A 144,179-nucleotide genomic window follows, 5' to 3' on the forward strand; every position below is an offset into this window, starting at 1 on the left:
TTCTAATTTGTCAATAACCTTCTTGTATGATAGTCCATGCAACAGAAATTTGTCTAAGGATGCATTCATATGTCATGGGACATTTTTTTGACAGGAGGTAAGTTCTACAGTATGCCTGTCTCCTGGTGACTGCACCCACCTGGCTTCTTGATGTACCAGAAAACTACGCAGGACCCACAACTGACAGTGTGTGTTCCTACATTAATTGCAGTCTTTGTTAACTTTTTTCAGTCTCATTTTAAGGCTTTGCTAAATATGCTTTCTATAGTCTCCTCCGTCAGTTTTAGGGGTTTACTTGCACAGTTACTTGACCCTGAGTTGATAGAGCTCCAAATAGTTGAGCATGAGTCACCAAGCCAAACTGATCATATTGAGCATGTCCCTCCCTCCCTGCAGGACACACAGTAAAATCCTTCCAGGAAATGCACCTCTGTGTGTTTTGATTGCTTTTTTTAATGAACTGCAGCTTGATGAAATGCCATACTCATTTTAGGATATCACTTTGATACTGTAGCATGTGGGTCTGGCAGTTAATGGCTTTTATCCCCAAGGTAGAAGAGGCATACACTTTAATTACTGTACTCTCTCGTTTGGAAAGGTGGTATTGGTAGGGCATAGCTCAATTTCTAGGTGGCATCTAAGGGGATAACAAGTGGGTATGTCAGAGGATTTTTGTAGTAGTAATTTTTAATTTTACTATACACTATAAATCCGCCTGTCTTACTTTGTGCTGGCTGCTGAAAATCTTTGAATATATGAAAACCAGGAGGAAATTGTAGTAGGTTTGAGGTCCTCAACCCTAGCAGCTCCAAGTACCTTTCATATGATTTTGACAAACTCTTTGGGGCCCTTGCCCATTTAAAGTGCTGTCTCATTAAATCAAGGCCCCCCCCCCCAAAAGTAATAAATAAATGCATCCTCAGGAGCACAAGCACAGACTCCTTATCCATGTCAGAATCATAAGTTTAGAAAGCTGTCTGGGATTGTCAGGTTTTATTCTTCCTCTTCACTGATGGCATAGTTGCACAAATACTCCAGTGAAGGCTTACTTTTTCTTTGGGTAGAAGGATGGTACCTGGTGTGAAGGGTACAAGAAGGGGCAGTTAGCACATTAGCCCTTAACCAAGCAGCAACATAGCCCTGAGAAAAATATCTGCAATCAAATATGGCCAGGGCAAGCATCTGGGTGTCTCAGGAATGGATATCTCCTGAGGAAACAAGGTGGGAGGCTCAGCTAGCATGGCTTTTGCTTATGGCAGGAAAATATAATCTGATCAAGTGTCACAGACTCCTATGAAAAATAATAGGCAATTATGGTATACTATATGCACAATGATCTGGTGGACTGTGGACATCAGATTATCTATACAGGCTTTAGAAAAAATTTAAACCATTAGACTTGGCATTCAAATGGGCACTAATAGATGATGCAGAAAAACTAGGTACCAGTGGTTGGGGCACAATGCTGCACCTTCTTTAGGAGCAGTGACTCTAAACATGTGAGGCAGATTGGGTCTCCAAGGTCTCTCAAACCATACTATGAATTCCTGTGTGGTGAGCTTCTTAGGCTATTATGAACCATTGAAGAGGACTCTCCCAAAAGCAGAAGCCATAATAGGGGCAGATGCCCCTTGGCTCAAGGGCAGCAGCTCCTACAAATGGATGCAGGTGGGCAGGGCTTCTGTTTCTATGGATTAAAAGTTTATTTTTTTAACAAAGGCTACAAGCAACAACAAAAATTACAATGCAATACACAACTAATAGTTAAGAAAAAAGAAAATTTCAGATTATTTATCTTTATGGAGGGTACCTGGATGAATCTGATGGACTGCCAATACCAGCAAGAGCTGGATGGGTGCCAACAATGCCAGTACAGGAACAGGAGACAGTTAACTTTTTTTTATTTTGCTCTGGTCTTTTGATTCCTGCAGCCAGCTGCTCACAGTCCATGGGGAAGTGGGGTGCAGGTCCAAACTTGGACAATGATCAGCCTCCATTGAAAAGGCTGGCTAATCTGGAATTCAACTAATATGGTAGTTGTTGGCTCCATAACTAATGCTGGGATTTTGGTGACTGCCTTAACTATGTTTTATTAAATACAAGCCTCTCATGTTTTCTGGTAAATAACCTACAGTTAAGCAGCATTCTCAGACTTGCATTACTGTATCTTTTGGGAAGGGGCTGGCTTGTCCATATATTAGTGCTAGATGAGCTACTGCCCAAGGTGCTCTATTCCACAAGCTTTTTTTAAATAAAAACCTTTAAGTACTTCTTACACTTAAGCCAAATGTCAAATCTATACTTGGGATCTAGGCAAACTTTCCAAGTTTTGATATAATACTTAGTTCCAAGGCAAACTGAATACTTAATGTGCCTCTCAGCTAAGAGACTGTTTGAAGGGACACTTAGCCATATCACTTTTTCATTTTAAATTTGGCAAAAAAAAAAAAAAAAAGCAAGATAGTACTGTATCTGTGTCCTTCTAACAACTGCCTTCTTACTGTAAACTGAATTGCTGTGACTCCAAAATGAATTGGGGGAGGGTCTAAAAAATATAATACAACTTGGGACATTTGCCTTGTGACCTATCAGATGAGCAGATGTAGAAAGAAAGGGAAAAAAAAACAGGCAGAACCCTATGGAATAGAAGCAGAAGGTATGGGGGGGTTTAGCCTGGGAATGCTACAGCAGCGAAGCAGTCCTAGATACTTACTGTCCTATAGCCAGACAACCATGATACCAATGTGTGTGCTGGTGATATGGGTGTACAGCTGGTGTAATAAACAGCTTTGCAACTTCAGCATCCTCAGAATTGGGGTCAAAGCTCCAGAGACACAAATGCACCAAATGGAATTTTATAGAGCCGGTCTTGAGAAGGAAGAGTCTTCTAGTATATTCTAAGATAAAATGGCATCCTTAATGGATGCATGTGGAAGTAGAGTTGTGTAAAATCTTACTATACCAGTAGATGTAGATGTCTTTCTCTTCACTGTTGCAGTATTCTTTACATTGGGGATCTCCTGCTAAGGGATGCCTGATGTGCGTGTCCAGTATACCAAAGCCTTTACAGGTTGCTTTATGGTACGCAGTACATCATGTGTGCTCCTTGTGTAGCATAGGGCATAAAGGTGATGTTGGACGTGCCATCCTCAGAACTGAGAGCCCCTGTAGGAACACCAATCCAAGGAAAAGAGCTAATCAGTACATACAGAAGACAAACAGACCAGGGATTGAGGGAGTGAATACTGCAATAGTGAAGAGGAGGACATCTACCATTACGGTAAGATTTTCCACAAATGTACTATGTCCTAAATCACTGTTACAGTATTCTTTACATTGGGGAGAGTGCCAAAGCTCAAGAAGAAACTAGGGAGGAGGAAGGACCAGCAGAGCCCTCTAGGAGGCCATGAAAGATGGCCCTAGCAAAACCAGCTCTAGTTCTGGAGATTCCATCCAACTTGTAGTGCTTTGTAAATGTAGGCATAAAAGTCCAGGTAGCTGCCTCAAGAACAGAGTTAGTGTCCAAACCCTTGAAAAAAGCAACAGAAGAAACACAGCTATAGTAGAATGAGCCTTCACATAATATGGAAGGCTCTCACATCGAAAGGAATTACAAAAAGAAATACCTTTTGAGATCCAAGAAATAGTTTGCTTGAATACAGCCAATCCCAAGGACTTGGGATGAAAGGAAACAGAGATGATCAGATTTCCCAACAGTCTTAGTCTTATCTAAATAAAATCGGAGTCGTCTATGCACATTCAACATGTACAGCACCTTCTCTCTGGCAGATTACAGAGAAGGGAAAAAAGGGACAACTCATTCACCACCTTGGGCATAAAAGAAGGATTAGTACACAAGGATACCCTGTCCTTATGAAACATCAAAAAAGGGCAAGCCATAAGGGCTTGAAGCTCAGAAACCTGCCCGGCAGATGTTATGGCTAACAAAAGTACAGTCTTCCAAGAGCAACGTTGCAAGGAAGCTGAAACTGCAGGCTCAAAAGGAGCCAGAGTCAATATTTCCAAAACAAAATTAACATCCCAGGGAGGAGAAACAGGCTTCTTGGGAGGCCTAATATGAAGGACAACTTTTAGACATTACTTAACCTCAAATCTAGAAGCTAAAGGAGGAGATAAAGGCAGATGAGCAGAGACAGCGGACAAATGGGCCTTGACAGAAGAATAAGCCAACCCAGCACTGAGCAATTCACACAGATAAGAGAGAGAACCAAATGTATATTCACTGAAAGTGGATCCAGGTTATGAGAAAGACACCAAACAGAAAACCTCTTCCATTAAGTAGAACTTCCTAGTACTGTTTCCTGGCCTCCTCCAGGACCCAAAGTAGGTCTTCAGAAAAAACATGTCTGCGGATTCAAAATCCTATCACCCACAGTGTCAGTTGGAGTGGACAGGTGGGGATGGATGAGAGATCCCTTTGTCTTGTGTTAGTAGATCCACCCAGTGAGGTAACTTGTGATGACTGCCCTTGGCTAAATGCAGAAGAGAGAACCAATGCTGCCTCAGACAAAAGGAAGTCACCAACAAGATTTTGGGAGCATCCTGTTAAAATTTGAACAGGACTTTTGAAATGAGGGGAGGGAAAGCATAAAGAGGAATCCCCTCCCAAGAAAAGGATAGGGCATTCACCTTCCAAGCCACAGGACCTGGGACTCTGGCACAAAATAGAGGAAGATGTCTGTTTAGAATGGAAGCAAATAGATTTGAGAAATTTTGAAATGAGGGGAAGGGGGAGGAAAGCATAAAGAGGAATCCCCTCCCAAGAAAAGGATAGGGCATCCACCTTCCAAGCCACAGGACCTGGGACTCTGGCACAAAATAGAGGAAGTTGTCTGTTTAGAAGGGAAGCAAATAGATTTGAGAAATACCACCTGGTGGACAGTGTCCAGAAACAGAGCCCTGTGAAGCATCCATTCACGGGACTGAGTTTAAGTACCTGCCCATGTCTGCCACAAGAATGTAAACTGCTTGAAGAATCACTTGATACTGGACAGCAAGATCCCATACCAGGTTTACCAGCCAGCAAAGAATCTTGTTCCCCTCGTTTACATACCACATCACTACGGTATTGCCTGTAAATACCCTGACATGTCTTGGGGTGAAAAGAGGATGAAAAGCCTGAAGTACTAGCAGAAGAGCTCATTGACATTAGTATGCTCCTTCTGTTGAACAGGTGACCACACTCCTTGCCTTTTAGGGAGCTAAAAGCTGCTCCACATCCCACTTCTGAAGCATCTGTGAACAGCTCCTGACAGGGAAGAGGGAGATGAAAAGGAGCCCTGGATTTAAAGACAACTGCTGGATCCATCAGTGAAGTTCCTCTTTGAGACAGGGTAGAACAACCACAAATTCTAGGGGGTGTGCATGTTGAAGCCAATCTGACTTCAAAGACTATTAAAACTTGGGAGTTTGCCAGAGAAAGCATAGGGATAGTTGATGCCATGAATCCCGGAGCTCTCAGAATTTCCCAGGCTGTAATAGAGGACAGAGAAAGAAGAATTTGAAAGAAGGAAATGAGAGTCAAGGCCTTGGGAGGAAGCAGGGATGCCAGAATAGGCACCATCTGGATCCTGCACACCAGAAAAACATAGTTCTGAGGAGTCAGAAAAGACTTTTCGAAGTTTATGATGAACCCCAGGCTTTGCAGAATGGAAATGTCAAAATAAAGACTTTGCAACAGGATCTCTGGAGAGGGAGCTTGAAACAGGAGGTTGCCCAAGTAAGGAAATACTTGGAGCCCTTGAATCTTGCAAAAAGAAATCATAGGAAAGTACAGTGTGTACACTTACCATAAATGTAGATGCTAGAGTGTATTCACTGTTGCAGTCATTACATTTGGGTAATCTGCTGGCAGGTTGCCCTCAGTCGGCCTGAATTCCAAAGTCTTGGGTCCTGCGTTGGTTGCTGTCTCCTCTTCCATGACGTCAGGTCATCAGGGGTATAAAACAAGCAACAGACGCCATTTTCTTTAGTTTTTCTTGCCCCAGATGTCAGGTGCCCCCCAAAAGGTAGCAAAAAAAAAATATATATAAAAACTATATATACATGCATCAATATAAACTTTACCTTCATCTACAAGCAAATACACCACATATGTTGTAGAAGACAGAGAAGGAAAGATAAACTCCAGAATGAAAGGGGGAAGGCAGGCAGGTAACCTGGACTGCAACAGTGAATACACTGGACCATCTACATTTATGGTAAGTGTACACAACTGTACTATGTTCTTCGTGTTTCACTGTTGTAATCATTACATTTGGGTATAATCCCAAAGCTATGGTTGGGAGGCTGGAGCTAAACAGCATTAGGTGCAGCTATAAGGCCCTGCAGAACTGCAGTGGCAAAGAAGTAGAGAGGCAAATGCTTTGTAAAGGTGTGAAGAGAACTCCAAGTAGCAGCCTCTAGAATGTCTTTGGTTGGTACTCCTCTGAGAAAGGCTGCTGAAGTAGCTGCAGCTCTGGTGGAATGAGACCTAATGCCCTTGGGCACAGGTTTGCCATGGTGTAAGCAGCAGAAATGAATGCAGTGGCTTATCCACTTTGAAATAGTCTGCTTTGAAATAGCCTTTCCTTCTGATACTGCAGCATGTCACTAGTAATTGCTCAGTTTTTTTTTTTTGGAGCTTTAGTCTTGCTCAAGTAGAATCTTAGCTGTCTGTGTACATCCAAGGAATGCAGAATTCTCTCCCCCTTGTTCTGCGGATTTGGATAAAAGGTTGGCAGATGAATAGTTTGGTTAAGAGCCACACTGGAAACCACCTTAGGCATAAATGTTGGATTTGTCCTCAGAGACACCCTGTCTGGGTAAAATATAATAAAAGGCTCCACAGCCATGAAGGCCTGTAGCTCTGAGACTCTTCTTGCTAGCAGCAGAGCTGTTTTCTATGATAAGAACTTTATATGAACTTTATATCAGCAGTAGCAGCTGGTTCAAATGGAGGCAGGGTGAGCTTTTCCAACACATAATTGAGGTCCCATGCAGGAATTGATCTTCTAGTAGGCCTTACATTTTTGGCTCCTCTAAGATACTGATTTAGTCAAGGATGATAAAAAATTGGTGACTCTGTATTGTAATGAGCCAAAATGGCAGAGGCATGGATTTTAATTGATGAGAAAGATAGGCCTTTGTCAAACATCTCAGTCAAGTATTGTAATATCTGAGGAATATTTGGTTCTGCTGTATCAGTTCCTTGTGCTTGATTCAAAGCACAGAACTTCTTCCATTTATCAGCATAAGATTTCCTAGTACTAGGCCTTCTGGCTTCCAAAATGACATCCATCACAGCTTTACTGAGAGGTGTTGTTTGTATAACTACATGATCAGCAATGCTGCCAGGTTCAGTGTCTGGAGTTGATTGTGCAGGATCTGATTGTTTTGCTGGGACAGTAGTTGAAGTCTTTGAGGTAAGGTCCAAGCTGGGTATTGAGTCAAGTTCCTTAGGATTGGGTACCAGTATTGGCAGGGCCAGTCTGGGGCAATTAGTATCATCTTTGGTTTCTCTTGTCTGACTTTTAGTAGGACCTTGGGAAGAAGAGGCAGAGGAGAAAAGGCATAAACTGATAGATTTTTCCAACTGAAGGATAGGGCGCCCACTTTCCATGCTTGTCTGTGAGAAGTCCTTGTGCAGAATCTTTTCAACTGATAATTTTGAGGAGAGGAAAATAGATCTATGTCTGGGCTCCCCCATTTCTTTATCATGCTGAAGACTTGTGGATCTAGTTTCCACTCATGAGGGTCCATAAGGTTTCTGCTTAAATCGTCCGCCAGAGTATTTTGTTTTTCTGGCAGGAATTGAGCTTGAAGATGTATTTGGTAAGTCAAAGCTGTGTCCCACAGTGCCATGGCTAATCTGCAAAGGGGGTATATGAGTGCGTGCCCCCCTGCTTGTTTATATACCACATAACCATGGTGTTGTCCATCTTTATCAATAGTTCCCCTGGATGAAGTAAGTCCTTGAAGGCTGTCAGGGCATTTTGAACAGCTAGCATCTCTTTTTGGTTGATATGTAGATGCATTTGTTTTGGGGTCCATATGCCCTGAATGCATCTTCCCGGTATGTGGGTCCCCCAGACATAATCTGATGCATCTGTTGCTAAGGTTTGGCTGGCAGGTGGTAGAGTGAAGGCCTGTCCCATGTTTTGGTGACATGCCTTTGCCCACCATAAAAACTCCTGTTGTAGACTGTGAATGTTGACTCCATAAAGTTTTTAGGTACCATTGAAGTTTCCTCATATGCAGTCTTGCATATGGGATCAGTAGGATGCAGGATGCCATGAATCCCAAAGCTTGCAGAGTTTGTCTTGCAGATAACTGGGTTTTTGTTGCCATCAGTTTGAAGTAAGTAGTCAGTTGCTTTTATTTGTCGGCATGAGGTAAGCCATCTGGGCAGTTGTATTCAAGATTGCACCCAGGAATGTTATCTTTTGAGAGGGTACCAGTTGTGATTTCTTTTCATTTATTGTGTACCCTAGGCATGTTAGAAGCCTTTTCACAAATGCCAGGTGTTGAAGAAGAATGTCCTTGTTCTCTGCTTGAATGAGACAGTCGTCCAAGTAAGGATACATTTGTATACTTCTTTTGTCTGCAAAAAGCAATTACTGGTGCCGGGCACTTTGTAAAGAACTTGGGCGCTGTAGATAAGCCAAAGGGCAGTGCAGAGAATTGTTAATGCATTAAGTCAGCCTTGAAATGGAGGTATCTTCTTTACGATTGTCTTATTGGGACATGCAGGTATGCCTCTTTTAGGTCTAATGTCACCAGCCAAGCATTCTTGCCCAGCATGGGCAGAAGCTGCTGCAGTGTCAGCATTTTGAATTTTGGAATGTCCAGGTATATGTTCAAAATCGATAAATCCAGTATTGGCCATCAGGCCTTGTCCTTTCTGGGTACCAAGAACAGTCTTGAGTAAAAACCTTGTCCTTTTTCCTGTTCTGGTACTGGCTGAATGGCCCCCATATCCATGAAGGACGTAACCTGTTTCTGTGCCTCTGCTCATTGGTTTTTTGGCAGATCTGGCCAACCATTTGCCATTGGCAGTGTGGAAATGGAATCTGTATCCCTGTGATACTATGTTTAGCACCCACATGTCCTGTGTTATTAACTGCCAATTTTGAGCAAAAAGTGCTAATTTTCCCCCTAAGGGTGCTGCCAAAATGCAAGTCCTTGGTGAAGGCAGAGGGAAGTCATTGGGATTGTTTTCTGTAGGTTTGCGCTTTATCTCCTCCAGATTTGGAGGTAGAAGCGCCCCATTGCTTTGGCCTGTATGAATCTTGTGCCTGGTATCTGGAACCCTTAGGGCACCTGGATTTGCCCCTTTGAGCTCTGTCTGACACAGGAAAGGACCAATTTTTTGTAGACCAGTGTCTACTGAATCTTGGTGGCTGCACTTGTAAGAAGTCTTTTACAGTTTGCATAGACTTAACTTTGTCTTCCATTTTATTTAAAACCTCTTCTGCCTTAATACCAGAGTATTATGCTGTAAAGGTGCATCCAGTAATTTAGCTTTAACATGATCAGGCAAATTTTGTTTTTAGCCAAGCATGCCTCCTAATCACATATCCAGTAACTGCGGCCCTGCAGGAGGCCTCTAATGAATCAAAACCACATTGCAAAGTATGTTTTCCAACCCGTTCAGCTGCATGCAATAATTCCTGCACATTCAGAAATCATCATTTTCTGTTTCAGCAATCCCATAACATGTTGCCGATACTTGAGCATACGAAACTGGCAGTTTAAGGCCCTAATTGCCAAGGTTGCAGATGTATAAACCTTTTTTCCCCATCTATCCAATCTCTGTCAGAGGGGGTAGGATTTTTTGCTGTTGAGGCCTTAACTCCCTTTGGACCCTGTGAAATAGTTTCAGGATCAACAGCAGGGCTTCTAAGTACAAATTTGTGCGAGTAAGGGACCCTGTAATATCTGTCAGGCTTGCTGGGAGCCAGAGGTAAGGAGTCAGGGGTCAAAGCTAGACTCCGAAAACACATCATCCACAATGTCTAACAGTTGGTATTTTGCTAAAGGCCTGTGCTGAGGGGGAAGAAAATCCCTGAGCCTCTTTTTTGATTCTGAGAAATCTTGACTCTCCCAGTGAAAATGCTCCCTCAAAGTATGCAAGTTTTCTCCAAATGAATAATCCTCAGGAGGTGATGCAGATGGTATAGACTCCTCTGCATCAGAATCCTCATAGGGAGGTATAGATAATTCCTGATCAGAGGAGGAATCAGAAGAAATAGAAATCAGATCTGAAGATTCATAATCAGTGTCTTGCCTCTTATCAGGAGGAGGATGGGAACCCCTGATCAAGGTAAGAAGGTCTTCAGCCATTTTGGTCATCTATTTTTTAGGCATAGTGCCTGTGCATGTGGCTCATGCATTGTTTTTTTTAGTTTTAGAAGTTGCTTTTGTCTTTGCAGCTGTCAGCGGTTTGATATAAAAATGTTGAGGCCTGAATACACCCTCAGAAGCCGGTGCCTGCTGAGCGGCTCCGGACCCATCTGAGGAAGATACATTCATGGGTCCAATACTTTTGAGTATCTCGTGGTGTGCTGGACTCCACATGGGTCTTGGTAGGGGCCTGAAACTCGAAAGTAGTGGGCATCAGGGGCTGCAAAAGCACCTCACTGAGTACTGGTGAACCAGCGACTGGCTTAGGAGAAGCTTCACTGTCGGTTTTGGTCTCTGTCCTTTTCTTTGCATTTTTTTATGTACTCCGGTAGTCGGATTGCTATCAAATGACATTTCTGGGTAGTTGAATCTGTTTCCAAAATACTTTGAGGCAAAATATACCAATGCTTAATAGTGCGTTGGTTAAATCTAGCACAAAACCGACAGACATGCACGTTGTGATCAGTATAAATGGAAATCCTTAAGAGGTATTTGCTTCCCACAAGTCATACAATTAACTTTTTTCTGACGTCAGTATGGAGCAAGGAAAAATGTTTCCCCAATGGGGTACTTGGCTTCAGTGAAGACTTCGGTTCTGAAACTCAAACGCGAATATTTCAGGAGTCGGACGATTGGCATTTGCGAAATACTTCTGATTCAAGCACCACGCAAGAAAGACTAAAGAAAATGGTGTCAGCTGCTTGTTTTATACCCCTGACGACCTGACATCATGGAAGAGGAGACAGCAACCGACACAGGACCCAAGACTTTGGAATTCAGGCCGACTGAGGGCAACCTTCCCAGCAGATTACCCAAATGTAATGACTGTAACAGTGAAACATGAACATTGAGGCATTTGTTGAATACCCTTGGGGCAGCAGAAAGGCTAAAGGACAAAGCAGAGAACTGAAAATGCCAAGAAGCAACAGAGAAATCCAAAAACTTCCTGAAAAGGGGATGAATTGGGATATGAAGATAAACATCCTTTATAACCAGCAAGCAAAGAGGAAACCAAGTCTAAAGGGCCAGCATTGAAAAGGAGGGAACCTTCAGAAATGTATTTAGATGAGAGAGGTCTAGATTTGGTCTCAAAGTTCCCTCTTTTCTGGGTACTAGAAACATATTGGATGAAATGTCCTCCGTTGGGACACAGGCACCTCTTGGATATTACCATGAGTCAAAAGGTCCTAAAGTACCTCTGGGAAAAATGAAAGTTGTACCCGAGGAGGCTGAGGAATACCTATAAAAGGGGGGAAGGGATTTCCACACCATGAAATACCCCTAGCAAATAATAGGACTCGGGAATCATCAGTAATCTGTACCCAAATAGGGAGGGGAGAGAGAGATGATGAGAAAGAGTAAAATGGCTGGAAAGAAGAGGATAGTTGGACAACACCTGGTTTATCTTGAAAGGGAGACTTCTGAGGCACTGAAGTCGGAGTAACCTTAACATGAAGAGCCCACTTGTCACCCTTTTTGCCTTTAGGAGAAGGGCCAGATTGCCTGCAAACAAAGCCTGGCTTTTTTGGGTAGTTTCTCTAGAACTTAGACACAGGAGAAACAAACACATTTAAGTTCTTGTATAGCCTTGCACTTATCCTGAAGGGACTTAAACATAGCAGCAGCTTCACCAAACAAGTGTCTATTATCAAGAGGGGCATCCATCAACTTGAACGTAATATCATCTGGCAAAGGTTGAAGCTGAAGCCAAGAATACCTCCTTATCACTGATCCAAAAGCAGTAGTCCTAGAAGAAGCATCTGCTGCATCACAACTACACTTGATAGAATAATGAGCCACCTGGGAGAAAGCCCCTAACAGGGAAAGAGCAGAAATGTTACCCTCAGAGCCTGGAAGATCAGAGATAACCTGACAAGCCTGGGATAGGAGAGTGAACAAATACCTGGAGATATGAGTCTGATAATTAACAGCCCTAAAAGCCAAGGTATAAACCTTACCTAGCCTTTCCATGGTTCTGCCATTCTTTAGAGGGCAGTAATTTTGGAAGAAGAAGCAACTTAGTGGGCTTGTCAGAAGCTAGACACCACCGAGGGGTCAGCAGCAAAACACTTGTACAAAAATGTACAGTCCTCAGGCACGCTATAGAACCAATCCAGTTTCTTGGGAGCAAGAGACTGAGAATCAAGAGCCTTAGAAGCACTGGAAAACACATTCAACAAGGCAGTCAAAACAGGAATGAAGAAGAGTTGTGCAAGATCTTACCATAACCTTAGATGTTCTGCGCCCTGGCGCAGGACGTCACATGTACCCTTCCTGAAGCAAGACTTTGGTATACTGGCCGGATGTCGGCACTGCAGGCAGCAACCTCCCTCTTGTTATGAATACTGCAACATGTGAATAGAAGGAAATCAACAGAAGGTTTAGGCGAGTCCACCTGTAGCAACTCATAGTATCTTATGTACCTCAGAGACCTGCGCACAATCCCATTTAAAGAACTCCATCATTCTGGAGATAGTGTCACCAAAAGAAATCTCTTCAAAAGTGAGTGTCAGGACTGGGAGATCCCAGATTCCTTCTCCTCTATGGGTCAAAGAAAGAGGAAAGTGTAACAAGGAATTCCTTATCTGAATCCAGCACCTCCTCAGAGGAATCCTGTTCCCAGAGTCTTTTTAGGGGAGTAGATGACCAAGGGGGGGGGGCTGTAGAAAAACTCCCTAACGAGTTTCAATGCCTCAAAAAACTAAACAGACCCAGAGTGAAGGTGTGGCATTCATTCTAAAGATTCTTAAGAGCAGGAGAAATATGTTCCGTCTTTTGCTTTTTCTTTAATGGGCCGTCTTGCCTTATAAAATTTGAAAGGCTCTGACCCAGGACAGTATTCAATAATGGTAGTAGGGACTTCTTCTCCGACTAAAATCTGAGGAACACCCATACCCTTGGAAATAATCAGCCATGATTCCTCCTAGCTTCTGAAATGGATGTCTGCAAAGCATCATAGATCCCTGCCTGTCTCCAACCTGGTCATGGCAGAGGAAAGCCGGGCGAACCTCCAGGCATACACTCACCTCAGGAGAGACACCTGGTGGAGGCTAAACAGCAGAAGATTCTGGTCTAGGCTTCTTGGCCTTCTTCACTGACAGCTGTCCTCAAAGTAGGACGTTCTTTCTATCGTATCTTTCATGAGAAGCTTAATAAGCTGATTCTCAAGATAAAGGGCCAAAAAGAGAGTCTACTATGCAGGGTTTTAGGTACAAAATCCTGATGGAAGGAACAGTATGTATTGTTGTGCAAGGCACCAAGGCAAAACAGACTATTTGTGGCAGTCTTTATGGGGAATCTGTCTCCCACACTAGCATTTACCCTTCTTGGATGACATGAAACCCTAGAAGCAACAAAAAGAAAGATAAGTTAAAAGGGACCCCAATGGGGCACTCATCTGCAACAGCTCGGTGAAACCAGCTAAGGAACGTTAGCCTTCAGACCAACGATCAAGGGATGGTGTTCAGACTGGTGGCAAAGAAGTTCTGAAGACAATATGTCTGATGCCACCTTTATGCCCTATGGTACGCAAGGAGCATACGTATGACATATTGAATACCTTAAGGGAACCTAAAGGCTTCGGTATACTGTCCAGATGTCAGGTCACCCTTGGCAGGGGATCCCCAGTGTAAAGAATACTGCAATAGTGATATGAAAGGACATCAGGTATCCAAGCTGTAGCACACAGGGTAAAACTATAGAGGCATGCCTTTCTCTAAGTGCCTGCCATGCAGTCTGGCTCCAAATAAGCTACATGCAGTGACAATGTCATACAGCACGACCAGGGGAGGACAAACCTGGGCATGTATAGGCCACAGCACTACAGGTGGGTCTCTATGGCCAGTTGACCCACCTTTCAGTTTTTCCACAAGAATCTGCCTCTCATCACATTGTGACATAGATGTTTTCCATTCTGTTAACTTTTTTTCTAGCATGGAAGCAAGATAAATGCTTGTATACGGAGGAAAGGGTGGGCATCACTTCTAGTGCTAAAAATGTCTTAAGCTCAGTAAAAGCCCTGACATCTCACTTTTACTAGTAGAGTTTTCTTATTATAAATTCCAACAATTCTCACAATGTATGACATTGTGAGTGTTCATTTTATGGTAAAATGAGCAATGCAAGCAATCCTTTAGGCAAACTCTCTCTCACTGACATTGAGACTTTCTGGAAAAATCATGCACAACCCAAATAAGTAAATTTAGGTTTAGAAAACAAAGGATTAAATTTTGCAGAAATGAAATGGCAAAAATCAAACAGGATACTACTTCCACTTGAATGTTTGTCTGCAAAGGCCAACAAACTCAAATCAACAAATGACCATTCACTCTTGCTCTAAAAGAGAATATTGTACAGGTGTTTCACCCTTTATAGCAACATTTGTAGTGAATATCCTTAATGTAGGGAAGCAAGATCATGCCACTCAGTTTGTCAGCTGTGTTAGGTTACACCACAGTTGTAAAGAACTCAAGATGACATTTGTTTAATAAGCCTGAGGAACTTCATTTAAGTCTTAAAAGCAAGAAATGTGGATCAGGGACAAAAAGGGTGTAGGGGGGGGGGGGGGGGTCAGTAGTTTGCTTCTGAAATTACACAATTCTGTTAAACACTGCTTCTATATATTCAAAGCAAGGCCCCATTAGCTCCATGAGATGCTAGCATACCGGTTATAGATTTTTATTTTTACACTGACCGCACCGGAATGTAGCAACAAGTACTAGGCAGCAGCTTCAGCTGTCAGTAGCAATGTCTTTTTGGCTTTTCCCAGTTAGAGGTCGCCACAGCAGATCACCAGTCCACAGATCAATGCCTCCATGAAAAGTTCAAATTTATGATGTTCTGGATTCTTCCTAGAGTTTTACAGTGCCATCCAAGACATTTTTTTTACTGAGGATTATCCAATTTTCAGAGGAGGTCCGGGGAGAAATAATGGTATTTCCGCATAAGTTTCTTCTGGCAATTATTCTTAAACTCAGCAATGAAATTGAGTCATAGGTTATCTCCCAAGCAACTGTCATGATGTGGACTGTACTCACAATTTTAACTGCCTGACCACTGAATATACCTGGTTTAGTAAATATGAAACATCCTAGCAGATGGGCTTGTATCCAACACCAATACAAAAGACACTTCTACCTCAATGTGGGCATTACATAAGGATGTTGCCATTCCTAATTGGTCTATGGTTTACTGTAAAACTGGAAGGCATTCTTTGATATCCCGGTCTCTTTTGTGAGGTACTTAAAAGCAGGTATGCACTTCATCTTTTCATAATTAAGACCTACATAGTGATGGCGAAGCTCAAAACATGAATGCTGATTCCTGAGTTTGGGGGATACATCAGATGCAAAATATTTGGCTCTGCTGATGCACCTGAATTCTGGTGAAATGAACTTTTACTTCAGCTATTATCAGTCACTCAAATTTCTGGTGTATTATGTAGGTCAATAGCATTAGAAGAGCTTTAAAGTTCAATGTGCCTAGCACTGGTATGCAGATAAACTTAGGCAAGAGGTACACATTAGATAGCTGGTGCTCAGCAGTGAATGCCTTGAACTACATTTTCCCAAGCATGGCTACAGTAAACCAGAAATTTGTACTCAAGACCACATTGTCTCTAGTACAGGCCAGTTTAGACATGTTTTACAGTTCACATGATACAGCAGGTCCTGGGTAAGAAGCAAACTTCACCAACCATTCTTCAACCTTGCCAAACTATAGCTCTGTCAGCTTCTAGGCAGTTCTGGGGTTAATACCTGGAAAAGTGCCACTGCCCCCTAAATTACTCTGTCTCTATAGGCAGCTGTCACCCCCAGGATGATACCCACTTTGCGCAGTCCTAGAAACAACCTTGCTCATATTAAATGTTGAGGAGGCTAGCTTAGGTAATTGTTCAGTGGTAAAAACCCAGAGTACACACTTGTCCTTTGCATTCTCTGCTGGTCTCTGTGGAACATAGCACTTCAAGCTCAAGTTGAATTCTTTCATTATGGTTCTTTCTTTAAGAGTCCAGTACTACCATATAAAGCAATTATATACATCAAACTGTTCTCAGTATACATTACTGGTAGATACTTAAGCAGTGCAACTCACTACATTTCTTTAAATGTACACTAGATGACTGGAAGAGTATTCATAAATTTACTCCAGGACTGACTGGTATGGCCCTTCTAGATAAAGGGGGTGTGTTCTGAAGGAAGCAGGGGTATTACCAAGGTGAAAAGAGTCAGGAGACTCACTGGACTGGAATATCTATGAATTTACAAATGCGTATAATCTGTTTATAAGAATGCAAATCAATAATTAACTAATGGCTGGATTTTCCTAGTGCTTGGCTTCATATTTATGCATAAAATGACAAATGGTCTTAACAGTATGCTAAGGTATGCTTTGCTTCTGATTCACTGCACACTGTAAAGAGAATAACTGCATGGCAGACCCAATTAACCTGCTGCTTCACGGTCACACTGGACTACATGGTGCAGCTGAAGATTTTTTTGTTTTGTTTTTACTGTGCAATGGTTTAGTTAAAAATATAAATGATTTGTGCCTTGAGTGTATTAATTCCTGGAACTAAGTTCTGCAAATGCCTAGTGTGTGAGGTATGTGGTATGGAATTGGGGGTGTAAACAGCACCTATGACATCTGTAAGTGAATACTAAAACTGGCATTCCAGCACTGATCAAGTATATGTCAAAATTCAGGGATGAAACCGGCATGTATTTAGCAAATCTATTCATCAAAGTTCTGCATGTGGAGTTAAATTCTGCTTTGTTGTAGTTTCTAAGTGCAGTGGGTATGTAGTCCTTTGACTGTAACTTAAAAAAAATGCTTATATAATCAGACAGCAGAATGTTATAACCAGACATGTAAGGTTTAATTTAATACAAAAATCATAAAAACAATGGAACAGCACATTACGTTGACAAACAGAACTGGATAGATGATCTACATCAACAGTGTTTCAAGCAAAATATTTTGGTACCCCTTTAATATTAAAATGGTACAGCATTTTTTTTTTTTTTTTATTAAAAATGTGGCACAAAAGATCCTGCTAATAGCTATCCATCTGAGAAACAAAAGTACAGGGTAACAAAGGAACATGGCACAAGTGCTGCAGTTTCTTAGAAATAAAACCCATAGTAACCGTAGAATTGCTACGATATAGCTTATAATAGGTTTAGAATTCTTTACAAAAGAACAATGACATAGCACTGATGCATTTTCAGGCAGGTTGACCTTGATGTGACATTTATTTTGCTCCACAGTATACCTAATATAGACTGAGAACAGGCCACTATTTAGTAAAAACAGTTCATGAAAGCCTTCTTAAATTGAAGTTCTTCTCCATCGGGGTGAAAAAGGCCATAAAATGAACAAAATGTTCCAAGTCCTAAAAGCTCCTTGAAAAACAAAATTTATGGGTACTAAAATATACACCAAGAAACAAAAAAAAGTTAATACAAAAAGCATTCAACTTAAAAAAAGAGCTACAAAATGCAAATAAAACATTTCCTTTCGCACCATTAAATAAGAGGTTTGAGAGGCAGTCTCCAAAACATATCTTCAGCCATGTGAGCTACATGGCAATGGGATATGCACCATTTGGTCACTCATGATCAACAGTCAACTGTTGTCTTTCTCATCATGGTAAAGTAAGGACATGGAATTAAGTGACGTGCAAAATCGGGTAGGTGAGAATTCCATGGACAGGACAGTAGTGAAGGTGAAAGTGACTATTCGAACTTCAGATGTGCACTTTCATGGTGATTTTGTTCTTGTGAGATGGAGGTGCATGGGACAGGCAGTGATTGTCTTTAAAAGTTCAGTGTCTCTAGCATTGTATCCAGGTGAACTCAATGTCTCTATGGACTCCTTTGGGTGGACTGTGCAGGTGAAGGAGACGTTAGGTAATCTTGCAGGCTTCCATCTTTATAAAACGGCCTGGTGTTGCAGTCTTAGACTTGCATGTCGAAAAGTCATTTCATTTTCCTCCTGGAAAAGGGAAAGACATTAACAATGGTGAAATGAAGGCACAAAAACACACTTATCTGGTGCCCTCGAATGCCTCCCATTAATTAGCACTTGCAACAAATAAAAGCAAAACAAATTAAAATATTTTAGATATCTACAACGGATAATTACTGCAAAACTCAGAAATAAACACCAGTTTTGTTTAAGAGCCCCCCCCAGCAAAAACACAATTAATTCCAACAATTTAAAATGATTTATTTATTTATTTCCAGTTTGATTACCGGGGAAGTTCACTGGATCAGAGTGACCCGTTTTCAGTGGAGGCCCGGGGAGAAAAGCTCCAAGATACATAATACAGATAAGGTATAGAAATACACGTATGTCAGTCTTACATAATATGGAAACGGTTACAAGTAAGAACCTTGAAAATATGCATAATAAGCAGAAAGGCAGAGTGTGGACTTATTGTCTACACATTTTCTTTAGTGTGCACAATCGGATATTAGGTGAGAAGATGTTTTATATACATACTTTTAAGTAAAATGAGGATACACTGTACATGCACAATTTCAGAAAATAAATCAGTAATGGAAAGCTGTATACAATATTTACAGTGTTGAACCATAAGAAATAAGCAGCTAATAGAGAAAGGAGAGCAAAGAAAATGCTTGTGGGAGCATAGCTGAAGGAGAGTTAAGGTCATCGATAGCTATTATTATTGTACTGATAGTTATTGATAGCTAATGGAGAAGGGAGAGCAAAGAAAATGCTCGTGGGAGCATAGCAGAAGGAGAGTTATTGAGGTCTTAGGAACCTGAGGGGGAAAACCCCCAGGAGCATAGCTGAAGGAGAGTTGAGAGCTTAGGAACCAGAGTGGGAAAACCCCCCAGGGGAATGGACTAAGGAAGATTAGGTTGGATGGTGGCAATTGCATTTCCATTTTGTGGCTAGGTATTTGGTAAGCCGAGTTTTGAAGTTTTCTAAGTTTGGGATGGTTCTTAGAGAGGGAGGAAGGGAATTCCATTTTTTTGCCTAGAGTGACAGCGAGGAGAATTTGGCCTGCTGTACTTTTGGGTTTGGTGATAGCAATTGGGTTTTGATGCTCAGATCTGAGAGTTCTATTGGGGGTGTAGTAGGGGAGGATATTAGCGCTGCACACTTAGTTGGGCGATATAAAAGTCTGTGTGTACTGGTGAGTTGGAGGAAGTCTAAGTAGTTTGGGAGTTCAAACCACTTTAGGGATCTTAGGGTAAGGCAGTGATGGGTAGAAGGTTTAGATGTAGTAGCAAATTTTGAGATTTTATTATAGCAGTTTTCTAGTTTGGAGGAAATAGAGAAGGATAGGTTAGTTAGCAGGGGGGGGCTCCATATAATAAGGCAGTAGATAAGTGGTGGCTAGAGCATTCCTAATAAAATAAGAGAAGTGATTGTTCCTATACAGCATACCTAGCTTTTGGAGGGGGGTCTTAACATTTTGTTGAATATGGATATCGAACTTGAAATGTTCGTCAATAGTAATACAAAGTAGTTTAGAGGAAGGAACCACTTCTATAGCTGAATTAGTTTGACTTAGCACTTTGAAGGCATTTTTGTTGAAGAATGACTTTGTGGGAGGGAAAAGTAGATTTTTTGATTTCATGCATTGAGAGAGAGAGGTGGTTTTGGTGCATCCAATTTTCGGTAGTTGAGAAAGCAATTTGCGTTTTAGAAAGCAATTCTGAGAGGTTAGAGGCAGAGCAGACTATAGCAGAATCATCTGCATATTGAATAATTCTGGAACCAGGAATGGCAGCATGAAAGTTGTTTATGAAGATACTGAAAAGCATGGGCCCTAGGATAAATCCCTGTGGTACGCCAGTTAGGGTAGGTAAGAAGGAAGAGGCAGAGTACTTCCATTTGACTGCCTAAGTTATAGTACTATGACCTGGGTGGAAACCATGTTGTGTAGGTGTACGAAGATTGTTTTGGGCCAGGTAAGGCATAAGTTGAAGGTGAATGCACTTTTTAAGGATTTTAGAGATTGGAGAGCACAGCGATAGGGCGGAAGTTAGAGATGCTGGTGTTTTTGCCTCCTTTATGAAGGGGAATAATATAGGCTGAGTGCCAGAGTTTGGGGACGTAAGATTCCTTAATAGATATGTTGATTATAATACTGATTGGGAGAGCTAAGGTATCAGCAGCACATTTTAGGAAGGCAGAGAGAATGTTGTCAGGAGCATTAGAGCATGGTTTAAGTTTGGATAGAAGTCTTTTTATGGGGTTAGTAGAGGCAGGTTTGAAGTCGAACAAGGGGGGGAAGAGTTATTAGTGGGGTTGGATGAGGAAGAGAGAGGGGCTGGAGGATTAATATTGGGGAAGGTCCTGGTCAGGTCAGAAATAGTTTCTAAGAATGAGTTAAAATCAGAGGCTAGATCAAGATCCGATTTGCTTGGGGGTCAGGACAAGGATTATTTTTGGATCCTGGATTAAGCAGCGAGTTTATTGATTTCCAGAATTGCTTGGGGTTTTTGTTGTTGGACTGGAGTTTGATGTAGTAGAACTTTTTGTCCTTTGTTATTAGCTGTTTTGCTAGGTTACATTGCTGTTTGTATTGGAGCAGGGTATTGGGAAGTTTATCTTTTTGGTAGAGCTTCCAAAGTTTGTCCCTTTGGTGCATAATTTTCTTAGTATCTTTGGGTAGCCAAGGAGCTGTATTAGTTTTTACCCTCTTGCGTCTAAGAGGGGCAGGAGAGTTTAGAGTGTCTAGGAAGACAGAGTTGAAGTGTTCTATAGCACTGTCAAGAGGGAGGGAGTTTAGTATTTGCCAGTTCATTTGTTTGAGAATGATGTGGGGTTGAAATTACCGAGGTTACGGGTATAAATATATTGGTGCTGGTGAGGGGAAGAGGTCGTTGAGCGATGAATGTAAGCTGGAAAATGGTTGCTGATGGAATCAGGAGTTGTGACAGAGTTGGTTATTTTATTAGGATCAGAGACTAAGATCCAGTCTAAAGTGGAACCAGGGGATTTACTTTGTTAGGTCGGGTGACTGAGTGAATTATCTGAGAGAAGTTATAGAGGTTGATGGATAGGGAGGGAGAGGTGCTATTAATTTTGATCCAGTCAATATTTACATCTCCTAAAATACAAGTTTCATACTTAATTTCAGTAGAGGTCCACAGGAGAATATCCTCAAGGGTAGAGATATGGTTACCAGGAGAGATATAAAGGGCTATTATGCAGATATTCTTGTGTTTATTCACTTTTAGTAGTCCAGCAGTCAATTCTGTGTTCTGGAAATGTGGAATTGGAGTTTGGAGGGGTATTAAGGTGAGGAGGTTGGAGTATACTAAAGCAGAGCCACCCCCTTTCTTATCAGGTCAGTCATTTCTGAGAATATTGAATCCTGGGGGTAGGATCTCAGCATCTGAGATATGGGGTTTGATACAAGTTTCAGAGATTGCTAAGATGTCTGGTTGGTTGTGGCATAGCCAAGCTTGATTCTGCACTCCTTGCCAGGGATAAATTATCCTAAACCCTTGCACAGGGGTATCTTTGTTCCAGCACTATAGTGCTCCACTTTTACCATATTTCTGACTTAAATTTCTAGCATGCAGCACTTTAATGTGCTGTGCTTTTCCTGCTTTGTTAGCTGGCTTTCTTGCACAAGTCATGTTTCAAATATGCACATGCCCTACTTCTTCTTTAAGTGAAAGTTATGTGCCACTGTTAAGTACTGCCTGTAAGTAGTGCATCTGTCTTTGATAATGGGGATATACTGCAGACATCAGGACTTCCTGACCCTTGGAATTTCTTTAGGCAGTCAGTTGCCTCCCCTAGCTTCTCTCTCTTTGTATTCTTGGCGCAATTCTTTGCATCCTGAGAATGCCTTATACAGGTAACTGTGCTAAGCATAGCAAGAATAGAATAGTTCCCTGCTGTTGTATGTTGAGAGGGGAGAGCAAGAAACTGGATACTCTGGGCTTTGGCAGTAGAAAGAATGAGGGGGCTGTTACCAAAGATGGACAAGCTTCTCACAAATATACTGTTCTTAAGAACATAACTTTTGTATTTGGTAAAAAGCAGCTCATCTTCAATACGAGTCAAGATGCATTTTCCAGCTACATACCTGAGCAGGCCCAGGTAAGCAAACATGCCCTTGACCAAGTAACTGCTGTGTATTTCATTTATGGAGACTTTTTTTCATAAAAATAGAAAAGGTGGCCATGTTTCTGGATGAAAACACAGACAACGAAAGAAAGGCATAATGCAATATCTTACTAAACATAGGTTTTACAACTACCTGGGCTTTTGGGGGTAACAGGAGCCCTTCTTCAGGAATTGTTACTTATGTCAGATACAGTGCTTAAATATCCACTTGTGCCTAGAAAGGGAAGTGCATAATTTCTCTTATTGGCAGAAAAGACGACACTTGAAATATGCCGGTGTGGAAACAGTGTGTGCAGCTCGGATGCTTAGTGCGACAACCACACTTTGGAGACTGCAGGTTTCCACATACACGAGTAAGAGTGGCTACATACCCCGCAGAGGAACCTCCTGGATTCGTAGTGCAGTTGGGTGCCTTTATGATCTATACAGTGCAGCCAATCTCCTATTGATAGACATGAAAGGTCTGTTTTCATATAAACCACTCAAGACTTTTTTCTTCATTATGAATTGGTTCAGGTCTCTTAGGTCCACAATAAACACAAAAACCTGTGTCTTTTTTGACAATTAATAGGTTTTCTCTCTCTAGTCTGGTGGGATCACTTGGATGGCTCTTTTCTATAGAGAGGTAGACCACCTTTTGCCATGCATGCTTTTGATAGAGTATGGTGTCAGGAAGCTTCCTAGATTTTGATGAATGAGAGCTTAATATCTAGATTATTATGCCCCTGACTTACTTGCCACAAGTAATCTTCAATCATTCTTTGAAGTGGGTAGACAATATCCCTCTGAATGCCTCTAGAAGGAAGTGGTCAATGAAGTGTTCAGGATTCTTGTTGACTGTGAACTGCACACAGCCTTCTGACTGGTGGAGGTTGCCTCTTCCTATGTGGTTGTTAGAATGACCTTGGTTGTTAGAATGGCCTTAACTCTGTCCCTTTCCTTCGCATCCTTGGTGATTTTGCAATGTTCCATGCTGGAATTGCATCTGATACTTACTCCTCTAATTCTCTGTGAAGGATCTTTGCAAAGGCTGGAGCTTTGAAACCCACAACTGTTAGGGTTTTGTCCTGCTCCTCCATATCAGAAAAGGCACAGCAAATATGAAATAAAGGCCACCTTTATATATTTTGCAAAGCTAATTGAGCCTGATTCATACAAGCTGTCCCAAAACAATGGCTGCAGACCCAGCTCTGGACTGAACATTATACAATGACCCCCCCATTAATATTCCAAAACGTGCACGCTGACTGGTCAGCATGCACATTGTAAATCAGAGTTATAGTAATGGAAAAAGGTCCGGTCGCACATACTTTTTCCATTAGTATAACTCTTTTTTTTTAAAGCAACTGAGAACGCAAGATCTCCATTGCTTTTTACACACCGTCTTGCTATGTTAAATGAGTTTAACATAGAGAAACAGCTTTAAAAAAAGTAAATGGGATCTTCCTATCTCCGTTGCTTTTTTTAAAGGTGTCTCGCTATGTTAAATGGGTTTAACATAGTGAGACAGCTTTAAAAAAAGCAACGGAGATTCTCTGTTGCTTTTTTTTAAAGCCATCTCGCTATGTTAAACTCCTTTAACATAGCGAGACAGTTTGTAAAAAGCAACAGAGATCTTGCTTTCTCCATTGCTTCTGCCCACAGCTCTGATGTACTCCGTAAGCATACGCATGCGCAGTACATCAGAACTGCTGCAGAATACCAGACAGCTGCAGAAGGGCAGCAAGGAGGCTTTGCCCTCATGACCAAACCACACCAACCATGGGTAAATCCAGCATTACCCACACCTAGGTGTGGGTTTTTGCTATAGTAAATCACATTTTACATGACATGGACCATGTGGTTCATTAAATTGAAGACAGTTATATGGCCCATGATCTTTTTCTTCTGTGGTCCATCAGCCACCTACACAATTTTTGTCAGCAATTCTTCTCTGGAATGTCCCATATGTGCTGAATAGTTCAACATCTTAAGGATGAAGTAGAAGGCATAAACACCCACTTTCAAATTTAATAAAAGTCCTGGCAACAGGATAGGCACTGGGCACCTCCAGAATGTTAAAAACAATTTAATAGTCAAATTCAAATAAGAGCTTTCATCCACTTATACATATAGACTTCATCAGATAAAACAATTGAAATTAACAAGTGTTTATATAGTAATTTAAGTGCGACATCAGAGTATTGTCTAATCAGACCAGGTCAAACAATATGCATATGAATAAGCACATTTAAAGGTGTATGTACATATACGAAAAACATTTACACTTGCATTTGTGTAAAACTATGACCACATAAAAAACTCCACCATGTCTTCCTAATACAAATAAAATTCACACAATGCAGAACTGTTCACAGAAACCCTGTATAAGCATGTTAATAGCTGTATAGAAGCAGGTGTACACCCACCAGGAAAGTAGTACAGCACTAACTCAAAAAACAAGCCACCCTGGTGGAATCACAAAATCAATCAGCTGTATAACAGGAGGAAGAAAATCATGGCAAAAATTAGGAGGTGCAGCCCAGCAGGATAAAAACACTCAAACTAAAACTCAGAGGACAAATAAAGTCTACCAAAGCCAAATTTGAGTCAAGTTTGGCCTCCCAGGCCAAGAACAACCACAAAGCATTCTTTAGCTATGTCCGCAACCTCAAAGGCAGCACACCATTGCGTGCAGAGCTCATTGTAAATGGAACCACCTATACTGAGCCAAAAGATAAACAAATGTCCTGGCTGATAAATTCAGCTCTAACTTTACTCCTCTCTTCCCCTCAACCTTCTCAGGAAATATCGAATATAACTCCCCCTACTATCCATAGGGAACAGGTCCTTAATGCTTTCTCCAAGACCAAGAACACTATCAATGGGCCCAGACAATATCCCAGGATGCCTTCTAAACAGCATGAAACATGACCTATCAGGGCCTCTGGAATTACTACTTAACTGTAGCCTACAATCAGGCTTTGTGCCTTATGAATGGAGAAAGGCAACAGTTATCCCTCTGCACAAAGGTAGGCCATCTACAGACCCTGGAAACTACAGACCCATAAGTCTCACTAGTCTTGTAATGTAAAGCCATGGAAAGAATTATCATGGTGATTATCAATAGAGAAATAGCAAACCTCCAGACACTGGACCCAACCCAGTTTAGTTTTGTTAAGGGCAGATCATGCCTACTCATCCTGGTGGACTTCTTTGAAAAGGTCACCAAAGCAATGGATGAGGGCAAAATCGATCACACTACCTACCTTGACCTAGCCACAGCATTTGACACAATACCCCACTCGGACACTGTTGACAAACTCAACAGGTTAGGTACAAACCTGTATATCACCTGGTGGACAGCCAACTGGCTGACAGATGGGACCCAGCAAGTTAGAGTTGGGGAGTCCACCTCTACAAAGAGGCCAGTCACAGGTGGAGTCCCTCAGGGATCAGTCCTTGGACCACTCCTTTTTGGCATTTACTTCTCAGAAGTCAAAGCCAATGTCAGTGGTCACTGGCTGACTAAATTTGCAGATGATTGCAAATTAGGAGTTGCCATTGAATCTCACACTGACAAATGTTCTCCAGGAGAGAATGACAAACAACTGGTGTCAGCGCCATGGACTAAAACTAAATGCCAAGAATTGCATTTATAGTATCCTTTAGGAAGTCATCCATCTCTGGTTAACTATCATATTGACAACACAACCCTCAGAGTTGACCCAGTAGTCAGTGACTTAGGGACACAGAGTAATCTAGCCTTTGATCATCTTATATTATTATTTATTATATTCTTAGGTTATTTGATATCAGCGTATAGGGTTTCTAGTTTCTGTGGTTTAATAATGTATTATGTTCAAATTCCATTTTAAACTGTTTCATCTCCTTCGTCTTGGTTCACGATCCATGCCTGTCATGAATTTAGTTTGATTTTATGTAGTTTCAATTTTTTTTGATCAGTATAGAAATGGTTAATCAGTTTGGTTTACTAATTGTTCAAATGATGTCATTGAATGAAACGTATTTATTCATATGTATTGTGGGAGATTGTTTGTGTTTGAAAAAGTTTGGCATAGCCAAACGAAAGCGCTCATTTTAAGGAGTTTTGCCGTGTTATGTCAAAATAAACGCTACTTGCTTATAAGAATTTATTTTACTTTTTGGACGCAGCAACCAGTCTTATCGTGCTTGGGACATTTTTCAGTTGGTTTCGTTTTGAGTTTATCTGATCATCACATGTCATCATCACTGGTGAAGAAATCATTCTATGTTACGCAAAGAATAGTTGTGTAAAGATCTTACCATAATCATAGATGTCCTTCTCTTCTATGATGCAGTATTCATAACAGTAGGGAGTAGCTGCCTGCAGTCCCACCATCCAGCCTGTATAACAACGTCTTTGTCTTGGGAGGGTACGTGTGATGTTGGTTACAAGGGCCATAAACCGGCGTTGGGTATAAAGGTGATGTCTGCACGCACCCTCCTTAGAGTAGTTTCTGCTGCATATACTAGTGCCCCTGAGGTTTTTCAGGAGGGTCCTGAGACTCTTACACTTGCATGCCTGCTAGAGCCAGGGCAGTAATAAGGCTATAAAGGTAGAGACTTGGGGAAGAAGATGGCCACAGGTGTTTATAAAATACCTGCTATAGCAGAAGCAAGAAACGGGGTAGGAGGGTGGGACTGAATATTGCAACAGAGAAGAGGAGTTCATCTATGGTTATGGTCAGGTCTTACACTATGTCCTTCTATTCTGATGTTGCAATATTCATAACAATAGTACCAGAGCTTTAAGTATGACCCTGGGAGGAGGAAGCGTTTCCATGTCCAGGAGACCCTGTAGGATAGTTCTGGCAAAACTGGCTCTGGCATGGGATGCCATGTCCAGCTTGTAGTATTTGGTGAAGGTGTGCACTGAGGTCCAAGTGGCTGCATCTAAAATAGAAGGGGAATCAATGCATTTGAAAAAGGCAGAAGAGGCGGCTGCTCTGGTGGAATGTCGTTTGATACCGTCTTGTAAGGTTTTTCCATGGTGGGAGTAGAAAAAGGAGATGGACTTGGAGATCCATGAGGCAATGATTTGCTTAGATACAGCTTTCCCTAATGCTCTGGGATGGAAGGAAACAAATAACGGTTCTGATTTCCTGATGTTTTTGATTTTGTCTAGGTAATATCTTAGTTGTCTGTGCACGTCCAGAGAGTGAAGGGTCCTCTCTGAAGCATTTTGAGGATGGGGGTAGAAGACAGGTAGGTTAATTGTTTGATTCAATGAGAGTTCATTAACTACCTTGGTCAGGAAGGAGGGGATTGTCCTGAGCACCACTCTGTCCCTGTGAAAGACTAGGTAGGGGGATGTGACCATCAGGGCTTGGCTCTCCAAAACCCTCCTGGAGGATGTGAGGGCAACTAGCAGAACTGTTCTGAATGTACACATTTTCAGAGAAGTGGAATGTGCTGGTTCAAAGGGAGACAGTGTTAGCTTTTCTAATACAAAGTTTAGATCCCACGGAGGAGGGATGGGTTTCCATGGGAGTTTGATGTGGAGGACGCCTCTTAAAGAGAGTTTGACTTCCAGTCTGGATGCTGGGGGAGGTGAAATGGGCAGAAAGGCAGAGATGGCAGACAAGTGGACTTGATAAAGGAATATGTCAGCTCAAACAAGTAGGATAGGACCCTAGGGATGGAGGTAGTGAGGGGGTCCCGTTTGTTCCTATGACACCAAATGGAGCATCAAATCCATTTAGCCACATAGTTTCTCCTAGTACTGGGTTTTCTGGCCTCCTGCAGAACATTAAGTACATCCTCTGAGAAAGGTGTCTGTAAGGGATCAGGATTCTATAACCCATAAGGTCAGTTTTACATTGTTCACCTGTGGGTGTAGCAGAGACTCCTTGTGCTGTGTGAGCAGATCTATCCGGTGGAGCAACTTGTGGTGATTTTCCTTGGCTAGAAAAAAAAGGAGGGGAAACCAATGCTGTCTTAGCCAAAAGGGGGTCACCAGTAAGCTAGCCTCACCTAGACAGAACACACACATTGTGCATATGCTTGTGAGGAATCAGTCTCCCACAAGCACATTTCCCTTTCATATGTAAAAGTATAAAATAGCAAGCAAAACAAGCAAGAAAAACCCCCAGTGGGCACTTATCTGAATAGTCCCAACAGTCTGGTCTTGATACTTGTAACTGTAGTCATCTGATAAACCACGAATAAGGTAGTAGTCATCTGATAAACCACGAATAAGGTAGAACTGGCGAACGGGAGTCCGATGATCACTGCGGCAGAAAAATTCTGAGGAGGGTGAGTGCAGATGTCACCTTTATACCAAACGCCGGTTTATGGCCCTCATAGCAGACGTCACATGTACCCTCCAAGACAAAGACTTTGGAATACTGGCCGGACGGTGGCGCTGTAGGCAGCTACTCCCTACTGTTATGAATACTGCAACATCAGAATAGAAGGACATCTTATAAACAAAGGTATGGCTTGCAAGTCCAAGGAAGTCATTGTTCCACTGTATTCAGCATTCATCAGATCTATCAGAGTACAATGCCACCTTTGATATGTACCTGACCAGGCATATCAAACAACTGGAACGTCCACAGAGGTTCCTCACTAAAAGAATACAGGGCATAAGTAATATGTCCTATGCAGACTGTCTCAAGGCCTTATCCCTGTATTTGGTCTCCTACAGGCTTTTGAGGGGAGCTCTATGTCTCGCATACAGGGCATTTGTCAGACCCCACTCTGATGGACCTCCTGCATATCCACAAAACAAATAGCACCAGAATTACCGGTTCTAAAGACTTAAACCTTGCCCGTGATATAAATAGGACCTGCTGGAGAAAAGGTTGTGTATCCCAGAAACTACCCAGTCTATGGAACAGGCTCCCCCATCCACGTGAAGCAGAGTTCCTCCCTAACCCAATTCAAGTGCAACTTGGACAATTGGATGGGAAAAGAATAGTTGTGTAGGAACTTACCATAACCTTAGATGCCTCTCTCTTTCATGTTACAGTATTCATAACTGTAGGAAGGTTGCTGCCTGCAGCACTGGACATCCAGCCAGTACACCAAAGTCTTAGTAGCAGGGGTATGTGCAACCTTTGATGTCAGAGCCATAAACCAACGTTGGCAATAAAAGTGACATCTGCACGTACCCACTTCAGAATGGACTGCCCCATACAATAGCACCCCTGGTAAGCAAGGAAGTGGAAAAGGGGGAACCTTTTCAGACCCACATGTGAGACCAGGCCACAGGGTGCCTCATGGAGGCACGTGCCTACTGATGAGGTTTTATTGATGGAGAGGGAGATGGGGGGGGGGGAGATAGAGATGGCCCATCAGGTAGACAAAGAGGGGTAGGAGGGTGGGATTGAATACTGTCACATGGAAGAGAAGGACATCTAAGGTTATGGGTAAGTTCTTACACAACTATTCTATGTCCTTCTATTTTCATGTCATAGTATTCATAATGTAGGGAGTGTACCAAAGCTTTTAGGTATGAGCCTGGGAGGAAGGATGAGGTCCCTGGTCTATTAGACCATGTAGGATAGATCTAGCAAATCCAGTTCTGGTTCGAGAAACCAGAGTTTGTAATGCCTGGTAAATGTATGGACCGATAATCAAGTAGCTGCTACTAGGATAGAAGTGTAGTCTACCCCTGAAGACGACCACTGAAGCAGCAGCTGCCCTGGTGGAATGACCTGTTACATTTTCAGTTAGACCTTTCCCATGAAGGGAGTAACATGCAGAGATAACCTTTGAAATCCATGAAGATATAATCTGTTTTGAGACCGCCTTCCCCAAGGCCTTTAGGTGATGGGGAGACAAACAGCTGGTCAGACATTCTAATGGGTTTGGTTTTGTCCAGGTAATACCAAAGTTGTCTGTGGAGATCTAAGGAATGTAGAGTTTTTTTCAGAGGAATTCTGAGGTTGAGGGAAGAAGACAGGAATGTTAATGGTCTGATTCAAGGACAGTTCATTAACCACCTTAGCCTAGGCATGAAAGGTTAGTCTTGAGGGTGACCCTGTCTTTATGGAAGATGAAGTAAGGAGGCATGGCCATCAGGGTTTGAATTATTGACACCCTCCTGGCAGATGCGAGGGCCACCAGCAGTACTGTTTTCTAGGTACATAGCGTTAGTGATGCTGAGTGAGCTGGCTCAAATGGAGGTAAGGTGTCTACATCCCATGTAGTAGGAATTGGTGTACGAGGAGATCTGATGTGAAGGACCCCTTTCAAAAAGAGCTTAACCTCTAACCTGGATGCCAAAGGAGGTACCAAAGGACGACCAGCAGAAATGGCAGACAAGTGGACCTTAACAGAAGAGTATGTCAGTCCTGAATGTAGAAGCTCACACAAGTAAGAAAGGATCATGGGTACAGGAATGAGTAAAGAGTCCCATTTTTTCTTTTGACACCACCTAGAGAATCTTTTCCATTTTGCCACAATTTCTCCTGGTACTAGGTTTCCTGGCCTCCTGCAGGACATCGACTAAGTCCCTCTGAGTATAGGTGTCTGATGAGGATCAGAACCCATCACCCATAAAGTGAGTCTGAGATGGATCACCCAAGGGTGTATTAGGGACCCCCTTGTCTTGTGAGATTAGGTCTAAATGGTGGGGTAACCTGTGGTGATTTCCCTTGGCTAAAAGGTGAAGAAAGGGAAACCAATGTTGTCTTTGCCAAATGAGAGTCATCAGCAGGATTTTTGGTTTGTCCCTCTGGGTCTTCAGAATGACCTTCTGAAATCAATGTGAAGGGGGAAAGGCATAAAGATACATCCCCACCCAAGAGAATAAGAAGGCATCCACTTTTCCAAGCCTGGGGATGTGGATACCTTGTACAAAACAGAGGCATCTGCCTGATCTGGGAAGAGGCAAACAGATCTGCCTGAGGAATACCCCACTTGTGTATAAAATCCAGGAGCACCTCTCTGTGAAGCACCCATTCATGAGAAGGTGCAGAGGTTCTGCTGAGAGTATCTGCCACTGCATTCTCTACGGAGGGAAATGTACACTGCTTGCAGGTGGATATGGAATGTTGAGGCTAGCGACCAAATCTGTATGGCCAAGCTGCAAAGTTTATGTACCACAAGGCAGTCATATTGCCTGTGACTACTTTCAAGGTGCCTGGTAGGTGGACTTGGAAGATCTGTAATGCAAGGTAAATGGCCCTCATCTCTGTTACTGATGTGGTCCCTTTGCCTGAGTGGAGACCACTCTCACTAGACTTTGCTTAGTTTGTGGTGATGTTGTAGAACTGCCCCCAACCCCAGTCTGAAGCATCTGTGAAGATTTGCTGTAAGGGTGGAGGTATCTCCAAGGGTATGCCCTGGTAGAGACTGATCCTGAGCTGCAATCCACCATTCCAATTCTTTTTTCAGGCATGGTAGGAAAGGGAGAAAAATATCCAGAGGGTGAGCATGTTGGTTCCAACAAGTCTTCAGTACCCACTGGAACTTACTCATATGCAGCCTTGCCAGAGGGAGCACGGGTATCAAGGATGCCATGTGGTCCAGAGCGCTCAGGAATTCTCTGGCTAATAATGTTTGAACAGCAAGAACATTTTTGAGGTAATGAGTGAGGTCTTATCTTCTGGCAGGGGATGAAGACTGTCATCTTGTCAGTTCTTATCCTGCACCCTAAGATGACTAGGTCTTGTGTATGGGTCAGGTGGGACTTCTGGTTCACAGTGAACCCTAAGTCTGTTAGGGTTTTGGTCACCAGATGGTAAGCGGTGTGACAGCCCTGGTGAAGTATTAGCAGGTCATCTAGGTATGGGTATATTTGAATACCCTGTGTTCTGCAGTGGTCAATCACCAGAGCTAGACACTTTGTGAACACCCTGGGAGCTGTGAAAAGCCTAAAAGGTAATGCAGAAAATTCAAAATGCAAGGAACCCACTAAAAAATGTAGGTACTTCCTGTAGCAGTGGTGAATGGGAATGTGCAGGTAGGCATCCTTCAAATCCAGGGATCCCATAAAGGCCTGGTGGGGAATAAGGGGCACGAGCAGATGCAAGGTGAGCATTTTGAAAGTGTGAACCTTGAGAAAAAGACCATCTTTTCTTGGTACCAAAAGCATCCTTGAATAAAATCCCTTATTTATCTGCTGTGGTAGCACCCTTTATATGGTGCCCTGAGCCTGTAGTTGATCCAGAATAGAAGGAAAGGGGGTAGTGTCCATCAAGTCATAAAATAACTTTTTTGAATGATAGAGAGGACCCAGGCCTCTGAGGTGATCTTCTGCCAGGGGTAGGGAGAAGGTGAGGTGTAGGGACAGGGGGGTGGAAGGAAGTAGTGGCTTTGATTCACAGTGGAGGGGATCTGTCCTGGTCAGGCTAACCCCAAAAAGAAGTAGCATTATCAGAGGAAGGAGGTCTAGGAGTAGAATGCTTCCTAGGTTGCCTCATCCCTTAGACTGTGGTGCAGCAGAATGAGATGACCGTCTCCTAACAAAGGTTGTCTGAGGCTAGTTCCTATGGTACCCCAGGGATAGTTGAAACCAGTAAATGTTTTAAATTTTGCAACTCCTTTCCCTTTTCTTGTAGAGATTTCAGGAGCTCTGCAGAAGCTTCACCAAAAAGAACCTCATTATCTAGTGGTGCATCCAACAACTTGGTTTGTACATCTATAGGAAGGGGCTGGAGCCTCACCCAGGTGTACCTCCCCTCAGGACTGAGCCTGAAGCTGCAGATTTTGAAGAGGCTTCCACCGTATTATAACTGCACTAGTGTCTAGTCTCCTGCAAGTCGGTGGAGAGTAGGGAGCCAAGTTGGGCCTGATACATCAGGTATGAGAGCTGTAGCCTTAGAGAGGGTGTCCAAAACAAATCTGGCCATGTGGGTTTGATAATTTAGGACTCTGATGGCAAGTGTGGAAAAGGTGTAGACCTTCTTTCCTAGCCTATCCATAAACTTGCTGTCCTTGTCAGTGGGAAATAGAGGGGTAGAAGGCAGATGTCTAGTGGATTTGTCAGCTGTGACTGCTATGACTGCAGGGAGATTCTTGAACAGGTATTGTGTATCCTGGGGGACTTTATAAAATCTGTCTAGACATTTGGAAACTGGAGGCTGAGAGTCAGGGGCCTGTGAAGCAGCCAAAAATGCATCTTGAAAGGCCCGAAGCAATGGAGGGACTGCAGATGGGGAGGGTTGATCCATTTGCAATAATTCAAAATACCTCTTTTTTTTGTTTCTGAAACATCTGAGGCCTGCCATTTGAAGTGCCCTCTCATGAGAGAGATGGTATCTCCAAAAGAAAATTCTTCCCCTGGAGATTCAGGACTTATGGTGTCCTCTTCCTCAGGAGTAATGAAGTCCTTGAGGGATTTAATTTGAGAGCAGTATGTAAGGGAATTCAGAGGAGTATTCTTCCTCTGATTCTTCAAAGGCCTGGACTGGAGAAGAAGATTGAGGTACCTGCAACTGGAGGGCCTGGAATGCCCTGAAGAGAGTTTGGGAAAAAACTTCCCATCCAGGTGCAGGTTTATGTTCTGTATGTTTTGATTTCTGTCTCCTCTTAAGAGAAGTTGGAGGATGGGTCGATTTAGAAGCAGACATCTGGGAGGATGGCAGACCATGAGTAGGCCCATTCGATGCCATGAGCTGTGGTTCCCCCTCACCATCAGGAGCTGATGGCTGATCAACCTCAGCAGACGTACTCAGTTTCCAGCAAACCGGCTTCCATCATGGTTCTATCTGAGAAACTGATGTCCGAGGGGACTCTGGGCCAACATCTGCCTAGAGTCTCTCACCGGACTCCTGAGGTGCAGCATGGGCATTGGGCCTAGCTTTTTTGGCCTTCTTTTGAGAAGGCTCATCAGAAGTACCTAACCCTGCCCTCCATACCTAATGCTAGATGCCGGAGTCTCTGGTTCTCTTGATAAAGTTTTAATGTAGCCAGATGGCTGCAATGTGTTTTAGGCAGATTTACAAATGTTGCAAGACGTATGGTCATGGGCCTCCCCTAAACAAAATAAGCACTTATGCATGTCCTGGTGTGGAATTTGTCTTCCACACGCACACTTCCCCTTTCTAGTTGACATGTATGTTTGAAAAGCTAAGGAACAGATAAGTACCCTTTGGTTTTTTTTGTCATCTGTAGCAGACGGCCAAGTCAAATGAGCAAACTGCTTCACAAAGCTAGCGATGTGAGGTCCGAAGTTTCACAGTGTCAGAAAAGTTCTGAAGTGGGTACATACAGATGTCACTTTTATAGCTAATGTTAGTTTATGGCTCTGACCTCAAAAGTCACAAATACCCCTGCTCCTAAGACTTTGGTATGCTGGCTGTATGTCCAGTGCTGCAGGCAGCAACCTTCCTACAGTTATGAATACTGCAACATGAGAATAGAAGGACATCCAGTAATTCATCCCTGGTTTGGCACCTATGTCTCTTATGGACATAGGTAACCTGTAAATGGTTCATCTATCAGGCCCATGCTTACACTTATCAAGGGTATCAGAACTTGTCAGAGATTTGGGATGCATGGCTAGGCTTAAAAAGGCCCTTGTGGTAGTTAGCCTAGTAAACACTTACAAATATGTTTATATATAAATAAATGTCATAACAATAATTTACAAATTTAATAAGGTCTTAAAAATAACTTATTCCCACCAGTAAAAAGTCCACATTCAGAGACAGTGTGGCAATTGTTTAATGTACACAGACAACCCACTCCTCTTACCTCCCAACACTCATACCTGTGAGAGTTGCACTTGTATCACCAAAATGGAAGCAGTGCATACTCCAACCAAGACCGGACTAGCTGGTCAAGAGGAGGTGGTCAACAGCTGCAACTGACTACATAGAACACAGCCCTCCAAAACACCAACCATCACAACCCACACATAGAAACACAAACTATCCACCCACCTTCGCGGAGGCTCTCAATAGAAATTTACCCAAACAGGGACCCCCCCCACCCCCCCCCCCCCCCCGAGACAGAAATGCACTCAACCATCACAACACTAACCCCAGAACACACAGCTCACCACCACAGTGTGCCCAACAACCCAAGCCCTTAAGGCAAAACACTTTGCCGAATGTACTAATCATAGGAGACTCAACTGTGAGGCACACTGATGTCCCACTCACTAGGCTGAGCAAGGAGAAGGGGACAGTCAGTTAAATCCACCACATAACACATGCACTCGGGTCACTCCACAACAAATATGACTCAGTCATTGTTCATGTGGGTGTGAATGACATGCGACATACCTCCCTGGACTAAATGAAGAGAGATCTAATGGAACTCTCGGGTTATGTGGCCCAGGCAGGTATGACCCCAGACCTGAGCCATATTCTACCATCACCCAGAATAATACCACAGTACAAGCAGAAAATTATTGACTTCAACAATTGGCTAAGTTTCTGGTGTCATTCTAAAGAGATCCAGTATCTGCCTGGGACAACATGATCGACTGACCTCAATGCTTTGTCAGATATGGCCGGCATCTGTCACCCCTGGGATTCCGGGTACTGGCTAAGGCTCTTGCCATCCCTATAGTGCCATTTTAGGCAGTGTTCCATACACCAAAATTCCACCGTAACAGCTACAAATAAATGAAATGTAATGGTCATGCTGCTCATTGCTAGAAGTCTAAATCTCAAGAAGCACTCACTCAAATCTCTCCTCAAAATGGAGAATGTCGACATCTGTGCTGTAACGGAAACCTGGTATAAAAAGGCAGAAAGCACCCTTGCACTCCCAGGCTACAACTCATTCCATACCTTTCAGCCCCAGAATGGGTCTGTAAGCTCCAAAGGGGGTGGTGTCTCCATGTTCTTAAAGGATACACACACCTCTAGACTTGTAGCCCTGCATAATGCATCTGAGATACTTCAGGTACAACTAACACTGGATAAGATGATGATACAAGTCATTGCCTGCTACAGAACCCCAAACATTCCTAGATTAACACGCCCTGGACCAGCTCATTCTGACCCCCACTAGAGGAAGCAACATATGCGACCGGGTTATCAGCAACATGGGATATTATTGCTCCATACCCTTGCAACCCTCCTAGTGATGCAAGGATTGATGCATAGTTTGGAGAGTTGTGTATCCTTTAAGAATGTGGAGACACCACCCCCTTTGGTGCTTACAGATCCATTCTGGGGCCGAAAGGTATGGAATGAGTTGTAGCCTGGGAGTACAGGGGGTGCTTTCTGTCTTTTTATACCAGGTTTCTGTTACAGCGCATATGTTGCAGAAAAAAATGAAGTCACAAGACTGGAAAACCTCCCTTATCAGTCTCAACAAAAAGCAGAGATCCCTTATCAAATCCTCTAAAGTCAGCTATGAAGGCAGAATTGCAGCTGACACCAAAAACAACCACAAAGCCTTCTATAGCTATATCAAAAATCTCAAAGGCAATACCCAGATTTGCTCAGAGTTATTGCACAATGGCACCGTCTATACTGAGCCAACAGATATAGCCAACATACGGCCGACAGAGTCAGTGCCAACTTTACCCCCCAAGGGCCCTATCACAATACCAGATGAAAGCCTAGTACCTGCCATTTCTGCAGCACAGGAAAAGCTGTATTGTCCAAAGCCAAAAATACAGTGTCCATGGGACCTGATAACATCCCTGGCTGTATCCTACATGAACTACAAAATGAACTGGCACCAAATGTGTGTGCCCTGTTCAATCACAGCCTTACCTCAGACTATGTCCCTAACGAATGATGCACTGCTACAGTCATCCCGCTCCATAAAGGGGGAGCAACTACTACAGACCTTGGGAACCATCGCCCCATTAGCCGGACTAGCCTGGTATGCAAAGCTATGGAGCGTATCATCATGGACCTGCTTAACAAAGACATAAGCAACCTCCAAACTCTTGACCCCACACAGTTTGGCCTTGTCAAGGGGAGATCCTGCTTGCTGAACCTGGCTGACTTCTTCGGGGGAGTCACCAAGGCTGTGGATGAGGGTAAGGCAGTGCATAAAGCCTACCTCGACCTGGCCAAGGCCTTTGATACCATTCCCTTCTTGGGTATCATTGATAAACTCACCAAAGTAGGCATCAATCCTTACATCACTAGGAGGGTTGCAAATTGGCTCATAGAACATACCCACAGAGTGAAAGTTATGGATTCCAAGTGCATATTATTGATCAGTCATGAGTGGAGTCCCACAGGGCTCAGTCCTGGGCCCTCTCCTGTTTGGCATCTACTTCTCAGAAGTCCAGGATGACTCTGGCTGACCAGGTTCGCTGATGACTGCAAGCTTGGAGACATTATCAACTCCCCAAGTGATGCAGACATCCTACAAAAGGGCCTCTGAGACCAATGACTGGTGTCGGAACCATAGCCTAAAACTTAATGCCAAAAAATCAGTTATCATCCCCTTTGGAAAAAACTCAGTACCCACGAATTACCACATTGATGGGAGCCCAATGAACACCGAAGGCGCCATAAAAGATCTGGGCACCCAGGTCGACAGGCACCTCACCTTCGACCACCACATTGCCACTGCTGTCAGAAAGTCCTATGTGGCTCAACTTATAACTAAAGGTTTCACAGACAGGAAGAAAAAGAGGTCATCATCCTTCTCGACTCATCCATCATTAGACCAATCATCAAATATAACGCCCCGTTTGGCATGTACATGACCAGATATCTACAACAGCTGGAGAGGCCACAAAAGTACCTCACAAAAAGAAACCTAGGCCTTAAACACATGTCCTACATAGACAGACTCAAGAAACTTCAGCTGTTCTCAGTCTCTTATAGTCTACTTAGAGGTGATCTCTGCTTGACTTACAAAGCCATGTCCGACTCAGCCCTACTTGAAATGCTACACCTATAGAAATATAACAACAAACTGAAGGGTAGGTTCCACAAAAGTATCCGAGAAGGAAGGCTCCAAAAAATACTGAATTAGTCCACTCGATAAATACGTAAAAATAAGGCAGATAAATCCACAGGACTCCTCATTAGATGAAGTTCTTTATTGTATGCAAGGCTGGCAAAGCAAGTAACAAAAAAAACAAATAACGTAAAACACTGGAACTAGCGTTTTTCGTTCGGTGCACTGCCCGAACTTCTTCAGACAAGATGCAATTCAGTTCAAACATTCTATTTAAATACTTAAATGCTTAGGCACACCCACTTGGTTAATTACATCAATTTCTAAACAAATTAACGTATTCAGAACGTGAACTGCATCCAATGCTAGATAAAGTAACCCAATGCAGAATGCAGAGAACCTCTAAATACCCAAGTCACATATATATTAACAAACTTATATTAACATAGTAAATACTACATGTTAAACACATTTATCTAATAACTAAACTTATCTAATCATCCAAATATTAAAAAATAATAATGATAAAAACGTGACATTATTAAAAATGACGTTAGTGAAAATATGTGTAGGAATAAAAGAATATTAAAACATTATTCTACAACTACACATTTAAAATATTTATTTAAAATATACAGAAAAAGTTTTTTGTAACATTTATTATAACCATTCGGCGCTTTGTACCCTATCCTAATTGAAACATATATATATATATATCTCCAACATAAGTAATTCTAACAAGAACTGACCCTTACGTAACCTATACCTTACTAACTATGTTGAATATGTATAACCAATTCAATATGTAAAACATATAAATATGGTGTATTTAAACATAACAGTTTTTTATATATGTATAACTAAGGTGGTAAAACCTACCACCTTATGAAAAAACACTAATTAGTCCACTACAATAACCCAATGGGACAATAAAACGAAAAACGGAAAAAAGGGGAGGGGGGGGGGGAAGTAATGTATAAACTTCCTACCTTTAGACATATAAAATATCATTAACCATGGAACTGGGTTCACACCTTTTAAAATTCCACATACCATCCTAACTAAACCGAAAAATTTATCTCCACAGACTGTTCAATTTTAGTAAACACATAATCGAACAAGCCTCATTAATACCCGGAGTTTTATGTGCCATCAAACGTATCTGCCAACTGAGTTCCTTCTTTTCCAGTTGGAGCCTAAGTAAATTGTCATTACTGAAAGTGTAATTATCAGTCTGTATCTGGTCGATCACCATAAAGTCAAATGAATGTCCATCATACCCATTACAGTGCTTAGCCAGAGCATTGTCATCTTTCTTTGTGTTGACAGCATAGCAGTGTTCGTATACCCTGTCCTTCAAACGCCTATCTGTTTTACCTACATAAAAAGCGGGGCACTGTTTACACTGCGCCAAATACACCACTCGTCTACTATTACAATTAAACTTGTTCCTAATCACATAGGTGTCCTCACCTATTGTGAATGAATCTTTGGTGTTAATATGGGCGCAGTGTCTACATGCCCCGCACTTCCTAGTACCTCCCTTAACCTTTTGTTTCATTGGTTTCCTTTCAAGGAGTTGTTTCATGTTTATACCCCTCCTGAAGGTAATGATAGGTCCTGATTCAAGGGCAGGTTTTAATTCGTTATCCGAAGATAAGCAAAACCAATACTTACTAAGAACTTTTGAAATGGTGTAGGCTTCTGGAGAAAAAGTAAAAACAAATGAGACCATATAGTTCTTATTCCTCCCCATAGTCCCATCAGTTGACACTCCTTGATTATTAAAGGCCTCAATACTTAGAATGTCATTCCCATTTTCTTGAAGGTCAACTGGGGCAGTAACCAAAATCTGTTATGTTTAAATACACCATGTTTATATGTTTTACATATTGAATTGGTTATACATATTCAACATAGTAGTAAGGTATAGGTTACGCAAGGGTCAGTTCTTGTTAGAATTACTTATGTTGGAGATATATATATATATATATATATATGTTTCAATTAGGATAGGGTACAAAGCGCCGAATGGTTATAATAAATGTTACAAAAAACTTTTTCTGTATATTTTAAATAAATATTTTAAATGTGTAGTTGTAGAATAATGTTTTAATATTCTTTTATTCCTACACATATTTTCACTAACGTCATTTTTAATAATGTCACGTTTTTATCATTATTATTTTTTAATATTTGGATGATTAGATAAGTTTAGTTATTAGATAAATGTGTTTAACATGTAGTATTTACTATGTTAATATAAGTTTGTTAATGTATATGTGACTTTTGGGTATTTAGAGGTTCCCTGCATTCTGCATTGGGTTACTTTATCTAGCATTGGATGCAGTTCACGTTCTGAATACATTAATTTGTTTAGAAATTGATGTAATTAACCAAGTGGGTGTGCCTAAGCATTTAAGTATTTAAATAGAACGTTTGAACTGAATTGCATCTTGTCTGAAGAAGTTCGGGCAGTGCACCGAACGAAAAACGCTAGTTCCAGTGTTTTACGTTATTTGTTTTTTTTGTTACTTGCTTTGCCAGCCTTGCGTACAATAAAGAACTTCATCTAATGAGGAGTCCTGTGGATTTATCTGCCTTATTTTTACGTATTTATCGAGTGGACTAATTCAGTATTTTTTGGAGCCTTCCTTCTCGGATACATTTGTGGAACCTACCCTTCAGTTTGTTGTTACGTTTGGTGTATGTACTTTTTCTTGACACCTATAGAAATCCCAATCCCTCCTGTGCCACATGTTCCAGAGATCACAACCTCATTACCACAATTAACTGAACATGCTGGAGGGACAGGTTCATCTCCCAAAGACTGCCCATACTCTGGAATAAGCTTCCCATTCATGTCAAGCAGAGTACCTTACTGGCCCTCTTCAAGAGAAATCTTGATGAATGGATGGGTAACATCATTCCAGTTGCACTACTGGATATGGGCACTGTGAATGAACATCGGGTGGCACGGTGCCTGGGCAATTTTTTTGGGCTAGGCTTGTAAAGGCACCAGGGCCATTGGCCTGTACTTCTGAGAAGTAGATGCCAAAAAGGAGAGGGCCCAGGACCGAGCCCTGTGGGACTCAACTCGTGACTGATCGAACTTATGAACATAATATATAAATTCTGTTACAAAAGTGTAAACATATATATATATATATATATATGCACACCTGATGTTACCTAAGTCGTGTCCCATCCAAACACTAACCAAGCCCAACCCTACTTGGTTTCCAAAATCAAATAAGGTTGGGTACATTAACAGTGGTACAACCATGATATAAAGATACACAAAAAATTAGGATGAAAATACCTTAAGTTTTAATAAACATGTGATGGAAAGTACATCACTTAAACCTGGCTAAGCATAAGAATTTAATTCTAATTGCCAAAATAACTCCTTCTCCAAAATGAACATCTGCAGACCCAGTCTTGTGTCTAATTAAACATTGTTAATGGCCACAAACTTAAAAGAATGTGTTGAACATTCTAGAATATGTTGAGCCAAGGCACTATTTGGATTCTTTCTCCTAATACCATATAAATGCTCGTAGTCTCGGTCTTTTAATCTATGTTCAGTCTTACCAATATAACAGCACGGGCAATCATTACATCTAGCCAAGTATACTAAAGCTTTTGATTCACAATAAAATTATTTATATATTCGATATTCCGTTTCTTATAATAAACGTATCATTCTCACAAATAAATTAACAAAAATTACAAAAAAAAACATTTTTTCATCCCCACAAATTGTCTATTACACATGCATTTTTCCAATATTGTTTTTAAATTCCTACCTCTACGATACACAAAATCTGGCCTATCATTTATTTTTTTGTCTCAATTCACTGTCCTATATTGGCCAGTTTTTTTGAAAATCCCTTCAGTACCCTTACTATTCAAACTAAATGTGGTGATAAAAGCAACATGTAATTAACTTAATCATCAGACCTAGATACTATTGCAGAAGTTAAACACTTATCATCAGATGTATTCTCCATCATGCAACTAGTCAATGATTTTAAAATTGGTTTAAAATAGCCATTCTTTTTTGCCTTACTTCAACAATTATTTAATTTACTAAAGCCCCTCAATATCCTTTGTTTATAAACATATTATATAATAATTCACATTCATTGTTGAAATCTGCGTCCTTAGTGACGACTCTTGCATCCTTAACCAGCTGCCCCTTTATAACCAATTTCTTCTGACTAAATGGGTGTAAGCTGGAAAAATGTAACAGGCTGTTTGAATAGGTTTCTTTCCTATGTATCCTAGATATGTAACACTTACTTATGAAGTACTTGCTCAAACACACATCCAAATAAGCTATACTGTTAAGGGTATAGTCACACGTAAATTTAAAAAAAAAAAAGTCAAAATATTAATACAATGCAAAAATTGTTCACAACATCACCTTCCCAAATGATAAAAATATCATTCAAAAATGCGTATATAATTTACAAAATTTACTCCAGTCACTAGACAAAATATGTTTGCTTTCCCAATAGGCCATTACAATGTTTGATAATGCCCAAGGGGGAGCCCATGGCAACTCCAGAATTCTGTTTGCAATAATTACCATTAAATAAAATACAGTTGTTACTCAAAATTAATTCTAATAGTTCCTCAATTAAATTAGTTTCAGGCAAGCACCCTTTGAATGCAGGGATTTGGCTACCCAGGAAATACCTGTTTGTTGTGGTATAACTCTATAAAGGTCCACGGCATAAATTGTGACAAATCATCACAATTGAACTCCACATTATTGTTTCCAGAAAGGGCCGAGAATCTTTACATATCTGTTTTTCCTTGTTAAATTCCTTCAAGATACTGTCACAACATATTCTGCACACCTATAAGTAATTGAATTTCTGGGTGGGCCATTAATGCTCTTATAGATATTTGGTAGACCAAAAATAGTAGGTACCCTAGGGTAACATTTAAAAAAAATTAAATAAATGAACATCAATATGCCCCCTCAATAAATAAATTTGTCTTTCAATTTTATCCTGTACTATCTGGTGGATAGGTGGCAGTGTCTGTGGAGTATCGTCTGGGCTTCTACTGACACAGTGGGGTATGTATTAGTTGTGTCTGACTAGACTGGAAAATCCCTGGCAAGACTTATCCTGTCTGAATTCCTGGCATATCCCATGCTGACCTGGTGGCATCTTTCAGGATATTCACACAAAGGTTGGGACCACCAAGAGGGTCAGAGATGAAAGCCTACTTTCTTCCTGCATCCCCATATGGAATAAGGGGAATTGGTATGTACACCACCTCCTTTTTCTTTCACTACTGTTTTGGGAAGGTAGGTGTGTGTGTGTGTGTGTGTGTGTGTGTGTGTGTGTGTAGATATATATATATATATATATATATATATATATAGATATATATAGATATATAGATAGATATATATATATATAGATATATATAGATATATCCAGATATATGGGTCTCCTTCAGTTGATCGAACTTTTAAAAGTTTGAAGTGCATATGACCGAGACCATATCATCGAACTTTAAAAAGTTTGAATGGACTGAATGGAGATCCCTGTACAGTGCCGAACGGGAAGAATTCCCTTTTCAGCAATGTAGCATGATCTCAGAGTTGGTATATTTAAGTAGCGGGGATGTGGGTGGTGCAGGGGGGCTTGCCCAACGTTTATTTATTTTTTTTTATATTTCAGTGTTTGAACTTTTAAATGTTCAGTGTTATGGTCTCGGCCATGTCAGCTTTGAACATTTAAAGTTCAATCTACTGGAAGTAGACCTCTCTCTCTGTGTTGTGTGTGTGTGTGTGTGTGTGTGTGTGTGTGTGTGTGTATATATATATATATATATATATATATATATATATATATATATATATATATATATATATATATAAACACAATAGGTACTGGGACACAATTTTGCAATGCCAAGACAAATTTTGATGGCAGGAAGATCTGCTATGCTGTGGTTGAGCTGCTTAGACCAGTCACACACTGTAGTAAAATACAGCTATGCTTGTTCTGGTACTAATTAGTAACTAATGCATCTGTTATTTCATCATTTAAAAGAAAACTTCACCTTAGAGCTAAAAAATATACATTTCACTCTGTTTTCTGAGCTATTTTAACACCTCAAAATCACTAACTGCTTCTTATAGAATTTTAAAATGTCTTCTGCAAAATGGCTGCCAATGAGGCTTGACATATCAATGGGATCTTGTTTTTCTTCAAGCCTCTCTCCTTCCCATAATCCATTTCAGTTCTGCCTTATGAGTCAAGCTAGATATAAGGATGTTCTGGTGTATTCCCATGCCATGCCACTAATGTACAACAGGATTACTGTCAGTCACTGTGATCTTGTATACCCTTTCTGTAACAAGACTTATTTCTTGAATGGCCCTCATTTGTGTGCATCTCAGGGCTTGTTTTACAGTATACTAAAGGAGTTACATAGCTACAACCAAAAACATAGCTAACTTGTAGGCCTTTCTTCAAAGTATCTTTTTTGCAGCCAAAGATGAAGTGATCGTCCCCTTCCACCACACTTTTTCCTCAGGTGTTAAAACTGCTAGTATGAATGATCCTTGCAGTTTCACGCACAAGAGACAGATGCTACTGGAAAGCAAACGTTTTTAAAGAAATTCTGGTCCCCAGTGCCAGCAATGGAAATTCATTTATTCATTATATAAATTACTTCGGATTTCCCCTTTTCTAATGTTTTAATGAAAGAGCACATAGCACATGTAAGCTAAAGTAAATTCAGCTGTATATCATTGTTGCTGTCACTTCCTCTGTTGACTAGAAAATGCTCATGCACTCCACTTGTGCAAGGACTGTCTCAGTCAGTGAAAGATGTCTCTGTGTACCAGATATTCTTATAACAGTATCAGTGCACCTAGTTCTAAGTATTGCCACCTGTCTCACTTCCTACAAGCTGGTACTTTACAATAAGAAAAAAAATACTTTCTAACTTTTCTTTAAATGTCAGACATCTTTGATACTACATAAGTCATCTTAAAATATAAAGTAATACAAACAAACATTTAATGCTTAGCATTTCAATACTGGTATGATGCTTATGTAGATTTGTCAAAAGAAGTTACACCTGACTTTGAACCATTAACTGATCTAACTGCTCTGTTTTGCTATGAAAGGCATGGCTACATAGCACAGCAGCTGTGAATCCTTGTAAGTTATCTTCTCTTCCTAACTGATCTAACTGCTCTGTTTTGCTATGAAAGGCATGGCTACATAGCACAGCAGCTGTGAATCCTTGTAAGTTATCTTCTCTTCCTCTCTACAATAAAGACAGTGGAGAACAGTTTCACACTTTTTGAACAGCAGCTGCTGAGCTCCTGACATCAGTGGGATTAATTACCCATATATGACTGTCAGCAGTACTCCACCGGGTAAGCTGTAGATTTCTCTGTATCTGTGGTATGTCACAGACGGACAAATTCTTCTGCAAATTATGAGAGAAGTTAAGCTTAAAGGTGGGTGAGTGAGTGGCATGACCATCCTTTGATAAAGCCAAATTGGGATGCATCTAGTGTCTGGATGTCTTCTATATACTTGCTGAAAATTTGCATGATGATCTTACTAGTCTTATTTCCAAAGCCATGGAAAGAATTAAGTCTGTAGTTTCCAAGATATGTTGAAGATCCTCCCTTATGAAGGAGGATGACCATTCTCAGTCCTGCATTCTTGTGGCACAAAGCCCGTTTCAAGACTCTAGTTGAACGGTGACTCCAGGGGTCCTCCTAAGTCATATTTTAGGCTGTTCAGAAGGCATCCCAGGATGTTATCAGGGCCCATTGAAGCTGTGTTCTTGACTTCCGCAAGTTCAGCCAGTACCAGCTCCCTAGTTATAGTTGGATGGGTTATGTCTAAGGGTATTTCTTGGGAGAAGGCTGGGGGTGAGACTGGGTTAAAAATGGAAATGCATGTTTCCACTAACAGGCTTGCTATTATCACCAGGATCAGAGAATGTGGCATCATTAATCACCAGTTCAAACATAATGCAGTGAATTGCCTTTGAGGTTTGTAACGGAGCTCGCAGCTGAAGAAGGCCTTATGGTTATCTAAAAAAAAAAAACTTCTCCAAGGCCAATTACAACCTCTTACATGACAGCATAAATAGCTTCATAGTCCCCTCCCAAATACTGATGGAACATACACCTATGCTGAGTTATACACCAATGCTTTATACGACCACCTGTAAAATTATATGGACTCTGCCGTACCTGATAGAACCAAAGCAAGATCTCCAAGGAAAAACAAAAACAAACCTGCATGGTGGACAACTGCCATTAATAGGCTATAAAATAGGAAAAAGAAATTGCTGTCTAAGAGTAGGAAGGAACTGTCAACTGGAAACACTCCCTCCTCAACGTAAGCAAGCAATTGAGAATCCTAGTAAAGTCCTCCAAAGTTAGTTATGAATCCAGATCAGCTTCCCTAACTAAAGACAACCACAAAGCATTCTTTATTTACATCCATAACCTCAAAGATAAGGCCCAGATTTGTTATGAACTCAGTTAATGGTATTACATATACAGAACTTGCGGATATAGCAAACCTGCTGGCTCACAGGTTCAGTGAAAACTTTACTCCCCTGTCCCCACCACATATACCCCAAAGCATCACTAACACCTGTCGCCCACCTAGTATCTCCAAGGACCAGGTCTTAAATGCCCTCACCAAGGCCAAAAACAGCCTCTATGGGACCAGACAACATCCTGGGCTGTGTTCTACATGAGTTAAAACAAGAATTAGCATCACAGCCTAAGTACTGGCTTTGTCCCAGCAGAATGAAAAACAGCTACCATTATACCTTTACACAAAAAGGGTGCATCCATGGACCACAGGAAATATAGACCCATTAGCCTGATCAGCTTTATCTGCAAGGCCATGGACAGAATCATCATGCATCTTATTAACAAAGATATAGGAAATCTCCACATGCTCAACTCCACCCAGTTTGGCTTTACAGTCACCAAAGCCCTAGACAAGGGTAAATCTGTGCATATAGCCTACCTAGACTTAGCCAAGGCCTTTGACACAGCCCCCCACTCAGGCATCATTGATAAACTCACCAAGCTGGGTATCAACCCATACACTGTCAGGCGGGTTGCAAACTCACTGATAGAACTCATACTGTCAAAATAGGGGAGGACTCCTCCTCCAGCAGACCTGCAACCACTGGTATTCCACAGGGATCGGTTCTGGGACCCCTACTGTTCAGAATCTTCTGCTCCAAAGTATAGGCTAAAACTAAAGGACTGTGGCTGACAAAGTTTGCTGATGCCTTCAAACTGGGAGAGATCATGGAAACCCTAACAATGTCAACGTCCTGCAAGAAGGTCTTACGCAGACTAATGACTGGTGCCGAAGTCATGGTCTTAAACTTAATGCAAAAAATGCATCTTCACCCCCTTCAGCAAGGTTGATGTTTTCTGCAAACTACCACATTAATAGCAATACCTTAAGCACACAGTCAGTGGTGAGAGATCTGGGTATACAGGTCAACAGCAACCTTAACTTCAATAACTATGTCTCCAGAGTGGTAAGAAGGGTATTTTATATTGCTCATCTCATAAATAAAGGTATTGCCTTCAGAAAAAGAAAGATTACAATCCCCTTCTACTCTTCCCTCATCAGGCCAATAATAGAGTACAAATCTCCCTTCAATATGTTCTTTTCCAAACACCAGCAGCAAGTGAAGACGCCACAAAGGTACCTTAACCAAGAAAATTCAAGGTCTTCAAGATCTGTCTTATGTGAACAGATGGAAATCAGTGTCAATTTACTCTATCGTACAGACTGCCCAGAGGTGACCTGTGCCTTACATATAAAGGCATTTCTGTCCCAGCTTTAAATGGAAATGCTACACATTCGCAAGTCAAATGGCACATGGGTCACTCGCACAAAGAACCTTAACCTGGTATGTGACATTAGCAGAATATGCTGGAGAGAGAGAGATTTGTCTCTCAGTGGTTGCTCCACCTTTGGGGCAAGCTTCCTATTCATGTTAAAGCCCCTCATTGGCCCTATTTAAGCATAATTTGGATGACTGGATGAGTAAGCAGAAATTCACCCAGAGGTTCCACCTGTGTCCCTCTTGGGCAGGAGCAATAGGTGCTGATTTTAGTGTCTGCTTGAACCAGACACCCTTGGGAACATGGGCTGAACTTGGCTAGGCTTGTAAGGGCCCTGGGGCAGTTAGCCTAGTAACCTCCTATGATCATATGAACTTCACCAAAGGGGCTTTCTTAACCACAACATTGGCCTTATTTGACCTAATTAGCACTCTTAGTTGCCCATTAAGTTTGAGAGTATTTATAAGTTTATGGGAATTAACCTTTCCTAAATTTTAAACATAATTTTTCTTTTTGGTGTATATCCCATTTAATTTGGGATGTCACCAGGGCACTATTTAAGGATAGTTCTGGGCTTACTTTTGGCAGGTACAGCAGCCTCTATTGCAGACAGTTTCTGAAAGCAAGTTAATTTCAGCTGGTGCGTTCTTAGGGTTTGAACAGGCATGGAATTTTGAAAAACCATCACAATAAAATATAATTTGCCTTAGAATAGCTCGTTACTGGATTTAATGAGATTGCAGAGTTGATTTTGATTGTGAAAGAGACTATTTTATGGTCAGACCATACCATGGAGGATGAGACAATGGGGGGTACAGTGTTCTCCCATATTTGTGAGCATGAGGTCAAGTATGTTGGAGCCTCTAGTGGCTGCATCCACTATTTGGTCAAGAGTATTTGTGTTTACTAAGTCCAAGAATCTTTGTGACAGTAGATTTAAGGCCATACAGGATTCCCAGTCTCTAGAGAGGTCAAGTGCCTTCAGTAGGTCCAAGTATGCATTGTGAGCTTCTTAGGACATGGAGGGAGACCTCTAGCTGGCTAGGAAATGGTACAAGATTTTTTTCTATGGTGATCTGTGCATACAGGAACTCCAGCACCTCCTCCTGTCTGACCAACAAAGTATGCATGCTACTGATGTATGTTGAGACACCTCCACCTTTAACCCTTGTCTGTGCAGCAAAGCACTAAAACGGTGCACTGCCATAGTACTCTGTGCCACTTTAAAACCATGTCTTGGTAAGAGCACAGATCTCACAGATATATATTCGAGATTGAGGAGGGCTTGGAGGGAGTGCAGTTTTCATTTAATTTGTTTAGGCTCCTGCCATAATCTCCCCCTTTTACTTCACTTCCATAAACAATTACTCTGTATGATGTCAAAAGAGCAGTTCCTTCTCCAGTGGTGCATTAAGGAGCTGTGGTTTGACATGATCTGTCAGTGGATGAGCCTGTAGGCAGGGAGGTTGGTCTAGAACCCCATTAGACCCCCTTGCCAGAATCAAGGGTCACCATAGCATTAACATGTGGATATCTGTACTGGTAGTGAACTCCAAAACCTTACAGAAGAGGTTGGGCTTTTTGAGAGCAAGGGGCTTGGAGTCAGTTTCAGCAATATGCCTACAATGGTATCTTTCAAAACATCAATGACAAAGTGATATTGATAATGGTTTTGGCATTGAGAAGCTAAGAAGCCATATGCATCTCTCCTGCCTTCACCAAATGTCAGACATGGTACAGGAAAGCAAATGACAGGGTGCCCTTTGTGCCAAGTTAAAAATAATTTGTGAGTGTGCATGTTGGGGGGAGGATGAGGGTAAATATCTAGGAGACCTGTGCCAGACCTGCCTCAGTATCGGAGGAATCAATGTCTTAAAAAGAAAAGAAAAGGAAAGGAAAAAGGGATTTCTCCAGTCTGAAGAGGGGCTCCTGATAATGAAGACTGATGCAAGGAAGGCTGCAGTTTGGTAGGAATACAAAAAAAATCCTGCGTCATCTTCAGATCCTGAAAGAGGGTCTGATATGGCAGATGGGGGGAGAACGTGCCTTCTCAATTCAGGCTATAACAAACATGGCAGAGAGCCGGATAACTCAGTTCTGTTTTGCATAGTGGCCATTGCCTTGGAGGCCTCATACAGACAGCCTGGAGCTTCTCCTTGATTTTCTGGACATCCTTGCAGACAATGGCTTGAGGAAATGCAGCCCTTACTGCCCCCCCCCCCACAATAATTATAAAGTTGGCAGTGAAACCCAAGGTCTGTGAAGAGTTATCTGGATTGACCGATGGCAGAATGGTTTTGGCTTGGCAGGATGTACAGTCACAGTACTTCTACAGGGGCAATACCAGGGACCTCTGACAAAGCAGGCATAACATGACTTTTAAAGTACTTCAACAAAACTAGATGCCCTTGAGCCTGGATGGACATTTAGGCTCTGACTCTAGGTCACTGGCCTCCTGGTATGGCTTTTTTTTCAAGGGTACCTCTCAGCAGACTTTTTTTTTATTGGGGCATCCATGGAAGACATGGCTGATGAGACAGTGGTCATGAACAAGGCATCCAACTTTTCTTGCAGACATAATCTTGGAGAGATTCAGCTCTTTGCTTTATAACTTTGTTGATAAAAAAAAATTGACAAAGAGGCAACATTATGCCCTATCCAAAAAGGGAGTATTTCCTACGGAAGTTCCATGTATGGAATTTCCACAAGTAATGCTTTTTTTAGTTTTAGTAACCTCTGAAATGCATTAACCCCAATGTATATTAAACTCCTTCAGTAAAAATAAGCAGGAAAGATATTTAAAAAAAAAACATTGGGGTGCTTATCCAGTTACTCTGAAAGCAAGATGATGTACTGAGTTACGTACATTGCTCTGCTAATGAACGATTTTAAGAAAGAACTAAAGATGGCCCAGGCGTGGGTACCTCTTACACCTTAGATTTTCTGATGACTAGGTGGGAATGTGTCCTGGCCAAGAGGAATGGTGCAAAGTTCCAGATATCAGGCCTTTTGCATCAGAAGTCCTAATATAAAGACTACTGTAACAAAGAACAATACAAAGAATAACTAAGAAAGTACCTTTAACAATAAAAGAACTACAAAAGTGGGAAGATTTGTAAATGGTAATGCAAAATAAAGTGTGTCAAGACAAAAATATGCCTTAAGTAGGGACTAAAGGTCAGTAATACCATTCCTCACATATGAGGACAGAATAACTGCTTAGAACCCAGGACTTTGTTAGGTGTTAAAATGAAAATATACTAGCCTTTGATTTCATTTATGCACTGAAATAAAATACATCTAGTACATACTTTAGCCTTTTCTAACTTTTAACATTTGCTTGTTTGAATTTCATGAGTCTTGTAAGTGCTTTGTGCTGCAGTGAAAGTTGAGTTATGAGCAGGATACACTAAAGGGGATACAACAGGAGGACAGAAAACACTAGTCCAGATGTAATGAAGTTATGGGAAGGGAGGGGTTTGAGCTAAGAAAGCACAGCAGAAGAGGAAAATATGACAGGCAAAAGACACATAGGTGTAAAGGTATACTACAGTTGTTCAAGTAACCTTACTAAAACAGATGTTCAAATAATCACTGCTGCAGTAGCCTTAGCTGTAAGGGGTTATATTCTGCCAAGGATATAACAGTCAAGCAGCTTTCAAAGCTTCCATGCACCCAAACAATTAAGTCAGCTTGAGATGAGCTGACTCAAAGACGGTGCTTCAGAGTTTCATGTCAAGACAGAAATGGAGGCTGAACCCTTAAAGTGCTGAAAGGACAGAGAGTGTCTTGCACCCCAACTTAAACATACCAAAAACAAGAATGATCGAGGGAGGGAGCATCGCAGCAGTGATTGTTCAAACATTTTATTATGGTAAATTTATATGCACAGCTATAATGTGTTCATCATATTGATCACTGCTGCGGTACCTTTAGCTATACGAGCAGATTACCCTAGCTTACTACATTCGGGAGGAGGAAGGGGAAGGGTCCAGGAACCCATGGAGAATGTTCTTACCAAAGCCTGATCTAGACCTAGAGAAGTCATCAAGCATGTAGTGGCTTATAAATGTATGGAGAGAGGAACAAGTTGATGCTTCTAGAATCCAACACATACCAAAAAGCCACAGATGAAGCCATGGCACAGGTACAGTGGGCCTTGACCCTGCCTGGCATAGTTTTGTTATGGTGAGTATAACAAAAGGTAATGACATTTGACAACCATTTTGAAACACAGGTTGTCCTTTCTTCTTACCTTCATAAGAAATGAACTGATCCAAAGATCTGAAAGATATACTTCTGTCAAGAAGGTATCAGAGTTGTCTGTGGACATCCAAGGTATAGAGTATCCTTTCTCCCCCATTTCTAGGTTCATGAAAGAAAATGGGAAGATGGATAATTTGGTTTAAAGTAAACCCTGATACCAATTTAGGCATAAAATGAGGATTAACTGTCAAAGTAACCCTGCCTCTGTGGAAATTAGACAGGATTGATTCACCATAAGCACTTGCAATTCAGATACTCATCTTGCAGACATCACAGCAATCATTACAACAGTTTTTCATGCTAAGAACTTCAAGTCAGACAGACTAGCTAGTTCAAATGGAGCAACTGTTACCTTCCCTAACACAGAATTAAGATTTCAAGGAGGAGCCACCAGTTTTTTTTTTTATGGAGGAGTAAGGCCATAGGATAGTAACTCACAAATATTGTAAAGCTAGAGAACTAGCCCGAAATGGGTGCTGGTTATGTTGTTAGCATCAACTGGAAAACTTTTGTCATTCTCTAAAACAGTATTGTTTAGTAACTTGCACCCAAATTAGTACCCGCTGTACATCCTCAGTAAACAGGGACCTAAAGGGAATTAAGATCCTATCACCCAGGCAGCCAGTTGAAGTTGACTGGTGTTGGTGTGTATCAAACATCCCTGACCCTGTGTGATTAGATCTACTCTGAGGAAGCATGTGGTAATTGCCTCTGGCAATTTCCAAAATGGAGAAATAATGTGGCCTGGGCCAGAAGGAAGTCACCAGAACAATCTTGTGGTATTCCTTCTAAATCTTCAGAAATACCCTGGATATCATTGGAAATGGCGTAAAAGCATGCAAAAACATTCCTGCCCTAGCAAAGGAAAAGCCACCCGTCTTCTAGGCCTTCTTGCATGGAATCCTTGATCAGAATCTTGACAGATGATTGTTCAGAGAAGGGGCAAAAATGTCCACTTGAGGAACCTCCCACAGACAGGTCAAATCTGTGAAGGCCTCCTGATCTAGTTTCCATTTATGAGGCTCTGCCCTTCTGCTCACTTCTCTGCCACACAATGTTGCTCTGACAGAATGTAGGATGCCCAAAGAGTGAGATTATGCTGTGAAGCTACATCCCAAACTAACATGAATATTCTGCACAGGGGGTATGACCTGGTTGCCTCCTTCCTTGTTGATGTGTTACTGAAATTGTCCTGGGGACCAAACATGATTCAGAGAGCTGAATGCCTTGATCAGGACAAACATCTTTTTTATATTTGTGTCTGCATCTATCCTTGGTATCACCATACACCTTGTGCTTTTCTCTCTCCTGAAACTGCTCCCAAAGCAAAGTCTGAAGCTTCTGTCATGATGGATTGCTTTGGAGCAGGGAGGGAGAATGGAAGACCTGGTTTCAGGGATATTTTCTGTATTCAAGTGATTTCTCTTCTGACAAACCCCCCAGCACTGGGATTTGAAAAGAAAGGATGCTGGTGCTGGGACCAGACAGACTTATGATATCCATGGCAAGACTCCACATGAGAAAGATAAAATGGTATCTGGAGACTCAAATGCCATGAAACCCAAAATCAAGGTATTGTCTCTCAATGACCGAAGGCTGACTACACAATCTTAGAAATCAATCTAGATACAGATGTATTTTTTTTCCTACGGAAGAAAAGCTCTTTGAATTGAGGTGTCTAGCTGACCACCCAGGACCGCAATCCTGTGTGAAGGAGTCAAAAAAAAAAAAAAAAAAAAGACTTTTGAATGTTCTCTTGGAATCCCAGCCTGCTTACGTGATATCTCATCCAAGTGATAGATTATAGACAGTAAAAGACTCTGGAAAGATAAGGTCATCTAAATACGTAAAAATATGGATATTCTGTAGCCTGCAATGAGCTATAACTGAATCTAAACATTTTAGGCTATCCACTGCACAGTGAGTATTCACAAAAGGAAAGACACAGAACTGATAATGTGATCCAGACAAAACTTTAAATGCCTGAATTCTGGATTATTGGGGATGTGATAAGCATCTTTGAAATCTAATGTTACCAGAAAAAAAAGTTGGAAGAGTAGGTAAAAGGTTGTTGATAATGTGATCCAGACACAAAACTTTAAATGTCTGAATTCTGGATTAATGGAGATGTGATAAGCATCTTTTAAATCTAATGTTACCAGGAAAAAAATTTAGAAGAGGAGGTAACAGGTTGTGAACAACAGTACTTTGAACTTTGGCACCATCACAAACAGGTTTAGGAAAGAAAGATCCAGAACTGGTCTCCAATTTTCTTTCTTTAGCACTAATCATCCTTAATAAACACTTTTCCCAACCTGGGAAGGAGGAACTGGTTCCAACCCTGTCTGGGACAGCATTTGTTGAAGGACAAAGGGAAATAAAGTGTCTGGAATGGTGGATGAGGAATTACCACTTGGAAGGGAGGAATTTCTTCCCAATGCCATCTGTAATCTTGATTGATTCAGAACCCATTTATCTGAGACTACCTGTTGCTAAATGGAAAAGTGGGGATGCAGACTTTGTTGAAGGGAAAAGTGGCTGCCAGAGTGGGGGGGGGGGTCCCCAAGTCTGACTTGCTGGACTGTCCTTGGTTTTAGTGTTTCCTGAATGCTTTTTTGGAACCTCACTTGCCATTTCTTCTTAAACATCTGTTCCCCACATCTTGTAGAAACTGTTTATTTTGTATTATACCAAAAACTAGATGAAGGGTTAGAGACTTCCTTTTAAATTTGGAAAAGAAGGGTTGAAAAATCTTAGAGACTCCCTGTACAAATGTAACACCTTTCATGACAAATTTTGATAACCTCTGCAGCAGAGGAACCAAAAACTAAATCTCTACTCGAAGAGTTTAAAATCTCATTTTTCACATGATATGAGAGGTTCTAAGAACTAAGCCAGGCAGACTTCCTCAAAACAGTACCAGAGGCCACAGCCCTGAAAGTATCAATTGGGTCAAACGCAAGTTGTGATTTGTACAATGGAAAAACTAAATTTAAAGATTTTTCTTCGCAAGAAAGAAACTGCAGCTACAGCATTCCTCATACTTTTACTTTATTCTGACAAATAGTGACATAAGAGCCTGACTGTTCAAAATTCTGACCATTCAGATTTTGTTGTGTTATCTGCTTTTCAGTGTTGTGGTTGAAAGTTGACTGAAGTTCAGTTTCAAGGTTGAGAATTTTACTTTTAAGGGTAGATTCTTCTTAAACAATTTTTATAGTACAAGGTTTTACTTATAAAGGTGTCTCTAATTATGGATCTAATAGCAGCCCAATAAATGTCAAACTGTAATTGATTGAGGTTTAAATCACTTATTGCCTGGACCAGGATGGCATCAATCTCTTATCAGTTCTTTTTTCCTTAACAGGTTAGGGTTTAGGATCCAGTTATACCCTCAGTTGAAATGTGCTTGATTATCGTCCCAAATCGATAGGGTAATCCTAGAATGGTCAGATAGATATCTGGGTTCAGTATGAAAATCATTTTTGTAGTTAATAAATACATTGGACATTAGAAGAAGTCCGGCCTGGACCAAGACTTATGGCATTGGGAGTAGAAGGTATATCTGTTTTTAGAGTGTTTGTAGGTTTGAAGACATGGGGGTCAAATAAGTTAGTCGGTTTTGAGTTCCAGAAGAGCTAATGAGGCATAGCTATTGTGTTTGGTTTTAGGGTTTGATCGGTCAATTTCAGAGTCTTGGATGAAGTTCCAGTCCCCACCAATGATGAAATAGTGGCTGGGAAAGTCAAGTATTATTTTGTAAATTGACATAAATGTGTGTTGTTTTATACAATGAGCATAAAGGTTTAGTATCAGGACGGGCTTATCTAGATAAGCAGGTTTAGTTGTTACCACCACCCTCCTTCAGGGTCCGTATCGTACTTTATCACTTCTTCCTGAAAGTTTGTTTTAATGATGATTGCGACCCCCTGAACTACACTCGATGCAGAAAACTTATCCTATCAGGAAATAAAGACATTAGTGAATTACTTGGAATGGTCCCACATGCCATCCAAATTCCTAGCAAGAGTAGTAAACCAAAACATAATTCTGACAATTCAAAGTTGCAGAAGCATACACTTCCCATTCTTATAAATAATCTTCCTTATCTTTGTTAAAAAGAATAGGACTGGAATTAACTAAATATTTAGCAGCAGTAGGATTAACTACAGTCATAGCTGCTGGGTCAGTGTTAGAAAAATATGTATTAGTATATGTATTAGTAATATGTGCTTAGTGCATTCGAGGTTTAAAAAGGGTCAACACATTTATTCTATTTCACACTGCATAAATCTGTACAGACTGCAGAAGCTTTCCAATCTTGTATTGTCATGAAATATGCGCAGTTATAATCTTTGCTTATGCTCTGGAAATTTACAGGGAAGCAGATAATTTCTGCTTGTGTCAGGAAAATAATAAATAGATGCATCACTTGTATTAATGTTATGAGATTTAGACAAGGAGTTCCGCTTATGCTGTGAGAAAATACACAGCTGCAGAAGCTATTGATAATAAGAACAAAGACTGCTTGAAAAATATATGAACTGCAATCAGCGTTTACTTGAGTCTAAGCTAGAAAAGTACCTTGAAATGTAACACATGTATTAGAACTACACAATAGATGCTTGTAGAGGGCTAAAGCCCCCAAGATCAGGTTGTTTTTCTCAAATGTTTTTCATAAATCCAATCATGTCAGCAGAAAATCTGAGTAACATCTGCTGTAGAACAATACAGAAAGTTGTATTTAATTACGTCAACTATAGAAAGCAACGTTTTGTAAACAGTATAAGAGAGCAGCATACTTCATGTTAGTAGTTAGGCAAAATCCTGTATGTGCATGTTTTTGTCTCCTTGCTGCAAGTCATAAAAGGTGCCATACCTGAACCTAACATGAACTGGTCTTTGAAGTTTTTTCATTTGACAGTCAGGTACGAGAAGAGTGTATAAAAACTTAAACTGAAGAACCTTATATACTGTCTGCCTTTTTATGGGCAGCAGGCTGACCATCAGGTGAACTGCAGGCAGTGACACATCCTCCATAGCTGACAAAACTAGAGGAATAGGTAAAAGTTCTGGAAATTTTCTAACACTGCTAATACTATTTTCTGAGGCACTGAGAAACCTCAGTGTTCTCCCACTGAAAACACTGGCACTTTTTGGAAATAGTCTCAGAGACCCCCCCCCCCCCCCCCACACACACACACACACACACAAGGAGAATCAGAAACTGAACTCTCCTCTAACTCTGAATAAAAAAGAGGAGAAAACCCTTTTTCTGGCCATTCAAGATTTGGTATCTGGGTAGGACTATGATCTCTTCAAGAAAAAAAGAGGCATCTTCCCTTCTTTTACTAGAAACCAACTTACAAGAAGGATCAACAGCCATAATTAATCCTCGAGTTAGACCCAGTAAACTACTCCTGTCCAAGTAAATTTGAGTAGATATATGTTTAGTTTTCAGTTTTTTGACAGGAAAAATTGGGCAACAGTATTAATGGCAGCAGCAAGTATCTCACTAATGGGCACAACATTCTGAGCAAACAGTGAAGTTTTCCCTGTTCCTTCTCCTGGGAATGACAAGAGTGGTGTTCCCTTACCTTCAGAGGACATAGCTAACCTTCACGTCCATAGTGGCTGTGGGTGCTACACCAGAGGGATCAGGAGTAAAAGAGTGTTCTAAGGAGTAATTGTTGGCAACAGCAGAGTCACCCACATGTGGCAGAGGCAAATTGCTATACTGATGTGGTAGCAAAGGTTGTTTACCTATTTTTTTTTTGTGTGTGTGGCTGGAAGGAGGACAGATTGTGTGACTAGCAGTTTGTTCTCATTGCCAAGCTGAAAATTATGCCTCTTTCCCGGGAAAGAGGCAAAAAAAAGCAGGGATACATTGAAATCTTTCAAGTGTCCTTTTTTAACACAAACAAAAAAGTACTTTAAACACTTTGCTAGCTCCCAAAGTTAACAGAAACAATTTCTACACAGAAAACATTTTTTTCAATTACCTTCAACAACTTTTAAACCTAGAAAGTGCACTTCCTTTAAAAGGTACAGTTGAGTCTCTCTACAGTCTTAAAAACAAACTCTTAGCTAAAAAATAATTTTCCTAAACAGGAAAGTACAATAAAACAAGAATTTAATGTAGAAGTTACTTCTCCACAGTCGATCTTCAAAAGTCTAAAGAGGAGTACTCCATTTGACCCCAGGAAAAACTCTAAAAGGCTTAGTGCCTAGACCTGTCTTTTTAGTCACTTCAGCTCAAACTAATGGTTTGAACAACTGGAAGGTACCCTGAAGCTTTGGACGCTGGCCACTACACCCGTTATGTCCCTGGCAGAATATATCCCCATATAGCTATGGCTACTGTAGCACTGAATAATATGACTAAGATTAAGTGTTACCACTCACATTGTATCACTTGGAAGTGTGGGAAAAAAGCAGTTGCTGTGAAAAGTTGGTTTCTGGACCTGCTTTTTACATGTCATACTACCTTTACAATTCTAACAGTTGAGTCACTAAGCATTTGAACATTGAATGTGTAGAGTCTCTTATTGCAGAGTCCAGCAGGAAGACAGTTCCAACAGTATAGCATCTCAAATTGGGAATAAAACAGGTCACTGTGCTTATTATACATGTCTAAGAATGAGCCAACTGCCATCTTGTAGACAAAGTTAAAGGGACATACCACTTTACAAGTGAAGAACAATGCAGCTGTCAGACAATAGTTAGTACACAGACTTTTTAAGTGCTGTCATTTATTTCTGCTACCAAAGAACCTCTCAATCCCTAGTGCTCTTATATCCTGTTTGCAGGAGGCTATAAATCCTGTGTATTTGTTCCATTTTTTCAGTCTGTAGCTTGTTAACTTGGAATCACAAATCTGTCTGTACTCCAAACTGAATACCAACTGAAACCATCCAAGTTTTTTTGTGTTCTGTGCAATATAGTGCATAGGATGGCATGACACTTCCTCCAACAGTAGCGCTCAGCTTTGCGAGTCATATTTCCAACATAAACCCGATAACCTTCTCCGCTACAGGTTCACTTTATCAGACAAGTTATACCTTTCCCATATGGCAGTCTCAATAGAAAACTGGACAAGACTCCTATATGTAATTTTTATATGGCTAAAAGGTATTTGCTCAACTGAGAGTTTCTCTGCAAATTAAATGGCACACCTTTTTATACTTTTTGTATTTTCTATCACGCTTGCTTAGCTATTTTTTGGCTCACATTAGATGATGCAGTTTTAACTTCTGGAATAGAGATCTGGCAGTATAATTTTGGCTATGGTTAAATTGTAATCAATTACAATAAAGCAAAGTACTTCTTGAACAGGGTTCTTCGTAACCAATTTCAAAGTGTTCTGCTATATTCCTCACAGTGCTACAAAACACATCAATTACATTTTAGCTAACCCCTCAAAAACAAGTTTATAAAATTACATTTTAAAATGAAGTTTTAGATTTTCTTATAGCAATGTATTTCTTACTGTATGCAAACACTCTTCTTAGCAGTACAATATTCCCACTACTATTCAAGCAAACCAAAGTTGAAGAAAGGGATGCAAGCACTGGTTAAATGGTCAAGGGATTTAATGCACATTTAATGTGATGTTGCATAAATATAGTAATGTTTTTAAATTCCTGTTCTCTGCGGTTTTCAGCAAGTCAAACAATGAAAACAGTTTTTCAGACTGGCAATACTGAAAAAGTGCTATGCCTCTCCCCAGCAAAAAGAGGATGGATATACTATTATAATTACATTCAACAATGCATCACCTAAAGGATGATACTTGCATAACAAAAATTGTTGGGATTAATTAAGTGACAGGAAAATGCTTTTGACCCATTTATGCCAGCTGAAGTGCACTCCAAAACAATTCAAGCCATTTATAACACACTGCTTCATCAAAATTCCCTCCAAAATCACTATGTAACACACTGCTCCTGTACATCTCCTTCAGTTTATGAAGCAGTTCAAGAAATAAGTTCTAACTTCTCCCATTATACATTTTGACATGGCCTGAGAAAATGCCACCTCTCTCCTTGTCAACCAAGAGTCTAGATAGTCATGACGGAAAGACCAGCAGACATTTTCTAAAATCATCAGTGCTCGGTGAAGACAGAAAATTCAGTTGCAACCATTTTCCCTGTTAAGCAGAAGTAAATTTTCAGCAAGTCTCCCCTGTTATTCAAAGGCTGACTGACAAGTACTACTCATTCTCGGTAACAAAAAAGTGAAAACTGTTTACATGCACAGCACACATGTACTGAGAGAAGTTGAAGCATGGATGTATTAACCTGACTAGCAGTCATCAATTAAAAAAATAATCTGCGCTTAAATGCTTCTTCAAGGTTGCCTCTCAGCAGCATGCCCACAGTGGGCTTTGTTTTTATTTAAGATTTCTACTAGCATAGAAGACCTACAAAGCATGCAGGAACAGACATAAAAACCTAAAGAGTAGACAGATGGAAGAAATCTGCGCCAAGTAATGTATTTAGGCAAAGGACAGAGCTTTACTGGAATGGAAGGCATACCATTTATCCTACTCTTTGCCTTGAAAGTGATGTTGTGTTAAGTGCATACAAAGCTGGGTGTGTGCACCCCTTTTGTGTTCTTTTGTTGCAAATGTAAAAATAAAACTCAAAATCCAATAACTCAAATAATTAAAGAACCATAAAAACAACCACCAAAACGGAGGTCATGGAGCCAGAAGAATTAACCGAAATGTTATAAAGGTAAGTGCTTTCATTCCTTTTATTGATTCAACTGAACTTCAGACTGATGAAGTTCCTTTGAATCAATAAAAGGAACACACGTGCTTACCTTTATAATGTTGCAGTTTATTCTTCTTGCTCTCTTACAACAAAAAAAAACACGAAAACTGATGTAAATGTACAAATCAGCAAAGTGGTTCAATCAAAAATCACCTCAAGCTTGGTATCTTAGTTTACACTTTGCATAAAAGGTACTATGGGATTTATTTACCTAGTAAGAATTAACTATACTGGGCAAAGATTCAGAGTTTTGGCAAGTGGCAAAAAAAAATCTGTAATTAGAAAGTGGTTACTTGTAGTGTTGTGGTGGTAATTAAACAATTTAGCTACCACATACATGTACATTTGTTGCAAAATTACTGGTATATGTCAAGTTATAATGCAACTCTAAGTGAAACTGTTCCACTGAGTTTTCCATTAGAAGGTGCTACCTGCATCACATGGATTACAGGACAACAGCTAGATATCTGTGTGCATGTTAGGACAGGGATGATGAATTACTTTTCTTGCACACAACCATATGTTACAAAAACTTAGTTTATGATATACATGCTACATAACCTTGCAGTCTTGCAAAAGAAAACCATAAATAACTGCAGTCCTACAAAAGAAAAACACTTTGGATTAATGTTAATATTAGGAGCCAGCCAGAAAACTGACTGCAAAATACTGCAATAAAATATAAAATGTAAACTAATACAAAAGTTAATATTTATAACCTGCAATTTATTTATTCTTGCCCTTAAATTTGATCACTTGGTTTCATCCTCAATCAAACCATGCTAGTACCACAGTACTGTACTGAGTTATAATAAACTCCAAGGCCACTGTAGCTTGGAGTTGAGGAATAATCCCCATTCCAGTTAACCCATTTGATGAATATGATGATGAATATGCCTCCCAAATAAACTGAAAACCACAGTTAAAGTGAGAGCAAAAGAATTTATACATTTTTCATCAATATTTCCTTGCAGGTCTATATGGCTTTACCGACTGCAAAAAAACAAACTGAAAAGCTTGCAAGAGCCAACAGATCAAACAAATATGTGACACACAAACTGTCAACATTATAACTAAGACAGTTTGTATGATTCCAATGCCAATAGCTTGTAATGTGAACTTGCACCAATTCCACTGAAGAGAGTAACTGTACCATTACTTTCTGCATGGCAGCTGGCACATGCAGGTTAAACTATAGTCAGGGTGCATGAGTAAATCTATCATATAACTATGCAAATAATCATTGCTCCTTTTTGGACACACTATAGGACGGCACTGCATCTTCATTTCTCTTGCCTATACTTACCCAACACTACAAATTAAATTTATCTAATACTTGAAGTAAGGGAGGGAAGGCAGAAGTTTTACACAAAGATGACACCTTATCACAATCACACCCAGCTATGAAAATATGAAGTGAAATATGTTGTTCATATGACGGATGGAAGACAGGTGGGATTTTTAATTTATATATATTTTTTTTAAATGGGTAAGTGGGGTGCCAGCCTTTAAGATCATTTACAAAAGTATAAATTGGAATAAGCAACCACATTCCATTTTCACCATTATCATGTCACTTGTGAGTTTCTATTTGACTGAATCTTCTTTCTTCACTTAAAAATACATTTTAAATGTTAAAAAAATGTACCAGCAAGTCAGATGCAATATTCATGTTTCCTACCATGTGTGTCTGGGGAAAAACAACTTCACTAGTGACAAAGATGCAGTTAAAGTTTGGAAATCATTTCTAGCCCATCTCCATCCAGGGTAACATGGCTGAAGATGTGGATTTTTTTTCTTAATGTACCCTCCATGTCCATGAATGTAGAGCAATGCCACGTGCAATTCTTCTTCTTTCGGCTGCTCCCGTTAGGGGTCGCCACAGCAGATCAACTGTTTCCATTTCCTCCTGTCCTCTGCATCTTGCTCTGTCACACCAACCACCTGCATATCCTCTCTCACCACATCCATAAACCTTATCTTAGGCCTTCCTCTTTTCCTGTTACCTGGCAGCTTCATCCTTAGCATCTTTTTCCCAATATACTCTGCATCCCTCCTCAGCACATGTCCAAACCAACATAATCTTGCCTCTCTGGCTTTGTCTCCAAACCTTCCAACCTGGGCTGGCCCTCTAATAAACTTATTCCTAATCCTGTCCATCCTCGTCACACCCAGTGCAAATCTTAACATCTTCAACTCTGCCATGTCAAGCACTGACTCCTGCCTTTTTGTCAATGCCAAGCACTGACTCCTGCCTTTTTGTCAATGCCACTGTCTCCAACCCGTATAACATAGCTGGTCTCACTACCCTCTTGTAGACCTTCCCTTTCACTCTTACCGAAATTACTCCTGACACTCTTCTCTACCCACTCCATCCTGCCTGTACTCTCTTCTTCACCTCTCTTCCACACTCACCATTACTTTGAACAGTTGATCCCAAGTACTTAAACTCATTCACCTTTGCCACCTCTACTCCCTGCATCCTCACCATTCCTCTATCCTTCCTCTCATTCACACACATATATTCTGTCAGTCCTGCTGACCTTCATTCTTCTTCTCTCTAGAGCACATCTCCACCTCTCCAGGGTCTCCTCCACCTGTTCCCTACTCTCACTACAGATCAATGTCATCTGAAATCATCATAGTCCACGGGGACTCCTGTCTGATCTCGTCTGTCAACCTGTCCATCACCATTGCAAATAAGAAAGGGCTCAGAGCTGATCCTTGATGTAATCCCACCTCCACCTTAAACGCATTTGTCACTCCCACCGCAGACCTCACAGCTGTCACACTACCCTCGTACATATCTTGTACCACTCTTACACACTTCTCTGACACTCCCGACTTCCTCATACAATACCACAACTCCTCTCTAGGCACCCTGTCATATGCTTTCTCTAAATCCACAAAGACACAATGTAACTCCTTCTGACCTTCTCTGTACTTCATCAACACTCTCAGAGCAAACATCGCATCTGTAATGCTCTTTCCTGGCATGAAACCATACTGCTGATCACTAATCATCACCTCCCTTCTTAACCTAGCTTCCACTACTCTTTCCCATAACTTCATGCTGTGACTGATCAGTTCAATCCCTCTGTAGTTACTACAGCTCTGCACATCACCCTTATTCTTAAAAATCGGTACCAAAACACTTTCTCCATTCCTCAGGCATCCTCTCACTTTCCAAGATTTCATTAAACAATCTAGTTAAAAACTACACTGCCATTTCACCTAAACACCTCCATGCTTCCACAGGTATGTCATCTGGACCAACAGCCTTTCCGTTCTTCATCCTCTTCATAGCTATCCTTACTTCCTCCTTGCTAATCCACTGCACTTCATGATTCACTATCCGCACATCATCCAACCTTCTCTCCCTCTCATTCTCTTAATTCATCAACCCCTCAAAGTACTCTTTCCATCTGCTCAACGCACACTCCTCGCTTGTGAGTACGTTTCCCTCATTATCCTTTATCACCCTTACCTGCTGCACATCTTTACTAGCTCGGTCCCTCTGTCTAGCCAATCGGTACAGGTCCTTTTCTCCCTCCTTAGTGTCCAACCTTTTATACAACTCTTCATACGCCTTATCCTTAAGCCACCTCTCTCTTTGCCATGCACCTCATCTCCTTATACTCTTGTCTACTTTCTTCATCTCTTTGACAATCCCACTTCTTCGCCAACCTCTTTCTCTGTATATTCCCCTGTACTTCTTCATTCCACCACCAGGTCTCCTTGTCCTCCTTCCTCTTTCCAGATGCCACACCAAGCACCCTTCTAGCCACAATGCCATGTGCAATTAAAGTTCTAAAAAGTTTGTTTTCCTTTTTATTTGTAATACTAATACTTCCATTAAGCTTTCGTATGCTAACATCACATTCATCTGCAAAATACAAAGGCTGATGCATTAACCCTTAGGGATTTCAGTGTAGCACAATGCTTGAAATTGAGTACACTTATTTACTTATGGCTTTTTACATATGACGTGTTACACAAGAATAGAGATTTGGTGAGCTACATATAATCTTTACTTCTGATGAGAATGTGGGTAAGGACACTCAAGAATGCCATTTCACTCCCAAAGATTTCACTGCACTTCAACCATGATTTGCACATCAGCCCACTGCCTCCATCACTACACAGAGTAAGTCTCACCCACCACTAAGGACTTCACTTAGTCTTAATCCTGAAATACAAATACATGGCATCGCACACATTTCATTTACGTCTCTTACTCAAGGAGTTGCTCTTGGACTAAGATTTAGTTTTGTTTCTTATGTTCTTTACCCTCAATAGAACAATCATGTACATCTGCAGAAAGTAAGGTTGTGTACACTTACCATAAATGTAGATGTTAGAATGCATTCACTATTGCAGTCATCACACTTGGGTTATCCTGCCAGGGGTAACCCTCAGTCGGTCCGAATACCAGAGGCTTAGTACTTCTGCATCGGTTGCTGTCACTCCAGGACTGACGTCAGATCATCAGTGGTATAAAATCAGGCAGCTGACACCATTACATCAGTTTTTCTTGCCCCAACTGTCAGGAGCCCCCCAAACAGGGAGCTAGGTTATGGTGGAGGAACACCACCAGTAGAGAGTAAATACCAAAAATTCCCTGTAAGGAGAGAGAAGGTAGAGAGAGAGAGAGAGATAGAGAGAGAGAGAGAGAGAGAGACAAGGGGGATGGAGGGTAGGAAACCAGGACTGCAACAGTGAATACACTCTAACATCTACATTTATAGTAAGTGTACACAACTGTACTATGTTCATCATGTTTCACTGTTGCAGTCATCACACCTGGATTGATTAAAAAAAAGCCGAAGGATGGAGGCAGTCAAGACGACTGGGGGCTGGCTAGGATGCCCTGCAAGACTGCAGTGGCAAAGCCTGCCCTGGATTTGGAGAAGATAGGCAGGTGGTAATGCTTGGTGAAGGTATAACAGAAGTCCATGTTGCAGCCTCCAGGATGTCCCTGGTGGGATCCCTCTGAGAAAATCTGCAGAGGTGGAGGTTGCCCTGGTGGAATGCCTCCTGACCCCCTTTGGGGTGGTTTCTCATGCTGTTTGTAGCAGAAATGGATGCAGTGTGCTATCCATTTGGAGATTTTGTTTGGATATGGCCTTGCCCTCTGCCCCTGCTGCAAAGATGGTCAGTTTTTCTAAAGGATTTAGTCCTATCCAGATAGAATCTGAGCTGTCTGTGCACATCTAGAGAGTGCAGAATCCTTTCCTCCTTGTTTTATGGGTTAGGGAAAAAGGTGGGCAAATGAATGGATTGGTTGAGAGGCACAGTGGACACCACTTTAGGCATGAAGTATGGGTTAGTCCTGAGGGAGATCCTGTCAGCACAGAAAATGATGAAGGGATCTACACAGCCATGAGTGCTTGTAGCTCTGAAACTCTTCTAGCTGAAGTGATGGCTAGAAGCAAGGCTGTTTTCCAAGAGAGAAATTTTAACTCTGCTGAAGCTGCAGGCTGAAAGGGGGTTGGGTGAGTTTTTGCAACACAAAGTTAAGGTCATAAGCTGGGGTAGGAGCTCTGCTGGGTGGCCTTAAGTTGTTAGCCCCTCTTAGGAACTGTTTGATGAGAGGGTGTGAAAAGAGAGGTGGCTCTGTGCTGTAATGAGTAGAGATGGCAGAGGCATGCATTTTAATAGAAGAGGACAGACCCCTGTGTAGTAGGCCTGCTAGGTAATCCAGGATGAGAGGCAGGGAGGGCTGTGCTGTTTTGGCTCCCTTAGCCTGGATCCAGGTGCAAAATCTTTTCCACTTGTCAGCACAGGATTTTCTAGTGCTGGGGCATATGGCTTCACATAGAACATCCAGGACTTGTTTGCTTAGGCTGGCAGCTGGAGGAGAGGGTCAGGGAATAAGCCATGCTGCCCATGTTCAGGGTCTGCAATTGTGGATGCATGAATTCTCCATTATTCTGGGTCAGGAGTGTTGGGATCTGAGGTAGGTGCCATGGTGGCAGGGGTGACAGGATGCGCAGCAGTGGGTACCCAGTGCTGGAGTGGCCAGTCTGGGGAAATCAAGCTTGCCCTTGGTTTTTCCTCCCTTATTTTGAGCAGTACCCTTGAAATGAGTGGTGGTGGTGGGGGGGGGGGATGCATAGATTGAGAGGTTTACCCATCAGAAGGATAGACCGGCCACTTTCCAGGCCTTGTTGTGAGGTTCCCTGGTCAAAATATTTGCTGCGCTGCTGATTGGAGGGGGAGGCAAAGAGATACACCTTCGGGGTGCCCCATTACAAGGTTGAATGTTTTGTGGTCTAGTAGGTTTCTGCTTAAGTTGTCTGCCAGAGAGTTTAGGGAGCCTGGCATGAATTGTGCTAGCAGGTATATCTGCATGGCTGAGGCTTTGTGCCAAAGGGTCATGGTGAGCATGTAGAGAGGGTAAGAGAGAGTCCCTCCCTGCTTGTTGATATACCATACCACTGTGGTGTTGTCTGTTTTGATCACTAGAAGCCCCGGGGAGAGTAGGGATCTGAAAGCTGTCAGGGCATGCTGAACAGCTAGCATCTCTTTTTGGTTGATGTGCAGAAGTATTTGATTTGGGCTCCAATGGCCCTGAATGCACCTGCAGTCCAGGTGTGCACCCCAGGTATAGTCTGATGCATCTGTGGTGAGGGTCTGGGTGGCATGGGGTTGTGAGAAGGGAAGTCCTTTGTCGTGGTTGCATGCTGCTGCCTACCAAAGAAAGCCTTTCATTAGGCCAGGGTATCATAGATAGTTTCCAGGTCTTGAGGAGTGTTGACACCAAAGGCTTTTTAGGTACCATTGTAGTTTCCTCATATGGAGTCTGGCATTTGGAATGAGTAGAATGCAGGAGGCCATGAACCCTAGAGCTTGCAGGATTTTCCTTGCGGATAACTGGGTTCTGGTGGCTAGCTGAGAGAAGGAGTCTGTCAGGTAGGCTTGTTTTTCTGGAGTAAGGAATGCCATCTGGGATGCTGTGTCCAGGCTTGCTCCCAGGAATACAATTTTTTGTGTGGGGATTAGTTTTTATTTCTTTTCATTACAGTATACCCCAGGGAGGTCAGTAGGTCCTTTACAAAGGTCAGGTGCTGTAACAGCCTTTCCTGACTGTCTGCCTGAATCAGGCAATCGTCTAAGTAGAGGTAAACTTGAATATTTGCCTGCAAAAAGCAATGGCTGGTGCCAGGCATTTTGTAAAACCTCTGGAAGCAGTAGCCAAAGGGAAGTGCAGAGAACTGAAAGTGCATAGATCCTGCCCTGAAATGTAGATATTTCCCGCAAGATTCCCTGATTGGGATGTGCAGGTAGGCCTCTTTTAGGTCTAGGGTGGCTAACCAAGCATTCTTGGAAAGGATAGGAAGAAGCTGCTGGAGGGTGAGCATTTTGAATTTTGGCATCACCAGAAAGATGTGTAGAATGGATAGATTGAGTATTGGTCACCAGGTGCCCTCTTTTCTGGGTACCAGGAAGAGTCTGGAATAGAGACATTGGCCTGTCTGGTCTACAGGAACCTGCTCTATTGCCCTCATGGAGAGCAGGGAATGGACTTGCTTTTTGGCCTCTGCCCACTGGTTTGGAGGAAGATCCAGGAACCCTTTTGGGGTTGGCAGTGTGTGGAAATAAAATTTGTATCCCTGGGACACTATGTTGAGGACCCATTGGTCGCTGGTAATAGAGGCCTGGTTGTTTGTAAGGAAGGAGAGTTTTCCTCCTAGGGGCACAAGCAGCTGGGCAGAGGTAAGGGGTGGAGGTGTAAAGTCATTGTGAGTTTTTACCATAAGGGGGTGCCTTAGCACCCCCTGTCTTTGAAGAGGAGGAACTCCATTGCTTAGATCTCTGCATTCCCTGGGACTGCTGTCTGGGGCATCTGCTTCCCTTGGGTTATGGCTGAACTGGCCTTGAGGGGGCCAGAAAGGACAAGTGATTGGAGGGGCAATACCTACTGAACCTTGGAGGCTGGACCTGTATGAAGTCTTTAACTGTCTGCATAGATATAGCTTTTTCTTCCATCTTTTTTAAGACCTCTTCTGTCTTGGTGCCAGACAAATTGTTTTTATTCAATGGTGCGTCCAATAATTTTGATTTGACATGGTCTTGGCAAGGTCTGTTCCTTAAGCCAAGCATGTCTTCTAAGGACAGAGCCAGTGACTACTGCCCTGACAAGATGCTTCTAGGGCATCAAAGGCACATTGCAAGGTGTGCTTAGCAACTTGGCTTGCAGGATACATAAGCTCTCGCAATTCTTCATTTTCTGCACAAACAGGAAAAGGAAGATATTTTTTGTTTGAGGAGTTCCATGGTATGCTGCTGATATTTCAGCATGTGGAACTGACAATTTAGTGCTCTAATAGCAAGAGTTGCAGAAGTGTATACTTTTTTTACCCCATCTGTCTAAAGCTCGGGAATCCCTGTCTGTGGGGATGGGATTCTTAGCAGAGGTTGCTTTAATTCCTTTAGATCCTTGACAGATGACCTCTGGGTTAGCAGTAGGATTTTTGAAAAGGAATTTGTGAGAGTCAGGGACTCTGTAGTAACAATCAGGTTTTCTGGGAGCAGGAGGAAGGGTGTCAGGAGTCAAACTGGATTCCATAAAAACATCCACAACATCCAGGACAGGAGAAATGGCTAAAGGTCTGTTCTGTGGTAAATCTAAGAATTCCCTGAGTCACTTTTGACTGAGGATAGTCCTGACATTCCCAGTGGAAATGCTCCCTTATAGTATGTAGGGTTTCACCAAATGAAAAATCCTCGGGAGGAGAGGCAGGAAGAATGGATTCCTCTGCATCAAAATCCTCATAAGCAGAGAGGGGTTGCATGTCTTCATATTCAGAAACCTCAGAGTCATCTGGACTCCTGCTCAGATAAAACCACTGGGGACATGTCTCTCTTTCTTTTGGAAGGGGTAGCTTGGCTTTCCCTAATAAGCATAATAAGGTCTTCCACTATTTTAAGCATTTGAGATTGAGGCATGGAAGCAGGTGCCTAGCTTGGGTCATCGTTTTTTTTAGGCGTAGTTCGTACCCTGTGCCTTAGAAACTCTGCAGTTTTAGAAAGAACTGAAGACATGAAAGAAGTCATCGGTCAAGTGTCGGTAATGCGAAGAACTTCCTTGGAAGCCGCTGCCTGCTCAGCGGCTCCAGACCCATCCAAGGTAGAGACATCCGCTGAAACCTTAGTCGAAGAAGACTCTTGCGCCATACCGGACTCCAAACAGGTCTCAGTAGTGGCCTGTGAATTCACAGAAGTGGGCATTAAGGGCTGCAAAAGCACCTCACTGAGGACCGGAGAATTGATGACTTGCTTAAATGAAGCATCATTGGCAGGTTTTGGACCTGTGCGGTCTCTGTCTTTTTTCTTACTTTTTTTGGACGATCGGTAGTTGGATGGCTTACCGAAGCCATCAGAATACGAGGACTGAGAGCGAAAATATTTAGCTACAATAAGGGCCCGATGATGTATAGTTCTGGCACTGAACAAAGCACAAAAGCGACAGTGTGGGACATCGTGGTCTGGTCTGGGCCTAAACAGGTGACGCAATAAGAATGGAAGTGTCGGTGTGGTATTTGCTTTCCAGAGCGAGACGATTGTTAACTTTTTTCTGACATTGGTTAGAGCAAGAAAAAAGGATCCCAAACAGGGTACTTAGCTTTAGAAGACTTCAACTACAATTTGGAAACAAACTCTGGTAGCGGCCGACCAGCACTCATGCAAACTGCTTCTGCTTTGGGCTCCTCGGCAAGAAAGACTGATGTAATGGCGTCCGCTGCCTGACTTTATACCACTGACGACCTGACATCAGTCCTGGAGTGACAGCAACTGATGCAGACATACTAAGCCTCTGGTATTCAGGCTGACTGAGGGCTACCCCTGGCAGGATAACCCAAGTGTGATGACTGCAACAGTGAAACACGAAGAACATCTGGTCCTTTCAAGACTCACCCTACCGCCTCTACAACCATACTGTAGGTGGGAGATCAAGACAAGTGGCATTAATACTGCTGGTTCAGCTAGTATACTAAATACCATATCCCTCCTTCTCTAATAAAGACTGATATGATGCCAGATTGGAGTATGCTCTGCAGGGCTCAGTGGTGTGTTCTGGGGCTTTGGAAGTCTTACCTCACCACTACTTTACCCAGGGATACCAAATTATTTTCTTTAAACTGTGAAATCTGATGGAAGGCAACCCAGACTATGTGGCACATGGGCATGTACTTCAGAATAAAACTCATACAACCAGAGTTTTGAGTAGTGGCTTGTATTGAATGGCTAATGGTGGCTTACCATTCCTGTGGTTATGTACCAATCTCATTACAGAATCTATACAATGTTAAAAGCATCTAACTAGCTCCAACACAAACATTTGCTCTCCTCTGCCAGATATTCCTCTCACCACCATCAGATTGATTAGACTGCAGAATACAAAGGAAGTTTTAGTAGGCATCTAGTCCCACCAAAATTTCATTTGAAAATTTCTAAATTGTGGATTTTATTGAGTTACCTCATTAATGCCTACTGACAGACAATTGATTGGGTTTCACATTTCCGACTGCCTGCATGCTGGACAGCAATTGCCTAGAGTTGAATGCAAAATGAAAAATACATGTGAGGAAATCTTTTGAACTGAACAGCAGCAGTTTTTTGCAGAACAGCTGAAACAATTTTCTGATATTTAATGTGCTTAATTGTGACGGAGTATCACAATCTCAGTGCAACGATCAACTTACAGTAGAAAAAAAAAGCATTGCATGTGGTCTGCTTTCTAAGAGCCATCAGCTTGAATGGGACAAGGCAGTCCAGACAAGTTGCACTGCAGATATTAACTGCAACACCATCAGGACAGTCAGTGTTAAGGGCAGTTGCTGTGACATTATTGTAGAAAAAAGGGAAGGTGAAGTAGGATGATCCTTCTGAGATGTTGGTCAATATGTTACATTTCTGATTACCTGCGAAAATATTTTCAGAGAAGAAATCCTGGCTTCCAGTTTACAGCTTTGATTCTTACATTTTTGCCAATTTTATTTTCATTTTACACTTGTGTCACAGATCACTGAATTCCTGACGATTATTAGGGTGTTTTATTTCCATTTAATTCAAGCACTACTTTTCTTTTTCTAAGAGGCATTGCCAGATTGGAGTTTAAGGCCAGTGATGCCCCTTTAACCTTTTAGTAGTAAAGCAGTCAAGTTTTAGTACCTATATCAGGATAATTAAAATATTCTAGTGCTGTCTTTCATCGGTTAGCTGGTAAACGTAGGACACAGTTAATGCTATGAGGTAGAGAAGGAATTTTAGGTTCTTTAGATTATGGGGAACCTCTGGAAGATATAATTTTAGGAGGTGGCTGAATAGATTGTAACATTTAAGGGGACACTAGGGTAAAACTATTGTTTGATAATGTGAGGTATATTTGTGATAAGGTCAAGAAACAAGTTAATTTTGTGTAGCTGTGAAGTAAATTAGCTGTGTTAGCCTGTCTAATGTTAAGCAGGTGAAAAACCTTTCTTCGAGATTCAAAAGTCATCACAGTATGGTTCATTTTAGAGGTCACTTTTAGTAATTGATCTGTGATGCTAGCAAATAACTTTAGGAGAGGAAGAGGTTGCTGTACATGGGACTTCTACATGCAGATTGGGGCCAATGCCAATTATTAACTGGGTTAGTAAAGTACAGTTGTGTACATTTACGATAAATGTAGACGTTCGAGTGTATTCACTGTTACAGTCATTACATTTGGGTAATCTGCTGGCAGGTTGCCCTCAGTAGGCCTGATTAACAAAGTCTTGGGTCCTGCATCAGTTGCTGTCCCTTCTTCCATGATGTCAGGTCGTCAGGGGTATAAAACATGCAGCCAATGCCATTACATCAATTTTTCTTGCCCTAGATGTCAGGTGCCCCCCAAATGGGGAGCAAATAAAATTAAAAAACACAAAAATATACCTCCAACCAAAAGCAAATACACCAAAAAGGCTTTTAAGCATAGTAAAAGAAGGTAGAGATATAGTCAGAGAAAAACAGGGGGCTGGAGGGAGGGTAACCAGGAATGCAACAGTGAATACACTCTAACATCTACATTTATGGTAAAAGTACACAACTGTACCATGTTCTTGTGTTTCTCTGTTGCAGTCATTACATTTGGGTAGATTCCCAATGCTATGGTTGGGAGGAGGAATTTATACAGCATTAGGACCAGCTATAAGGCCCTGCAAGACAGCAGTTTCAAAGCCAGCTCTGGGTTTAGAGAAAATTGGTAAATGATGATGCTTGGTTAAAGTACGTACAAAACTCCAGGTAGCAGCTTCTAGAATATCGCTGGTAGGAACACCTCCGAGAAAGGCTGCAAAAGTAGATGCAGCCCTGGTGGAGTGAGATCTGATCCCCTAGGGGATGGATTTTCCATGGTGCTTACAGCAAAAATGAATGCAATGGCTTAACCATTTAGAGAGGGTTTGCTTTGAAATAGCCTTCCCCTCTGCCCCAGCAGCAAATGCTACTAGCAATTGTTCAGATTTTCTTTGAAATTTAGTACTGTCCAAGTAGAATCCAAGTTGTTTGTGCATGTCCAAGGAATGCAGAATCCGTTCCCCTTTGTTCTGTGGATTGGGAAAGAAGGTTGGCAAATGAATGGACTGATTAAGAGCCACAGTGGAAACCACCTTGGGCATGAAGGATGGATTGGTCCTCAGAGATAGCCTGTCCGCATGAAAGATGATGAAAGGCTCCACTGCCATAAGGGCCTGTAATTCAGATATCCTTCTAGCTGAAGTGATTGCTAAAAGGAAGGCTGTTTTCCAAGAAAGAAATTAAGTCTGCAGTAGCAGCTGGCTCGAAAGGAGGTAGAGAGTGTTTCTCCAAAACAAAGTTAAGGTCCCAGGCAGGGGTAGGAACTCTCTTGGGTGGTCTCAAGTTCTTTGCCCCTCTGAGATACTGCTTGAACAGGGGATGAGAAAAAGAGGGGTGTGGTTCTGTGTTATAGTGAGCTGAAATAGCTGAAGCATGGATTTTAATAGAGGAAAAAGACAGGCCCTCGTGAAGCATCTCAGTTAAGTATTGCAAAATCTGAGGTAAATTGGGCACTGCTTTGCTCATCCCTAAATATTCGTTCCAGGCACAGAATCTTTTCCATTTTTCAGCATAAGATTTTCTAGTACTAGGTCTTCTAGCGTCCAAGATGACATCCATCACAGGTTTGCTGAGGGATGCTAAGGATGAATTCAAGTGATTAGCCAAGCTGCAAGGTTCAATGTTGGAAGCTGATGGTGCAGAATTTGGTTCTCCTGCTGAGACCGCAAAGAAGGTGTCTGAGGCAGGTGCCACGGAGATATTTGTGACACACTGCGCAGGAGCAGGTACCAATGTTGGCGTGGCCAGTCTGGAGCAATCAAAATCATTCTTGGTTTGTCCTGTTTGACTTCTAACAGAACTTTGCAGAGTAGAGGCAGAGGGGGAAAAGCGTAGACTGATATAGGTTTTTCCAGCTGAAGGACAGAGCATCCACTTTCCAGGCTTTTTTGTGGGGAGTCCTTGTGCAAAAGTTGTCCCAAGTGGTAGGTCTGGGGGGAGGCATATAGATCTATGTCTGGGCTCCCCCATTTGTCAACATGCTGAAAATCCACGTTTCCAGTTTCCACTCATGTGGGTCCATGATATTTCTGCTTAGTCCGTCTGCCAGTGTATTCAATTTTCCTGGCAGGAATTGAGCTTGTAGGTGCACTTGGTAGCTCAACGCTGTGTTCCACAATGCCATGGCTAGTCTGCAGAGGGGGTAGGAATGTGTACCTCCCTGCTTGTTTATGTACCACATAAACATAGTGTTGTCCATCTTTACCATTAGTTTTCCTGGAAGAATGTAGTCCTTGGAAGGCTGTCAGAGCATTCTGTACAGCTAACATTTCTTTTTCATTGATATGTAGGTGCATTTGATTTGGGTTCCATTTGACCTGAATGCACTTCCCTGCCAGGTGAGCCCACCCATGCATAGTCTTGTTGCATCTGTAGTTAGGGTTTGGGCAGCAGGGGGTAGTGTGAATGGCAGTCCCTTGTTTTGGTGGCAGGCCTCTGCCCACCATAAGAACTCCAGGCATAGGCAAGGTATGATAGGAATCATTGTTTCCAGGCTGTGACAATGTTGACTCAGACTTTTTAGGTACCACTGTAGTTTCCTCATATGCAGTCTTGCATATGGAATTAGAAGAATGCAGGAGGCCATGAACCCAAAGGCTTGCAGTATTTGTCTTGCAGATAGCAGGGTTTTTGTGGCCACTTGTTTGAAGTAAGTTACCAAATTAATTTGTTTCTCTGGCATGAGGAAAGCCATCTGGGCAGTTGTATTCAAGCTTGCACCCAGGAATGTTCATAGGTTCATAGGTTGGTACTAGGCTATCAGTCCTAAGGCCTATACAAGCCTAGCCATAACAATTCCCTGGCTATTTCTTCCCACATTATTTACTTTCCTGGACCCCTGTCTAGCAGGGTGACTGACGTGATCCCTGGGGTGAATTTCCTTTCTCCCATCCAATCATCAAGGTTCCTCTTGAAGAGGTCCAAAGAGGCACTCTGCTTGACATGTATGGGCAATCTATTCCAGAGTCTGGGGAGTCTCTGGGTCAGGAACCTATCCCTCCAGCATGTTTTGTTTATTGTGACGACGAGGTTTAGATCCCTGGAGCGTGTAGCTCTGAGGGATTGGGATTTCTTTAAGTGTAGCATGTCCAACAGCTCTGGGTTTCACATGGCCTTGTATGTTAAGCAGAGATCGCCTCTGAGTAGACGATATGCGACAGAGTATAGCTGGAGTTTTTTAAGGCGGTCAGCGTAGGGCATCTGCTTTAGGCCTGTGATTCTTTTAGTGAGGTATTTCTGAGGCCTTTCCAGTTGTTGCAGATGTCTTGAGAGGTACATACCAAATGGGGCGTTGTATTCTATAATGGGTCTAATGAGGGATGAGTACAGTGGGACAATGACCTCCTTTTTTCTGGATGAAAAGCCCTTCGTGATTAGGTGTGCCATATAGAAGGATTTCCTGACTGTTGTGGCGATGTGGTTATCGAAGGTGAGACCACTGTCCACCTGTGTCCCTAAGTCTCTTATCACACTTTCTGTGTTTAGTGTACTTCCACCTACATGGTAATTCATGGATACATGTTTTTTCCCAAAGGGGATAACAATACATTTCTTGGCATTGAGCTTGAGCCCATGGCTCTGGCACCAAGCATCTGTTTCTGTAAGGCCCTTTTGTAGAGTATCCACATCATTTGGGGATTCAATAATGGCTCCCAGTTTGCAGTCATCTGCAAACTTTGTTAGCCAGAGTCCCTTAGTATTGACCTGTACTTCAGAGAAGTAGATGCCAAACAAGAGCGGCCCCAGGACTGAACCCTGAGGTACTCCACTTGTCACTTGTCTGGAGCTGGATTTGGAGTCGGCTACTTTTACAGTGTGGGCTCTATCAGTAAGCCATTTAGCAACCCATTGGGTGACGTAGGGATTAATGCCCAACTTGGTAAGTTTATCTATGATTCCAGAGTGGGGGATGGTGTCAAAGGCCTTGGCAAGGTCTAGATAGGCTGTGTGGACCACCTTACCCTTGTCCATGGCTCTGGAGACTGATTCAAAGACGTCAATCAGGTTCAGGAGACAAGATCGGCCCTTCACAAACCCAAACTGGGTGGGGTCCAGTGTTTGAAGGTTGCCAATGTCTTTGTTTATAAGTTCCATGATAATACGCTCCATGGCCTTGCAGATAAGGCTTGTCAGACTGATGGACGGTAGTTTCCGGGATCCAAGGTGGATCCCCTTGTGGATTGGGATAACTGTAGCTCTGCGCCACTCAGTGGGCACGAAACCTGAGGTGAGGCTATGATTAAACATGACACTTAGGTGAGGTGAGGTGCCAGTTCATATTGTAGTTCATGTAGTACACAGCCCGGGATGTCATCTGGTCCCATGGATGCTGTATTCTTGGCTTTAGAGAGTGCGTTTTGTACCTGTGTGGCCGTTATTACTGGAATTTGGCAATCTTCCGGTATTGAGATGGACCATTTAGGGGGTGAGAGGGGGATGAAGTTGGCACTGAATCGATCTGCCAGGATATTGGCAATATCCTTTGGATCGGTATATTTAATGCCATTCTGTTTTAGCTCAGAGCAGATCTGAGCATTGCCATTTAGATTCTTGACAGTTATAGAATGCTTTGTGGTTGTCTTTGGAATCTTTGGCAATTTTATTTTCGTAACTAGCTTTGGAGGATTTTATGAGGCATCTCAGTTTCTTACTGAGGCTAGCATTGCCATTTAGATTCTTGACAGTTATAGAATGCTTTGTGGTTGTCTTTGGAATCTTTGGCAATTTTATTTTCGTAACTAGCTTTGGAGGATTTTATGAGGCATCTCAGTTTCTTACTGAGGCTAGTAAGGGAGTTTTTTTGCATCCTGGGATTTTCCTCTTTTCTGCAAAAGTTTCTTCCTTTTGTTGTAAAGTTTGTTTATGGCAGGGGACCACCAGATTGGCTTCCTTTTTTTGGATGAGAGCATTTTGGTTCTATTTGGGATGGCACGATTCATGCATGAGTGGATGTGCTCGTAACAGTGCCTTAGTGTAGGATTCAGCAGTTGAACTTTCAGTTCCCGTCTGCATGGGTGTCATGAATTTTGTCACTTCTGACTTGAGTAGCATGAAGTTGGCTTTGGAGAAGTTTTTTATGGTGGTTTCTTCACTGGGGGGTGGGGTGGGATGTGGATGTTAAGGGTGATTAGCTCATGGTCAGACCTGACTAACGAGGGGGTGACCATAGGTATGGAGCATTGATTTCCCATGTTGGTAATGACCAGGTCTAGGATATTGGAGCCCCTGGTGGGACTATGGATTAGTTGATCCAGGGCGTTGGAATTTATGAATTCCAAGAACCGTTGCGCAAAGGTGTTGGGACATGTAGTTTTCCCAGTTAATGGCAGGGTAGTTAAAATCACCCAGTATTAGGGTGCTTGGTTCTATCTTAATATTTTCCAGTATGTTTAGAAAGGTGTAGTGAGAATCTTGGGGTATGGTGGGGGATCTGTAGCAAGCTACAATTTGGATTGCAGTCTTACCTAGTGTTAGTTGCACTTGGAGAATTTCAGACACATTGTGTTGGCCAACTAGCCTGGTGGTATGAATATCCTTGGTGAATATTGACACTCCTCCACCTTTAGTGTTTCGGTCCTGGTTTGGTGGCCGAAAAGTGTGGTAAGAGTTGTAGCCTGGTATTGCAGGGGTGCTCTCTGGATCCTTGAACCAGGTCTCAGTTACTGCACAGATATCGATGTTCTCCATTTTTAGGAGTGCCTCGAGAGAGTGCATTTTGAGGTTTAGACTTCTAGCATTGAGTAGCATTACCTTCAGATTTTGCATGTTTGTACCAGTTACGGTGGTGGTTTTGTCCTTTGAAGTTTGCCTAAAAAAGGCACTATAGGGGTGGCAAGAGCCTTAGCCAGTAACCTGAATCCCAGGGATGACAGGTGGAGACCATCTCTGGCAAAGCATCGTGGTCTGTCAATCATGTCATCCCAGGCAGACAGATACTGGATTCCCTTTGAATGACACCATAAGCTTAGCCAATTGTTGAAGTCAATCATTTTATCCTTATATTGTGGTATCATTCTGGGCGAAGGCAGGATGCTGCTCAGGGCTAGGGTCATACCTGCCTGGGCCACATGATCCGAGAGCTCTTCCATGTCTCTTTTCATGTAGTCCAGGGAGGTACGTCTCAAGTCATTCACTCCAACATGGACAATGACAGAGTCATATTTGTACTTGTTGTGGAGTGACCTTAGTGCATGCGTTATGTGGTGGATCCTGGCACCCGACAATGTAATCTGTTGAGAGGGTACCAGTTGTGATTTCCATTCATTTATGGTGTACCCCAGACCAGTTAGAACCTTTTCTACAAACGCCAGATTTAGAAGAATGCCCTGGTTTTCTGCCTGAATTAGACAATCGTCCAGGTATGGATATATTTGAATATTTCTTTGCCTGCAAAATGCAATTACTGGAGCCAGGCACTTTGTGAATACCCTGGACGCAGTAGACAAGCCAAAGGGCAGTGCAGAGAACTGATAATGCAAGTAGCCTGCTTTGAAGTGTAGGTGTATTCTGAAAGATTTTCCGACTGGGATGTGCAGGTATGCTTCTTTTAAATCTAGAGTTGCCAACCAGGCATCTTTGCCTAGCATAGGAAGTAACTGGTGAAGAGTCAGCATCTTGAACGTTTAGAGTAGACAGGTCCAGAGTTAGATGCCATGATTTGCCTTTTCTGGGTACCAGGATAAGTCTGGAATAGAATCCTTGTGCCTTTTCCTGTTCTGGTACCAGCTGGATAGCCCCATGTTTAAGAGGGAAAGTACTTGTTTTTGAGCCTCTGCCCACTGATTTGGGGCAGGTCTGGCCACCCATTTGGTGTTGGCAACGTGTGGAAATGAAATCTGTATCCCTGGGACACTACATTTAAAACCCATTTGTCCTGGGTTATGAGTTCCCAGTTTTTTGCATGAAGAGCAATCTTTCCCCCCAAAGGGGTGGCTAAAAGATAAGTGCTTGGTAATTTTATAGGAAAGTCATTGAGACTATTTACCATAGGGGGGTGTCTTGTTATTTCCAGATTTGGAAGTGGGGGCCCCCCACTGCCTAGTTCTGAGAGCCCCCTGGGACTGAAACATGGTGCTTTTTGGTGTGTCTGGGTTTGGCTTGAGAGGATCTGGAAGGAGCTGGAAAGGACCAATTCTTAGTAGGCCAGTGCCTACTAAATCTTTGAGGTTGCACTTGTAAGAAATCTTTTACAGTTTGCATAGATTTAGCTTTATCTTTCATCTTTTTTAAAACTTCTTCAGCCTTATTGCCAAACAGGCGGTCCTGATTTAAAGGAGCATCCAGCAATTTCTCTTTAACATGCTCAGGCAGAGATTACTCCTTAAGCCAAGCATGCCTTCTAAGCACAGACCCAGTAACAGCAGCCCTGCAAGAGGCCTCTAAAGAATCAAAACCACACTGCAAAGTAGGTTTCCCAACTTGTTCAGCAGAATGCAGTAAATCCTGTAAATCTTTATTTTCTACACAGTCAGAAATCAACATCATTTTCTGTTTAAGCAGTCCAATAATATGCTGTTGATATTTTAACATATGAAATTGGCAGTTTAAATCTCTGATTGCCAAGGTTGCAGAAGTATAAACCTTTTTGCCCCATCTATCCATCGCCCTGGAGTCCCTCTCTATCAGAAGGGGTAGGATTTTTAGCAGTCGAAGCCTTAATGCCCGTAGGTCCCTGAGAAATGGTTTCAGGATCTGCAACAGGATTTTTGAAAAGGAACTTGTGGGACTCAGGAACCCTGTAGTATCTGTCAGGTTTACTAAGAGCTGGAGGCAGGGAATCGGGGGCCACACTGGATTCTGAAAACACATCAACAACAATGTCTAGTACAGGAGGTATAGCCAAAGGCCTATGCTGAGGAAGAAGAAGAAAATCCCTAAGCCTCTTTTTTGAATCAGAAAATTCCTGACTTTCCCAGTGGAAATGCTCCCTTAAGGTATGTAAAGTTTCCCCAAAAGAAAAGTCCTCCGGGGGGGCAGAGGGAATGGAATCCTCGGCATCAGAATCCTCATAAGTAGGTATGGACAAATCCAGGTCATTAGAAGGAACAGAGTCCTGATCAGAAGATTCATAGTCAAGCTCAGCCCTGGGCCTCTTAGAGGGGGGGGGTTGACTACCCCCAATTAGAGTAATTAGATCTTCAGACATTTTGATAATTTGTTTTTTAGGCATAGGGGGCTGAACATGTGGCCTGGGCGTTGGTTTTTTAGACATAGACTGAGGTTTAGGCCTTACTATTGAAAGTGGAGTCGGTTTAATATGCAAGTCTGTAGGCCTGAATACACCCTCAGAAGCCGGTGCCTGCACAGCGGCTCCAGACCCATCCAAGGTAGAGACATCCGCGGATTCCATAGGTGAAGTATCTCGCGGCATACTGGACTCCGAATAGGTCACAGTAGAGGCCTGCGAGTCAGAAGTAGCAGGTATCAGGGGCTGCGAAAGTGCCTCACTGAGTACCGGTGAACTGTCGACTGGCTTAGGAGAAGCATCGTCGGCAGCTTTGGACCTTGACAGCCTGTCTCTGTCTTTATCTTTGCGTTTTTCAAAATCCCAGTAGTCAGATGGCTAACCAACGTCATTTCTGGATAATTAAACAGAGAACCGAAATATTTGGAGGCAAAAATGTACCGACGATGGATAGTGCACTGATTAAATAAAGCACAAAACCGACAGCAAGGTACATTGTGGTCAGGGCCTAGGCAAGGAATATAGTACAAATGAAAATCTTTATGAGGTATTTGCTTTCCACAAGTAATGAAATTATTAACTTTTACTGACATCGGTAAGGAGCAAGAAAAAGTTTCCCCAATGGGGTACTTGGCTTTAAGTTGAAGACTTCGGTTCTGAAACTCGAAAACGAAAATTTCAAGAGTCTGCTGACTGGCACTTGTGAACTGCTTCTGCTTCAGGCACCGCATGGCAAGAAAGACTGATGTAATGGCGTCGACTGCATGTTTTACACTCCTGACGACCTGACATCATGGAAGAAGGGACAGCAACCGACGCAGGACCCAAGACTTTGTTAATCAGGCTGACTGAGGGCAACCTGCCAGCAGATTACCCAAATGTAATGACTGCAACAATGAAACAGGAAGAACATCTAGCTGGTGGTGGTTTCACCACCTACGGACATTGTGAAATTATTGCAAGTCTCCTCATGCAGTAGCTGTGATACAGCAGGTAGGCAAAAGGAAAATTTTAATTTTAGCCAAGTCACAGATATTCACAATACATCTGGATTATGGTGGGAAACCCATCTTTCAAGGATAGCTCATTTCATTTTTAATACTTTGCATTGAGGAGAGAAAACCTAATGCCTCTCTTTTGGTATGTGCCCAGTAGAAAAGGGTTTTGAGAAGTGTCAGTTAAGGCCACTAGTGGACTATTAATAGACTGCTATTGTACACTTCTTACTGAAGAAGCATGGGTCTTCATAACACTTGTGGTAGAAGTACTGAAGTCTACAATAAAGCAGCTGAGTAATGAAGCTATAAAGGGCCTAGACTGGTATTAATATTTCCTGATGTTACCAGCCTATTAAAATTAAGTAAAGGAAACAAGGCCACTTTGTAGAAATTTTTAGTCTGAGAATGTAGAAAGTTTGGCTTGAACCAAGACCAGTTTTGCAGAGCAAAAGAGAGCCTTGCCCTGCAACTCAAGCCATAAGTAGCACAGTTATCTCGCCCAATGGCACAGAACCAAGACATCCGCTTGTGTGCCAATGACCAAAATGTGGGAACACAGACTGTCAAAAATAGAGTATTCTGGATTGGGGGGGGGGGGGGTGAAGCTGTCAGGGGAACTATTGCCTGTGTGATCTCAGATGCAAATCAGGAGTCTCACAGGTAGCAGTGCAGCACTGTCACAATGCAGATGCACACTTGCTGCTCCCAAAGCTGGGGATACACTGACAGCCCTACCACACACGCACACATCCCAGAGAATCGCTCCCTCTCCAGGCACTGCAAGTACAGATGTTGACACCCTGATGATGTCTGTGGGCCCACCCAGTTAAGGGTTAATGCCTGTGGGTAGACTCAAGGAGTAATAGGTTGGGTAGATACAACAGCTAAGGGGGAATAGCTGGATAGCCAAGGAGGATCAGGGTGCGAGTGGTTTAAAATATAGTGTAATGATGCATTAAGTATGGAAAGTAGATGCTCTGCATTTACATGTTAGTTATAGTCACCACTGGCTACCTTGGAGCACAATACATACGTTATTAGAGTTGCAATAGTTAGTATGTTAACTCATTAACGCCTCTGAGTTGTGGAACATCACATTTCTAGCAGCCTACATGCAATTTTATATTCCGGAGCATTTCTAAAAAATCAAATTAAAAAGCATATGCCAAGTAAATGTAAATGTCTTCTGAACAGCAAAAAGGCAGAGACAGTAATGTTATAAGTAAAAAGCTTTTTGTTTCTTTCTCCACAGTGGTAAAGTACAGTTGTGTACCTACCATAAATGTTGATGTTCGAGTGTATTCACTGTTGCAGTCATTACACTTGGGTTATCCTGCTGGCAGGCTACCTGCAGTCGGCCCGAGTTCCAAAGTCTAGGTCCGGCGTCGGTTGCTGTCACCTCTTCCCTGACGTCAGTGCGCCAGGGGTATAAAAGATGCAACCAACGCCACTTTCTTCAGTTTTTCTTGCCCGAGATGTCAGGTGCCCCCAGATAGGAAGGCTGAAAAGAATAAATTATGCCAAAAAGCATGCATGTACTAATATAAACATATCCTTCATCTACAAGCAAATACACCACATAGGTTGTATAGAGTTGAGAAGTACAGAGAAGTCCCAGCAAAGAAAAAGGGGGATGGTGGGTGGGTAACCTGGACTGCAACAGTGAATAAACAAACATCTACATTTATGGTAGGTACACAACTGTACTATGTTCATCGTGTTTCACTGTTGCAGTCATTACACTTGGGTAGAATCCCAAAGCTGAGGTTGGGCGGCTGGGTCTAAATTGGATTTGGAGAAGGCTACCAGGCCCTGCAGAACTGCAGTGGCAAAGTCTGCTCTGGATTTAGAGTAGAGAGGTAAGTGGTAGTTCTTGCTGAAAGTGCGCACTGAACTTCCAGGTTGCAGCTTCTAAAATGTCTTTGGTTGGTACTCTTCTGAGAAAGGCTGCTGAAGTGGCTGCTGCTCTGGTAGAATGTGGTTTAATGCCCTTAGGCACTGATTTGCCATGTTGTGCATAACAGAAGCAAATGCAGTGTCCTATCCATTTTGAAATTGTCTGCTTTGTGATCGGCTTTCCTTGTGATCCTGCAGCATAGGCTACAAACAGTTGCTCAGTTTTTCTGAAAGTTTTTGTTTTGTACAAGTAGAATTGTAGTTGTCTGTGTATATCCAAAGCGTGCAGAATTCTCTCCCCTTTATTCTGGGGGTTTGGGTAGAAAGTTGGTAAATGAATGGTTTGGTTCAGAGCCACAATGGAAAACACTTTTGGCATGAATGTTGGGTTTGTCCTAAGAGAAACCCTGTCCTGGTGAAAAATGCTGAAAGGTTCCACAGCCATTAATGCCTGTAACTCTGAGACTCTTCTTGCTGAAGTTATTGCTAGGAGCAGAGCAGTTTTCCATAAGAATTTTATATCAGCTGTGCTGGCTGGTTCAGAGGGAGGCAGTGTGAGCTTTTCTAAAACAAAATTGAGATCCCAAGTTGGTACTGGTGCTCTCCTTGGGGGTCTTATGTTTTTTGCCCCTCTTAGGTACCGTCTTAGTAGAGGATGTGAAAAAATAGGAGGTTCCGTATTGTAATGAGCTGAAATGGCAGAGGCATGGATCTTAATTGATGAGAAAGATTGGCCTTTGTCCAGCATCTCAGTTAGGTATTGTAACATCAGAGGTATATTTGGAACAAGTGGTTCGAGCCCTTGTGCCCGATTCCAAGCACAGAATCTCTTCCATTTTTCTGCATAAGATTTCCTAGTGCTGGGCCTCCTGGCTTCTAAAATGACATCCGTAACAGTTTTAGAGAGAGGCGCAGTCTGAGTGGCTACATTATCTGCCATGCTGACAGACTTAAGGTTCTGAGTTGACTGTGCAGAATCTGATTGTTTTGTTGAGTCAGAAGATGAGGAATTTGAGGTAAAGGCCAGGCTGGGCCTTGAGACAAGCTCTTTAGGACTGGGTACCAGTGCTGGCGTAGCCAGTCTGGGACAATCAGGATCATTTTTGGCCTCTCTTGTCTGACTTTTAGGAGCACCTTGGTAAGAACAGGCATTGTAGGGAAGGCATAAACTGTCAGGGTTTTCCAGCTGAATGATAGAGCATCCACTTTCCATGCTTGAGAGTGATAAGTTATTGTGCAAAATTTCTGTAGTTGGCAATTGTGAGGGGAAGCAAAAAGATCTAAGTCTGGGCATCCCCATTTACTTGTTATCATGCTGAACACCTGTGGATTTAGTTTCCATTCGTGAGGATCCATGAGATTTCTGATTAGTTCATCTGCCAGTGTATTTTTTGTTCCTGGCAGGAATTGTGCCTGCAGATGTACTTGATAGGTCAAGTGCTGTGTTCCACAAAGTCATGGCTTGCCTACATAGGGGGTAGGAATGTGTGCCCCTTGCTTATGTACCACATAACTGTGGTATTGTCAGTCTTTATTAGTAGTTGTTCTGGATGTAGTAAGTCCTTGAAAGCTGTCAGGGCATTCTGTACAGCTAGCATCTCTTTCTGATTGATGTGAAGATGCATTTGTTCCTTGGGCCACGTGCCCTGAATACAATTTTCCTGCCATATGTGCCCCCCAGACATAATCCGATGCATCCGTTGTTATTGTCTGCTTGGCTGTGGGTAAGGTGAAAGGCTGCCCCTTGTTGTGGTGACAGGCCTGGGACCACCATCGAAACTCCTGTTGTAGGCAGGGAATTAAAGTTATGATAGTCTCCAGGCTGTGGCAATGTTGAGTCCAAACACTTTTTAGATACCATTGTAGTTTCCTCATATGCAGTCTTGCATATGGAATTAGTAGAATGCAGGACGCCATGAAGCCCAGGGCCTGCAGAATTTTTCTTGCAGGGAGCTGGGTCTTTGTTGCAATCATTTGAAAGTAAGGCGTCAGATGCCTTTGTCTGTCTGGTGTGAGATAAGCCATCTGGGCAGTTGTATTTAAGCCTGCACCCAGGAATATTATCTCTTGAGAGGGCACTAGTTTTGATTTCTTTTCATTTACTGTGTACCCTAGGCAAATTAGTAATCTTTTTACAAATGCCAGATGCTTTAGAAGAATGTCCTTGCTCTCTGCTTGAATAAGGCAGTCGTCCAAGTAGGGATATATTTGAATTCCTGTTTGTCTGCAAAATGCAATTACTGGTGCCAGGCATTTTGTGAAGACCCTGGGTGCAGTAGATAAGCCAAAGGGCAGTGCAGAGAATTGGTAATGCATTGAACCTGCTATGAATCTGAGGTATCTGCAAGATTGTCTGATTGGGACATGCAGGTATGCCTCCTTGAGGTCTAAAGTAAATAGCCAAGCCTTCTTGCCCAGCATGGGTAGAAGTTGCTGTAGTGTTAACATTTTGAAACATCCAGGAAAGTATTTAGGATTGACAGGTCCAGTATTGGTCTCCAGGCTTTGTCCTTTCTGGGTACTAAGAAAAGTCTTGAGTAAAATACTTGCCCCTGTTCTTGCTGTGGTACTCTTTGAATAGCTCCCGTGTCCATGAGAGCAGCAATTTGTTTTTGTGCCTCTGCCCATTGGTTTTGTGGCAGGTCCGGCATACCTTTTGATTTTGGAAGCGTGTGAAAGTGGAACCTGTAACCCTGAGAAACTATATTCAGTACCCATTTGTCCTGGGTGATTATGTGCCAATTTTTTGAGAAATGTGCTAGCTTCCCCCTAGAGGTGCTGCCAAAAGGCAAGTGCTTGGCATCTGTAGAGGGAAGTCATTGGGACTGTTTCCTATAAGGTTGTGATTTGTCTTCTCCTCCTTTGGGGGCTGAAGCACCCCATTATTTAAGTCTGTAGGAGCCTTAGGGCTGAGATCTGCCTCTTGGGCATCTGTATCTGCCTCTTTGTGGCCTGACACCGGAAACGACCAATTTTTTGAAGGCCAGTTTCTGCTAAACCTAGGTGGTTGAACCTGTAAGAAATCCTTTACTGTCTGCATTGATTTTGCTTTATCCTCCATTTTCTTTAACACCTCTTCTGCCTTAACACCAAAGTATTATGCTGTAGTGGAGCATCCAATAATTTTACTTTAACATGTTCAGGTAAACTTTGTTCTTTCAACCAAGCATGCCTTCGAATAACAGAGCCTGTAACAGCGGCTCTACAAGAAGCCTCTAATGAATCAAAACCACAATGTAGAGTACCGCTTTCCCACTTGTTCAGCTGCATGCAATAAAATCTGCATTTTCTTACTGTCAGGACTTGAAACCATTTTCTTTTTTAACAAGGACATGAGGTACTGTTGATATTTAAGCATGTGAAACTGGCAATTTAAAGCTGTTACAGCTAAAGTAGCAGAAGTGTAAACTTTTTTCCCCCATCTATCCAGAGCTCTGTAATCCCCATCCGAAGGGACAGGATTTTTAGCAGTGGAAGCCTTAACCCCTTTAGGACCCTGAGAAATTGTCGCTGGATCTGCAGCAGGGTTATTGTAAAGAAATTTATGAGAGTCAGGGACCCTGTAGTACCTGTCTGGCTTGACTGGTGCAGGGGGTAAAGAATCAGGAGACAGACTGGATTCAGAGAAAACCATCAACAATACCAAGCACAGAGGGAATAGCCAGGGGCATGTGCTGAGGCAATAAAAGAAAGTCTCTGAGCCTTTTCTTGGATTCTGAATAATCCTGGCTCTCCCAATGGAAATGCTCCCTCATGGTGTGCAGGGTTTCCCCAAAAGAATAATCCTCAGGTGGAGAGGCAGAAGGAATAGACTCTTCTGCATCAGAGTCCTCATAGGGAGGGACAGAATATCCCTGATCAGAAGAGGAATCAGAGGAAATAGAAACCTGGTCAGAGGAATCAGTCAGTGTCTTGCCTAGGCCTTTTGTCAAGAGGGGGATGGGAACCCCTGATTAAAGTAATTAGGTCTTCGGCCATTTTAAGCATCTGTTTCTTTGGCATGGATGACTGTTCAGGAGAATGCTGTACTTGTTTCTTTGTCTTTAATGGTGTTTTTGACTTTGGCTTGGCTGCTGTAGTGGGCTTAATAGTAAGCTGTGAAGGTCTGAAAACACCCTCAGAAGCCGATGCCTGCTCGGCGACTCCGGACCTATCTGAGGGAATAGTTTCCGCAGGCCCAATACCTTGAGTTTCCACAGGCCTCGGTGTCTCCATGTGGCTGTCGGATACGGCCTGTGGCTCTGAGGTAGCAGGTGTCAGGGGCTGCGAAAACGCCTCACTGAGAACCAGCGACTGGCCTAGAAGAGGCTTCATCGGTTTTGGACCTCGGATGCCTGTCCTTTTCTTTGTCTTTGCGTTTTTTATAAATTCCAGTCATCTGTTGTTCCGACGGCATTATGTACCTTCGGCCAAAATAATGTAAAGCAAAATCAAACAGACGTTTAATAGTGCGTTTGTTGAATCTACCAAAAAACCGACAACTAGTAACGTCGTGGTCAGGGCCTAGGCAAGGAATACAGTAAGAGTGAAAGTCCTTATGAGGTATTTGCTTCCCACAAGAAATACAATTATTAACTTTTACTGACATCGGTCTGGAGCAAGAAAAAGTTTCCCCAACGGGGTACTTAGCTTTATTGAAGACTTTGGTTCTGAAACTCAATTTCGAAAATCTCAGGAGTCGGCCGACCGGCACTTGCAAACTGCTTTTGCTTCGGGCACTGCGCAACAAGAAAGACTGAAGAAAATGGCGTTGGTTGCATCTTGTATACCCCTGGCGCACTGACGTCAGGGAAGAGGTGACAGCAACAGACGCCGGACCTAAACTTTGGAACTCGGGCCAACTGCGGGTAGCCTGCCAGCAGGATAACCCAAGTGTAATGACTGCAACAGTGAAACACGATGAACATCAGCCACTGAATTCACTCTTCACTTCAGTACTTAACTGAACAATAAATTCTGGGTTTATGCATTCGCTAAATTATACAACCTAGACAGATAGTATCGGATCACTTTTGTTCAGAGAGACAGAAGCTTTCATACTGCAGCAACAAATTCCTTTCTGAACTTCTGTTTTACTTTAAACAATGAATACAACCACTGCAAATATCAATGACAATTTCCTCCAATTACATAAGGCTTCAGTTGATGCCATGCAACAGCTTGCAGGTCAGCTGGTTTTAGAAAATGTATGTACAGAAATACTGCATATATTCATAATTAAGCTAGCAATATCGCCAGTATATACAGTAAATGCATATTTCTGTCTCCATCCACACCATTTCACATTCCCTCAACAGATAGTTACTAATTTTCATAATAAAGCTATGAAAATATTAACACTTAAATAGTGGTCACTCTTTCCACTGCATGCGATCCTAGACTGGGAATCTTATTGCCGGTTTCGACAAATACCTTGTTACTTCTTATGCTGGTCACTATAAATTGGGAAGTCACTTATTTAAGAAGCCAGCCCCCAAAACTTTCAGGAAGCAAAAAGGAGCTATGAGCAAAAAAAATATATGCAAAAGAGGTGCTGGGTATGAATAAGTTCCAAGATCATACAGAAAGTAGAAAGATAACATAATACGAGATCATTTTCCAATATGTTCTCATTTTAACAAATATATAACCCCAAGAACAAAAATTAAACTAATTAGGAAAAATCTGCTAGAGAGAGAAATACACCTGCTGAATACAACGGATGAAAAGTTCATTTGTTTAATGACAAATGCAAAGTCTTCTAAAAAGAAAATGTTCAGTTTAGAACTATTATAGGCACAAACTTTAATCACTGAAAAAGTTGTCTTGAGAATGTGCATGTCGTGATTTTAGTAAGCTGTTGCCATGGCAACAAATAGCATCTTTAAACTAAGCAGAAAGGGGCAGCTGCTCAAGACCTTGTTCATTCTTTCACAGACTAAACAGACTGAAACCTCCAACTATCAGCTTTAGTACATGTTCAAAAGAAAACTGCATAAATGGGTGTGGATCTTGTCAGTGTGCTCCTACATGACAAAGTAACACTACAGCTACAAGGTCTAGGCAAGTAGAGCTGCCACATAATTACACTGTGCCTGTTTTTCCCATCCAGAAATCTTGGTGTTTACTACTTTGCTCCTCTTGTTATGCAATTACTTCTGGGACAGGACCAACAGGAATCTTGCAAGAGTTGTTATTAACAGCACCTACCCGCTATGAACCATTATAAACTCCAACAACTTAAGACTTCTATTTCAGTGCAAAGCTGCAGTTAGCAAAACTTAAAATTCCCCATCAGCAGCACTGTATGTAGTAAGCCACAGTGCTCCAACAACCAGTGTGACTACACAATGGCAGTACTCCATGACCGAAGCAAATAAATCAAATGCTTTGCAACATCTAGTACAGTATACACCCAGGCACTGTATGATATGCAGAATGAATACTGCTTCTAGAAATATAGTGTACTACAAAAAAAAAAATCAGATCTGTAGCTAAAGTAGGGCAAATGGAGCAGCTGCCCCAGATGCCAGTTAAGGGGCATGCGTGCAGTAACAGGATTCATTTAAGATAATGTGACTAATATCACAATTCCCTAAATAAGTGCATTAAGTAGCTTTGTTACATTAGAAAATTTGCTATATTTGTTTGCCCCAGACTTTTTGATTCTCAGTTTTTGCTTGATGGGTTTCTAGCTACAGTTCTGCACAAAAAATCATCTCTTGCTTTGTCACCTTTCCAAAAATAAGGCACATCATTTAAATGACATGTTCCTTAACTAGAATAATCATGTGTTTCTAAAAGTCATATTTGAGCATTCACCTGCTCTGCCTTAACTGTTCATCTCAATACTTGCTCACCTTAAAATACATTTAGTTCCGTCGGAAAACAGTGGCATTATTTGACAGGATTAAACAGCAAATACTTCCACTGCAGGACATGTAAGGGCACAAGGTGTAAGTAGGGCAAGAAGGACCCGATAAACAGTACTACGGGAGTTTAAGTATTGTATAACCAGTACCACAGTACTGAAATATAAATGCACTGCCTGACTGCAGAGATTACAACATAAAAGCAGTACACAGCCAGCAACACAGACTAGACTAGATGTACAACATACACAAGAAAACTGAAGAGAAGCTTTAAAATAAAATGTACATTATGACAATCAGTAAAAAGTGGTCTGCAAGATAAGCAGCAAAAGTGGTATCCTGCATAATCTGTGCATGAGAGTACGGACGCAAAAACATAAGCACTTACAATCAGGAACATTGCAGATAAGCAGAGAGTCAAAGGACAGTTTCTTATGTGGGTAAGGAAATAACTACATATATTAATAAAATCATCTTTTAATCAGAAAGATGCCTGCCATGCTGGTATTACCAAGCAAACATTTTATACTGGCACTGAAACCGTTAATATTGCTGGCAGACTAACAGAATTATCAATTTAATTTTAATTTCAAGGATCTTAGCTAATAATTTTTTTTAACTAATGCAATTATTCTCCAACGACAACTACATTGGAGTATTTTAAACAGAATAATGTATGAAGTGTAACATGTTAAAAGAGCAGTATTCATCCAGCATCATTTGGTGCCACACTGACACCACGAGTGAAGCTTTAGGGACTTCACTCAGCAAAGAGAAGGATGTCTAAATGTTTAATTTCAGTACCATACCATATTTATATCATTTCTGGATTTCAAAAAACTCAGTAGCGAGCAGGTCAAGTATCAATGCAATAACTGATCAGTTACCAATTTTTTTTTTTTTAAAGATGTTTAAGCATTTTCGCTGCTAAAGTAAATGGGGTGGTACGCTAAACTCACTTCTCACTGCAGCTATGAATGTGGATTGCTGGAACTTGTAAATCAGAATGCTCCTTTGAGCAGTTATACTGCAAATCTGCCACTAATGGGGGAGAAATATTTCTTAATTACAGTACAGTTTTACAATGGAAATGGACATTCATTTTTTTTTAAATTCATGCACTTTCCTGGCCACATATAATACAATAACTGCGACATGAACTTAAGACTAGTCAGGTTACATTTTTCCATTAGTACAGTGGTTCCGAAACTTTGCAAGTTGGAGGACCCCTTTTATAAAGGAAACAAATTTGACGGACCCCTATCGACAGCGGTACACATACCCCAAACCCCCCAATCATCCCCCCACCACCACGCAGCTATTTCAGGTGTCCCATTACTTGGCTAATTCTCCCCAGTTGCCATAAACAAGGTTCAAAATTCTCAGTGTGCATACTGTTTTCTGCTTTACTTCTACAATGATTACAGATGTTTGGAGTTAATTTAAAACTTGTATTTCAAATTTTATAGCACAAACACTAATGGACATTTGCTAAAGCTAAACAGACATTTGCTAAATCTAAAAGCAATATAGTCTCAATGAAAACAGACTTAACATTACAACTTCTCTGCCTTTGAAACTTACATTCACTGAAACGGCATTGAAAACACATTCAAAGAAAATGCATCTGGCCAGTGGCAGATTAAGTTTACCTTTGGGCTGTTTTCAAAGTGGTCCCTTGCAAACATTTTTAGGAGCATGCAAAAGTTCTTTGATTCACCTTCCTTATTGTATAATTAAATTTTAATACACAATAATTAAATTATATCCCTTGTATACTACAGCACCACTTGGTAGTAAGTGTCTTAAATGTATAGTTCGGCACATTTTTCTAGTAAGCAGTTAAAAAACATGAACCAATAATGACAAAACTGCCCAAATGAGAACATTTCAACCATAATGGGCCACTCAAACTTCTGTCATTACAATCCACCAATATCAGTCAATATGCACAATCTCTCAGTCATCTGAATAATTCCACCTTAAAGAGATCTGTAACTAATGAAAAGGTTGCTGCTAGCAAACAACTTTATTTCAGTGTTTCATCTACAAATTCAGTGTATGCTGCATGCTGTCCTTGAAGAATAAATTGCCTACTTATAAAAATGGTAATTGCATGGATGGCAAACTGAAAACAGGTTCATAGTTACTAGGCATCTCATTCAAAAGAGGACGTATTCAGGACTTCAGTACCCACCCCCTAAAAATGCAAAACAGTATCAACAATCCATCAATATGCTGCGGCTGTAGAACCCACAGCCTTCTGCATTAAAATGCAAGCATGGTACCTGTTGCACTACTAACACAGCTTTAAAAGGCTGCACCACAATAGTGATACTACTTGCTAACTAGCTAAACAAATCCGTTGCACATTGTAAACAGACTTAGCATGAGCAGCAGTAAACTTCTCTTCCCTTGAAGCTCATAATTCCTTGAAAATGCACTTGAAAATAGAAGTTATGTCCTTACCATAACGTTCCATGTGGAGTGTTCATCTCGCCTTTGTTCTTACACCTGGGTTCGGAGCCGATCCTCGGCTCCGTGTCGGCCGCTTGGCAAAGCTCTGCATCGAGAAGAAGCTCGAGACTAACCTAACTCCCACAATCCCCCTCTGCCTTTACCTCAGATCTAGTTTGCAAGCAAACCAGAAGTCAACAGAAGAGATATAACACATTCATGCCCAACAAGAAAAAACATAGCTGAAAAATATATCCACAACTGCTTAAGGCAGAAGCAGGAGAACCAAACCAGACACCTAAACTGGACGTTCTTCCTGAGGGTGGGAGGGTGGGAATGTAAGAACAAAGGCGAGATGAACACTCCACATGGAACGTTATGGTAAGGACATAACTTCTATATGTGAGAGTGTTCAATCTCGCCGTTTGTTCTTACACCTGGGTAGCGTCCCTAGCTCCATGTTCCTGAGGAACTCACGGGAGAACGTTCCTGAGCACAGTGGAACCAAAGGTTGCCCTGTCCCTAGAAATCCTGTCTACTTTGTAATGAGTAATGAATGTATGCGGTTTAGACCAAGTGGCAGCCGCACAAATAGTGTAACGGTAGGCGGGCTGCATGAGCCAGGGATGTAGATACTGATCTTGTAGAGTGCCCTTTGGGCTTGCCAGGTAAAGTTTGCTCCGAGGCAGTATAAACAAAAATAATACAATCGGAAAGCCATTTGGAAAGGGTTTGTTTCGTAACTGCCATACCCTTCTTGCTGTCTGCAAAGGCTATAAAGAGCTGGTCTGTTTTTCTGTGATCCTTTGTTCTATCCAAGTAAAATCTGAGTTGTCAACATCTAACTTGTGCAACATATATTCCAACTTATTGGAGTGGTTTTTGAAAAAGGTGGGGAGCTCAATGGACTGATTAATATTATTAACGGAGCAAACCTTGGGAAGAAAGGATGGATTAGTGCGAAGAGATACTCTATCAGGGTGAAAGATCAAATAAGGGTGATTAACAGAAAGAGCTTGAAGCTCCGATACCTGTCTGGCCGATGTGATAGCCACCAAAAAGAGGGTCTTCCATGACAAGAATTTCAAAGGACAGGAAGAGGCTGGTTCAAAAGGTGGTAGCATCAGCTGTGATAAAAGAAGGTTCAAGTTCCAAGGTAATGTAGGACTTCTAACTGGTGGTCTAATATGGAAAGATCCTTTTAGAAAGGCCTTGCAAAGTCTGTGAGCCATAATAGCAGCCCCACTTTCTCCCACATGAAAATTTGAAATGGCAGCCAATTGCACTCTGAAAGTGGCAGGAGAAGCTCCTTGGTGGAACAGTTCAGTTAAAAACTCCAAGACCCTATTTAGAGGAGCTATTACGGGGTCCAATTGTTGTGTAGTTGCCCAGTGCACAAAACGCCTCCATTTACTAGTGTGAATCTTTGTAGTGGAAGCTTTATGAGAAGCCACTAGGATATTTTGAACTGCAGGGGAAAGAAGATCAGACCTGGCTAAGAAGGGAAGCGGAGCAGCCAAGCTGCTAGTCTGAGGGAGAGTAGCGACGGGTGGGGAGCCCCTGACGAGTGGGTCAGCAGATCCGGCTCCGGGTCCAGGATCCAGAGTTCCCGAATTCGGTGTGCCAGAAGAAAGGGAAACCAGATTTGACGAGGCCAGAATGGGGCAATGAGGATAATTGTCCTTTGCAGGTTGTTGGCTTTCTGTAGAAATTTTGCAATCAGGGGTACAGGAGGAAAAGCGTACAGAAGACCTGGGGGCCAATCGTGAACCAGAGCGTCCTAGAAATTTTGCAATCAGGGGTACAGGAGGAAAAGCGTACAGAAGACCTGGGGGCCAATCGTGAACCAGAGCGTCCCTGGGGACTTCCCCTGGAGGGGGTAATAGGGCAAAATAGCTTCTGCATTTGGCGTTCATTGGAGACGCAAATAGATCGCAGGAAGGCTGGCCCCACTTGTGAAAAATTTCCTTCGCAATTGATTGTTTGAGGGACCACTCGTGAGGTAACAGGATGGCTCTGCTCAACCTGTCCGCTATGACGTTGGATAACCCCGGGATGTGCGTTGCTATCAGAAAGCGACCCGTGGACTCCGCCCATTGCCAGATTCTCATGGCCTCTCTGCATAGTTGATAAGACTTGGTTCCCCCTTGTTTGTTTATGTACCAGACTACGGACATGTTGTCCGACTGAACTGCAATGGTCCCTAGAGGAAGAAGGGGAGAAAAGTGTTGCCACGCTAGAAACACTGCCCTCAACTCTTGAACATTGATGTGCAGGTTGTACTCCAAATTGGACCATTCGCCTTGGACTGTCTGTCCCTGAAAGATGCCCCCCCACCCTATCAGGGAAGCGTCCGTGGTCACCGTAGCTGTCGGCGTGGGTAGCACAAATGGCCTTCCGCTGGAAAGATTGCAAGTCTGAAGCCACCAAGTCAGGTGCGATTTGCATGTGTTCGTGATGTGAATTTAGTGCGTCAGGGGTAACTGTTGGAATGACCATTGTGCAAACAGTAGCCATTGAAGAACTCTCATGTGCAGTCTTCCCAAGGGTATCGCAATGAGAGAAGCTGCCATGAGACCCAAAACCTTCAGAACCAGTTTTGCTGGGGATTTTTTGGATAATAGGAGAAGAGATATATGGTTTTGTAGGGAGGCTATCCTTTCTGGAGGAAGCCTTAGGATTAAGCAACGCGTATCCAATTCTGCTCCTATGAATGAGATATGCTGTGATGGCTGTAGTAAAGATTTTTTGAAATTTACGGAAATTCCGAGATGAACACAGAGTTGTAGTGTGTAATCCCTGGCCTGAACCAGTCGACGCTCGTGGTGGCAGAAAGGAGCCAGTCGTCCAGATACGGAAACACCTGGAATCCCAGGCGTCTCAAGTGAGACGCTACCACTGCCATGCATTTGGTGAAAACCCTGGGGGCTGAGGTCAGACCAAAGGGCAGGGCTCGAAACTGAAAGTGACTGGCTTCCAGCCGGAAGCGCAAGTGATCCCTGGACGCCCTGGCCATTTTGATGTGGTAGTATGCATCCTTTAGATCTATTGAGCACATCCAGTCGTCCTTCTGTAAGAATGGAAGGATCGATTGAAGCGTGACCATCTGGAACTTTTCTTTCTTGATGAAGGTATTGAGTTTGCTTAGGTCCAGAATTGGCCTCCAGTCCCCTGTCTTTTTTGGAACTAAAAAGAACCTTGAGTAAGTTCCGAATCCTCTTTGGTCCGCTGGGACTGGTTGGATGACTCTTTTCTCTAGCAGCTTTGAAATTTCTATAGCTGCAGGGCCTCGCAGATGGGGCGGAACATCTGGGAGCCTTTTCTGCGGAATTGGGGGCAATAGGAAGGGAATTCTGTAACCTCTAGTAACGATGCTTTTTACCCAATTGTCTGATGTAAGACTTTGCCAGGCCTGAGGGTATAAAGCTAAGCGACCCCAGACTGCCTCCAGAGTAGGACAGTCGGGCCTCCTCTCAGGAGTGCTGGAAAGGATTCCTGGGGAGTGTATCCCTGTCACCTTGGTTCTGCGGACCCCCTCTGCTGCCAGGGTGTCGTCTTCCACCTCTGCCCCCTCCTCTGCCTCTAGAGGGGGCATCACCCTGTGTGCCTGGGAAAGAGCCCTGGGGTTTTCGAAACCACATTTTTCCACCACGTTGCCCTTTGGGGTACGGTCTGGATGGAGTGGAAAAACGGACTCCGACAGCAGAGTCTTTCCCTCTTGCTCACACCGGGTAAGGGTCTCCTTTACTTTGGGTCCAAAGAGAGTGGCACCATCAAATGGGGCGTTAGTAAAGGAAGACTTGAAGGCTTCCGCAAAGGAACATAAGCGCATCCAGGATTGTCTACGAAGAGCAATTGCTGAAGCCGCTGCCCTACTCGACCCTTCGGCTGCGTATGAGATCAGCCTCATGGACGAGTTTGCAATAGATGTAAGGGTATTGAGATGTGCTGTAACTTTCTCCGAGACAGCAGCATCTGTAGTACCCTGGAGGGTATCTCCCAACTCTTTGATTAGATCCCTCTGTAAACGTGTGAAATGGGTCAAATAGTTCAGGGATCGCATGGAAAAAGCCGCTGAACTAAAAATGCGCTTCCCATACCTGTCCATAGTCCTAGAATCTCTGTTAGGCGGATGGACAGATGAGGAAGATTCAGACATCTCCTTTTTCGTGGCCGCTGCCACCACCATAGCGCCCACTGGAACTCCCTTTGTTAGATAAGCCTTGTCTTGGGGGGGCAGTAATATATTTATTAGGCTTTCTAGGGACTGGCTCCACCATGTCAGGTGTTTCCCACGCCCCCCGAGCAATCAATTCCATCAATTCATCGAAGGGCGGAGTGACCCAGGAGGAGGAAGGGCGAGCACCGAATGCCTTCAGCAAGACTGACTCATCCTCAGAAGGGGGTAGGGATTGCCAATCACCTCTCTGTTTTAGGATCTCCAGGATGTCAGAAAAGGAGACATCCTCTGAGGGTGATTTTGGGGACCCTTCTGACTCATCCAAGTCAGTGTCCGATGTCAAGGATTTTTGTGGAGAATCCAAGTGTCTCCTCTTACACAATCTTTTCCTCGGAACTTCTTCGGGGGGGCATCCGATGAAGCCTCCGAGGAAGAAGGGGCACCCTCTAGGGGTGGCTGAGACACTGGTGCTCGACGCTTAGATGTAGCCGAGGGTGCAGAGGAGGATAACGGACCTTTATGGGAAGGAGAAGCTGTTTCTGCTGAAGTGGTTGTCTGAGTAGACAACACCTTCCTCATGAGGTCGAAGGCCCCCAGGTCCCGAGTCGAGGTGTCCCCAAGTTCCGAATAAATCGGAGGAATCCCCGAGACTGGCACCGATGGCATCGACCCCGAGGACGGAGCCGAGTCGATCCGAGCCGAGGCTCCGAGAGGGAGAGTCGGAACGGAAACATCGGTCCGACTCCCAGTCCCGGATCCAAGGATGGATCTTTGGCTCCGAGACTCCGGTACTGGTTCCGACGGAGTAGAGGTGAACGGTGCCGACCGAGAAAAAGACGGTTCCGGTACCGAGGGCTCCACAATCAACAGATCAGCCTCTCCTGGCTCCGAAGACTGGATAGGCCTCGGAGGAGGAACAGGTGGAGATAAGAGAAGGCCTTCGAGTCTCGACACCAACTGGGAGGAGACAGAGACGAGCTTGGACAAGGCCGTATTCTCCATCAATTTCTGCACCACGCGGTCTACATCTGTGTCCGAGAGGGGCCTGGAAGAACGCGTCGAAGGAATCGAAGACGGAGCCGACCTCAAAAGTACAGGAGGAGGAAGCTCCGTCACCAGTTCCAAGACTCGAGGCTCGGTAACTGACAAAAGTTCAACACTCGGCCCCGAAGTCTGTGGAACTGGTGATCGAACTTTAAATGAAGAGCTCGGAGCCGATGACATGGGCTCCGACATCTTCGATTCCTTCGAGGATTTAGATGTCTGGTCTGATGCATCCAGAGCCTCTTGGAATGCAGGCTTCAAAAGGCCCCTATCCATAATTTTCCTGCGCCTATCTGTCATGACCCTTCCACTGAAAGAATGGCAGATGGAGCAGTCTTCCTGCAGATGGAGAGGGCCAAGACAGTAGACGCAGGAACTATGATTATCTGTGACAGACATTTTCTGTCCACATTGGCACCGTTTGAAGCCTGATTTAGCTTTTTCAGACATGTTACAAAGTCAAATCCAATAAAAAGTGAAATAGCCAGTACAAAATGTCTAATCCAGTAATAAATGTCAAATCCTGTAAGATAAAGTCAAATCCTGTAGATAAAGTTAAAGGGTGGGGTAGGCCCAGAGGGAAGTAACTAAGAAAAGTATATAAATATTTATATACGAAACCGAGAAACCCTCGATACACTACTCACACACACACAGTCAACTTTAACAGAGAAAGAAGAAATTTTTATCCAAAAATATATAAGATAAAATAATCTTAGCTTTGAGGTGGTCCGAGCTCATCAAAAATGATGCAAACATTGCAGCGGCAAACTAGATCTGAGGTAAAGGCAGAGGGGGATTGTGGGAGTTAGGTTGGTCTCGAGCTTCTTCTCGATGCAGAGCTTTGCCAAGCGGCCGACACGGAGCCGAGGATCGGCTCCGAACCCAGGTGTAAGAACAAACGGCGAGATTGAACACTCTCACATCTAAGTTTCTTGAAAAATGCACCTGCCATAATGGGGGGGGGGGGGGACAGAGAGCCAAAAGTAAGGACACATTTTAATTTTTGGTCTTGTATACTTAGAAAGTTAATAGAACAACAAGTTTTACATAAGTACAAATTTACTGAAGGCTATGAAGTCTGATGCTCAAATGTCTGTCATTATTTTCTGACTTCAGTCATCAATGATTTGCCAGGGATTTTCCAGAAAAACACAACTTTATTAGAAACAGACTGAAAATAGGAGGCAAAAATATGGACATTTTGCAAAACCCTGGACAGCTGAAGGGTATTCTGCCTACCTCTTACACACACCTGCCTTCCTCTTAAACACATACATGCACACACACCTACCTCCCTCCCTCTTGCGCACACACACACACACACACACACACACACTTGCACCCACACACACCTTCCTGTCTCCCTCCCTCATGCACACACACCTACCTCCCCTCCCTCTTGCGCACACACACACACACACACCCACACACACCTTCCTGTCTCCCTCCCTCTTACACACACACACCTACCACCCTCTCTCTTACACACACACACCTCCCTACCACCCTCTCTTACCCACACACACACACCCCTACCTCCCTACCACCCTCTCTTACACACACACCTACTTCCCTCTCTCTTACATACACACACCTACCTCCCTCCCTCTTACATACACACCTACCTCCCTACCACCCTCTCTCTTACACACACACCTACCTACCACCCTCTCTCTTACACACACACCTACCTACCACCCTCTCTCTTACACACACACCTACCACCCTCTCTCTTACACACACACCCCTCTCTCTCTTACACACACACCCCTCTCTCTCTTACACACACACCCCTCTCTCTCTTACACACACACCCCTCTCTCTCTTACACACACCTACCTACCACCCTCTCTCTTACACACACACCTACCTACCACCCTCTCTCTTACACACACACACACCTACCACCCTCTCTCTTACACACACACACACCTACCAATCTCTCTTACACACACACACACCTACCACCCTCTCTCTTACACACACACACACCTACCACCCTCTCTCTTACACACACAGACACCTACCACCCTCTCTTACACACACACACACCTACCACCCTCTCTCTTACACACACACACACCTACCACCCTCTCTTACACACACACACACCTACCTACCACCCTCTCTCTTACACACACACACACACCTACCTACCACCCTCTCTTACACACACACACACCTACCTACCACCCTCTCTCTTACACACACACACACCTACCTACCACCCTCTCCCTCACACACACACCTACCACACACACCTACCACACACACACACACACACACACACACACAAAATACTCCTCAACCTCTTCAGCACAAGAAATATGGACAAACCCTGTCATAATGTGGGGAACAAAGGGCCAAAGCTAAGGATGCATTTTAAATATTGCTCTTATAAACTTAGAAAGTTGATAGAACAAGTTTTGAATACAAATTTTCTGAAACATATGAAATCTAAAACTCAAAAGTATGCCATTATTTTCTTCAGTCCTCAATGATTTGCCAGAGAAACCCCATTGTATGCGAAACAGACCAAATAAGGCAAAAAGCTGGCACACACTGAATATCTGGTCAACTGACAGCCGCACTCAGGCACTGCTTTTTATTAAAGCCTTGATAAAAAAAAATACCTTCAAGTTCTGTCAACAAGATCTTCCGGATTGATCATCAGCTCTGCGTTCATTTCTATTTGCTGGAAAAAGGGAGAGAGCAGACCCATAGCCATACAACGACCAACATAAATACGGGACCTGTCTTACTTGGGGGGAACAGAACAGTTGTTTAAATTTCCCTCCAAGTTCTAATTGCTGGGAGAAAACATGGTAAGTGAGCAGCTGCTCAGCGTCAGCCGCAAACATGGAAGTTGTTACTTCTCTAAAACTAAGGGCAAGCAGCTGCTTAGCCACTGCTCAGCTGCAAACAGGGAAGTTTCTTTTTTTTTTTTTTTAAATAAATTGTCGATGAGCGGCGCAACTTTTCTTTCTCCACAGGGCTGGGTCATGGATGATGCCTGAAAGCCATGTGGGTGCAAGTGAGCTCGTGGACCCCTTGAGTTTATTGTACGGACCCCAGTTTCAGAAACACTGCACTGAAACTCTAACAAAAACAAACCTCCTCACTTGAGAGTTCACAGACATCTCTGAAAAATGTTTTTCTTGTCCGATGAGTATCAGTGGTCCATCTATCCAAACAGCAGACTTTCTAGTATAGATCTACTAGTTAAGCAATTTCACATTTAAATCCTTGCAGCTTAAAATTACTTTCCTTTCTGCCAACTGATACTACCATTACCCAAGGTCTAAAGGCCAGGATGCCTAACAAAGTAGCCAACATTCACATTAGTTAAGGGGGGGCAAGCTTCAAAGAATGCTTCTAGAATTCTAGAATAATATGCCCATTTAGCTTAGAAACAAGCATGGTCACATTTTTGTTAAAAAGAAATATTTGACAGACATCTTATCAGTGTTTTAAGACTACTGGCTGGTTTGACTATATAATGCATACAAAAATAACTTTTTGCATGTTAACATTCATTTTGTTTGAAGTGCATACATTTGAATGTCTTTTCCAATGAGTCTCTTTTTTGGCCTTGCAGCCTATCAACCTTCTCTAAGTCAGGTGCTCCATTTGTTCCTCTAAGAGTGCAATCTTACTAACAGGAGCCATCAATAAAGCACCCATCACCCCCTCCCCCCATTTTAAGCCCCAACTCAAAACCTACCAGAGTCATAAATCAGGGCTTTACCCCTGTGTTGTAATGGAGCTGGCTTACTGTGCTCATCTAATCAGTCTGTTAATCATATATGTCGCACTTAGGTGCATACATTTACTATTAGTATAAAAACATGTTTCTATCACAGTCTGGGTTTGGCTATAAAGGATCAAAGGTCATTTCAACAACTGCCATGCACCCACACAGCAGTAATTTCAAATGGTCAATATTATACGGTTACAAATGTAGTTTTAAAGGTCTTAGTGCATCACCGATTAAAATGTTTTGATAAAGCATTATGTATACATACAGACAGAAATATCTGCAGTAAGATCCTTCGGAGAGAGAGAGAGCCACAGTTAAGATTCTTTACAGTGCTGATGCTACATGTTTTGCTATGTTTTCAGGGACAGAACAACCTGGCTGGATAGCCTTTGAGTGCATGTGTAACCAGTATAAACAGTACTGTTATACCACTCTCTGCGATGGTAGAAAAATTCCTATCTAGTATGGCAACAACTGATTTACGTTAATGCAAAATTAGTATAAATAGGGAAAGCACAAAGACTGTTAAAATTGGACCGTCATGCACATCACTCGATTACTTTTACTTTTGAAAACATTTTTGCCAAGCCAGAAATGTTACAATTTGTCACAAATGGAATGATAAAGCTGTATTTATGAATAACTTTGCAGTATACGTATGGAAAAATGTACCAGTGTACATAAACACTCACTCAAATTTGACTTTGTGCTACTTTATCATTAACACATCAAAGTACTGTGAAAATGTACTTTTTCAGCAAGAACTAAACAGAGGTGAAATAAGTAGACTGAGCACTAATGAAGGCATCCAACAGATTTTATTTACAACATGCTCTTTCTTCCTAGCATTTCAAAGATTTGGTTCCAGTTTCTCTTCCTGGGAAGGTTTTCCTCCCAGTTTTACATGAAAACATTCAGCTTCCTGTTAAGGAAGGGCCTTGGGGCACCATGCCAGTATCTCGCAGCAGTCTTACAAGCACCCAATTCAACGCTACCCCCCCCCCCCCCCCAACAGCCTCCCAATGAGGAATGTCTCCTTCAGTGAAGGAAATGAACTGCTCTACTGTTAAGATGGCTTTCCTTTCTCAAAACAGCAAGCAGTCTTTGAAGTCAGTAGGTTAAAATAACTGCAATGGCCCAAAAGTAGTTCTGAGGGCTCCCCCCAATTCACTCGGGCAGTAACATCAAAGCACATGGTAATATTGTCTGTGGGTTAGTTAAAGCTACTTTATTTTATTTGAACACACCCATAACATTTGTATGGATCTTTACACACAGACTATATAGTGCGAGTACAACAAAAAAAAAAGCACTTGAAAATCAAAGTCTGCTTCAGGAGCTGGAATGTATGTTTATACTGGGCTGCTAATCCATCATTCCCTTAAAGTCACAGCAAATTCTGTCCACACAAAAATTTAACAACCTGATCAACACTTGTTTTATGTATTTGTTTTTTGATCAAAAAGACATCTGATGCAACAGCTTTCGTAGCCAGTTGAACATCACAACAAAACTGGCATATTTGAAATGCACAGGATTATTGTGTAAAATGATAGTACCAAAGCAAAGGAAACTTCATGGCAGGCACTGCTAAAATAAGCTTCTTAAAGAAAACACTATAGTAAACAGTACTACTTGAGAAGTTGCATCCAATTTATTAGAAAGTGAGTAAAGTGCTGAGCAAAGCTTTTTTTGCCAGACCCATTAGGGCCTACCCTAACAGTAGCTATTTCGCAACATGGCCTCCCAAACAGTGGCCAGTTTGCCAAAGTGTAACCAGAAACTAAACAAAGCATAATGGTGATGGTGTAAATGATTAAAATCAGAACCTATGATATCCACTGGAGAACAATTTGACAGAAGAAAAATTGAGTGAAAATGCATTTGGGTCAAATGGAAAAGTTTTTTTGCTGGCCTATGCTACATACGTCTGTGCTAGAAAGTACTCTACTCTCTGGCATGGCATGTGAACTCTTGTTAAAAAGATGACAAATTAACTTTGTGATACTACTTGCTCTTTACAAGAATTAATGAAGAGCTCACAATGCCCATCCACATTAATTTATATTTAATATATTACATGGATTGCATCAAATTAAAGGAAATTTTGTGGAAATACTGTTTAAAATTGTGAATGACATTATCTTAAAAAAGCCATACAGTATAGTTGTGTGCTAGCCAAAGGCACAGAAGAGAAAAAGTAATAAATCAGTTGTGCTTCAAATATTTTTTCAAGCAAACAGCGAGGCACTCACTCTCCCTTCTCTCTCACAACTGCATGAAAAATAAGTGATTTCAGGTTACAGAGTATTGGTTAACAGAAACCATAACTCAGATACAGTCTAGGTTCTTGTGATAAAGATATAAGGCTGAACATAAGCTTAGTTAAGAAACCATAGTGTTTATTAGGGACTCAGAAGCCTGCCCAAATTGGAAACACTTCTGGGGTTCATTGAAATTAATGAATGCAAAACATGCTCAGTCCATACTCTATTATCAGACAGTAAAAGTAGAACCACGGCTGTTGCAGTTGTACTAAAAAAGTGTGTTTAAGCCATTTGCGTAAATCTAAAAACATTAAAACTATATGGCTGAACACTCATTTTGTCAGTTACAATTAGAAAACATTACAGAGTAAAAAAATTACTTGGAAAGAGATTTTTTGCAAAGGATATGCTCCCTTGCCCCTCATATCCCCTTACTTACACTACATCAATGGTCACACAGAGAAAGCAAGTCCACATGCATTATCTTCACAAGAGGTACTTTCCGTATGTACTCGACTAATTGTAAATTGACAAAATGAGTCCTCATTTAAATTTGTCTTCAACCGTTTCATTGCAATGTTTTGAGACTCAAACAAATTGAATCAAAATAAATGGATCCCTTTTTCACTACATTCTTCAGTCAAATTACATGCATACACAGTCTCCTCTATCCAAATGTCAGAGATCATTACTTAATTAGTTACGCCATGCTCAATCATGAATCGTCTGGCATAACTGGCAAAATCAAGAGATCTGAATAAATGCTGACTTTGCCTTTATATAAGGTAATATTTACACATACTATAACATGTTTTACTACAAGTGTGTCAAGAGAATTTTGCAATAAAAAGAGAGAGATAGAAATTAATCACGTTAATTGTCCAAGAAAATGTCAGAACATTTTATTAACTTGTCCAGGGTTAACATTTTATTTTTTATTTATTGTAAATTACAATTTAATAACCAGGGAGGTGGGATGATGATGCTTTGCAGCCACAAACCAGTTCAAGAGTACAATAAAGTTACTTGAAATGGATTAAAAATGTTTCCTCAAATTGTAGATTAACAAATACAGAAGAGTAAATATGTGCAAAATATACAGTTAACCTGCACAAAAATATGAACAGAATGCACAGTCACAACAGGGTAGCAACAGTGAGCCCAGAGTGTAAAAATTGACATTTCAAGAAGCTCAAGGAGCATAAACATTGTTTAAAATGAAATACTAATGACACATGCCTACCAGGCACTACAATAGAGCATAAACATTTTCTGGAAAAGATTTAACTTGAGTGAGCCAGACAGATCCTTTTCAGTACATTTAGGAAGCATGGATTAGCCCCTTATACGCCCATGCACACATTATAATTCATAAATTACAGTCCAGTTTTCAGGCTGCTAACTGAATGTAATCCCCACGAATGTTTTATTTATTAAGTCATCCATACCATTTAAACTAGCCCACAGAATCTCATGGAAACAAATGTACTATGATATAAAGCAAGACAATTGCAAAAAGAAGGCAACAGAATACCAGTACAAATATTGCAGGTTAAAAGCATACAATTTTACATTCATATGTACTAGATCAGTATACATACTATTATAAGGCTAGCTAATAAGCCACATTCAAAAGCTCTCTCCTGCCTTGAGGACAGTGACAAGACATACTTGGGAGAATTTGAGGCTGCCTACCTAGATTTAACTTAAAGGTGGAAAGGATTCTACTCTATTTGATAAGTAGAAGTTTGTTCTAGAAGTGGGGATATGCTGCAATAGTGTCTCTCATGACATTGTCTTACATTATCTGTTGAAGGTTTAGGTCCTTTAGCTGGGGACTTGAATAAAAAAATAGTTCTGCACAGGAATAGAATGTCAAGGAGGGATTATTTTAGTGCTGTTTAAGGAACCAATGTATAGCCTGTGCACTCAATGTTAAAATGAAGCAACAGCAAAACAAAAACTTTTCAGGAGAAATAGTGTTTGAAGTTGCAGCATCATTTCAATACTCTTGACAGTTGTATTGCTTTTCTCAGTACAATATGGCTCCAGTATTAAGTACCACAAACTTACCAGGAGCTCATGAAAGTGTCATTTCCTTGCCTTGAAATCAGAGGAAGGGAAAAGCCCACTCACTTTTTAAGTTCAGCTTCTCACACACTTTGGCAAAAGAATTTGTCTCCACCTGCATGACATACCACAGACACAAGGAAATCGGCAATTCTCCCAGTCAGGTATTGCTCACAATGTCATAGGCAATTAGTTCTGCTGATAGCAGCTACTATTAAATAAAAGTATTGTGCAACTGCTTTCCACTATCTTTACTGTAATTCATCTACAATCCAACTATCATCTTAGGTTTTTCCATATTCTCTCAACTAAACTATTTGCAGAGCTGCCAAGTTCACACATACACGCACAGATAAGCATGAACACTACACTTCACTCAGTTCAGTTTGGGGCTATATGTTGTGTGCGTTACACAGTCAGGGGTCCAAATCAAGTCAACTTTAGTGCAGGCACATTAGAAAACTCTGTACTTTTTTTGTTTTATATTATAATGAAGATACTTTTCATAAACAAAATTCTGACCTAAAGTATAATTACATTGTATGCAAATCTCCTGTGTACAACTCTCAAGTGTCCAGATTTTTGCCACATATTTTTGGTTTGTTCCTCATAAAATGTGTGGTTTTCCGGCAAATCACTAAAGACTGAAGTCACTAAATAATGACATACATTGGAGTTTCAGACTTCATATCCTGCAGAAATGCATGCTAAACTCTGATATCTTAGCAACTTTTTAGGTTTATTACAGCAATATTTATATGCCCCTATTTATGAGCCTTTGTCCCCCATTACTTTAGGCTTTGTCCAGATTTCTTGAGTTAAGAGGTTGAGAGGTATGCTCCTGTGTAGGATTTTGAAAATGGCTACCACCTTAAATCACTGCAAAATTGGACAAGCATGCTCAAATAAAAATGCCAGTACTGTCTGGTGTATACAGCCTTAAGTTTGACATTTCTCATATTTCTGATCCAGAATGTTCAGGAGGCACATCTCTTCTTAATACACTATGAAAGTGATTGCTAAACCACTTTTTTTTTTTGGGGGGGGGCTGAAAGAAGGCTTGACATAACTGTGAAAACGTTTCATGCTAGCAACTGAAATGGGAAGGGTGTACTGACATGCTCAATTAAAATGAGAGATACAGGGGTATATCTCACTTTTAAATACCCAATGTATTTTTTAAGTTACTTGCCTTCCTTCAAAGCAGTGTAACTATGGACATTAAGCATTTTGATAAGCACATACATGTTATCAGAAGTAAAAGCACATTAGACAGACTACACAGCAGTTCATAAAAATGAGTGGGAAGCCACTTATTTGAATAGGCAGCAACAAGCTGGGGGGGGGGGGGGGAGTAAAAAGATAACTAGTGAGCGAGTGTAGGGTTAAAGCAAGGGTTTCCACCCCCAAAAGGAATGCATCAATTTCTAAGCCATTTGAACAGATATTTTCCATCCACATTGTTGGAATTTACATACATTTTCTGGGAATACCCATATCAAAACTCATCACACACATGTAGTGTTGAGGTAGAATAATGGGAGATGGTGAAGAGTCAGTCCAATTGGCTTTATGGTGATACAGACTCCTACATTGGAAATGCCCAGTATCACACACCCCATGTGACGTACTGGTCATTTACATACCTTAATAAAGATGTAAAAGAATGGAACTCAGCAGTTCAATAGCAGCTGTCACGGATATTTTGGCTATTACATTTTCAAACTATTGCCTCTCTATCCCAAGCTTTTCTCACTAAAACTGGCAGCAGATACAGATTTCTACATACACTCTTTGAATACTAAGTAAACCACTGTGCTTTGTCATAAAAACATGAAAGAGCAAGCAACCATAAGCTTTTACTGCAGGTAGTCCTGTAACAGGCTATAGTGCATTAGGTCAATTATTGTTTGAATGGTAATGCTTCGACTGCTGCACTCCTGTGTAGGATTACTGATCTGCCTCAGGCTGCAATTGAAAAGCACTTAACTACATCACATTCTTGTTTTTAAATCGGTCCTTATACTTCATTTAATCATTTTTCTCATTCTTTCGAATGAACAAATAGGATTATAATCAGACCATCTCTAGTCTACAAACCATACACCTCTCTTTTAGTCCTCATCACTTCTTACAGTGACTGACAGATCATGCAAGCTTGCATCCATCCCATTGTACTACTTGGTTGCATGTGAACTGTGGGGCAAGAGACATCAGTCAAAAACATCTTACAGTGCTGTTCAGTTAAGTATTATGATCAGGTTGTGGTGATGCTGTGGTAGCGTTGTCGCCTCACAGTATGACGTTGTCCTGTTCGATTCTCAGCTAGAGCATCTTCTGTGTGGAGACATGCGTGAATGGGCATACCTTCATTGAAGGTTGTGCGTCAGGGCTGGCAACTCTGCACATAAAAATCTACTGCCAATCATTAGCGGACCGGAGTTCCACTGTAGCGACCCCTAAGGGAAAAGCCAAAAGACACAAACAAATTGTATATGCTCAAATGGATGTCAAGAAATTTTTCTTCAGAATGAAGTGAAGCTCAGGAGATGAATCTTGGCATTCCATGACCTGTTCCATGTACTGCCAATTAGAAGTAAAAGTGTAGGAGCATTAAGCAGTTTTCGGCACTGCCAGGCAGACAACTAGCAGAAGACAAGTGTCCCGCTGAGGAACTAACAAATTTAAATGCTTTTAAACACTTCACTCCACCATTCAAGTGCATCAGTGTGAGGTATCTGAACAGTCTTTAAAGCTGTTGCAGCTTCTGCTGCTATTCTTTCGTGGCCTGCATGGACTGCTGTTCACTATACCATGAGACTAGAGACTACAAGTGGTTAGTGGTGCTTAAAAAAAAAAAAAAAAAAGAATGTTAAGCATTTTTCTGATTTCAGAAAAGTGCTGAACAGGCCTATCATTCTGTATTGTAATCCCAGAGCTCCATGCAATACAAATTTTTTTAAATCAGGACATGCCCTGCTGCTTTTCATTATTAATTAGCTTCCAGTTACTTTGTCCATAGACAGAGGCAAGACAAACAATCGCAGCCAATACTGCTCCACAATTCTTGGACAAATGCAGCTTCAGAAAGCACAAGCAAAGCTTGCATCTCTCTGAATTTCAGATAAGCAGACTTGCACCCTAAAATTCTCAGTTCATCCTCCCGATGACACAATCTCAGCCTCCAATACCATTCAGGTACTACCAAGTATGACATCTGTAAGGGAAGCAGTGATTATCATCAAGCCAAGAACTAAATAAGCAAAGGTACACATTCAAGCCAAACTAAAAGCAGTAGAATACCAAGTGACAGACTTGTGTCAAAGAAACTGAAGGGCACACCTCACTGTACATCTTGCATAAAAACAGTGAATCTGGTTATGGTCAAACATTACAAACCATACACACAGCAACCCTTGCAACCAAACCCTAAGCAAGCTTCACAGATGGTATAAAAACCATCAAGCTTACTTCCATCCAAGCTTTAACATTTTGTCTTTTCCCATTTTTTTGGGGAAAAAACTTAGTTGCACTAGGTAAACATAATGCTACAGCTATATAAAAAAGCACTACAAAGAAAAAAGTGGGAAATTTTTCTTACCATGCTTCAAATGTAGGCAGCTGTCAGTCTTGGGCCTGCACCTAAAGAAAATGGTGTCCTTTTAACATTTTTCATTGTTTCCTCCCCTTACATAATCAAACTTCATACATATCCAACATTAAACATTTAATAACAGCACAGACCGGAACTGGATATAAATTAAGGTTCTTAAACTACTGTTTTGCTTTGTAAAGTGGTATATGAGAACGTAAGCCCTCCCAAAAAGAAGTGGCCCATGATACTTCTGGATATCTATCATTCATAAAAAAGAAGTTATGTCTTACCATAACATTCCATCTGTATTGTCTATCTTCACATATCCTTGACTGTGGGTTCGGTTCCATAACTTGGAACTGACTCTGCCGTTATTCCAGCTCACGCTTCCCAAAAACTCTCAAGTTTAGATTTACCCATAATGATCTTCTCAGGATTACCTCATATAGGGTCTGCACTACATAGTGAAAGACAGGAAATAACAGATCAGAGACTATATCTATATTCATAAAAGGAGAATCCAATCTATTGGATAGATCCTTTCCACAAAGAAGCCCAAAAGGTAGGGGGAAGGTGGGTAGGAATGTCAAGGATAAGTGAAGATTGACAACACAGATGGAACATTATAGTGCGACATGATGTTGCCAATCTTAACTTAATCCTTGACTGTGGGACAGAGTCACCAGCTACCCACATCTCGAGAGGTCTCAAGGAAGTATATTCCTGAGCACCGATGAACCAAATGATGCATGTTCTCTAGAGACCATACCCAGCTTGTAATGAGTAGTAAAAGGTATGCAGGGATGCCCAAGTATCTGCTGCACAGATATAGTCTATAGAAGACAAAAACCTGAAATGACTCGGGGAAAATCAAACGCAGTCAAAAATTACACGTTTCGGCCACTTTTAATTAACATGAACTTCATCAGAAAATAACATCACTTTTACCAGTGTTTAAATACTGTTCCATATAGTCATATGTAACTTCAATAACCAAATCAAAAATTATTTATACATTCTATCTTATTTAAAGTTAATTGTGAAATACTATCTCACCTAAAAATATCCATAAAATATATATCTAAAACAATTACAAATGTATAAATTTATAACATTTATAATCTTTGTGCCTGTAAAAAACATTTTATATTGATAGCATCGTTCAAACCGGGGAACTCATCTGCATTAAGCATAATCTGCCATAGGGTTTCTTTACACTCTAACCTGATTTTATAGGTTTCCAGAAAACAAATCATCACTGACTTTTTCCAACACAGAAAATGTGAATTTCTTGAAATCAGGACAAACTATAGCATGTTTTGCTAAAGCATTCGACAAATCTTTGTTTTTGATGGCTAATGTATGTTCATAAATTCTTTTATTTAACATCCTAATGGTTTTTCCTATATAAAATTGTTCACATGAATTACTTACGGCAACATAGACAACATTTTTTGTTTTACAAGTATAATGCCCTTTTATGTGAAAAACTCGCTTTAGATGTTTAAAGAATACTGTACTACTACCTGAAATGTATCTACACTGTTTACAGCATTTACATGGAAATGTACCATACACTGAACTGTTGTCACGTTCAGTAACACCCAAATTATAGTTTTCTAACATTTTCAAGTTGACAGTCTTTATATGTAAACACAGGAGTCCTTCCAATGACAGTGCTTAAATCACTTACCTAAAATGACTTTCCAATTACCGGCAATAATATTTTTAATAATTGCCATCTCATTAGTAACAGGAATTGGAAAGGCTAAATTAAAAATTACCATTCCTTTGTTAGATTTACAACGCAAACTTAAGTCAGGAACTTGATTGTAATATAGGACTAGCTTTATTTTCCCTTAGAAAATTTACTTCTTTGAGAATGTTATATCTATAAAAAAGACACTTAACTTGTAAGCTTCTTTCAAAAATGTCTCGTCCTTACTTGTTAACCGACTTAATCTAATAAACTGTCCCTTCACTACTCCTCGCTTCATAAACTGTGGATGCAAACTGTCGTAGTGTAAATATTGATTGGTGAAACTAGATTTCCTGAAGATGTTTCTTTCAAAGCATGTGCCATCATTTACTACAATCATCAATTGGAAAGTCATTTTAGGTAACAATGATTTAAGCGCCGTCATTGGAAGGACTCCTGTGTTTACATATAAAAAGACTGTCAATTTGAAAATGTTGTTAGAAAACTATAATTTGGGTGTTACTGAACGTGACAACAGTTCAGTGTATGGTACATTTCCATGTAAATGCTGTAAACAGTGTAGATATATTTCAGGTAGTAGTACAGTATTCTTTAAACATCTAAAGCGAGTTTTTCACATAAAAGGGCATTATCCTTGTAAGACAAAAAATGTCTATGTTGCCTTGTGTAATTCATGTGAACAATTTTATATAGGAAAAACCATTAGGATGTTAAATAAAAGAATTTATGAACATACATTAGCCATCAAAAACAAAGATTTGTCGAATGCTTTAGCAAAACATGCTATAGTTTGTCCTGATTTCAAGAAATTCACAGTTTCTGTGTTGGAAAAAGTCAGTGATGATTTGTTTTCTGGAAACTATAAAATCAGGTTAGAGTGTAAAGAAACCCTATGGCAGATTATGCTTAATGCAGATGAGTTCCCCAGTTTGAACGATGCTATCAATATAAAATGTTTTTTTTTTACAGGCACAAAGATTATAAATGTTATAAATTTATACATTTTTAATTGTTTTAGATATATATTTTATGGATATTTTTAGGTGAGATAGTATTTCACAATTAACTTTAAATAAGATAGAATGTATAAATAATTTTTGATTTGGTTATTGAAGTTACATATGACTATATGGAACAGTATTTAAACATTGGTAAAAGTGATATGTTATTAGTTCATGTTAATTAAAAGTGGACGAAACGCGTAATTTTTGACTGTTTGATCCCCCCCCCCCCCCCGAGTCATTTCAGGTTTTTGTTTACTTGGTTTCTGTTCAGTTTTTTATTCATAGTCTACAGAAGCTCTTGAATGAAAAACTGCATAAGCAGCAATTGCTCTTGTAGAATGTACCTTTACAGGCCCGATAGTTGTCCTTTATTTTTTGTATAAATGAAGATCATACAATCTTTAAACCATTTAGCCAGAGTAACCTTAGAGAGTGGTTTACCCAAAGTAGCTGAAGTAAAGGAAACAAATAACTGGTCAGATTGTTCTGAATTCAGTGGCTTCAAAGGAATCATCCCCATTCAGTCCAGGGAGTCAATCAGCCTGCAAAATCAGCAATCCATCAGCTCTCCAAAACCTGTTTTATTATATGTATCACCACTCATCATGTACTAATTCTAATGCCATAAATATAAACTTGTGATGTACATTCTGTTGGATATGTTTAGACAAAGCACTGGTGTCCTTTTAGTCTAATGTCACTGAGGTAGAGAGAGGAGATTTCTTGATAAAAACTTAAATTTTAATTGGCTGCTTTTTTCTTCGAAGGGGAGGAGCACTTGCAGTATCTGATGAAAGGGAAGGGGCTTCCTACATGAATGTTAATTGACTACTCTTTGTTTGAGGGGTAGTGGCAGTAATCCAGGATCTGATGAAGGCTCTACGAGTTGAAAGTGCTTACCCCCTGTTTCTATGCCATTTTATTGTTTTATTAGACAATAAATGTTTCTCCATGGTGGCCTTAGCTCTGCTTGTTTTCCAAACATTTTTGTTTGGTTCAGTGGTCTTTAGCTATCTGGAGTTTTCATCTCACGCTGTTTGAAACTTTGGGAAAAAATATGGGAAGTTGTATCATCTGGTTGATATTTGCCTCCGAATCTATTTTTGGTAGAAAGGATAGGTTAGTTCACAAGAATCTTTATGGAAGGATAGGCAAGATGGCTTGTAGTTCTGAAATTCTCCTGGCTGAAGTAATTGCAACCAAAAAAGGTTTTCCAAGATAAGTACTTCAAATCACAATTTGCAGAAGGCTCAAATGGGGAATGTACTAAGGGCTGTAACACCATATCCAAGGTGAAGAAGGATCCTTATATGGGGGTCTGAGCATTAAGGTCCCTTTCAGAAAAGCTTTACAAAGTTCATGGGACATTAGAGCTGCATCATTTAAACCATCACAAAAGTTAGAAATTGCAGCCAGCTGCACTCTATGGCAGAAAATGCGTCGAGGTTATTCTCTGTAGCCCTTTTTGAAATTTTTTTCCATTTGCTGTTATACTGTCTTCTACCCGATGGTTTATGGGAAGATGGAATGATTCGTTGGACTGGGGCAGTGGCAATCACTGGAACAGAAGCCATGAAGTGAGCTTGAGATTTTGAAGATTCAGATGAAAGAATCCCTCTGGATGGGATAACGAGGTCTCCAGTTGGATTCAGAGTCCAAGGTTTCCAAATAAGTCCAGAATGGGGCAATGAGAATTATTCTGTTCTTTGACCTGCTGGCTTTCTTCAGAAACTGAGAAATAAGTGGTAACAGAGGAAAGGCATACAGTAGACCAGAGGGCCAATCCTGAAGGACAGCATCACTCAGTGACTCCTCCAGTGGGGGTAATAAGGCAAAGTACTTGCTGCACTTGTTGTTCAGAGGGGATGCAAAGAGATCACATCAGGCTGGCCCCATTGACAAAATATTCTGTCACCACAGGATTGCAAGACCACTCATGAGACATTAGGATGCTTCTGCTCAGTTTGTCTGCAATCACGTTGGAGCTCCCCGGAATATGCATTGCAATTAGAAAGTGGTCAGATGAAATTGCCCATTACCATACCCTGAATGCTTCTCGACAAAGAGGGTAAGATCTGGTTCCCCCTTCCTTGTTGATGTACCAGACCACTCACACGTTCTCTGTTTGGATCCCAATCATTCCCAAGGGGAGGGTTTCTTGGAATGATTGCAGCACTAAGAGCACTGCCCTCATCTATATAACATTGATGTGCAAATTGGCCACCAGCTAGGACCAAGTGCCTTGGACCATCTTTCCCAGATATCTGGGATCTGTCCATTGGTCACTATGGCTTGGAGTTGAGGAAGAATAAAAGGTCAGCCTGACAAAATTTCATTGAAGTGAATCCACCAACTCGGGTCTTTCCTGCATAGATCAGTGATCAATACCCGAAGGGACATTGGCTGATTCTGTAAAGACCACTGTGACGCCAAGTGCCATTGTAGGATTTGCATGTGAAATCTTGCCAGGGGAACTGAAGTGATGTTGGCTGCCATTGATCCTAGGGTTTGTAATAACAGTCTTGCAGTCACTGTTTTGCTGCGAATAATCTGGCTGAATTGTGATTTTATTCTTTGAAGTCTTTCTGGGGGAAGAGATGTGATACAGGTGCTTGGTGTTTAGTACTCCTCCTATAAATTGTAACTGCTGTGTTGGTTCTAGATGGATTTTTTTGTAGCTTACAGTGATGGCGCTAGATGGAATTTTTTGTAACTTACAGTGATCTTCAGCAAGGAGCAAGTCTGAAGAACATAGCCCCTTGCCCTCAACAGTAGATGCCTGGTAGGTGCGAAAATGAGCCAGTCATTTGGGTATGGAAACATGCGGAGCTCTTCCAGTCTGAAGTAGCTGCTAACATTGTCATGCATTTGGTGAACACCCTGGGGGGCTGTGGTGAGACCAAAGGGCAGGGCTCTGAACTGATGACTGGCTCCCAACCAGAAGGGCAGGAATCTTCTGGAGCACTTGTCCATTTTTATGTGATATGTATCCTGAAGATATATTGGGCACATCCAATCATCTTTTCCTAAGAACGGAAGTATAGACTGAACTGTAAATATCCAGAATTGTGTTTGTTGAACTGACTTGTTCAGCACACTGATCAAAACTGGTCTCCAGTACCCTGTTTTCTTTGGCATTAAAAAGAATCGCTAGTAAACTCTAATCTATTTGGTTTGGCAGGACTGCTTGGAGGACACTGTTGTCGAGCAGTTTTTGAATTTACAAGACTACTGCATCCCTGAGACTGGGTGGAATGTCTGGGATCCTTTCAGGCTGTTTGGGTTGTTTTGAAAATGGGATATTGTAACCTCTGGTTATAATCCTTTGCACCCAATTGTCCATTGTTATATCTAGCCAGACAGATGGGGGATGTTTATCCCTGCACCTAACTGCCTCCAGAGGATGTCAACCAGGCTTCCATTCAGAAATGTTGATAGGAGTTACCAGGGAATGAATCCCTGGTCCCCTGATTCTGTGGGCCACCTCTGCCTTGTGGATGACGTCTTCCATTATAACTCCTCCATTTCTCCTGGGGGGGGGGGTGTTGCCACATGAGTCCTGGAAAGGTCTTGGGACTTTTGAACCATAGCTTCCCACTCCTCCGATTTCTGGAGTAAGGCTGTTGAGTGGAAAAGCATATGCCCAAGGAGGAAAGGGTCTTTCCATCCTTCTCACATCTGGCAAGGGTCTCTAACTTTGGGGCCAAAAAGGGATGTTCCATCAAAAGGAGCACTGATGAAAGAAAACTTGAATGGCTCCACAAATTCACATAAGGAAATCCAGGCATGTCTCCTCATGACTATGCCAGAACCCACTGGCTTAGTCGTCCCTTCGGCTGTGTGTGTGCAATAAGCCTCATGGATGAATTACTTATGGATTTCAAGGGTTGCCAGCTGGGAAGCTACTTTATCCTGCAGTCCCCTCATCTATGGTTCCTGTCAGAGTATCCGATAACACCTTTATCAGGTCTCTTTGTAGTCTCCTAAAATGTGCCATGAAATTCAAGGACCCAAGCACAAAGGTCAATGAAGCATATACACCCTTCCCGAATCCATTGTCCTACACTCTGTTAGGAGGATGGACAGTTGGACTTTCAACAGCAAATTCCTTTTTCGTGGCTGCTGCAACCACCATGGCATCTACTGGTATCCCTTTAGCCCAATGTTGGTGACCCTCAGGAGCTGACAAAATGTGGTTCGGTCTCTGAGATTGGTTCAATGGAATCAGGTATCATCCAAGACTACTGTGCAATCAATTTAATCAGAGGGTCAACAGGTGGAGAGATCCAAGCAGTAGATGGTTGGGCATGGAATGTCTGCAGGTAATCAGACTCCTCCATGGAAGGCTGTTGGGAAGTCCAGCTACCCCTTTGCTTCAGGATCTATAAAATGCTTCTGAAGGAGGCATCTTCCTGGGGTGACCTTGGGGAACCTTCCCCTTCATCAAAATTAGTATCTTCTGTGTAAGACTCTTCAGGGGAGTCCCAAGCGCTTCCTCTTGCAGTTTCACTTCAGCGGTACCACCTCAGTGGGACTAGCTGGGGGAGGTGTCTGAAGAGGACATTGCCACGGTTGAATCCTGAGGTTTCTCAGACCACTGTCCCAGGTCAGAGGCTGGTGGGTAGCTCTGGGCAAGGAGAAGGACCGGGATGTTGGCTCAAAAAAAGTGGTATCGACTGTCAGCCCACATAGAACAAGGCCCTCTCCATGGCCTGGAAAGCAGCCCCCTCATACAGAAATGGAAGCCTGGAACTGAGATAGACTCCCTCTGAACAGTGGAGCTGAGCTCACATGTGCCAATGCCCAGAGTATGGACATCTCTGACGACACCAGAGTGGATCCATGCTCCCTGGAACAGACAGCAAAGCTTTGACCCCAAAATGTCTCCAGATCTGACATCAAAAAGCTCAGGGTAGTAACCAGTGCCAGACAGGAGGATCTAGCTGGCACTGATATAGTTAAAACCGGGACCGTCAGAGCCGGGAACTCTGAAGACTCAGCTGGAGACAGAGGATAAACAAACTGGTGAAGAGTCAGGGAAGATTCCAGAGCTAGGGAGGCTAGGAACTGGTGAAGTTAATCCCCTTGCTACCCAGAGCTGGTCCACCAGCCTCATAACAGACTCCATAAGGCTCTTGGTGGAACAGGCCGAATAGACAAATGTTGATTTAAGGTTTTCCAAGAAAGGTCTTGGAGGTCGGTCTATGAAAGGGTCTACAGATGGGGGAGTATCTTGTTCGGGGCTATTCTTTAAAAGAAAATTCCTTAGGTTCTGAAGCAGTTGGAACCAAGGAGGCACCGAAGGGTACTGTGTCCGAAATAATTATAGGTGCCGACATAGTTGGCGCAGTAGCTGGCACCAAAAGTTCAAACAATTCCCTTTTTGGTTCTGAAGCAACTATAGGAACCTGGGAAGTTTGTCAGCTTAGCAGGTGGTGCCAAAGGAACCGTCAGAATCAAACAGCTCCTCTTCTTCAATCCTTCATGTTTACTAGAATAAGAAGTGGAGCAAATTTCAGTTTTAGACTTTAAGAAAGCAGACATGGCTTTGTTGAAATCTAAGTCCCTTTAGAATTAAACAGTATCCAATAGTAAAAAACACACTAATGAACTGTAAATACCAAAATAAAAGGCATACAAAGAGCAAACCAAAACACTTTAATCAAGAAACCAGTAAGTGCTTTTGTCTACATGATTGCAAAAAAGCCGCTGAAGCTTAAGTACTGAAAACACACTAAATTTTAAAACGTTTAAAAAACTTCTTTAACCACGCTTTTTGTCCAACACAATAGGTGAACTTCCTCAGAAAGACAAACCGTGATAACTTGTTTTCACATTGTATAAAAAGGATGACATAATTAATTAACCCGCCAAAATTCTACACGAGACTTTTTCAAACTGACATACATTTCTTTGACCCAGCTTTTTAAAAAGCTGGGTCAAAGAAATTATGTCAGTTTGATAAAGTCTGATATAGACAAAAGCGTTTGCTGGTTTCTTGATTAAAGTGTTTTGGTTTACTCTTTGTACTCCCTTTAGAATTAACTTATTTTTTCTTTCCACAAGGACCCAGTGAGTGAAGCAGTGACAAATAGCAGTCTTCTTGAAGATGCACCGGGTCCAGGCAATAGACAGTGTGTGTCAGTCAGAATTAGGCAACCTTCTATCGCACTTCTGACATCTTTTGAAGCGAGAAGTCCCTTTTGCTTTGTCTGCCAGATCAGAAGGCACGCGCGTGCACACACACACACAGACAGAAGAAAGGAAAAGTGCAAGCTATAAGTGTATATATATATATATATATATATATATAGATATAGATATATCGTTATACAGAAAGAAGCATACCAACAATAGTAAGAAAGATTTAACTTAGCGGTAAAGGGGAGCTGAACGTGCCCAATAATGGTACTGAAAGTTTATTGTAATGGTAGATGAGAGAAAGTGAAAGCAAAGGGATTACCAATGATGGTATTAAAATAACACAAAGTGTTCAAAAAAGGCAGCTTAGAGGAGCTGGGTAAGCGAGATAAAGAGAAAGAGTAAGAAATGTGTTTTTCACAAAAAGAGACTTGCAGTTCAAATGAAAGTTCAATCGAGAGGTGAAAGGAAAAACATGTCTGGCATTAAAAGCGGCAAACAAGATTTGAGGTAATCCTGAGAGGAGCATTACGGGTAAAGCTAAGCTCAAGAGTTTTTGGGAGGCACGAGCTGGAATAACGGACGAGTCTGTTCTGAGTTACAGAACCGAACCCACAGTCAAGGATTAATTGAAGACTGACATCAGATCAGATCAGTATTTACTCTGTTTTACATTACCACTCAAAACAAACAGCTTCTATAAACATGCTTCAGCATTAAAGAAAGCATCCTTTAGATCTGAGAAACTAACTCTTCTACAAAGCAAAAACAGCCCAGTACAAATGATGGAAAATGCATGGGCACATCTCTCTTCCAAAAAACTGATTATTGAAGTTTCCTTTACAGCACCTGATATGCATTCAGAATTTTTGTAATTTGGTTCTCATTGGTTAATGCAAAAGTGAATTCACATACACTCCTGTGAGCAACGGAAAGGGAGCTAGTCCCGTAACTTTCAATAGAAAGAATGATAGTTTTATTTTATGAGTGGAGGAGAATTCTTACATTACCTTCTAGTACACGGAATTAAAAAGATATACATCAGTTTTCAGTTTACACACAAAAGTTGGGTAGCTATTTCATATAGTACCTTAGTACTTTTTAAAATGAAGCATTGTGAAGGGTGTCACTTACTTAAAAATACATTAAAAGAAATATGTAATTTGGGTGATGACAAACACTAGAAGCTTTTGTAAAGACAAAAACGTACCTGTGGAAGATTCCTGCAGTTTTTCCCTCTTCCTCTTTTTCTTCTTTCCCTGTAAGATAACAAGCAGAAGTCATTTCTGCACAGATAAGGCAGATACTTTACTTTTCATTTGCAATTCCATCTGTCACATCTCTACTGTATTAAATGAGGCATCCAGATACTCATCACCAAGGAACCATAGAAAAGCAACACATACAGGAAAAAAATTGCTCTATGATGGGGTGTTTTCAGCTTTTGAAAATAAACTTGTAAAATGCAGATCTCACACTGGTCCTAGATTTCCAGAAACATTCTTAGATTTTGCCACATAACTGCTTGGTCTCTCATAAAATGTGTGAAGTGTGACAAAATGAAAATTATGCCCTGAATAGCACTTGATCTGAAAGAAGTGAGACAATGCTCAGCCTACAGGACTATATACTGCAGGACTTGAGACTGCCTGGGACATCAAATATTTTCAGACAGTTGCTCCCTCTCTTTGTTCCCATGATGTTGCTTGGCTCCCCATCTCTCCAGTTCTTCATGGCATGCTTCTCTGGTATTCTGAGGAGACACAGGCTAGGTAACCCTTGGTGAGGAGGAGAAGTGAACAGAAAATGTTAGGCTAGGTCAGCCAAGTGAGGAGGTACAGCAGAAAACAGGGGGAAATACCCAGGTAGGGGCTGCATTACCAAAGATATACCACTTCTTACAGATAAGTGCAGAACAATTTTAATGGGTATAAAAGTTGTTCATCTTTGACATCTTTTAGATCAGAGTCCTCAACATACTTGGGTGGGCCCATTTAGGCTATTATTCCTTTCTTTCATCACAGCAGCCCCAAAGCAAAAGCACTGGGAAGTAATGGTCATCTTGTAATGCCTGGCATAAGTATTTAGGTTAGACCATATTTATGGACCATATGTGTCATTTACAAATTCATTTGTGACTAATGTTGCGGACATGGCTATTGCCATGGCCAAGTGTGCCTTAGGAGGTACTGGCAGATCAAACCACTGAGTTGTACTGAGTTTTTTTTTTTTGTATTCGGATATCCACCTAACTTTGGATTCCTGGGAACCATTCCTTTGTGGCTCAAAGGGCAAAAGTTGAGCAGTCTAGTTCTGATAATGTAAAAACTTAAGTCCTTCATTGTATAATGCCCACAGGAAGCTTTTCCTCTCTGGTTTGAAACCTGTGCAGATTAATGGACTAGCTTCAATTAATTTTGGTTACCACTTTTGGCCTTAATGAAGGCGATGCTACTGAAATGTGTCAAGTAAGCTGACTTACATGGGGGTCTTGGTTAATTCTTCCAAAATCAAGTACAAATCCCATGGTGATATAGGGTCTTAAAGGCATCCTTTGCAACTAAGTAGGGCAACTGCTACTTTTGATAAAAAGATCAGAGACTGCACATGAAGGTACATGTAGTAGCAAACAGCTGAAGCCTTAAGACAGCTTTCCAAGCATCACAAAACCTGCTGTAACAGTGCTGGCTGAAGCTTTATGCTATCCATGGCTGCAGACATGCTGCCTGGGTGGATGGGTAGTGGTCCCCTGGGTGAGGCCCACTGTCAGGCTTACAGGGAACAGCAAGATTGTGTGGTGCATTAACACCGGAAAAGAGCATAGATTACTGATTGGACCAGGATCCCTGGGCAACTCTGATGTGGAAATGTCATTCACCCTTTGGCAGATTCATTGTGCTCATTGAAGCTGGAAAGGGGTATTTTCGATGGACTGCAAATGGAGATTGGGGATGTGCAGCCGCTACTGTAGACAGAAAGTTATGCACCAACATGCCATTATATTTCATTAGGACAATGACTGCCACTCGTGTTGTCGTCATGGCTGTCTGACCACCCATGTAAAGGCATCATATGTGGACATGCGTGAGGTACTACGAAACAGATTTTCTAAAGAACCCTCTTACAGTTAGTTTATCTCTTTTATAATATTCAATACCTCAAATACAGTTGGTGTAGACTTTGATTTCTATTTTCGAGTAATTGCTTTTCGGCAGTCAACAGAATTAAACTTAAGATCTTACTATGTCAAGGCAATTCAGATCCTATATCCCAGCTCAACAGAATAATTTCCTTACTTACAGCCATTTTGCTCACCCAAATATTTATGAGAGTACTTTGTAAAGAATTTTTTAAATCTGCCAACTCATTCTACTCTTAAAACATATGTTCAAAGTTACCTCTCTTCTCCAGCACACCTCACTAAACTTCACCGTGCCACCTAGAGTTCAAAGAAGCTGCTGCAGGGTGATTGCAAGGCTGAAGTCTTTTGTGGAAAAAATGCTTTGCAGGTCCAAATATCCAAAATGTACACTGAAGAGTAATGCACCAGTTTGGTGGGTGGAAGTTGTGAGCTGGTACTATTAATGGCGATGCCCAAGACATTGGGCAGTCTGACCAGAGAAAGTGCTTTGTTCTTGGATAGTCAGTTGTTCCTGTGATGGTGTAGCAAGGACAAAAAAGAAACAGCTCAGAGGAACCATAGTTAATTTATTCAATGAAAATAAAACACTTCCTTTGAGATGGGTTTCTTTTGTTTGAAGGTTTGCAATAATGTCTAACTTGGGATTTACCCTGTTCAGATGGTGCAAGAAGAAGACAGTTACCTAGGCATGGGAAAATTTTTGATCCATAGGAATCCCTAGTGAACCAACTGTCATGCACTTGAACACCCTGGAGGCTGTGGTGAGACATAGGGCAGGCCTCTGAAATGGCAGGGAGTGGCTCCCACTCAGAAAAGTAATTCTCATTCCTGCACTTTATCAAATTTGTTACTGAAGCAGGCATCCTGAAGATCCAACACAGCACACCTCGTCTCCTTTTGATAGATATGGGGAGAACATTTACACCAAGACCATTCAAAATCTACTTATCACATATGGGTCTAGGCTGGTGGGTTCTCTTGTATGGTTCTTTTGTTTAGAAGGGTGATGACCTCCCACCCTGTACCTACAGAGGGGAAGGGATTGGGCAGAGGCTAAGGTTTTTGGTGCACAAGCAGTAAAGGGCTCCTTACCCATTTGACATGAGTGATCTTGGACAACTCATCTGGTGGTGTGGGAGATGGACAACATCTCCAACTGCCTCCACAGGGGAGTAGCCAGACAGGGCTTCAAGGTTACTTTTGATCATTCATGAGCCATCTGTGACCCTCTGGCTGGCAGCCACTTCCTTCATCTCTACAGTTGCTGGTTTGGGCTAAGGGTCCCTGGTCATTCACAGTTCCCCCTTACTAACACTTCTATTCCTTACTGGCTTCTTTGCCTGTCGAATGCCATTGTGGAGACTGTATCATTGATGCTCACTCCAATAAGGGTTTTGCCCTGTTTTCCCATAGTTAAGGTACCTGCTGACCTCATAACTGAGGAAGACAAACTGTAAATGGGAATTCTGAAAATGCTACCCTAGTGACTTATTGATGTCACAGCTAGACCATTGCATATCACTCCACCATACCAGAAGCATTTGCACCGACAATCTTCATTACATGATGTGGTTTGCTAAACTAAAGGACACAGCAACCTAAGCCTTAAATCCTGGATGTTTGGGTCTCTCATCTGACAACTCTTCGACTATATGGAGCGTTTTCTCCTGTAATCCCTCTCTCCAAGTACCCTACAAGATGAAATCATTTAATGTTTAAGGAAAATATGTAGGATGGAAATGTGGGCGGCCACGGTGGTGCAGTGGTTAGCATTGTTGCCTCACAGCAAGAGGTTCTCCGGTTCGATCCTCAGCTGGGGTGCCTTCTGTGCGGAGTCTGCATGTCCTCCCTGTAGTCATGTGGGTTTCCTCCAGGTGCTCCGGTTTCTTCCTACATCCCAAAGACATGCAGTAGGTGGATTGGACACTCTACATTGGTCCTAGGTGTGAGTGCTTGTGTGTGTGCCCCTTCTGTGGAAGGTTGGGTGCCAAGCTGGCAACTCGACACTGTAAAACTCCAGTGCCAATCATGAGCGGACAGGTGATCTGCTGTGGTGACCCCCAACCGGGATAAGCCGAAAGAAGAAGAATGTAGGATGGAAATGTATGACTCTTAAGCCTGTCTGTAGCTCTGGAACCTTTCTGAATTGATCTAAAGAAGCAGAAACTCTTTACAAGGCTACTGCAAACACAAAATGTGTACAATTTGGGGGGCACCTCTGATCAGACTGACCGGTCACTGGGTGGATGGAAAAAATTCTGACTTAACTGCCACTGGGGCTGCTGTATGAGGGTTGTTCCAAACTCCCTTAGTGTATTATTTAAGATACTCAAAGTCTTTGGGGTGGAGGGCAATTGGTTCTCTGGGGCCACCCCATCTTTCAAGCAACTATTGCAATCTGGGTGAACTAAGGGTGGCAGAAAGCTGTGCCCCCCCATCATCAATATATTTTGCATATTCAGTGTACCTTGATCAATAAGGTGTCTTGTGCAGTCTCTTTGATGAGGGATCAGACTGAAGAGGACTTCTTGGTGGCTTGATTGCATGGGGAAGGTTGCAGCTAGGAAGGTAGCAGAGTCACTACCTGATTCTTTTCAAACAACCTAGATAATGGATGGGTGACCACACTTCACTCCTGGGGTGGTGCCCATGTACCTTTTGAACAGAGGATGTCATTATTAACCACCATAGACCCTTACCACTGCAAATTTCACTCACCTAACCACTGACAATTGGGGCAACTTGGGATAAATATTGTTAAGTCTCTAGAGCTGTTAGGTTCACAGAAGGTTACTAAGCTATTAATCTGTCCTTATTACAGTATGTTCTGCTGGCAGTGTATTCTGGATCTGTTTCAGGGCTGACAGAGTTTACAACTCTATCTAAGCACTGTGTATAGGCACCTAATGCACAGATGTTACACCTGCCAAGACCAGCTCATACATAACCTGGTACGATATGTATTCAGTTGTTGTGCTTTGGGAAGAGGGGCTGAGAGAAATGTTGGAACATATTGGTAATTGCTAAGTAACAGATGATGAATACTCTACATCTGGATGCACTCATTTTGGCTTGACGTGCCAGATGAATGGTGATGCTAACTGTTGTACAATCACCAGTATCAGGTCCTCAAACTGGCAGTTTCTAACTCAATACTGGTGACAAGACAGGGGTCTCAAGAGACAGGACCAATGCAAAGTTGTCCCTATACCCTTTTGTTCTAGGGGCAAAGGTGTGGGTTGCCCACAGCTCCTCCTCTACCACTTACACAGTCTTAGCTACCCTCTTACAGACCCACTTCTTGAAGTACTGGGTCCAAAGGCAAGAGCAATACCATTCTAGGTAATGATTCCATCTCTGTGTGCCAAGGGGGAAAGGGAAAGACCATCAATTTAATAGCATCTTGTAATTCCCTTGACATTGGACCTTGGCCTTACCTATTGCTGGACAACGGACAGGCCTTAGGGAACATCTAATGTCAAGTACCTTAAGGATGGAGTTACAGTCATCAACATCAGGGCTAACAGTAATGCTAATGTTGAAACATTTTCAACAAACTTACACTGTACGCTGCTGTTGCAACATGAGGATAAGCCCTTCATGGCTGTTCAGGATGGTGACGCATGAAGTCAGGTTCATGTTGTAAGCCCAGGCCTTAGGAAGTATAAGTATGAAGTTCAAACTATTGAAAATATGACCCTTGTTATATTAGTAGCTCAGACATCAAGGGAGCTGGATGAGGGGAGGATCAGTTAAAGTGGGCAACACCAACTCACTCGCCCTCAAGGATGGGTTGCTGGAACTTGCAGCACTAAAGGGGGGGCTGGGTCATCACCCACTCACAATGGTCAGGTAGGCTTGTGCTGTCAGTGTGGGGCCAGGGAAAGGGGGGAGCTGTGGTTCAAAGCATGCATGCCTCCACCTCCTGACCAGGTAGCAATCATGAGTCAAGCAAGGCACCTGTGGGAGGGAGAGGCAGGCATCTCCATAAGACCTGAAGCTGGCCTACTCTTTGCCACCAGACTCTCGCCAAAGGGGGGGGGGGGGCAACAGACAGGATTAGGCTTCCTGAGTAAGGACAAATGGGCTGTAGGGCTCTTACCTAGCTTGGTAATGCACGGCTCTCACCCTAATAGAATGAATTATTCAAATAAGGTGCAGGTAGAGGAGCAACTGGTCAGGTCTCAGGAAGTTGATGTGGGACAGGTAAGGGTGACACTGCGATCTGCTGATACAGATTACTTTTGGGACTTTTTAAAAATCACATGATTAAGCCTAAACAAATGTGACTATCTGAGGTGGTGTTCCATTTGCACAGATACCCAGTAGTGTGAGTTTCTTTCACTGGGTGCAATGTACCTGCAGAAGAGGCACACTGAACAAGGGATACAGTGTCTTGTAATAGACTGTTCTCAGGGCCTGTACATCAAGATAGAGCAAGTGGATGAAAATGGCCAAAAAAAGTACCAGAGATCAGTAGGTAAAGTAGAAGAGCTATGCAATTATAACCACAATCAGAGAACGTGACATCAACAGAGCAAGCTTAAATTACCATAAACAACACTGAAAGAAAACCATGAATAAAACTGCCTGAACTAGATGCATGGCAATAAAAGATGGAGATACAAGAGTGAAGTAGTATCATGGGAGTAGGGTTATGAAGAATTTCCATGGTTGCAGCTGTCCTAATTCCTGCAGTAGTCCCTAAATGCTGTCAAAGATTAACTACTACTTACCAGATTATTTACAAACTCCTTATACTGGGTTATCCAAAGCACTACAGATGTGCTGTATTTTACAAAAAGGACTAGCTTACGTACACACTTCCTGTTCATAACTATTGACTGACTTTCTTACAACAGAAATTAACCAATATGTATGCAAGAATATCAAGATATTGCATCTGTTGGTGTTTTTCTACTGTGTTGGGTAGTGGTACATTTTCGATGTTAGTTGTATTTAGAGTTTTTTTTGTAAGTATTTGTTTAGAAAGTTATTTCAACTTATAGCATGTTGTGGATGTTCTTCATACCACATTGCTGCAGTCCTAACACTTGGGTAGTCCGCTGTCCCAGTCGGCCCGAATACCAAAGTATATGGCTGACGTCGGTCAAGGCGCATTAGTCTGACGTCAGGACGTCAGGGTACAAATGCGCATGACCGACGTCATATCCTCAGTCTTTTTTGCCGCATGGTCCGATGCAGAAGCAGTTTTGCAAGTGCAGGTTGGCGTTCTGAGATTTTCCGAAGTCGGAGTTTCAGACCGAATCCAAGTTGGCTAAGTACCCGTTGGGGATTATTTTGGTTTTTCTTGCCTCAGTATTTTACGGATGTCAGAAAAAGTGAATAACTGTATTTCTTGTGGGAAACAGATACCTCATAGGGATTACCATACCTTGTGTATACCTTGCTTAGGGCCTGAGCACGGCGTTGTTGGCTGTCGCTCTTGTGCTAGATTTGACAAACGCACTATAAAGAGAAGATTAGATTGTGCCAGGTTAGTTTTGGGAAGCGGTGTAATTATAAAATGCCGCCGGATGCTCCGGCGCCCGCTTCGTCAAAAAGCGCAAGGACAAAACAGCAAAGCCTAGGCTGGAAGAACCGTCCGTCCCGGACGTCGGTTCTTTAGAGGGCTCGGTGGAGCCAGGGGTTCAGCCAGAAATTTCTTTGGAATCCCAGGGAGACTTTATTACTGCAAGATGTGACCTCTCAGGAGGTAGGCCAGGCGGAAGGGGCTTCTCAGGTAGCTGTTCTTCCCTCCCTTCCTAAGGTGCTTAGGCCCTCCCCTGCTGTTTCCAAGGCTTCTCCCAGGGGCAGGCCACGTTTTGTTTCAGGAGTTACCCCTAGTTCTTCAGGGTCTGTACCTAAGAAGCATATGCTTAAGATGGCAGAAGATTTGATTACAATGATTAGAGGCTCTATGCCCCCTCCTGATAAGAGGCCTAGGGTGGAACCTGAGCTTGGGAGTTTTGAGCAGTGTTCGGTTGCTTCTGAGTCTTCGGCTGAAGACTTGCAGGAGTATTCCCCTTACTCTGATTCTGATGTAGATGATTCTACTACTCCTGCTTCTCCTCCTGAGGATTTTTCATTTTCAGAGACTCTTCATTCCATGAGGGAGCATTTTAAATGGGAAGGTCAGGATTTCTCTGATTCCAGGAAAAGGCTTAGGGAATTTTTGTTTCTACCCCAGCATAGGCCTTTAGCTATACCTCCTGTTCTAGATGTGGTAGAGGATGTTTTTGCAGAGGCTTCTCTGAACCCTGACTCTTTGCCTCCTGCTCCAGTTAAACCGGATAGATATTATAGGGTGCCTGAAGCTCATAAGTATCTTTTAAGAGTCCTAGGGCAGACCCAGAAACTGTTTCACAGGGGCCTAAAGGTGTTAAGGCTTCTGTTGTTAAAAATCCTGTTCCTCCAGATAAAGAGGCTAGGGCTTTGGATAGATGGGGAAAGAAAGTGTATACTTCTTCCACTTTGGCCATGAGAGCTTTGAACTGCCAGTTTCACATGTTGAAATACCAAAATTATCTCCTTTCACAATTAAAGTCTAAGGTAGATGCTTTGGCGGAAGGTATTGAGTGTAAAGAGTTGCAGGATTTAGTTCATGTTTCTGAACAGGTGGGTAAGCATTCTTTGCAATGTGGTTTTGATGCTGTGCAGGCCTCTTCGAGGGTGGCTGCCACTGGTTCGGTTCTTCGCAGGCACGCCTGGTTGAGGGATCAGAATTTAGCTGAGCATGTGAAAACAAGGATTTTAGATGCTCCCTTACAATCTGATGTGTTGTTTGGTTCGCCTGTGGAAGCAGTTCTAAAGAAAATGGAAGACAAGGCTAAGTCTATGCAGACTGTTAAAGATTTTTGCAGGTTCAGCCTCCAAGTTTAGTAGAAATTGGCCTACCAAGGGGTGGACATATCCTGCTTATGATTCCCAGTCTAGGGGTAGGTCTAGACGTGGTAGAGGCAGAGCTCAAGGTTCTTTTAGGCCTAGAACAGGAGTTCACCTGCTCAGTCTTCTGGTGAGGGCAGGGGTCAGTCCTTTCGTAAACAGACACAATGACCTGCCTTTTCAGCTGCCAGAATCTTCTCGGCTGGCAGCACCTTTGGGAGGAAGGTTGGCACTTTTCAAAGAAAACTGGAGTTTAATTACCCAAGACAGATGGGTATTGGATATCATTCACCACGGTTACAGGTTTTATTTCCATACCTTGCCTCCTTTCAAAGGCATGCCAGACATTCCTCCTCAACAAAGGAAAGAGGCTCACAAGCAAATTTCTCTGTTGCTCCAAATAGGGGCCATTCAGCGGTTCCTGTGCCAGAAAGGGGCCTAGGATTTTATTCTCGCCTGTTCCTAGTACCAAAAAGGGGAACACGTGGAGACCAATTTTGGATCTGTCTATCCTCAACACTTATCTGGACATTCCCAAGTTCAAAATGTTGACGTTACAACAGCTTTTACCTCTGCTGGGCAAAGATCACTGGATGGTAACTTTGGATCTCAAGGAAGCTTACCTTCATGTTCCTATCAGACTAATTTGCAGGAAGTATCTGCGTTTTCGAGCTGGGAATTCTCATTATCAGTTCTCTGCATTGCCCTTTGGCTTATCTACTGAGCCCAGAGTATTCACAAAGGTTCTGGATCCAGTGATAGCTTTCTTCAGGCTAAAAGGAATACAAATCTATCCTTATTTGGACGATTGCCTGATTCTGGCTCAAGGAAGGGACGTGCTTCTTCAGCATTTGGAATATGTGATAGCAGTGCTAAGATGCCTAGGGTATTCTGTGAACGAAATAAAGTCCAGTCTAGTACCCTCTCAAGACATGTGCTTTCTGGGTGTGAGACTGAATACAGCAACCCAGATGGCCTTTTTAACCCCGGACAAACAAAAGAATCTTTCTCTTTACTTCCATCAACTATCTCATCAGTCCGGGCTGACTGCAAGGACAGTCCTTCAAGCCTTAGGGTTCATGGCATCTTGTATTCTGGTACTTCCCAATGCCAAACTGCATACGAGGAAGCTACAATGGCATCTCAAAAATGTATGGACACAGCACTGCCAGGATTTGGACACTGTCATTCAAATAATACCTTGCATTCAAAAGGAATTTTTGTGGTGGGCTCAGGAATGTCACCTAAACAAGGGACTCTCTGTGACCCGGCCAGAGGCGAGTCAGATTCTAACGACAGATGCCTCAGACACAGCTTGGGGAGCTCATCTGAATGGAAAGTGGATACAAGACAAGTGGCCTGCCAGACTGCAGCATCTACATATCAACATGAAGGAGATGTTAGCAGTCCAGTTTGCATTACTGGCTTTCAAGGATTTACTTCTTCCAGGGCAGGTGTTGATTCTAACAGACAACACAACTGTCATGTGGTACATCAACAAACAAGGGGAACACATTCTTATCCTCTATGCAGGCAAGCAATGATTTTGTGGGAGAGTCGTTAAGCTTGCAGCTGAATCTTCAAGCAAGGTTTCTGCCAGGAGCACAGAACTCCTTAGCAGATGTGTTAAGCAGGCAAATCATGGATCCCCACGAGTGGAAACTGGATCTTCATGTATTTCAGACATTGACAGTGTCATGGGGAACTCCAGACATAGATCTGTTCGCTTCTCCACTAAACCACCAGCTGCCAAAGTTTTGCACGAAAAGGTTTCATCACACAGCCTGGAAAGTGGATGCTCTTTCTTTCAGTTGGAAAAATCTTCATGTGTATGCCTTTCCACCTCTGCCTCTCCTCCCAAAGGTACTTCTAAAGGTCAGACAAGACAAGCCAAGGATGATTTTAATAGCTCCAGATTGGCCTCGGCAGCACTGGTACCCATTGCTGAGGAGTCTGGTAAGGAAGCCTCCATGGCCCTTACCTTTGATTCCACACCTATTGTCTCAGAAGGACGGGCATCTGCTCAATGTCAAGCTTCACTCTCTTCATCTAACAGCTTGGCATATTCTGTTTTGAACCATAGCAGGTCTCAGCTTCCTCAACAAGTTTTGAATGTGATTATGGAAGCCAGAAGACCTAGTACAAGGAAAGTGTACGCAGGAAAATGGAAGAGATTTTTATTTTGGTGTGCAGCAAAGGATTTGGATGTTTGAGCCAAATTTGAGTGTGGCTCTTCAATATCTTACTGAGTTATTGGACAAAGGTTTGTCTTTCTCTTCCATTAAGATTCATGCTCCAGCAATTTCAGCTCACTATGATTGTGCCCCACCATTGTTTTCTCATCCTTTGTTCAAGCAATTTCTTAGAGGGGCAAAGAATATAAGACCCCCACGTAGAGCTCCTACTCCTGCTTGGGACCTCAATTTTGTGTTGGAGAAACTCACTCTACAACCTTTTGAGCCTGCAGCTACTGCTGAATTGAAATATTTGTCATGGAAGACTGCTTTTTTGTTAGCCATTACATCTGCAAGAAGGGTGTCTGAATTGCAGGCCCTTATGGCGGTTGAGCCTTTCCTGATTTTTCATAAGGATAGGGTATCTTTACGTACTAATCCTTCCTTTATGCCTAAAGTGGTTTCTAGTGTGGCTTTAAACCAAACTATTCATTTGCCTACCTTTTATGCAGATCCCCAAAATAAGGGGAAAAGATTTTGCACACTTTAGATGTACACAGGCAGTTGCGTTATTATTTAAGCAGGACTAAGGATTTTAGGCAGTCTCAGCAGTTGTTTGTTTCTTTTGCTTTGAGTTCTCAGGGCAAGCCTGTGTCAAAACAAACTATTTCTAAGTGGATTGGGTTTTGCATTGCATTTTGTTATTCCCATCATGGCAAGGAGATTCCAGCTGGGATTAGGCCTCATTCCACTAGGGCTACTGCCACTTCAACAGCATTTCTAAGGGGTGGCAACTAAGGATATTTTGGAGGCAGCTACTTGGAGTTCAGTGCATACTTTCTCTAAGCATTACCACCTTCCTCTCTACTCTAAATCTAGGGCTGGTTTTGCCACGGCTATTTTGCAGGGCATGTTGTCAGCTCCTGCTTCCTTATGATTTGCCAGCCTCCCTTACCTCTGCTTTGGGATTCTACCCAAGTGTTAGGACTGCAGCAATGTGGTATGAAGAACATAGTACAGTTTTGTACCTACCATAAATGTAGATGTTCGAAGATCCACATTGCTGCAGTCCAATTTACCCTCCCTCCTTCCCTCTGTGTTTAGGGGTGGTTGTGTGGGTGTGGTTATACTCTTGTAAATTTGTATATATTGTATATATATTTGGTGCAGGAGTGTGTGGTGTTTTTTGGTTTTAGCCTTATCTTTTTAGGGTCTTCTGACATCTGGGGCAAGAAAAGACTGAGGATATGACGTCGGTCATGCGCATTTGTACCCTGACGTCCTGACGTCAGACTAATGCGCCTTGACCGACGTCAGCCATATACTTTGGTATTCGGGCCGACTGGGACAGCGGACTACCCAAGTGTTAGGACTGCAGCAATGTGGATCTTCGAACATCTACATTTATGGTAGGTACAAAACTGTACTTTGCTCTTGTTTCAACAAGGTGATGTGAAGGAAATGTAGTGAGAGACTGCTAAGGATGTTTGCTCTTTCCTCATCAACCATCGTCAGTTGAGTGGACTGTGAAGCTACAGTGGTACAACACATATGTATTGTCACAGCTCTAATTCAAACCACAACTAAAGGTAAATAACATAGAATACAGAACTGAAGTATATCTGTATTTTCTATAAATGAAATGGCTTTCACTCAGTTTTCTCCTAACCAATAAACTCTCGCAATTCACAGTAAGCCTGTATGGAAGAGGATGTTGCAGGCTATAAATACAGAGCTTCATAGGTAATCTTAATTACATATCGTCTTGTACAAGATGTAGTGTGAAAACTGCTTAACAGGTTTTCACACAAATATTTAAAAACAGGTGCCACAGAGTAGCATCACTTCTCTGTCTTTTGGCTAAGATAACGCGTGGTATGTCAGTAAACTGTAGAGGTATACACTTTGGAGCCAAGTTTCTCTACAAGAAATGTAAAGGATGTTGTGGATCATTTCTATGGATGACAACCAAATATAGCAATTATATAATGTCTGCCAGCATATTCTAACCTCCAGATATGGTGACATGGGCTTCACACAGCCCTGGGAATAGCATCTTAAATGAAGAATTATGAAAAAGGATAAAAATAAATCAGTCACAGACACTTTGAATACTGGTGCTGTTCATTTAAGATGTACGCTCTGGAAAACCAAACTACCACCATTACTTTGCAATTGTAATCCTGTCAACTTTACTGTAATGTTGCACATTTTATGAAAGAGGAAAGCAGTTTTTGGGTAAAAAAAGAATTAGTGATGTCCCTGAATATTAGAACAGCTGTGAAGTATATTCCTTGGCATGAGGCCACATAGCAGGGTAGCTGAATTTGCTGTTTTAAGGGTTAAGAAAAAATGCTATTTGTTCAGAAAGGATGAATATTGACATGTAGAAAAAGCTCAACATGCTACATCATATTACGATGTTAAGAAAGCAAAAAAATGTAGTGTTACTAGTAAAAGCTTATAGTGACACTGTGAGAGTCTCTTAAAGAGTTATGACTAACAGTGCTCTCCCATTTTCCTTGTGACATTCTTAGAGAGTCATGTACGAATATTTGAGCTATTAAATCCCTGAACTAAAGTTTTTGTAGACTCCTTGTCTAACTATGTGGGTGCAGAGCTTTCACACATCATCATCAAATTATCTTCTCCTTATGACATATGAAGACCAGCATAGAGAATGCTCACAAGCCAGTACTGAAAAGTACAGTTTTGTACCTACCATAAATGTAGATGTTCGAGGATCCACATTGCTGCAGTCATAACCTGTGGGTAGTCCGCTGTCCTCGGTCGGCCCGAATACCAAAGAGTTAGGCTGGCGTCGGTCATGGGCGCCCGGAGCTGACGTCAGTACGTAGTAGTACTTAAGCGCATGACCGACGCCATATCCTCAGTCTTTCTTGCCCCAGATGTCAGAAGGCCTTAAAAAAGGAAAGGCCAGAGCCACAAAGGAGAAAATAATAATCCCTAAGGAACAACAACCACAACAACAACAACCCCAAACCATAGAGGGGAAGGAGGGAGGGAAAATAGGACTGCAGCAATGTGGATCCTCGAACATCTACATTTATGGTAGGTACAAAACTGTACTATGTTCTTCGTCTCACATTGCTGCAGTCATAACCTGTGGGTAGAATCCCAAAGCAAAGGAAAAGGGAGGCTGGCAAACTAAAAAGCATTAGGGGCTGCTAACATGCACTGTAAGACTGCAGTGGCAAACCCAGCCCTGGACTTGGAGTAAAGAGGGAGATGGTAATGCTTAGTAAAAGTGTGAACTGAACTCCAAGTAGCTGCTTCCAAAATATCCTTAGTAGCTACACTCCTCAAAAAAGCAGTAGATGTGGCAGTAGCCCTAGTGGAATGAGGTCTAATCCCAGCAGGAACATTCTTCCCATGATGAGAATAACAAAAGGCAATACAATTAGCAATCCACTTTGAAATAGTCTGCTTTGAAACAGCTTTCCTTGTGAACTCAAAGCAAAAGAAACAAATAACTGTTGAGTCTGTCTGAACTCCTTAGTTCTGCTCAAATAGTAACGTAACTGCCTGTGTATATCCAAAGAATGCAAGATTTTTTCCCCTTATTTTGGGGATCAGCATAAAAGGTAGGCAAATGGATAGACTGGTTCAAGGCCACATTAGAAATAACTTTTGGCATAAAAGTAGGGTTAGTACGTAAAGAAACTCTATCCTTATGGAATATCAGAAAGGGTTCAACTGCCATGAGAGCCTGCAATTCAGATACCCTTTCTAGCAGAAGTAATGGCCAACAAAAAGGCAGTCTTCCAAGACAAAAACTTCAATTCCGATGTAGCTGCAGGTTCAAAAGGAGGCAAAGTAAGCTTCTCCAACACAAAATTGAGATCCCAGGAAGGAGTAGGAGCTCTACGTGGGGGTCTTATATTTTTTGCCCCTCTAAAAAATTGCTTAAACAAAGGGTGAGAAAATAAAGGAGGGTTACAATCATAGTGAGCAGAAATGGCTGCAGCATGAACCTTCACAGAGGAAAATGACAAACCCTTGTCTAGTAATTCAGTAAGGTACTGCAGTGTAAAACTCAAATTAGGTACCGAGACATCAAAGTCCTTTGTTGTGCTCCAAAGAAAAAATCTCCTCCATTTATCAGCATAAACCTTTCTAGTGCTGGGCCGCCTGGCTTCCAAAATGACATCCAAAACCTGTTGAGAAAGCTGAGAACCCACAGGCTCTAAAACAGAATTCGCCAGGCCGTTAGATGCAGGGACTGCACCCTGACATTGAGCAAATGACTGCTTGACTGGGACAACAAGTGAGGAAGCTGTGGCAAAGGCCAAGGAGGCTCCTGAATTAAACTCCTCAGCAGAGGATACCAGTGCTGTCGTGGCCAATCTGGTGCTATTAAAATCATGCAAGGCTTGTCCCGCCTGACTTTCAAGAGTACCTTGGTAAGGAGAGGCAGAGGAGGAAAAGCATAGACGTGAAGGTTGTTCCAACTGAAAGATAGAGCATCCACTTTCCAAGCTTTTGGGTGAAACATCTTTGTGCAAAATTTTGGTAGTTGGAAATTTAGAGGGGAAGCGAACAGATCTATGTCTGGAGTTCCCCAAGCCACTGTCAACTGTTGGAATACTTGAGGATCCAATTTCCACTCGTGGGGATCCACAATTTGTCTGCTCAATACATCTGCTAGGAGTTCTGTGCCCTGGCAGAAACCGTGTGAAGAGTGATGTGCAAACTCAGAGCAGTCTCCCACAATATCATAGCTTGTCTGCAAAGAGGGTAAGAATGGGTTCCCCCCTGCTTGTTGATGTACCACATGACTGTAGTGTTGTCTGTTCATATCAACACTTGTCCTGGTTGAAGTAGGCCCTTGAAAGCCATCAGGGCAAACTGGACTGCTAACATCTCCTTCATGTTGATATGCAAATGCTGTAGTCTGGGAGGCCACGTGTCTTGAATCCATTTCCCATTGAAGTGTGCTCCCCAAGCCAGGTCTGAGGCATCTGTCGTTATGATCTGACTCGCCTCTGGTCGGGTCACAGAGAGTCCCTTGTTTAGGTGACATTCCTGTGCCCACCACAAGAATTCCTTTTGGATGCAAGGTATTATCTGAATGACAGTGTCCAAATCGTGGCAGTGTTGAGTCCATACACTTTTGAGATACCATTGTAGCTTCCTCATATGCAGTTTGGCATTGGGAAGTACCAGAATGCAAGATGCCATGAACCCCAAGGCTTGAAGGACTGTCCTTGCAGTCAGCCTGGACAGTACTGATAATTGCTGGAAGTATAGATGAAGAGTTCTTTGTTTGTCTGGGGTCAGAAAAGCCATCTGAGAGGCTGTATTCAGTCTCACACCCAGAAAGCACATGTCCTGAGAGGGTACTAGACTGGACTTTGTTTCATTCACAGAATACCTTAGGCACCTTAAAACTGCCATTACATACTGTAGATGTTGAAGTAACTTGTCTTTGTCTTGAGCAAGAATCAGGCAATCGTCCAGATAAGGATAAATTTGTATTCCCCTCAGTCTTAAGAAAGCTATTACAGGAGCCAGAACCTTTGTGAACACCCTGGGCGCAGTAGATAAACCAAAGAGCAATGCAGAGAACTGATAATGAGAAGTACCAGCCCGAAAACGCAGGAATCTCCTGCAGCTGGGCCTGATAGGAATGTGAAGATAGGCCTCTTTGAGATCCAGAGTTACCATCCAGTGATTTTTGCCTAGCAGAGGCAGAAGTTGCTGTAATGTTAACATCTTGAACCTTGGAATGTCTAGGTATGTATTGAGAATGGACAAATCCAGAACTGGCCTCCAAGTGTTTCCTTTCTTTGGCACTAGGAATAGACGAGAATAAAACCCTAGGCCTTCTTCTGACGGAGGTACCACCTGGATTGCCCCATCTGTAAAAAGCAAAGAAATTTGTTCCTGAGCCTCCAGCCTTTGCTGAGGAGGTACATCTGGCATGCCTTTGAAAGGAGGAAAAGTGTGAAAATAAAACTTGTAGCCTTGATTTATTATGTCCAACACCCATTTGTCCTGGGTGACCAAATGCCAATTTTGTTTGAAAAGTGCCAACTTTCCTCCTAGAGGAGCTGCCAGAAAAGAAGGATCTGGCAGCTGAAGATACAGGTCATTGGGTCTGTTTACGAAAAGGCTGACCCCTGCCCTCACCAGAAGATTGTGCAGGAGAACTCCAAGTCCTAGGTCTGAAAGAACCCTGAGCGTGAGCCCTGCCCCTACCATGTCTAGACCTGCCCTTAGACTGAAAATCCGAAGAAGGGTAAGACCATCCTCTTGCAGGCCAATTCCTGCTAAACGTAGGGGGCTGCACTTGCAAAAATTCCTTAACCGTCTGCATAGACTTAGCTTTGTCTTCCATCTTTTTCAAAACGGACTCCACAGGGGAACCAAAAAGAACTTCAGATTGAAGAGGAGCATCCAAAATCCGAGCTTTAACATGCTCTGACAAATTTTGATCCTTAAGCCAGGCATGTCTACGAATAACTGAACCAGTAGCAGCCACCCTGGAAGAAGCCTGAAGGGCATCAAAGCTACACTGCAAGGAATGTTTACCAACTTGATCTGAAGCATGAACCAAGTCCTGCAATTCCTTACACTCTATACCCACAGATAGAGCATCTACCTTAGATTTTAATTGACCTAACAGAAAGTTCTGATACTTCAGCATATGAAATTGGCAATTTAAAGCCCTCATAGCTAACGTAGAAGAGGTGTACACTTTTTTACCCCACCTATCCAACACTCTAGAATTTTTATCCAAAGGAACTGGATTCTTAACCACAGAAGCCCTGACACCTTTAGGCCCTTGAATAATAGTTTCCGGGTCAGCTCTAGGACTCTTATACAAATATTTATGTGCCTCTGGAACTCTGTAATACCTGTCTGGCTTGACAGGGGCAGGGGGTAAAGAATCAGGATTAAGGGAAGCTTCAGAAAAAACATCCTGAACAACATCTAAAACAGGGGGAATAGCCAAAGGTCTATAACAAAAATTCCCTAAGCCTCTTACGAGAATCTGAAAAATCCTGACCTTCCCACTTGAAATGCTCCCTCATGGAATGCAAGGTTTCAGAAAAGGAAAAATCCTCTGGAGGAGAAGCAGAAGGACAGGAATCCTCTGCATCCGAATCTGAATAGGGAGGAAAATCCTGAATATCCTCAGCTGAGGACTCAGAGTAATCAGAGGAATGCTCCATTCCCTCTAAATCTGTCTCCACCCTAGGCCTCTTCTCTGGAGGGGGCATAGAACCCCTGATCAAAGTAATCAAATCCTCTGCCATTTTCAACATATGTTTTTAGGAACAGAGCCCGAAGAACTAGGGCTATGGCCCGTACCAGAAAGACCAGGTCTGGCCTTAGCAGGGCCTTTAGTGACTGAAGTAGAAGGCCTAATAACCTTTTGTAAGGATGGAACCACAGAAACTTGAGAAGCACCCTCGGCCTGGCCTAACTCCTGAGAGGCCAACTCCTGTAACAGTAAAGGTTCCCCCTGGGATTCAGCCGAGACCTCGGCTGGATCCACAGATTCAACCGTAGATTCCATAGAACCGGCGTCCGCAACAGACTCATCCGGTTTAGACCTTAAAGATTTATCTTTTCGCTTTTTTGCGGTAGCGGGCGTCGGAGGATCCGACGGCATGTTGTAGTTACACCGCTTACCGAAAACCAACCTAGCACAGTCTAATCTGCGTTTAATGGTGCGCTTATTAAATCTAGCGCAAAAGCGACACCCGACTACATCGTGCTCAGGCCCCAAGCAAGGAATACAGAGAGAATGATAGTCCCTATGAGGTATCTGTTTCCCACAAGAAATACAATTATTAACTTTTTCTGACATCCGGATTAACTGAGGCAAGAAAAGACAAACATTTTCCCCAATGGGGTACTTAGCCCAACTTGGTCTTCGGTCTGAAACTCGAAAATTGAAAATTTCAGAATGCCGAACGGCACTTGCAAACGCTGCTTCTGCTTCGGACCACGCGGCAAGAAAGACTGAGGATATGGCGTCGGTCATGCGCTTAAGTACTACTACGTACTGACGTCAGCTCCGGGCGCCCATGACCGACGCCAGCCTAACTCTTTGGTATTCGGGCCGACCGAGGACAGCGGACTACCCACAGGTTATGACTGCAGCAATGCGAGACGAAGAACATCATGCAAAAGCAATAGCAGTCTACCAAAGTATTTCATCTGCCCTATGGGTAACTGTTCATGAGGACAAAGATCCTATTCATATAGTGTACAACCTTGTGATGTTCTTGCTTACACAGTCTTAGAACGATTGCTCATTTATAGCATGAGAAGGGATTTCTCTCTTATGTTACTCTAACACTAGAAAATGTAAGTGTGTCAGCTCCATTTAGGTATCCCCCCCAATCAAATAGTTTAGAGTAAGGCTTCATCAATCCACAACAGTGAAAGGCTGTTAAAGTGCATAGCAATATTGTTTTTCTTCAGATTTGGCACTACAGGGTTAAATTACTGTCTCCAAAGACAATTTTGCTTTGTGCCATTCAGTATTTTTAAACAGTATACATTACTTCTCCATAAAGTTCAGTGCAGCACTGTTTCAGTCAATCAATATCTCAGCCCCAAAGCAGGCATCTCAGATTAGGGCACTGTTAAATGCTTGTTGTTCATGGGGTTTTCCTTTTAAAATGGCACATCTTAGTTTGTGTCACAGCTCCATTCCAACAACAGTATGTTGCTAATAATCTGCAGTTTTTTAATAGTACATATTTATTGCATTGCACCTTGCAGCAGTGGAAAAGTACAGTTGTGTACACTTACCATAAATGTAGATGTCTGAGTGTATTCACTGTTGCAGTCATCACATTTGGGTTATCCTGCCAGGGGTAGTCCCAAATACCAGAGGTTTAGTATTTCTGTGTTGGTTGCTGTTGCTCCAGGACTGACGTCAGGTCGTCAGTGGTATATAATTAGGCAGCCAACGCCATTACATCAGTTTTTCTTGTCCTGTCATGAGCCCCCAATAGGGGGCTAGGTTATGGTGGAAGAACACCACCAGTAGAAAGTAAATACCAAAATTTCCTTGGAAGGAGAGAGAGAGGGGGATGGAGGGAGGGAAACCAGGACTGGAACAGTGAATACACTCCAACATCTACATTTATGGTAGGTGTACACAACTGTACTATGTTCATCATGTTTCACTGTTGCAGTCATCACCTGTGGGAGGATTCCCAATGCTGAGGAGAGGGATGGGTAGGGATTGGTAAGAAACCTAGGCATAGGTCAGCATGCCCTGCACAACTGCAGAGGCAAACCCTGCCCTAGCCTTAGAAAACACAGGTAGGTGGTAATGCTTGGTAAAGGAATGGACATAAGTTCAAGTGACAGCTTTCAGGAAGTCCCTGGTGGGAAATCCTCTGTGGAATGCTGTGGAAGTGAAGGCTGCCCTAGTGGAATGGGTTTGAATAGACCTAAGGGGGGTTTCCCATGCAAACTGAAGTAGGAAAGGATACGGTGTGATATCCATTTGGAAATGGACTGTTTGGAAATGGGCTTCCCCCTCCACCCCTGAGGCAAAGCTGCCAAGTAGTTGGTCTGTTTTCCTGAAGGGTTTAGTTCGGCACACACAGTATCGGAGCTGTGTGTGCACTCTACCGTCTAGAGTGCAGAATTCTTTCCCCCTTGTTTTAAGGATTAGGAAAGAAGGTGGGTAGATGCAAAGCCTGGTTGAGGATTACATTAGATAGCACCTTGGGCATAAAGGAGGGAGAACCTGTCTTCATGGAAGATGATGAAGGGCTCAGTAGCCATCACTGCCTGTAGCTCTGGAACCCTTCTGGCTGAGGTGATAGCCAGGAGAAAAGCAGTCTTCCAGGAGAGGTATCTTAGTTTTGCTGAAGCAACAGGTTTGAAGGGAGGTAAAGTTAGTTTTTCCAACACATAATTCAGGCCCCCAGGCTGGAGTGGGTGGCCTTCTGGGAGGTCTGATATTAGAAGCCCCTCTGAGGAATTGTTTAATTAATCAAAGTATGAGAAAAACAGGGGCTGTCCTGTATCAAAATAAGCTGAAAAGGCTGAGGTGTGGATTTTAATACAGGAGAAGGACAGGCCACTATTAAGTAGCTCAGCTAGGTAGTCCAGGATAAGAGATGCAAGATTGTGAGGCATTACCCCCTCTGGACTTGCTCCAACAGCAGAATCTTTTCCATTTTCCTGCATAAGATATTCTGGTGCCAGGCCTTCTGGCCTCTGTGATAATGCCTAGGACCGGTTTGCTCAACAGGGGCCCCTTGTTTGTCTTTAGAGTATTAGCCATGCTATAGTTTGAGTGTCTGGTTGAAGCAAGCCCCCACCCCCCATGAGTTAAGAGGTCTGAGATCAGGGGAAGCTGCCTGGGAGGCTGGAAGGTGAGGCAGCACAGTAAGGGATACCAGTGTTGTCTGGGCCAGTCTGGAACAATGAGGATGGCCTTTAGTCTCTCCTCCCTTACTTTGATCAGTACCATGGGGATAAGAGGCGGAAGAGGGTGTTCCACAGGGAGGTCAAGACAGCCACCTTCCACGCTAGGTGGTGATGCTCCCTGGTACAGAATTTTTTCCAGCTGATGGGTGGGATGCAAAGTAAAGAGATCCACCTCCAGAGTCCCCAATGCCCGAGTGATCTGCAAAAAGATTTTTCACTGGAGCTGCCATTTGTGGGGGTTCAGTAAATGGTCTGCCAGGGTGTTGTTGATCCCTGGTAGGTGTTAGACTATCAGGTGTAGTCCCATAGAAAAAGCTGTAAGCCAGAGAGGTTCATGGCTAGCCTGCACAGAGGGTAAAATGGGGTCCCTTCCCTGTCTTTAGATGTCCACATTGCTGTTGTGTTTGTCTGTTTTGATGAGGAGAACCCCTGGCTTGAGATGGAGTTTGAAGAATGCCAGAGCCTTTTGTACTGCCATAATTTTCTTCTGGTTGATGTGTAAGGGAAGGTGCTGGGCATCCCAAAAACCTTGGATACACCTGCCTTCTAGGTGAGCACCACAAGCTATGTCTGAGGCGTCAGTGGTAATGGTCTGCCTGGTTGGGCGGAGGTTTAAGGAAAGACTTGTTCTGGTCACGGGTCCCTGTCCATTAGAGAAACTTGGTCCTTATTTAGGGGATCAGAGGTAGAGGGGTCTCTGGAGACAGAGTGCTGACACCAAAATTTCTTTAGGTACCACTGAATTTTTCTCATGTGAAGCCTGGCCAGAGGAATGGGAAAAATGCAAGATGCCAAGATGAGAGGTTGGCCTAATGGTTAAGGTGTTTACCTTACAGAGACAAGGTGCAGGGTTTGATACTCGCATGAGATAATTGGCTTGGCTTAAAATGGCCCACAAGGGCAGTTAGCTTAGTACAAATCTATCTATGAACCTATATAGGCCAACGTACTGCAGAACGAGTCGACTTGTAAGCCACAGTGATTCCTCCAGAGTTTTGCCCATACATGTCAAGCAGACCGCCTCGTTGGCCCTCTTCAAAAGGAACCTTGATGAATGGATGGGATATAGGAAATTCACCCCAAGGATCATGTCAGTCGCCCTGCTAGACAGGGGTCCAGAGAAGTAAATATTGTGGGAAGAAATATCCAGGGAATTGTTATGGCTAGGCTTGCAAAGGCCCTAGGGCCGATAGCCTAGTACCAACCTATGAACCATGTACCCCAAGGCTTGCAGGAACTTCCTCGCAATGAGGTGACTTCTGGAAGCCAGCTGGGTGGATAGAGGTGCAGGAAGCTCTGATTTTCTGGGGATAGGCAAGCCATTTTGGATACTGTGTCCAGCAGTGCTCCCAAGAAAATGACCTTCTTGGAGGGTGTATGCCTTGATTTCTTCTAGTTGGTGTACCCTACGGGGGTTAGGTGGGTTTTGACAAAGAGGAGGTTCTTGAGGAGCTATTCTTTGCCATCTACCCGAATGAGGCAGTCCCAATCAGGGTAAATTTGTATATTTTTTCCATCTGCCAAAGGCTATGGCTGGGCTAACTATTTGGTAAATACCATGAGTGCAGTAGATAAGGCAAAGGATAGTGCAGAGAACTGACTGTGTTGTAAGCCTGCTCTGAAGTGAAGTAATTCCCTGCAGGATTCCCTGATGAGGATGTGGAGGTAGGCATCTTCTACATGTAGGGTAACTAACCATGCATTTTTTGTCAGCACAGGCAGCAGCTGCTGCAAAGTTAGCATTTTGGATTTGGGGACCACCAGGAAGGTGTTTATAATGGGTAGATCCACGGTGGGGTGCCAAGTGCTCTCTATCCTGGGAACAAGGAGCAGTCTGGAATAAAAGCCTTTGCCTGTTTGATCTGAGAGGACAGGTTCTACTATCCCTTGGTATAAGAGAGCTTGGACTTGTTTCAATGCCCATGGCCAGTGATTTTGAGGTAAGGGTACCCTCTTGGAATTGGTAGTTAGTAGAGGGAGAATTGTATCCCTGAAAAATTATCTTTAAGACCCAATGGTCCTTAGTTGCAGAAAACCAATTTTCCAGCAGAGGGAGAGCCTTCCTCCTAGTATTTGGTGAGTGAAAAGAGGACAGAGGGAGTCATTGAGGGTTTTTACCCTAGAGGGACAGCTTAGAACTCCCTGCCTTTGGAATGGAAGTGTTCCACTGTTTGGTTCTCTGCTGACCCTGTGATAGGAGTCCGGGTGGTCTGTCCCTGCATGGCTTACCTTGCCCCTTGTCTGCGAGGTGCAGGAAAGGACCAGTGTTGTGAGGGAACATTCTTGTTGAACCTAGGAGGTTGTACCTGAAGGAAATATTTTACTGTCTGCATAGATTTTGCTTAGTCTTTCATATTATTAAGCACCTCTTCTGCTTTTACTCCAAACAAGCGGTCCTTATCCAAGGGTGCATCAAGTAATTTAGATTTGCCATGACCACAAAGAGGTTGTTCCTTCAACCATGCATGTCTCCTAATGACAGATTCTGACACTGCTGCCCTGCTTG

The 144,179-nt window shown here is 42.2% G+C and overlaps 1 long non-coding RNA gene across 1 annotated transcript; it reads right to left on the minus strand.

The window, feature by feature from the left end:
• Positions 1–17,259: 17,259 nt before the first annotated feature.
• Positions 17,260–120,325, minus strand: LOC122793363. Its single transcript, XR_006363471.1, has 3 exons — positions 120,249–120,325; positions 110,180–110,220; positions 17,260–18,399 (listed from the first exon to the last, which is right to left on the minus strand). It is a non-coding gene; the product is annotated as an uncharacterized LOC122793363 (long non-coding RNA).
• Positions 120,326–144,179: the final 23,854 nt, after the last annotated feature.

The sequence above is a fragment of the Protopterus annectens genome, chromosome 2.part0 (assembly GCF_019279795.1).
Source record: "Protopterus annectens isolate FY-2018-M chromosome 2.part0, PAN1.0, whole genome shotgun sequence".
Lineage (NCBI taxonomy): Eukaryota > Metazoa > Chordata > Ceratodontiformes > Protopteridae > Protopterus > Protopterus annectens.